The 140,969-nt window shown below is 39.4% G+C and overlaps 8 protein-coding genes and 1 long non-coding RNA gene across 16 annotated transcripts in view; 2 read left to right on the top strand and 7 right to left on the bottom strand.

Annotated features, from left to right (window-relative positions):
• The window catches only part of LOC144025844 (uncharacterized), a 5,370-nt gene extending 3,611 nt beyond the window's left edge, over positions 1 to 1,759 (bottom strand). Inside the window, exon 1 of the long non-coding RNA XR_013284967.1 lies at positions 1,507 to 1,759. This is a non-coding gene — a long non-coding RNA (uncharacterized LOC144025844). The remainder of the gene's footprint in view (positions 1 to 1,506) is intronic.
• A 19,051-nt stretch (positions 1,760 to 20,810) lies between these two features.
• On the bottom strand, positions 20,811 to 51,175 carry fbxo38 (F-box protein 38). 2 transcript variants are annotated; one of them, XM_077532195.1, is made up of 21 exons: positions 51,022 to 51,175; positions 48,823 to 49,048; positions 48,240 to 48,373; positions 44,893 to 45,056; positions 44,402 to 44,567; positions 43,594 to 43,869; positions 40,339 to 40,432; positions 39,989 to 40,119; positions 37,310 to 37,480; positions 37,086 to 37,228; positions 36,657 to 36,903; positions 35,114 to 35,275; positions 34,815 to 34,976; positions 30,267 to 30,899; positions 29,998 to 30,098; positions 24,605 to 24,707; positions 24,258 to 24,424; positions 23,946 to 24,091; positions 23,573 to 23,676; positions 21,419 to 21,532; positions 20,811 to 21,330 (listed from the first exon to the last, which is right to left on the bottom strand). In XM_077532195.1, exons 2-21 carry the CDS (start codon positions 48,987 to 48,989, stop codon positions 21,152 to 21,154), a joined length of 3,564 nt encoding a protein of 1,187 aa, XP_077388321.1. In that variant the 5' UTR covers positions 48,990 to 49,048; positions 51,022 to 51,175; the 3' UTR covers positions 20,811 to 21,151. The 2 variants fall into 2 exon arrangements, with proteins under 2 accessions (XP_077388321.1, XP_077388322.1); XM_077532196.1 differs by having other exon boundaries at positions 48,823 to 49,044; positions 51,022 to 51,171.
• A 1,576-nt stretch (positions 51,176 to 52,751) lies between these two features.
• Positions 52,752 to 66,327, top strand: magt1 (magnesium transporter 1). The gene is made up of 10 exons (XM_077532686.1): positions 52,752 to 52,916; positions 53,492 to 53,661; positions 53,821 to 53,938; positions 54,143 to 54,283; positions 62,600 to 62,740; positions 62,874 to 62,963; positions 63,046 to 63,109; positions 63,291 to 63,365; positions 65,670 to 65,760; positions 66,032 to 66,327. The coding sequence occupies exons 1-10, from the start codon at positions 52,836 to 52,838 to the stop codon at positions 66,045 to 66,047; spliced, it is 987 nt and encodes a 328-aa protein (XP_077388812.1). The 5' UTR covers positions 52,752 to 52,835; the 3' UTR covers positions 66,048 to 66,327.
• Positions 66,328 to 67,839: 1,512 nt separating this feature from the next.
• tmem129 (transmembrane protein 129, E3 ubiquitin protein ligase) lies at positions 67,840 to 74,505 on the top strand. The gene is made up of 7 exons (XM_077532502.1): positions 67,840 to 68,173; positions 68,552 to 68,610; positions 69,328 to 69,585; positions 70,302 to 70,462; positions 70,536 to 70,695; positions 70,761 to 70,833; positions 70,972 to 74,505. The coding sequence occupies exons 1-7, from the start codon at positions 67,969 to 67,971 to the stop codon at positions 71,154 to 71,156; spliced, it is 1,101 nt and encodes a 366-aa protein (XP_077388628.1). The 5' UTR covers positions 67,840 to 67,968; the 3' UTR covers positions 71,157 to 74,505.
• A 507-nt stretch (positions 74,506 to 75,012) lies between these two features.
• atoh8 (atonal bHLH transcription factor 8) lies at positions 75,013 to 88,977 on the bottom strand. The gene is made up of 4 exons (XM_077532902.1): positions 87,405 to 88,977; positions 87,177 to 87,332; positions 84,607 to 84,798; positions 75,013 to 75,574 (listed from the first exon to the last, which is right to left on the bottom strand). Exons 1-4 carry the CDS (start codon positions 88,017 to 88,019, stop codon positions 75,548 to 75,550), a joined length of 990 nt encoding a protein of 329 aa, XP_077389028.1. The 5' UTR covers positions 88,020 to 88,977; the 3' UTR covers positions 75,013 to 75,547.
• A 7,368-nt stretch (positions 88,978 to 96,345) lies between these two features.
• Positions 96,346 to 108,818, bottom strand: rnf103 (ring finger protein 103). Of its 3 annotated transcripts, none has more exons than XM_077532943.1 (7): positions 108,145 to 108,818; positions 104,158 to 104,306; positions 103,919 to 104,034; positions 102,669 to 103,091; positions 102,465 to 102,597; positions 102,300 to 102,386; positions 96,346 to 97,426 (listed from the first exon to the last, which is right to left on the bottom strand). In XM_077532943.1, the coding sequence occupies exons 1-7, from the start codon at positions 108,368 to 108,370 to the stop codon at positions 96,581 to 96,583; spliced, it is 1,980 nt and encodes a 659-aa protein (XP_077389069.1). In that variant the 5' UTR covers positions 108,371 to 108,818; the 3' UTR covers positions 96,346 to 96,580. The 3 variants fall into 3 exon arrangements, with proteins under 3 accessions (XP_077389069.1, XP_077389070.1, XP_077389071.1); XM_077532944.1 differs by lacking the exon at positions 108,145 to 108,818 and adding an exon at positions 106,106 to 106,175 and having other exon boundaries at positions 104,158 to 104,308; XM_077532945.1 differs by lacking the exon at positions 96,346 to 97,426 and adding an exon at positions 97,433 to 97,641.
• A 939-nt stretch (positions 108,819 to 109,757) lies between these two features.
• On the bottom strand, positions 109,758 to 121,247 carry abhd18 (abhydrolase domain containing 18). The gene is made up of 14 exons (XM_077532948.1): positions 121,154 to 121,247; positions 120,339 to 120,447; positions 119,590 to 119,674; positions 119,406 to 119,506; positions 117,728 to 117,803; positions 117,548 to 117,632; positions 117,368 to 117,395; positions 115,909 to 116,047; positions 114,305 to 114,394; positions 114,033 to 114,134; positions 113,714 to 113,952; positions 112,696 to 112,832; positions 112,399 to 112,561; positions 109,758 to 111,687 (listed from the first exon to the last, which is right to left on the bottom strand). Exons 2-14 carry the CDS (start codon positions 120,428 to 120,430, stop codon positions 111,630 to 111,632), a joined length of 1,395 nt encoding a protein of 464 aa, XP_077389074.1. The 5' UTR covers positions 120,431 to 120,447; positions 121,154 to 121,247; the 3' UTR covers positions 109,758 to 111,629.
• A 2,314-nt stretch (positions 121,248 to 123,561) lies between these two features.
• Positions 123,562 to 125,594, bottom strand: igbp1 (immunoglobulin (CD79A) binding protein 1). The gene is made up of 3 exons (XM_077531933.1): positions 125,077 to 125,594; positions 124,464 to 124,793; positions 123,562 to 124,341 (listed from the first exon to the last, which is right to left on the bottom strand). The coding sequence occupies exons 1-3, from the start codon at positions 125,551 to 125,553 to the stop codon at positions 124,069 to 124,071; spliced, it is 1,080 nt and encodes a 359-aa protein (XP_077388059.1). The 5' UTR covers positions 125,554 to 125,594; the 3' UTR covers positions 123,562 to 124,068.
• An 807-nt stretch (positions 125,595 to 126,401) lies between these two features.
• The window catches only part of ccdc142 (coiled-coil domain containing 142), a 30,380-nt gene continuing 15,812 nt past the window's right edge, over positions 126,402 to 140,969 (bottom strand). For all 5 annotated transcript variants that reach the window (XM_077532937.1, XM_077532940.1, XM_077532942.1 and 2 more), the window contains 13 exons: positions 140,161 to 140,388; positions 137,642 to 138,660; positions 136,230 to 136,510; positions 136,039 to 136,125; positions 133,643 to 133,825; positions 133,225 to 133,391; positions 130,673 to 130,825; positions 130,341 to 130,455; positions 129,913 to 130,090; positions 129,719 to 129,829; positions 128,532 to 128,632; positions 127,227 to 127,395; positions 126,402 to 126,805 (listed from right to left, as the gene is read on the bottom strand). In XM_077532937.1, coding sequence (XP_077389063.1) covers positions 126,697 to 126,805; positions 127,227 to 127,395; positions 128,532 to 128,632; positions 129,719 to 129,829; positions 129,913 to 130,090; positions 130,341 to 130,455; positions 130,673 to 130,825; positions 133,225 to 133,391; positions 133,643 to 133,825; positions 136,039 to 136,125; positions 136,230 to 136,510; positions 137,642 to 138,660; positions 140,161 to 140,388 — 2,901 coding nt within the window. In that variant the 3' untranslated portion in view covers positions 126,402 to 126,696. The remainder of the gene's footprint in view (positions 126,806 to 127,226; positions 127,396 to 128,531; positions 128,633 to 129,718; positions 129,830 to 129,912; positions 130,091 to 130,340; positions 130,456 to 130,672; positions 130,826 to 133,224; positions 133,392 to 133,642; positions 133,826 to 136,038; positions 136,126 to 136,229; positions 136,511 to 137,641; positions 138,661 to 140,160; positions 140,389 to 140,969) is intronic.

Genomic DNA, 140,969 nt, shown 5'->3' with positions numbered 1-140,969 from the left:
TGACATGTGTTTTTCATATAGCAGCGATATTGAAATCAATAGTGTTTGTTTTGTTTTTTTAATGAATGGATTATTCCTTCACCACTACATGGCACTAAAGATTACACACTGGGGCTTTAAGTGGATTTATTTTTGGTATTGCTTAACTCATTTGCTCCCAAAAACGTATAAATATGTTTTATTTTATACGTTATAGTGTCCCAAAGACGTATTTCTACGTTTCTTTTTTTTAATTTTTTTTATTTTTTTATATTTTTTATGCTAGAGTATACAGAAGGCTTTGATGCAGCCTCTCAAAATGGTAGTTGCAAAAATGGTAGTTATTACACAAACAGCCAGCAGGTGGCAGCAGAGCAAAGGAGATCAACCAGGGCCATGTTGAAAAATAATCTCAATTACTCACAATTCTAAATAGATTTGTGAAAAATGATTAAACTTAGCTACTGTATATTCTAATTCTAATTGCTGCAAAATGGACACAGATAGAAATGTAATTTTTTTTTTTCCTGATGAAAGAAGAGACTTTAATCTTTCTTTTTATAGGTTCCATGTTTTTATAGCAATAGAACATAATATTCTGTGGGCCTAGTAAAATCAGTCAAAATCCAGTAAAACAGCCGGGAGCGAACAGGATTGCTTCTGTGAAAATGGCTGGGAGGGAATGAGTTAATACTTAGGTTTTTTTTCTTTTCTTTTGCTCTCGAGAAGTACTCCATACAGTAAATAAAAAAAAAAAAAGCAAACTAGAATGAGTGAAAACTAAATTAAAACAAAACTCCCCCAAACCTGATGTAAAAACTGATCAAAACTAGCCGAATTTAGCAAACAAAAGCCAAAACAAAACTACAACGAAAACTTGCATGCATGCGTAAGCTGGACAGCTGCCAATGATGTCTGTGGACACGCGAGAAGGCACGTGCTCAAAAGTGTCGACTGACACGGTCACGCTGCACAGCCAGACTGCAGCTGGCCAACGAAATCACGTCAGCAGACAGCAAACATTCAGGGGGAAGTTAAAAAAAAAAAAAAAATCATGGACAGAACATGGCTGACAGTTAATGGAGTCCATTAGTTCTGACCAAATGATTAAAGGTCAAATGTCAGCCGCTTCCCTTCAGTGTCACATGGGTATAACAGGATAGTGTTCTGTCTGTCCCATTATAAACACAACTAATGAGGTAACATTTAATTGAAGATACTTTTCATGGGAAATTATAAACAAGGGCATTTAAAAAAAATAATACGTTTGATTGACTGATTTAACCGTTTATTTTGGTTGGAAAGGTGTAGAAGTGCGCTGCTTTTCAAATAGTGTCCCTCGAGAGTTTGAAAATAAAATATTAGAAACAGCTCGATGCAGCTCTGTTATATAGTACTTGCAACATACAAGTACAATAATAACTATATCTTCAATATCCAAATTCCTGCCTAAATAAATGATTACTTCTTTGTTAGCATCAATGAAAATGAGTCATTTTGCACAGTAATGTCAGTAAAATGGCTTACCTAACTCAGAGTGGTGTGGCATCATCTCATCTCCATGGCAACGCCTGCTAAAAGAAAATCAGATGTTAAATACAGCCTTTGGGATAAATAGGCTAGTAGGACAGAAGGTGTTTTGCTGGAATACTCGGACACAATGCGTTGGTGGAAACTGCCTGTCGCCCCATATAAGGTCTTAGTTGCCCTTTTTATTTTTGGGATCATGGAAAATGGGATCACTGCACTGGATAAACATTCCCTCTTTCAGACTGTGATTGCTCCCACAGATAGATTGTCACCCCTCCCTACTAGCCCCCCCCCCCCCCCCCCCCCCCCCCCCTTTTTCCAGCTGGCTACATACATTCCCTTTTCTAGTCACAGGGGGGAGAGACTCACTTAAAGGGCAGGGGAGGGAGGGGGGCTTCATCTCCCTCTCGCCGGGCTCAACAAGTCCATATTAAGAAGAAAGGCCTCGCTCGCACTCTCTCATGGTAGGCCGAGTCTGGAGGTCTGTTCTCAGGAAGTGTGATGGACTGTACATATACACATCAGCAATAAACACATCTGCCCTCTCTCAGCCTCTTTGTATGCGCGTGTCACATCAAGTCAAAAACTGCATCCTGTTCCCAAGTGCTTGGAAAAATATGTGTGACAGTAGAACAATCTCATTGGCGCTTCATGTTGTCATTTATTTCTCAAACAATTTCACAATTTTTAGAGCTAGCATCTTTTTGCTAATGAGTGGCAAGGGCTGTCAAAATTAAAGCGTTAACTCTGGAGATTAATTTAAATGTTTTAAAGCATTTTAAAAAATGAACACAGTTCACTCAAGTTAGATTTTTTTCTGTTACAGCCTATAGCCCCTACGGAAGCGTAGAGCTGCCAATGTGGAGTAAACATTTTTGGCTGGCGAGTATGTAATGTTTACTCCACATTAGCAGCTCTATGCTTCCGTAATAACCTATATCCAAACTTAGCCACTGGTGTGAAGACGTGCAAACATGGACTATAGGTCATTTTACTTTCAGTTTTACTTGACATTTGTTGGAGAAATCTCAAATCATTTCTGCACTTTGCAAAGCCAAATTCAAATAGCATATATTAGTTTACATCTTTGGTGTATCATCTCAGAGCAAATTATACTCTGCTCCAAGTTCCCTCCATGTGACCTTGCAAATCAGCCGTTCTAAAGTGTGCTGCTTGTGGGCACAACTAAAATGGAACTGAGAAGTTCTGAGAATTAGTTCAATGAGAAAAAAAAAAAAAAAAAAAAAGTATTTTCTTAACAGTTGTATGTTACAGAAGTATTAAAAAAAAAACTTGTTAGAACAGTCTTTGATGATAAATACTTTCTATTTTACATACAAAAGATTTTACTCAAATAAATATTTGTTACAAGCTTTGAAAAAAAAATTATAAAAGAAATACCTTTTTTTACTTTTATGTACTCTAACCATTGATAACAGGTGCACACAAGTAACATTGGTCTAATTAGTGATTACACAGACTGTATCCTTATTTGAAAATTTGTTGATAAAGACTATCTATGGACCTGTCATAAAAAAAAGAAGTCGATCTTGAGTTTACAACCAATTCTTATGAGGTGAGCAATGCAAGTTGTGCGAAGAATTGACCTTTTGAACTATTTATACGCCAGTGTTTCTCAAACCCTGGTCCTCGGGGGCACACTATCCAGTCTGTTTTCCATGTCTCCTTATTCCAACACAGGTGATTGCCATGACAGCTCATCAGCAAGCCTGATAACGATCCTCACCTGCGTTTTGTTGTGTTTCTGTAAAGCGCTTTGTGAGAGTTAAGGCTGTTTGAAAGCACTATATATAAATAAAGATGACTTGACTTGACTTGACTAAAGTCAAGGTTTGTTTGAAAATATAAGCTGCAAAATAAATTAAACATAAACTTTTTAAATATGACACACAATCAACTAGAGGTAACACAAACACACATATGACAAACATTAATATCCTTATAACTTCATTAATGAAAAGATTTTTCCTGCCACTAGATATTTAGAGTTACACACAGTTAAATACAGTAATGAGTGTTTTGTAGCCAGTGTAGTGAGTGTCGTGTAGTAATTAAGGATTTTGTCAGCGATATATACTTATTACTGTATATACATAAACATACTGTGTTTATATAACCTTTCTATGTAATTAACATGAACATAATGTAGTTTGTGTAATGGAATTACAGGAAAATATAGTTACGCGGGGTGGTTGAGTGACAAGGTCTCAACATAGCTTATTATACACACTGTACGTCACCACATTCGTCAAACACTATAATGACAAACATCAAAGGTGTTTCTGCACGCACATCTAAATGGATTCCATTAATCTACATAATTCTCCGACTAAAATGGAAAAACACATGACACTTAAGCCGAGTCCTCTGTGTGAGGGCAGATTCACGTCTGTATGCGCGGAGAGAGAGAGAGAGAGAGAGAGAGAGAGAGAGAGAGAGAGAGAGAGAGAGAGAGAGAGAGAGAGAGAGAGAGAGAGAGAGAGAGAGAGAGAGAGAGAGAGAGTGTGTGTTTGCGTGTGTTTATACAGGTCACGATAACAGCCAGAGAACCATCTCTTCTGTTAAACCAAACATTTCCTTATGTGGTCCTATTTCCCCCTCCCAGTTCTGTAAATCACGCACAGGAAACCCACTCCATTAGACTTTATCTGCCTGTACTAAGGGTCGCACTCACACGCATGCGCACACTCAAAAGATGGGAAGAACAAAAAAAAAAAAGAAAGAAAGAAACTGAACAAACACTCTGCAGTCATTTAAACGTGTAACTTCCACTACCATATCTAGAAGCTGATGATGGCAAGAGCGGGAGGAGTCTGATGGCCCCACAAATATGACGTTTCTTGGGGCAGTTCAGTGTATGGTCAAGGGTCAAACTGATTTAATACAATCAGCCATCCTATATTTTGTTTTTGTTTTTGTGTGTGCATTAGAGCCATATATTTCTTTTCAAAGTAGCTACTACTCTTTTGTACCATTTTGATAATACACAAAATGAAATGGAAGTACAACAGCATCACTAGTTTGACCCCATCAGTAAACAAAAAAAAAAAAGTAGCCATCAGGCCTAATGTATGTGCGTTGTAAGATCTCCCATCTTCCTCTCATGTGAAATTGACCCTGGGAATGATGTTCTTGTGCTCCCCCTTGGGAATGCGTGTGCGTTTGTGGGGGTTGTGGAGGGGGTCGTGTGAAAGTCCTGTCACCCCCCCAAGATGCTTCACTGCAAACTAACTAAATAAAGCATTTCCTGCTCTCTCTCTCTCCTCATTCCTCTGCTGTGGAGTTCCTCACACATTCTCATGATATAGTGACTTTAATGCAAAAACTAGCCGCGTGTGTGCGTGCGTGTCTCACCTCTCGGAAATCTCCCATCATCCATCTGTGAGTGAATGAGCACTGGCGCTGTTCTGAGGGAAAAGAGAATCATTATCTTTGAATTGCAGATAAATACAGTATGTGTTTGACACATAGACACATATATGCAGTATATAGGAATATATATCAACTGGCCACATTGGGTATTGTAAGTGTACCTAATGTTGTGGCCAGCCAGTGTTTTGTATGTCTGTCTTATCCGCTGTCTCCCTCCATGAAGTTAGAACATGAGTAACAGATTCACAATCATTTAACAAGTCTCTTGTTAGCTCATTTGAAATCAAATGGGAGTATAAGAAAGTATGCTTTGCTTGCTTTGTGAGAAAACTGCATTCAGGGGTGAATCTTTGGCTGCTAACAAAATTCAACCACATAAATAATCAATATTTTCACGATGTAATATTTATGATGGCATATTTTGGCGTGTTTCATTATTATGGCCTCGTCTTCATCAGGATCAAATTTGAGCTTGACTTTGCGAGAGGCGGGAAACACCCTGAAATGGTCGCCAGCCAATCGCAGGGTCACAACACGAACGAGTTCACGTAAGGATGAAGAGAAACGAATCTGTGTCAGATTGCGTAATACAATTTTCGGACTCTTCAAATATCAAACTTGAGGAACTATCGAAGTATCCTATGTGTTTATATTTTTTTTAGTATCATTTGTATATTTATTGTTTGGGTTGAGACAGTGTACAACATGTTTCATTTCATTGTACTTTTGAGAAGAAAACAGCAAAACTTGAACTGTGCTAGATTTGTGAGCAACTTAATCATGAGCACATCTGGACACTTCATTAGGTACACCTGCACAGTCTGATGTGATCTCATGTAAAATATTTATGAAAAACCCTGCCTGCCTTTGCAAGATGTGTAACAAAATGCCTTAAAGCAGTGATTCTCAATGTTTTTTTTCAGTGATGCACAATTGTGAAATATTTTTTCAGCCAAGTACCCCTTAACCAGCGCAAAGTATTTCTGGTTGAAAGAAAAAAAAAAAGGGGGGGGGGGGGCAAGTGCTGTGACATCATTATCTGATTTATTAAACTTTAAAAGATATAACAAAAAAAGAAAAAAAAAAGAACTAAAGTAAAAAGTGTTCTCCTTTGGCATCACAGTAAAGCTCTTTTCCCAAAAATAAATAGCTGAATTTTAAAAACGTTTTCAAGTAATTAACAGGTAATTCTAGGTGGCATATAACAAATTGAGCTCAACGATTGTGGTATGGGAGACATGCTTGTTATTTTTGGACACTAAAATAGAATAGCCTACCGAATACTAGACTAAGTTCAATTTCAGGAAAAATTGCGTGGGAATGCTGAAAGCTGAATACTAAGATTTTGAATGCATGCGGAATGCTTATGAAGTAAATTGAGAGATAAATTATGAAATGATGACCTCCTGGTTACTGGTCAATGGCCTTTACCAACTGTGCCACCGAGCGGTATCAGACACCTGGTATGGAAGTGGGTGTGAAAAATGAGACTTAGAAAAAGTTCAATGTCTGTCCCAATGAAAATGAATGGGGAAAAGTTGATATTGAACGTTAAATTGTGCAAATACTGTAAGTGTCATGGAATCAGACAATAGATACCCCGGGAGGCGTGAATTTTTGAAGCTAGTTAAACAGTTAAATTGGAAGTATTATGTGGGAGTTTTTACGCGGCAAAAAAGTGTGGAGAATAAAAATCACAATAACACATGTGTTAATACACAAAAAATTGTTTTATGCACTTACATTTTCCTGAAATATTTAAATATACTGAACTGTTGACATTATTTTACAATTTCGTGTAACCCTTGGAGTGCCTTCATCTACCCCCATTTGAGAACCGCTGCCCTAATGCAACAATTGGTTTATAATTGTGGCTGTCATTTGTAACAATGTACAACAACATCTGATCAAATTATTAATGTTGTGAAGTTAATAAGCAAACACTTTGGCAGAACTGCAATCATGATGCAATCAAGTCAAACTAGCAGCTTTTAGGAAGTGAAAGACTGTTTGAAATAATTTGAAAAAAATAAAATAAAGTGTTGTCGTACCTTGTTTGCAGATGTCACGTCATGATCTCTGAGCGAAGGTCTTGCTCCGCTGCTTCTTTGAACGCTTGTCAAAAAAAAAGAAGTGCTCAGCATCAGTGTGGGACTCGTCGCGTTGTCTTTATGAAGCAGATGGACTTCCAAGCCACGCATTCCTCTCTTACCTTGTATGGTCACTGGAGGGCGGGCCCTCTACGCATGACTGATGGCGCCCATGTCAGAAGACCCCAGAGCCTTCGACCGCTGACCTGTTGGAGTCTGTCTGGGAAAAGACCGAGGACGACGGGGAGAAAGAAAAGCAAAGATGAAGAGGTTAATGGGAAAAGGGGGAGGGGGGCGTTCGACCAGAGTTCGGAGGAGGACTGGGAAGAGACCGGAGTTGAAAAACACAAGATGTGAGGAGGGAAAATATAAGAAAAGAAGGAGGAGTGAGCATAGACGCAGGGATGTATTTCATTCAGTCAAAGGGTGGAGAAAAAAAAAGCGTTTGACATTTTTCATATTTCTTCTAAATTTGGGCTTTTCTGCTCGGGCAGCTGAGTGGACAGCACTCTCAAATAGCATGTGGAACTGATTACACCCAGAGAAGGAAGAGGGTCATTATTGAGAGACATTCAACAAGCATTTTAGCCTTAAAGAGTTTCCAACAGGCAGCATTAAAGCCATTGAACTTAATTAAGCATGAATATATTACATACCTTCACATGGGAAACCCCAACACACAAAGTTGGAACCATTCAGCAGCTGAGCACGTCCACTCCTTGTCGTCAATCAGGTGCGGTCGCAACTATGCTGCTACAGGATTGTATTTTCATGACCTTTTCACAGCAGTCGTAAGTGTGAATAGTACAAATTTGTTCACACAACTATCATAATAATCATAATGTCGTCACACGTCTGTCCACGAACCAGCGAACAGTAGCAACTAGTCTTAACGTCATCTTTCAAAAACAGCCACCATATGCAATACATGCAGACTAGTGCAGACTGCTGCGCTGCTGAGGGAGTGGACACAGCCAAGGTTATTTTAGTCATGAAAAATAACAAAGTAAAATTCAACAAACATTTTCGTTAACAAAATAAAATAAAAACCAAAATGCTTTGTGGAAACCGAAAACTAACTAAAATTCTATATGTTTACAAAACTAACTAAAACTATCATGACTATGTTCTGTTTGGGGCAAGGGTTATGTTTAGGTCATGCAAGGGTTATGTTTGGGTCATCATTGTGCTTTGTTGTTTACAAAACTAACAAAAACTGTTATGACTGTGTTCTGTTTGGGGCAAGGGTTGTGTTTGGGTCATGATTGTGCTTTGTTGTTTACAAAACTAACTAAAACTATCATGACTGTGTTCTGTTTGGGGCAAGGGTTATGTTTAGGTCATGCAAGGGTTATGTTTGGGTCATCATTGTGCTTTGTTGTTTACAAAACTAACAAAAACTGTCATGACTGTGTTCTGTTTGGGGCAAGGGTTATGTTTGGTCATGATTGTGCTTTGTTGTTTACAAAACTAACTAAAACTGTCATGACTGTGTTCTGTTTGGGGCAAGGGTTATGTTTGGGTCATGATTGTGCTTTGTTTGGGGTCTGATGCAATCAGCATGTAACAGCAACTAGTTTCAACTGGTAAGAAGCTATGTGAAGTCAGAAGCTATGTGATGTCCATCCATCCATCCATCCATTTTCTTGACCACTTATTCCTCACAAGGGTCGCGGGGGGTGCTGGCGCCCATCTCAGCTGGCTCTGGGCAATAGGCGGGGGACACCCTGGACTGGTTGCCAGCAATCGTCGGCTACGTGATGTCAAGAATCTTTAATCTCTTTATCTGGTCAACAGCCAATCAGATAATTCCATGTCACTCCTGTTACCCACATGCCACAGCCAATCTGATCGAGTCGCTGTCTATATAAGCCTGACAGAGAAGTGTGTGTCTTCGTCCGATTATTCCTCTGTTTCCTCCACAGCCCAAGTTAGCTTAGCGTCTCTTGAATCTTGATGCATTTTCGTTGTTTCTGGTTTTGTCAAGTTAGCTCTTGAAGTTATGCGAATAAAGAGTTCTACTCCTTTTTGTGTGTGAGTTTTTGGGATCCAATTCCAGAACATAACAAAAACTAACTATAAATAGAGCGAAAATGTCCTTCGTTTTGGTAATTAATGTAATACATGAGCATATGGGGTTGATTTTTAATGTGATTTTAAGTGTATTTATTTTAATGTTAACTGGAAAAAGGATGTTTGGAAGTGTGTCACTCAGAAGTCATCTAGCAGCAGCCAATAGAAAAGCACATGCAAGATGACGTCGTTTCTAGCCAACAATTTTGCATGCTTGACTTTTGGCTCCAATGGCTCGCTTTGCCTGCTTTTTCATTTAACAGCCAAAATGTGATGCTAGCCCTTCGGCGTTATTGTGACCGGTTTTCGGCTTTTTGATGGTTCTGACCAAGTCATTTCAAAATAAGATAATGCCCAGGGGTAAAAGTAAGAAATGCATTACTTTTTTTTTATTATCATTATACCATGTTGTTTATTAAATATTGCACACAGTGATACACTTTTTTTTTTTGTAAACGAAAACTAATACTGAAATCAACTAAAATTAAACCAAAACTAAGCATCCATCCATCCATCCATCCATCCATTTTCTTGACCGCTTATTCCTCACAAGGGTCGCGGGGGGTGCTGGAGCCTATCTCAGCTGGCTTTGGGCAGTAGGCGGGGGACTCCCTGGACTGGTTCAAAACTAAGCATTAAAAAACAAAACAAAAACAAAAAAAAACTACAACTAATAAAAACTAATAGAACCGCAGTGAAAATTAATTAAAACTAACTACATTTAAAGGGATACTTCACTTATTTAGCCGATCATAGCAATAAAAAGTTAATATTTTGCCTGTAATTAATTTGATACTTTCATTATTTTTCACTTACAATTAGTACCTTTAAAAACTCACTTTGCAACTTGCTGTCGACTGAAAATGACATCTCAAGGGTAGGTAACCAATCACAGCTCACCTATTTTTTTTAGGTTTGGTCATGTGACATTCACAAGCTGAGCTGTGATTGGTTACCTATCCTTGAGATGTCATTTTCAGTCGACAGCAAGTTGCAAAATGTGTTGTTAAATGTACTAATTGTACATGAAAAATAATGAAAATATCAAATTATTATGGGCAAAATATTAATGTTTGACTGCCAAAAATGGCTAAATAAGTAAAGTATCCCTTTAAAAAACAAAACTCAAAATAAAAACTACCTAAAATAAAATGAAAAATTCCCAAACTATAACCCTGGTCACAGCTCCTTTTAAATATGGCGCTCTATAGTCGCACACTACCTTGATATGGTGAAAGCACATCTGATGTCATTTTTAGTCAATAGCAAGCGGCAAAATGGCCGCCAAATGGATTCAAAACGGCTGGATTTTGAACGCAATATTAATCAGAAAAGTGTCTTTAAACTATTATTGGAACGAACATTTTTTTTAAGTTGCAAATCCCTTTATAATGTTCAGTTAATGTTTAAACTTTCATTTTCAATTTGATGTCTGCAACACGTTGAAAACACAGTTGGGACAAGGGCAACAAAAGATTAAGGAAAGGAGGAATGCTCAAAAACACCTGTTTGGAACAATCCACAAATGAACAGGTTAATTGGAAACAGGTGAGTATCAAGGTTGGGTATTAAGTCCCCGAAAGGTTCAGTTGTTCAATGGGTGGGTTGAGGGTCAACATTTTGTGAGCAAATAGTCACACTGTTTAAGGATGTTCTGCAACGTACAATTGCAAGGAATTGATGGATTTCATCATCTATGCTCCATTATCATCAATAAGAGAAGAATCTCGACAAATCTTTGTACATAAGCGGAAAGTCTGAAAAGCAATATTGAATGCCTTTTGAGAATCAAACGGCATTCAGTGTTATATACTGCATCAACAAAATTTGTTGCTCAGGTCATTTTATGGACCTGATATTCAAAATAAAGTAAATATTAACGTTTAACTCTTTGACTGCCAAACGTCATCCAAAAAAAAACCAACGGTGCCAGCCCATTTGGAGCATTTTCACTCATCTTTCAAAGCAAACAGAATATTGCGCGGTATGATGACATAAATATGGTGGATACCATATGAAAGATTGGATTCCATTCTTTCATGAGAAAAAAAAAGTATGTTTCTACCTTATTCCGTTCTTTAGTAATCACCATTTGAAATTAGGTCATTTGAGTGACATAAGCGAAAATTCAAAAATATAAGAGAAAAACAAGCTTTTTGTTAAAAGATACATTTTTTGCACAACAGTGACTTTGACGCTAATATTTTTTGTTAAGTAACAAGGCAGCACTGCACAAAACGTTGCACTGCCTATTGGGAGAGAGAAGAAAAAAAACCCAACATAATAAACGTAAATTAACGTTTTTGGCGGCATTCATTAGGATTTTAGAATATGACATTAAACGTTTTTGGCGGGCAAAAAGAGTTAAAAGAAATGCATAAGTGATCAATGCAAGTTGTGCAAGAAATTCACTTGGATGTCACAATTTTACACACAACCTAAAGTTTTCTTGCCACTGTATTTTTGTGCTTCATTGTACTTAGATATATGTTTTTAGTTCATTTTATTATGTATTATGTATTGTATTTTATGAACAAATGGGAAAATGATAATAGAAAATAGCACTTTACTTTCATGCAGTTTTAGAGAAAGAAGAAAAATGATATATGGGGACAAATATAGTGGACCTAACAGGAAGTGTGTTTTTTTTTTGTTTTTTTTAAACAATATATTTACAGTTGACCCCCAGCATTCGTAGAGAATCGGCACCACACTGGCCTGCAAATCATGAAAATCAGTGTATAACTCACACCAATTGAAATGCATTCGAGGAGAGATGTTGTTTTATGCATAATATAATTTTCCAATTAATTGGCTGTTTATTATTATTATTAGCATTGGTGTTAAAAAAAAAATCCATATCAAGTGTGCCTTAAAAAACAGTGTGATATACTGTAGGTGAATGTAAATGGCATGGTTAACAACAACAATAACAAAAATCATGGAGAAATGTAATATTGTGGGGAGACCATATGTCAGACTGGCTGCTGCAAGACTAATATATCCACATAATGAGGTCATCTGTGATGGATTGACGCAAATGAGAAAAGTGCTGCGGTCTCACGAGTCCACATTTCAAACGGATTTTGGAAAACATGGACGTCGTGTTCTCCGGGCCAAAGAGGAAGTGGAGGACTTGTGATCAGTACAAAGTTAAATTGCCGACCAGCAGTGATGCTTATGGGGATGTTTTTAACCTCCCTTGCACATATGTGACGGCAGTGCGAGTGATGTCAGCAAAGTGACTTTTGGCACCTATCACATCAAACAAGGAATATTTATATTTGTCTAATTGCCTAAGGGGAAGTCAACCTAAAAAAAACAAAAACAAAAAAAACTTGACAATACAGTACAGTGGTACCTCTACTTACGAAATTAATTGGTTCTGGAAGAAAGTTCTTAAGTAGAAAATTTGTAAGTAGAGGCGCATTTTCCATGTAAATGCCCTAATTCGTTCCAAGCCTCCCAAAATTCAGACATAAATGTTTTATATCGCATAAAAATGCATCAAAACATGAAACAAATATATGTTACAATAAGATTATTGCACAATAAATGAGAGTTGTGCATAATGTAAAAAACAAAGAATAGATTAAAGAATAAAAATGATGCTCATTTACCTTTTTTAACTGCTGTCCTCTTCATTTTTTGCCCTATTTGGTTCATGTTCTCTCTGTGTTTTTGCCTGGTGTTTTGTAAAGAACTGATCCAATGATGTTCGTATTTTTTAACAATCTTGTTTATTTTTTATTTTCTTTCTTTCTTTCTTTCTTTCTTTCTTTCTTTCTTTTATCGCTCACTCACACGCTTACATCATGTAAGCCGCACATCATCTCCTGAAGGCAAGTGACGGTTCTACTCCTCCACCTGGAGCCCTTGTTTTTTGTTGTTGTTTTTTTTAAACAATCCTTTGAAAATGTCCAAGGCAAACATCATCATAGTGAGCGATCGCCCGAATGGTGAAAACTTGTTCTGGGTGATTCTTTTCAATAAATTCTGAAACTTGGTGGAAACTTCAGGTACGACGGCGAGGCATCTTTTTCCAAAAAAAGGCCTCTCGTCGCAATTCAAAACTTACTATGCAACGTAGCCTTCATCAATCACCAATTGTTTGAATTTTTGCACAAATTCGTCTGCCGTTAGTTAGTACACTTACGTAAAACTATCTAAACACCTCATGGCCCGAGGAATGATGAGGACGCTACATTGACACATTCTATTCTTTATCTATGGTCACCTACGGTACAGGTCCCTCTTAGCCAATGGGATGCCAGGAAGATGCCAGTAATAGCCAATGGCAGAGCAGCTGTAAGTATGTTGCGTTCAGGAAACTCTGGGAGCTGCGATTAGCAGCCCATACTGTAGTTTTACCTTTCGTATCCTGAAACTTCTTTCGTAACAAGAAGCAATATTTTCCTGTTGAGGAGTTTCGTAACTTGAAAATTTCGTATGAAGGGACGTTCGTAAGTAGAGGTACCACTGTAATATGTTATATGCATCCCCACTAGTCCAAATACGGTATTCTGTTTAACATTGCGTTAGTGAAGTATGAGTTAAGCAGTAAAATTCAACAGTTTTTATCAATATCAGAAAGCGGCTATTTTGCCACTTGTTGTTGAGTGGAAATGACATCACAGTTACCCAGGTCTCAGGTAACAACCAATCACAGCTCAGCTTCAGAAAACAGGTGAGCTGTGATTGGTCGTTGCCTGAGCAACTGTGACGTCATCTTCAGTCGACAGCAAGTGGCAAAATGGCCGCCCCCTGAGATGAATAAAAACGGCTGGATTTTGCTACATAACTCATATTTCACAAATGTAATATTAATCAGGTTGACTTCCCCTTTAAGAATTTCATCTTGAACCTTGGAAAAAAGTATGTCATTTATGAAGGTGGCTGCGCTGAGAGAATCACAAAACCTTGTCTTGTTTTACTACCAGGATTTGGAGAAGCTTTTTTCTTTTCTTGTGGTGGATGAATAGAAAGAGCAAGTTTACCTTGTTGTTAAATGTCTGTTGGACTCCTGTCCATATGAGGGATAAGACCACATTGTGTGTGAGTGTGTGCGTGTCCATAGTCGGTTGCCATCTCTAATGGTGGAGTCTGGTAAGCTGCTGTAAACAGTGAAGCGTATCCAAACATTACCTTATTAAGACACAAAAGACCGAGAGAAGAGCTCGTTCTGCTCTCACTCGTCCATGTCGGCACAATTTGACTTCAATGTGTCGCACTGAGCTTGGATAAATGAAAATGAACTTTGACCCAAAAGAGAGGTTTTTACATTTTTAACTTCCTTTAACAGGTTTCTTGGTACATTTTCCATCTCTTGTCTTGTATGTTTTTGTTAACATCCTCACATGCAGATTCCCATTTCACTTCCTTTCCCACTTCATCTCCTGAATCCTCATCAAACATTCTTCTTTCACCTTCATGTCATGGTCACCATCATCTTTTACTTTTGCTTCCTGTCCGACTCCGCAGCTTTTTTTTTTCTCTTACCAGAAAACAAACTTATTGTACTTTTGGTCAAATCCATCGGTATGAGGGCCAGGCCAATTTTTTTTTTTTTTTTTTTTTTTTTTTTTTTTTTTTTTTGTGACTCCCCAGCTAAACTCATGACATGAACATTGTCTCTTTTTGGAATCATCAATTGTGAAACTGACACAAGCAGCATTTTCAATGAATGGTGCAAATTTTCAGCAACAAATGCAGTTTGCTTTGACCAAGATGACATCATCATTGGTTGCACGTGTTGGCCTCAAGTCAAGAGGTTCTGAGTTTGAATCTCAGCTTGGGTCTTTACGTATTTCCCCGGATGCTCTGGCTTCCCGCATTCCAATAACATCTATGGTGATGGAATAATTCAAGAATGTGAAGAGATAAGAATAACCTATTTACGACTAAACTAACAAAATTACCCTTAAATTGTTACGTTCTGAGGTTGGACCCCAAAAGCACAGACACAATAAGATTTTAACTCTTTATTCGCATAACATCGAGAGGCATAGAACAAACTTGACTAGATGAGAAACAACGAGAATGCATCGGGAATCACGAGACGCCAAGCCCCCTTGGGCTGTGGAGATGCACAGACGAACCGAGGTAATAATCCGACAAAACCGGTTTGGTTTAAGTCGTGAATTGATCAGATTGGCTGTGGCTAGACATGTGGGTAACCGGACTGACATGGAATTATCTGATTGGCTGTTGACCAGAACGGCGATTGGCTGGCAACCAGTCCAGGGTGTCCCCCGCCTACTGGCCAGAGCCAGCTGAGATAGGCGCCAGCACCCCCCACGACCCTTGTGAGGAATAAGCGGTCAAGAAAATGGATGGATGGATGGATGTTGACCAGAAAAAAAGATTAAAGATTCTTGACATCACATAGCTCATGACATCACATAGGTTAAAACCAGTTGAAACTAGATGACGATTACATCAGTTCAAAACATCAGTTCAAAACAGACACTTGACCTCACGGTCATGACCCAAACTTAACCCTGGTGTGACCCAGTCATGACATAAATACATTGATGAATAAAAATGATTATATTTTAGACGGAAATGTACTTTCTTATACTTTCTGCTCTGTCAAGATCCATTTTATGAAGATATTCAAGTACCTGTTTTACAAATGGTCAGCTTACTACAGTTTGCTCTTGTTTTATTTCTGATTATCGAGTTTGGCTGCTGTTCAGTGCAGGGGTGGATCTAGTCTAGATAAAGGGCTGATGGCCACCCCAAAAGCTTAAAAATTCCTGAACTATTGGCCTTGTCACCTTCAACAGAAAGCTGTTATGCATTTGTTAAATTAACCAGAAAATATAACACAATTGCTTACTTGATTCATTTTACTGTGCTTAACTCATTCAATCCCAAAAACATGTAAAAACATTTTTGAATACTTTTTTCTTCTCTTCCAAAAACACATTTACGTGTTATTTTTTGTTTTTTTTGTTTTGTTTTGTTTTTTGTTTTTTGTTTTTTATGCAAGAGCATACAGAAGGCTGTGATGCAGCTTCTGCCATGATGAGGTGGCTTAAAGCAATGCTAGTTAATTAAATGACGGCCAGCAGATGGTAGCAGAGTATAAGAGATCAGCCAGGGCCATGTTGCAACAAGCTTTTTTGTCAGTTTTCACCAGGAATGTGATTTAAAATGCTAATTGCTGCAAAACGGAAACAGATACAAATATATATATATTTTTTTTCCTGATCAAAGAAGAGACTCTAATCTTTCTTTTGGTCGGTTCCATGTTTTTATAGCAAAAGAACACAATATTATATGGGCCTTGCAAAATCAGTCAAAATCTAGTAAAACAACCAGGAGCGAAATTTTTAAAGTGGCCCCTTGTGTCCTTTCATTTCTCTGTATGTGGCCCTCAAGCAAAAATGTTTGGACACCCCTGAAAGTATTCATTAATTGCCAAATAAAAATGATTCATCCAATTCTTGATAGCTTTGTACACTGGATAAAAGTCATGCTGGAAAAATAGCAAACAATAATCCTATTGAGCCTATATTGTGTATATGGCTTTTGAGGATTTTCAATTTTGTTAAAGTTGCATGAACTGTATAAAAAAATATATATATATTCCCCAGGTCAGATTAGGTGATGTTCAAACAGTGTAGAAATAAGGTAGCTGTTTTGTGTCAAAGGAAGTTCAATGACAAGCGAGCGCTGTTGGGCAGTTTCACTCTGTTTACATTCACTGACAGCAGCAGAGCAGTCTGCTACACTTGAGTGTGTGTAAGTCTTGTCTGTTCTTCCAAGTTGTCAAAGCAGGAAGCACAGCGCTTAGTAGCGTGGAAATGAGAACAACGTGTACAGGTGTTCCATCTCTGGCTGCCAGAGGCTTCATCTTCTCGGCTCTGTAACTCCTCTGTCATGTTTGCTATTATTGGCGCAGAAGCTGTGGCAGCCAAAATTCCATGGTCATGTGCATGTAGCTTCCCGCTCACAGTTTTCTAAAGTAATGGAATTACTGTACACTAATTACTGTTTTTTTTTATACTGGGTTTTTTAAATTAACATTTTAAAAAATTACACACGGTCACTGTGACTTTACTCAAACAACCATGCCTAAAATTTGTCCTGAACTTGCACATTACACTAGTTTTAAAATCGCGGCATGGGCTCCCCATGTGTTTCAGGAATGATTTTAAAGTGCTTTTATTAGTCTTTAAATGCCTTAACGGACTTGAGCCAACTTATTTATCTGACCTGCTTCGCGGATCCTGAAGTCCTCCGACAGTGTCCTTTTAACTGTTTTATTTTTTTCAATTGCTAAAGCACTAAAATGACATGCGTAGCACAATTATTTAAACTGACATGCTGCACTGACACCTTTTCAACAGGTTCCATGTAAAAGGGACAGAGAAGATAAAAGCTTTTTTTTTCAAACTCAATTGTGGGTAAGAAGCATGGAACACCAAATTACTCTTTGTCAGACATTGAGCTGAAGTATTCATATAAAACAAGGCTCCATAATCTAAGACGGATTAAAAAAAAAAAAAAAAAAAAAGTTGCTGGGACAAGTCATTTTTTAACCTTACAAGAAAAACACGTTTCTGAAGAAAAAAAAAAAAAGTTTGTGGGTTTGTCAACATCATTTGTCATCTAAATTTCTCCTTACATAAAAACACCTTTCAAAAAAGTCCAGCACATGCTAGGCCCTAAAATAGCTTCTTTTCTTTTTTTTAACGGACTGCAAATTGTGCATGTCTCATCATTTCAGACCGTGTTCATGAGATAACAAAACAGCATTTTGTTAATATGTGTATGTTGCTTTCAAAGGTGGATTCGAGATATTCTCACAAAGCCAAACATCTTTTTGTCACGTTTAAAAAACTCCGCATGCGGAAGACCATCCTACGAGCTCTCCTGTTCGTCTGGGGGGAAACGCCTCTCAAATGTCACTAACGTCCAAGCTCATCTTCATCATCAATCATCTTCATCAGTCTCTGCAGCCGGCCTCGCTTCATACGGATGTCTTCTTGCGGCTCTCAGCTAGTTCAAAGTACGTGGTCAGCTCGGTGGCACTACAACGGCGAATGGCCACATCCGAAGCGTAGTGTTAGTGTTTGTAGTATGTACCTACCTAGGTACATGCTACAAACACTCGAAGTGCGCATGCGCAACTAGGAACGAAGACGCACGACGTTGTTACGCATATTGATTGACAGGATCGAGAAACAATCGTTAAGATGATCCACCCGGAAGACGCAGCCACAAAAATATCCTTGAACCCACCTTTAAAAGTGTGTATATTGTGACTGGTGTAAAATAAAAAAATTAAAAAAATAAAATAAATAAAATAATAATTTTGCAGTGTCGGAGTTAGACAAATTTAGTGTTTGTGTATGGATAATTGTGGCAATATTTGAAAAAAGGAGCCCCGTTTTCAAAATTGTGAGTAAACAGTTGAAAAACACTATTTTTTGATAAAACCAGCCTAATTTGCAAAACTGTGTTTTAGCAATTGGAAAAAACTGTTTCTACGGCGGATGACTGGTTAGCACAGAGGTGTCCAAACTACGGCCCGGGGGCCATTTGCAGCCCGCCGTCCATTTTTTTAGTGGCCCGCGACATATGCTAAAAATGGCATTTGACTCAGTTCAACTAAAATTAAAACAAAAATGTTTGGAGATGGTCAAAGTAAGAAGTGAAGGTGTCGAAAAACACAGGTGCTATTAAAGGTTATTTTAGTTAACTAAAACTAACAAAAAAAACTAAAATTAAAAAGCTATTTCCTTAACGAAATAAAACAAAAATGAAGATACTTTAAAAAAAAAAAGAAAAAAAAAAAAAGAAAACTAACTGAAACTACATTTTATGTTTACAAAACTAACTAAAATAAAACTATAATTATAGCAACAATGTCCTTCGTTTTAGTCTTTGGTAATTAATGTAATGCATGAGCCTTTTTGTATGATTTTAAATGAGATTTTTAGTAGATTTATTTTGATATAAACTGGAATAATGACGTCATAGGTAGACTGTGTTTTTGATTCCACAACTCATTGACCAGGCAGAGCGTGCTGCACTTAGATGGTGAACTGCTCACTGATAAAAAACAAACAAAACAAAAAACATAGTTGATTTAACATTAATGGCAGCATACATCGTGATTTTACTAATCATTATGAAACATTTTCGGCGGTCAAAGAGTTAATATAAACCGTAATAATGACGTCGCGCCCATTGTGTTTTTTAAATGTTGCACATGAGTCATACACATTTAAAAAAAAAAAAAAAAAAAAAAAACTAATACTGAAACTAATTAAACTAAAACTAAGCATTTATTAAAGAACTAAAACTAATTTTAAAAAACTAACAGAACCACCCTGAAAAATAACTAAAACTAAAATGAAAAATTCCAAAACTATAATAACCCCACTGCCATATTACAAATAAATTGGTTTGTAGCATTTTTCTAAATATGCAAAAGCACAAATACATTATTTGTACAATTTTTAGGACTAAACACAATTTCTCTTCATAACATTATGTGGCCCTTGCGTCCTTCGGATTTTCTGTATGTAGCCCTCAAATGAAAAAGTTTGGACACCCCTGGGTTAGCACATCCGTCTCCCAGTGCAGAGGACGTGTGATCGAGTCCGGACTTCAGCCAGGGCGGAGTTTGCATGTTTTCCCCATGTTTGCGTGGGTCTTCTTCGGGTATTGCGGCTTCTTCCCACATTCCAAAGACATGTTTGGCAGGTTGATTGAACACTCTGTTGTCCCTGTGACTGTGTGAATGGTTGTTCGTCTATATGTCCCCTGGATTGGCTGGCAACCAGCTCAGGGTGAACCCCGCCTACCGCCCGATAGGCTCATATTTTAGTTTTGTGTAGCACCATGAGTTGCATTTTAATATATGAAAGGTGCTATGATTGATTGAACTTCTTTCCAAAATGATGTCCATTTGGGGTTTATATTTTGTCAGCGTAACTGCATGTTGTATCGGTATATGTGGGAAAAAAAAGTCAGTTCTTTTACTGCAGCGCTTTAATTTTGATAATGTGAAATAACCTTTTCTTATAAACATATAAACATCATGAAGGAACATGGTTATCTACAATGTCTGTACAACTGTTAACAAAATAAAAGCTAACGAAAAAATGTGCAGGGCTGGATTTTTCTTTGGAAACTCTGTCCATTCACAGTTCATTATTTCATTTATGAACACTCTCCACCCCGACCAAAATGCTTTTTGCACGTTTGACAAATGTCACACTGAAAATCCAACAATCCCAGGATGAGTTGCAAGCCAACTTCATGTAAATTTACCTCCTGACCCAGACAACAACTGACCGGTTTACCTGTAATTAAGGCGCTGGAAGTACCTTGGAGAATTTGGGGTGGGGGTAGAACTCAAAAGGCCTTCAACAAATCAAATTAAAAACGTATCCAATGTTATTTGCAATCAACTCCTTCAATCCAGGTGCCGATTTGGGCACTATTGAGACACAGGCTGCAGTCAAGTCATCAACTACATTCAAACTTTTGGATGCAGCGCAGGAGTTCACAACTTTTTCCTTTGTGGTGCATGTAATACAGCTTTGAAATGATCATCGTAAAGCCATGTAAAAAAAATGGAAACTTGTGTATCCATATTTTCATAGTGGAAATGTGTCTGTAAAGAAATCAAACTAAGCATAGGAATTATCTGCTCGGGAGAAACATCCACAGTTTCTGATGAATTTTGAATCTCTAAATAACAAAAAAGCACATCCAAACACATAGAAGTCATACTTATAATACTTGAATGCATTTGTAAACTTCTTTTTAGGTGGAATACTGTGGCTTGAATGAGGAAAGGGGGCACCGGATTGAAAGCTTCAACTTGAGATATAAAATGATTCTTGAATGCAAAACGAAACAAACTGGTAAGACAGAAGATTTCATTATTTGGAGTCATGTACACAAAGTGCCCGTTTCCCTGTCTAATTCTCTTTGGCCCCGCCCACACTAGGCATCCTACAGACCCAGCTGTCAGTTTGGACACAACACAGTTGACGACACGTTGTCATTTCACAGGTGAAATGGAGTCTTGTGACAGTCAGACGTAACAGCAACGTGTCCTAAATGTAGTCGTCGTCCACAGGCTCGCCTGGCGTGTCGCAGTGATGGAGGAAGAGGACCACCACTCGCTGAAACACGCCTCTTTTGCTCTGACGCCGCTCCGAGATCTCCTCCCCGATGGTCTCCATGCAGATGTCAGCCGACAGCTGACCCTTCCGCCTCGGGGCGTAGATGGTGGCTAACGCATGACACAACAGAGTAAAGTAAAAGGGAGTCTCTTTTTTTTTTTTTCATCCAGTTTGAAATAGGAGAGACGCGACACTCACTGCTCTCGTCGTCCTCAAAGTCATAGCGTGCGTAGTTGTTGGGCTCGGCTGCTCTCAGGGTCCTGAGCCAGGGGAAGTCTGTTATCATGCTGTAGGGGGCGCCATCCAACAGACCTGAGCATGGTATGGCGGTTAGCGCAAGTCAGGTAATCAGAGCAGTGTCTTGGCTCAATTATACCATACATGTATAATTAGACTTTCCAGATTGATGCGCTCAGTATGATTTTTTTTTTCCGCATTTTGATGGGAAAACAGTCAGAGCCCATAATCATAATTGAGATTCTATGGAGGACCAAAACTGCCAAAATTCAAAATAAATAAATGTCTAAATAAATGACTAAATAAATAAATGAATAAATAAATAAATGACTAAATAAATAGATAAATAAATGACTGAATAAATAAATAGATAAATGACTAAATAAATAAATGACAAAGTGAAAATAAAAACAGATATATTTTCATTTATATTTATTTTTTGGGATATAATTTTCGAATTATATATTTTTTATATTCATTTTTATTTTCACTTTCATTTATTTATTTATTTAGTCATTTATCTATTTTGAATTTTGGCAGTTTTAGTCCTCCATAAGATTCTACCCATGTAAAGTGTTTCTACAATGATTAAAAAAAAAAAAAAAAAAAAAAAAAAAAAGGCAAAAAAAAAGCAAATTTTTTTATGCTCAGACTGTTACTTTTCACTAACGTTTTATTCTTGATACGTGTTTATTTACGTACACTGTTCTGTAACTTAAAAAAATAAGTGTTTTTTTTAAGGGGAAGTCAACCAAAGAAAAAAATATTCTATGCAGCCCCATACGGTATTCTTGTTAATATTGTGTTGTGGAATATGAGTTAAGTAACAAAACCCAGCAGGTTTTATCCAATTTGGCACTTGCTGTCGAGTGAAAATGACATCACAGTTGCTCAGGTCTCAGGTAACAACCAATCACAGCTCAGCTTCGGAAAACAGGTGAGCTGTGATTGGTTGTTGCCTCAGCAACTGTGATGTCATCATCACTCGACAGCAAGTGGCAAAATGGCCGCCCCCTGAGATGGATAAAAAATGGTTGGATTTTGCTGCATAACTCTTATTCCACAAATGTAATATTAATCAGAATGTCATGTTTAGACTAGTGAGGTCACCTATAACATATTGTCAAGAAATGTTTAAGGACTTCCTCTTTAATTTTAAAGCCTCTTGTGTGAAGCTCTTGAGTGTCTTCATGTAGTCTGTAAACTTCATCACTGTCCTGTTGCTTGAATATTACTGACAAAGGATTGTGGGTAATATCGCCTTCCTTTTTTCTCTCTCTTCACTGGCCCTCACTGGCCGCGTCATATTTACTCACTATAAGAACCTGTTATTTTTTGTTACGTATTGAATCTTAATACTTGTTTAAAAAAAAAAAAAAAAAAGTAAATTTGTCGAACTATCAGTTTAACTCTTACTGCCACACGTTATCCAAAAAACACAACCCCAACAGTGCCAGCCGATTTCGAACATTTTAACTCATCTTTCAAGGAAAACAGAATATTGTGTTCTTTTACTACATATACAACATGGGTACCACATGAAAGATCACATTCCATTCTTTCATTAGAAAAAAAAAATTATGTTTCTACCTTATTCCGTTCTTTAGTAATCACCATTTGAAAATAGGAAACTTGAGTGACTTTGAGTTACAATTGAAAATATAAGGGGACAACCTTTTTGTGAAAACATACATTTTCTCCACAACAGTGACTTTGACACTAATATTTTTTGTTTAGTGACGCTCTGTAAATTAGGTTTAATGTGACTTTGATAATTCGCGTCATCCTTGAAAATGTTCTATTTCATTGGATTTCATCAGATTCCGTCATGTTTCATTGTAATTTCATACACCGGCAGCCCATTGAAAAGAGATACAATGCTGCCATCCGTTGGCCATAGTTAGTGGGTGTTTTTGATTCCACAACCCATTGACCAGGCAGTGCTGCACTTAGACGTTGCACCATTGATTTAAAACAAAAAACAAAACAAACAAAACAAACAAAAAAAACAAACAAGTTAATGTCATTTAACGTTTATGGCGGCATACATCGTGATTTCACTAATCGTTATAAAACGTTCTTGGCGGTCAAAGAGTTAATGCAAGCGTGTTTTACCCTCAAGCGTATAAATGTCTCGGCCCCAGGGGTATTTCGGGTACTTCTTCAGATCCTCTTCTGTCCTGGTGGCTTCTGGGAAGAACTCATACTTGATTAACTCCCTGCAAAACACATGCACAGAGTGAATATTCCAGCTACTATTAAGCAATGACTGAAAGGAGCTTACAAGTTGCAAGTATGTAACATTAGAGAGACACAGTTGGGCTATATGTTACCATAGCAACTGCTGCCATGGCAACACCAAAGACCTTGGCACTTGCTTGGATTTAAATTACAGCTACAAGACCAAAATGACAAAATGAAGTTTATTAATATATATATATATATATATATTTTTTTTTTAAACAAAATGTAGATGAATGTTACTCACTGGCTGATGTTGGCGATGGTGTCCATCCAACTGCGAATGCGGACCTTGTTGCGTATATTTGGAGGATTGCTGAACTCGTGAACTATCGCAATGTGATACGGATAAGGACCCTGGAAGAGCTGACGTTCCAATGCCACAGAGTCAATCTGAAGAAAAGGGTCATCCGGTTAAGCACAGAGACCATGGAACAAACTAAAAAACATAATCAGCCAATGAGTGAATAAAGAATATATTCAGCGGTTAATTGTAGTATAACTAATAGACATGATGACATATTTAATGACTGGACACGAAACAGCCCGACATACCGACCTGGTGCATAGGACGCATGTAAATGATGCGGTTGCGCTCGGGAGGCATTCTCAGAATCTGATCCAGGACCTGTTCCATGTTCAGCTTCTTACATTGTGCATAGTCAAATCTGTTGACAATAGGAGCGCTTTCCACTCGCAGCTGCTTCAACACTCGACATCGGGTAGCTTGACTCAAAGTAGGGGAGAGCAGAAAGGAACATTTGTTATTCAACATGAAGAGTTAGTCAGAGGGGCACAATGGGGAAAAAAAGTATTTGTAACTTTCAAAATAATGCACATTCATATGTCAAACCCTTGCAAGCCTCGTTGTGAAATTGAAAGATAATCTCCATGTCTGTGCAGTACCATGAATGAACATCATCTTGGGGCAGTCTTTCAGGACCAGGTCGGTGATTCCGCAGTTGGTCAGAGTGATGCCCACCAGGTTCTTACTCTTCAGAGTCAATACCTCAAAGAATCAGACAACAGTTCGTCATGTGCATTTTCAAATGCAGGCAAATAACACCTGACATGTCAACTTTTCAGTAGAAGAAAGACCTTATATGGACACGTGTGTGGGACAGGAAGGCCTTCGAGTTAGCTAAAACTAACGACCGTAAATACCTTTTTATCTGGAATTGTGTGCATGGCTAGCATCATTTGCAAATAATCGTTGAGGTAAACTCAAAAAACTAAAACATACTGCTTTCACCGCACTTCAAACAAAGTAAAAAAGGCTCGACTAAAAAACTTCAACTCAAGACCAGATTCTGTATGTAGTACAAGATAATAGACGTTTGGTCAGTCGCATCACTGTTCAAACAAGCACCTTCAAAACATCCATCCATCCATTTCAATTCAGATGCTTTTCTTTTTGAAATATTGAAATAATGTATGCTGCTCTTTTTGTTTACATGTCAACAGCAGTTTTACTTGTAAAATTAACTTATACAGTACAGTAAAAAAAGTATTTTCCCCTCTTCTTAAATTCTTACTTTTTCCATAGATTTCCCACTTTCAAGAATAAAATCAAACAGATGAAACAATCTGACACAAGTAAATATAAAATGCTGTTTTTAAAGTGGTAATGTGTAGAAACTTTTGATTTTTCTTCAACTAATAGAATAGTCGGGTGGCACGGTCTATGACTGGTTAGCACGTCCGCCTCCCAGTGCAGAGGACGTGAGATCGAGTCCAGGCTTCGTCCTTCCTGAGTGGAGTTTGCATGTTCTCCCCGTGCCTGCGTGGGTTTTCTCCGGGTACTCCTCCCACATTCCAAAGACATGCATGGCAGGTTAATTGGAACGCTCCGAATTGTCCCTAACTGTGCTTGTGCGTGTGGATGGTTGTTGGTCTCTGTGTGCCCTGCGATTGGCTGGCAACCAGTTCAGGGTGTACCCCGCCTACTGCCCGAAGCCAGCTGGGATAGGCTCCAGCACCTCCGTGAGGAAGAAGAGGTTAAGAAAATGGCTGGATGGATAATAGAATAATCCAAGTCGTGTTCATTTTGTCAACAAAAACTAAAAAATGTTTTCATCAACACACATTTTTCAATGGTCAAAAACTAGACTCGACTAAAACCCTCATTTATAAACAACTGGGACAAAATCAGTACTGAATAAAGACTGGACTAAAAACTATGCACATTTTAGTTCACGAACAAGACAAAAATTATGATTTTTGGAAAACCCTGTCTCTGCTAATTTGTCAATCAATAATACACAGTGACAGACCTTCTTTCAAATCTAATCTCACCGCAAAATAATGCTGGCTATACTAACTAACTTGTAGCATGGAGTCATAATAATTTACCACTTGTTGATGCACTGTAATTGTGTGTGAAGTTGGTATTGATAAAAAAAAAAGATGACATTTTATGTGAAGTACTTTTAGATTAGATGGCAATATCTCATGACAAAAAAATGATGAAATGATTATCCTGACTAAAACTAGACTAAAATGTTGACAATTTTTGTTGACTAAAACTAGACAAATAAAATTGCTTTCTTTGACTAAAAGACTTAAATGCTAGACTAAAATGTGACATCATAAAAATGGAATGAGGTTGACTAACTATGATAAAAACTAACAAGTGGGACTGAAACTGGACTAAAACAGACTAAATTTGAAAATGAATGCTAATATTCACACTAGTCCCATATGTGCACATTTTGAAGCACACGCACTACGGTGCCTCAGAGAGACCACACTTTGCAAGCCTACAAGCAATTTCTTTAGCAGAGGTGGGAGCAAACGACTTCTAGTATTCTCTTAAGTCAGGGGTGGGCAAACTCTGTCCTCGAGGGCCGGAGTCCTTCAGGTTTTGGAGGTCTCCCCTCTTCCAACACAAGCTGATTCTAATCAACAGGATCGTTATCAGTCTTATGCAGATCTTGCTGATGAGCTGTTCACATATCAGCTGTGTTGGAGAAGGGAAACCTACAAAACCTGCAGGACTCTGGCCCTCGAGGACCAAGTTTGCCCACCCCTGCGAGTGATGAAGTCAGTGCATTGCATTTGTATCACGTGGTAGTCATTTGATTCAACAAATTTGTAATTTGTAAAAAAGTTTGCAGAAAGATGGCGGCCAACCAAAAATGTCAATCTCCTGTCAGGTGAGACACAACCCATGTACTAATATAATTAGCGATTACTAGACTTGTGATTACTGTATATATATTTTTTAAAAGTATGTTGTGCGAGAACTTTTTTCCATATTACTGAAATAGTGGGTTTTTGAAATGAATTAACATTGAAAAAAAAAATCCAAAATTTCAACACATTGGCCCTTTAACTAGTGATTTTATTTATGATGAGGAAAAAAATTCAAAACTACCAGGCCCTATGAGGAAAAAAACAAACAAAACTCTTGCACATACTAAACCTAATAACTGGATGGGTATGTCAGCAACAACCAAAATCAAGCATTGGATATTATATTTTCGCCCAGTCTTCTGTACTGTTGAGTCACGAACAAGGAGGCAAGGGAGGCCTGGAGTTCTTTGAATGTTTTTCAGTGTTCTTCTGCGACCTCCTGGATGAGTGGTTGCAGTGTTCTAGAGGTCATTTTTGTAGGCCGGCTGTCTTCAAATGTGTTGTGGATAATGACTCGGACCGCGGTTTACTGGAGTCCGACAGCTTTATAACCTTCTCCAAACCGATGAAACTCATTTACTTTATTTCCTATTTGTTCGACATAGAATTTCTTTGGATTGTGACATTTTGTTGCAGCATTTTAAAATCTATTGGCCAACTTCAATTTGTCAGTGAGGCTTCTACTAAGTGATGTCTTGATTGAAGTAATCAGGCTTGTGCTCAGTGACAATTTTGGGGGTGTGGGGGCATTTTCACAGAGCCAGGTAGCTTTGAATAGTTTTTTTCCCTTAATAAATATAATCTTCAATTAAAACTGCATTTTATATTTATTTGTTTGACAATTTCATTCGTTTGATGATCTTAAACAAACTCTGTGGAACAATCTGGATTACATAACTAAATCATGCACAAGGTCATGCTCTTGAATCATTTTGTTTGTTACCATAATAGCATCTTGACAGCATAATATCATTTATTTTGTGGTGATTATTATTACTATTATTATTATTATTGTTGTTTCATTTTTATTTCATTATAGGTTATGATCAGGGGCAGATATCAAGTTTTACTTCTTTCTGTCCCCTTTCATTTCTTTTTCAAAGAATGAAATAAAAATTTTGAATTTACAAAAGAAATTTTGAAAGTGTAAAATGAATAAAGTGTGACTTTTAGAAGTGAACCTCTTATATGAAGCTTGGCAACAAATGCTGTCCTCTGCTGGTCGGTGTTAGACATTGTGCCCTATTACTCTATACAGTGGTCCCCAACCTCAACCACAAGTCCAAGCAGATAGAAAAAACTTGGAGCGTGTCTCCCAGATCTGGAATATACGTCAGCCGCTGCAGTAACAAGGAGGTTGACATTATATGCAACAATGCCACCTGTTGTAGACTAAAGTTGACTTCAAATGAAACGTGCCCAGGGGCTCACCTTGCAAACGTCATGTGACCGAATAGGTGAGCCACAACGTTGGTAAGGCAAGCCCGTTTTGGCGTCAATTTCAGTCACCAGCAGGTGGCAGTAGTGGATAAAATGTCATCCTCCGTGGCTGGCTGCAAACAACCGGATTAGTTTTAAGTCTTATTCCACTAATGCAGTGCTTCTCAAATAGTGGTGCGGGCCTCCCCCAGGGGCTCGAGGCTCCATCAAGGGGGCCGCGTTTGACCTCGGGGAACATGCTTTTTTATTTTGATGTTTTTTACTGTCCTAGAATAAAGTGCAATTGCACCTCCACTACATTTGGGGGCAGTGGCACTCTCATTATTGTCAGAGTGCGCACAGGGAGCATTCGCTCGGTGGTGTAGGGGTTTTATTTGCACTGAGTATGCGCGCTCTGTAAACAGCAAAAAAAAAACAAAAACAAACAAACCAAAAAAAAAAATCAGCACAAATTATTTTATATATTTTTGTTTTGCAGGTTAAAGTGTTTTTTTTTTTTTTATATTGTGCTCATGAGTTAATTTGGTGATCAGTTTGAATGCATTATTATTTATTGATTTCATGTCATTTTTTTTTTCCGTATCATATGGTTTGACATGGTCAGTCAAAAAATGTTTATAGTTTAATTAAGGATTTAATTTTATTTTTGAATTTCAGATGCACTTTAAATCTTTTCTGTTACAGTTGATAAAGCTATTCTTTGTTGTAAGTTGGTCCATATTTCTCTTTTTTTTTTATTCTCTTATACGTTAATAAGGATAGTGTTATGCAGAGGTGTGCTTATAACAATTTTATAGACAAATTTAAACTATAGTCTCGGGGAGTCTCGCAAGATGTTTTCTTCTGACTGGGGGGGCATGACAGAAAATAATTGAGAAGCACTGCACTAATGCAATAGCAATCTGAATACCGTGTTTAGACTATTATGGCAAAATAGTTCACACAACTTCCACTTGAACATTTTTCTGTCTTTATCCTTTCACTTTTGTTATTTATAGTACTTCATATATTGGTACTCTAGTTTCCAGTTAAGATGCTGCAGTTCTAGACAATTCTAAGCTAATTAACTCATTCACTGCCTTTGACAAGTATACTTGTCAATTGTATTTTTTAGAGCGGTGCTAAATGGGGGCAAATCTGAGCATGCTCCACTGTAAATATCAAACTTGGAAACAACTTTACTGATGCCCAACCACCGGTAGATGACATCATTGCCCCATTTTATAGGAAATAAACACAGTTTCAGAGTCCATGGGAGAAATGGCTGTATTTTGGCAAACCTACATTTTTCTGCTGTCAATTATAAAAGAACGGGACGGGACAAAAAGTAGGGAGTCTATTCTGTTATTTGGTAGATTCGGTTTATATATAATTATTGAATGTAATATCACGTGAGTATTGGAAATGTAAAAATTTTCTATAATGACTGGCAGTGAATGAGTTAAGATTTGATGATAATTTGTGATCCATTTTTTTTTTTGCCATATAACAGAAATGCTGGCCTTCTGAAACGTGGGTTCGTTCATATGCGTTCAACACTTGTTGGAGTTTGCTTTGCATGAATTACATCTCGTCCTCTCCTACCTCCTCATCCATTTTTTTGGGGGGGTTTGTTTTTGCTTAAGTACATTCGCAACCTCAAAATAGAGACACAGTCCTAAGATGAGGAATCTGCTGTACTTTCACAGTGAAAACGCAAGTAAAAATGAAGTTTGGGTATTTACCTGTACGTGGTCATCCTCCGTCACCGGATCTGAAGTACTAGTTGACTTGTCAGCCATTCGTCTCCTCCTTGTTGCTACCCGAGGTCTGCTTCTTGGAAGATCTACTCATACAATAATAATAATAATAATAATAATAATAATAAAATGAACATGCACCCAAGCAACATGGTATTATCTTTATCAGCCATCTTGTATCACATGATAAGATGGTTGGATTTGACATAACCAAACTTCACAAGAAATCTCGATGGATCTTTTTCAATTATTACCTGTTTCGGGCATCAGTGGTACAGAGGACATGCGAGTGCAGGACCGGGTCACAGGTCGTCTGCGTACAGGGGAATTCTCATCACTGGCCATAGGTCGCTTACAACTTGAACGCTGAGCAACGGGCGTTCGTCTGTGTCTCTGACCCGCTGGTTGCCCTGATGTCATGTTTTCAGCAGAACCTATGGAATCCAGATGTGCTACACAGGCAGCGCCACAGGTTTGCCTTACTCCAACGTCCCTCGTGCTAGCGTCACCATTGTGTGTTCCAGAGTGGTTGTCTGCGTTCCCATTCGTCCTGCCCCTCCCGGTATCCACCCTGTCCCGTCGGGGGGCCGCCTCGGGTTCAATCCCGCCCACTCGTTCATTCACCGGCCTTCCTGCTGCCCCGCTAGCACCGGTTCCTTGCACTGTGCCGTCCTGCTCTGGCCTCGCTGATTCGGTGTTGACTCCTTTACTGCTAGTTCTCCGGCTGTTCTCGGATGCTGCCTTCATGTCAGCTTTGATCTGTTCACTGGTCACCTGACAGCTCTTTTCACAGCGGCCCTCCGACGCAGGAGTCTTCACCTGATTACCCGAGGCCGACTTTGAAGCAGGCACGTGATTGGTCCGCCGCAAAGGAGTCTTTCCTTTACCTGGAAACACATAGATACTAGGGATGTAACGATATCCAAATATCACGATACGATATTATCACCGATATGAAGGTCACGATACAATAATTATTACAATATTGTGTGTCTGTGTGTGGGTGGGGGGGGGGGGGGGTTGGGGGGCGTTTTGGCGATATTTAAAAAAAAAAAAAAAAGACCACAATATTGTACAAAAAAAAAATAAAGAGCTCATACTAAAAAAAGCACAATATTGTGCTTTTGTACATAACAGCAATGCATATAAACCACTTACAATCTCTCATAACAATATTGAGGCACTTACTTGCTAATGCAAGCACACATTGATCGCTTCACAAGCAAATTAGGTTCCCCTTCATCTGACAATTAGCATAATTTTAAACATAGAAGGTCAAAACATCCCTAATAAAATTTTAATTACCCTAATAAACTAGCCACTAGACGGTGCTAGAACTGCACAAATGGGAAAACAACCTGACTTTTTTTAAACAGATGTGGTCCTTTTAAATATTGTGAACATGACGACGATATTGTGGCCGTTTTAATATCACAATATTGCCCTTATCGTTACATCCCTAATAAATACATTAAGACTGGACACAATTGAATGATTTTGATGATTGAATGACTTTTTGTATGGCCCATTAGATAGTTCAGACATTGTTGAAATGGCATATATTAAAACTTTTTATGACTTGTCTCCTGTTTTAGTATCGGTTGTAGGGATGTAACGATAGGCAAACATCACGATACAATATTATCACGGTATGAAGCTCACGATACAATAATTATCACGATATCGTGAGGAGGTTGGCGATATTTAAAAAAGGTCACAATATTGTGAAAAAAAAAAAAAAAAAAAACTAATTCCAAAAAAGCACAATATTGTGCTTTTGTACATATCAGCAATGCATATAAACCACCTACAATATCAATAACAATATTGAGGCACTGCTGTCGACTGATGATGACAACATCACCTGTGCTGAGGAAGTAAGTAACGACCAATCATGGCTCAGTTTACTGACCAAACCCAAAAAACAGGTGAGCCATGATTGGCTGTTACCTACTTCCTCCGCACAGGTGATGTCATCATCAGTCGACAGCAAGTAGAAAAAAATACTTTTAAAAGGTGTTAATTGTACATGAAAAATAATGAAGTTATCAAAATCATTCTGGACAACATATTAACTTTTCATTGCTGAAAATTGTTCAATGTGTCAAGTATCCCTTTAAACATAGAAGGGCAAAAACATCCCTAATGAAAATTAAATTGCACTAAAAAATTAGCCACCGGAGGGTGCTAGAACTGCACAAATGGAAATCAACCTGACTTTTTTTAACAGATGTGTTCCTTTTAAATATTGTGAACATGACGACGACGATATTGTGGCAGTTTTAATATCACGATATTGCCCTTATCGTTACATCCCTAATCGTTTGGTGGTGTGTAGTCCAACTTGCATACAAAATCCCAAATGGACAATGATTCAAGGCATATTGATAAACTGGTTACAAAGTGCCTTAAAAAGAGTCTATGTTTTGGAGTGACCACCACAAATCCCTGATCTCAATCCTATTGAGTATTTATGGGCAGACCCTAAAAGGCATGTTCAAGCAAGCGGGCCTACAAATGTTTTGTAATAAGAAATTGGCCGAAATTTATGTGAACTATTGGAACAATCTTGTGAAACACGGATAAAATCTATGAAAACTTCTCATTATTCTGGTATTTAAAAATATTTTTTTTTAAATCCAAATCAACCTAAAACAGGAAAAGTTTTGTTTGATTTCATGTCAGATAGTGAAAAAAAAAAAAAAGTGTATACGTCTTTGATAGTGTATGGAAACTTCTGGTTTCTACATTATCTAAGTCACAGGTCTCAAACTCCAGGCCTCGAGGGCCGCAGTCCTGCATGTTTTAGAGGTTTCTCTCCTCAAACACAACTGAATCATATAATGAGGATCATTATCAGGTACCTGCAGATCTTGCTGATGAATCAGGTGTGTTTGACGGGGGAAACCTCTAAAACAGGGATGGGCAATCTCGGTCCTCGAGGGCCGCAGCCCTGCAGGTTTCCCTCTTCCAACACAAGCTGTTTCCAATCAATGAGATTGTTATCAGTCTAATGTAGAGCTTGCTGATGAGCGGATCATACAGTGGGGCAAATAAGTATTTAGTCAACCACCAATTGTGCAAGTTCTCCTACTTGAAAAGATTAGAGAGGCCTGTAATTGTCAACATGGGTAAAGCTCATCCATGAGAGACAGAATGTGGGAAAAAAACTCAGAAAATTACATTGTTTGAATTTTAAAGAATTTATTTGCAAACATGGTGGAAAATAAGTATTTGGTCAATACCAAAAGTTCATCTCAATACTTTATGTACCCTTTGTTGGCAATAACGGAGGCCAAACGTTTTGTGTAACTCTTCACAAGCTTTTCACACACTGTTGCTGGTATTTTGGCCCATTCCTCCATGCAGATCTCCTGTAGAGCAGTGATGTTTTGGGGCTGTCGTTGGGCAACACGTACTTTCAACTCCCTCCACAGATTTTCTATGGGGTTGAGATCTGGAGACTGGCTAGGCCACTCCAGGACCTTGAAATGCTTCTTACGAAGCCACTCCTTTGTTGCCCTGGCTCTGGGTTTGGGATCATTGTCATGCTGAAAGACCCAGCCACGTCTCATCTTCAATGCCCTTGCTGATGGAAGGAGATTTTCACTCAAAATCTCTCGATACATGGCCCCATTCATTCTTTCCTTTACACAGATCAGTCGTCCTGGTCCCTTTGCAGAAAAACAGCCCCAAAGCATGAGGTTTCCACCCCCATGCTTCACAGTGGGTATGGTGTTCTTCGGATGCAATTCAGTATTCTTTCTCCTCCAAACACGAAAACCTGTGTTTCTACCAAAAGGTTCTATTTTGGTTTCATCTGACCATAACACATTCTCCCAGTACTCTTCTGGAGCATCCAAATGCTCTCTAGCGAACCGCAGACGGGCCTGGACGTGTACTGACTTCAGCAGGGGGACACGTCTGGCAGTGGAGGATTTGAGTCCCTGGCGGCACAATGTGTTACTGATTGTAGCCTTTGTTACTGTGGTCCCAGCCCTCTGTAGGTCATTCACTAGGTCCCCCCGTGTGGTTCTGGGGATTTTTGCTCACCGTTCTTGTTATCATTTTGACGCCACGGGGTGAGATCTTGCATGGAGCCCCAGATCGAGGGAGATTATCAGTGGTCTTGTATGTCTTCTATTTTCTAATAATTGCTCCCACCGTTGATTTATTTACACCAAGCGTTTTACCTATTGCAGATTCAGTTTTCCCAGCCTGGTGCAGGTCTACAATTCTGTCTCTGGTGTCCTTCGACAGCTCTTTGGTCTTGGCCATAGTGGAGTTTGGAGTGTGACTGACTGCGGTTGTAGACAGGTGTCTTTTATACCAATAATGAGTTAAAACAGGCGCCATTAATAAAGCTAACAAGTGGAGCCTCGTTAGACCTCATTAGAAGAAGTTAGACCTCTTTGACAGCCAAAAATCTTGCTTCTTTGTAGCTGACCAAATACTTATTTTCCACCATGTTTGCAAATAAATTCATTAAATATCAAACAATGTAATTTTCTGAGTTTTTTTCCCACATTCTGTCTCTCATGGTTGAGCTTTACCCACGTTGACAATTACAGATCTCTCAAATCTTTTCAAGTAGGAAAACGTGCATAATTGGTGGTTGACTAAATACTTATTTGCCCCACTGTATATCAGCCTTGTTGGAGAAGGCCAACATCCAAAACCTGCAGGGCTGCGGCCTTCGAGGACCGAGATTGCCCATCCCTGCTCTAAAACATGCAGGACTGCGGCCCTTGAGGACTGGAGTTTGAGACCTGTGATCTAAGTAATCTGTACTGTGTGGACACCTTTTGTGCGAGAAATAGTTTGCTGTGAACAGGATGCGACTGGAGTTAATCTTGAAACTAGGCCTTCCTCCTCCTCCTCACTGTCAGAGTCAGACAGGACCAGTGGGGGCTTGGGAATGGCAACACCAGGTCGTCTGCAATGCTGGGCCAAACCACTGGGACCTAAGAAGTGCGGAACAAATGCCAAAACAAATGAATAAACACAAATAGTAATAATTCAATGTAATCAAAATAATTCAATTGACAGTAATTATAATTGGGATTATGTCGAATGACAAAAAAATAAAATAAATAAATACCAGCTTGCTCTTCATCACCATCAGGAGGCTGTGGTGAAGCAGAAGGATGGCTGGGCCCTGCAACTTCACCACGAACTTCTGCCAATGCTATGTCAGCTTCTTTCTCTGGCTCAGCCTGCATGTTCTCCTCCTCATCCTCGACCCCGTTGACCTCCACTGGTGCTGTGATAATAAATTACAACAAGTCAAACAAGTCATATTTTGAGTTTTATGCTAATTGGTACCTTTGTAAGAACTTGGGCACATATTCTCCCGTAAAAGCACAATTACTTTTTTTTGAGTGCACTTGCACACTTTCTAAATATAAGTGCATTCTTCTGTCCAAATGTTTGACAAGCCCACCATGCGCAGGCTGTGAATTAAAACCCCAAAGAGGATTGATTCTGACTAATGCAGGCTTCTTTCAAATCAGAAAATATCAGGGCTCCAGACCATCCCTAAATGGTGACATTATTTCTGCCCCTAAAATTTGAGACAGACAGGGCCACAAAAATTTTCATCTCCTAATGTTTACTATTCTTGAATCATATTTGTTGTTCCTGTCATACTTCTCAACACTTCAGCGCATTTATCAGAGTAATACTGTATAGTGAAAAGGAGTGGGATGAGAATTTACTTTGCAAGTTAATTCATTGTGTGTGCCCCTAAACCTTCTACTTGCGCCCCTAAAACTGTGCTCCTAGAAAAAACAAAGGTAGAAAAGGGTAGAGAATCATTATGCTCTGCAGAAGCTGATAACAAACCTTTTCATTTGAATCATGTGTGTTGGATGAGGGAAGCATCTAAAACATGCAGGATATAGACCAGTGGTGTGCAAACTCGGCCCTCGAGGGTCGGAGCACTGCAAGTTTTAGATGTTTCCTTTCTCCAACACAGCTGGTATATGATCAGCTCATCAGCAAGCTCAGCACCTGATAACGGTCCTATTGATTGAAATCAGCGTGTGTTGGAACTTGGAAGTATGAAACCTCCAAAACCTGCAGGACTCCGGCCCTCTAGGAGCGAGTTTGCCCACCCCTGATATAGACCCTTCCAGTGTGACGTCACGTGGAGGGCAGGGCGTCAATTTGTTTGTTAGCAGCTAGCAAACTAAGATTGTGTCCAGATATACTTGCCTTGCTGTATATCGAAGTTTTCAAGCTATCTTTCTATCTAAACGATTTAATGAATGACAATTTACACCATTGAAAGTAGTGAACGACGTACTGTTTCAAGCAAAAACAACATACCTTATGCTTCCGCTTCCACTTTGTCTTCCAACAAACTCCCTTTTCGTAGCTAGCGGTTCCAAACGGCTGGTTTCAATGAGTCACAATAATGTAGTGTCCTACTCAGGACATTTTTTGTGACACTTGACATATTTCCCACCTTTTAACGAAAATGCTCGCCCAAAACCAAGCTCCGTACATTCATTATTATGGGATGTTTGCCCCCCGGAAGACGCAGTGGTAGCTAAGCAGTGACGTCAGATGGAAGGATCTACTGGCATTTTTCAATGAGTATATGTGCTGCTCAACTTCCTGGAAATGCAGATGGGACTTACCATTGTGCAGCTGTTGCTCTTGTCTTTGGATGTTGTAAACAGGTGGAGGTGGTGGTGGAGGAGGAGGAGGAGGAGGAGGTGGCGGAGGGTGTGCGGGAGGTGGAGGCGGAGGAGGCAGATTAGCCTCATTGTTGTTGTGGTGATGGTTATTGTTATTGTTGTTGTCATTGTTGGAGTTTTGGTTGCTGACCAGAGCCGAGGACACACCAATTCCAGTTCCTGCACTCAGGCCCACTCGGGCACAGCCCTGATAAACACCACAAACAATAAGCAGAAGAAATGCATGAAATGTTTTTCCTTATTTATTTGGCAATTAAAGCTATTTTTAATGCTGCATTTCTAACTATTTGCTAGTTAATATAATGAGAAATTATATATTTTTGTTCTTTAGTTGAGTGTGAAAATGCACTTGTGAACAAACTGGCTTACCTTTGGTGGTTCTCGAAACATCTGGTCCAGACATATGAACTCCAAACTGGGCAGTGCTTCTACGAACTGGGAGAAAGACTCCAGTTTGATAGCATGACAGCGTACTAGAGTGAGATCAACAAGTCGGCTCCATCTGGACTGATCTGAGGATACAAAACATTATTAGCACAGTGTTTTACACGACTAATGTGTAAAGAAAGTTTCTCAGAAAAGTGTCCACTTACCGGTAATCCAGTGGTGAGGGTTATGAAGGTGAGGGCAATTGTAGATGAGCAGATATTTGATATTACTGAACACCTCATTCACAATTTTAATGCCGATGTCAGTGATGATGCCTGGGTTCTCGACCACATCAGCCAGGCCATATTTCACCAGCTCTGAATTACTCATCTTACCTATATATGAAAATACAAATTACAGTACTTTCAATTAAAGGGATTATATCACAGAGGAAAACAGCACTTCAATTACGTTTTTGGTGAGGAATTAGCATTTGAACATGGCTAAAAGTTCCAAAAAGTTGATTTTTTACATTACTTTCCCTTGAAAAAAAAAATACACATGGACAAAATTGTTGACAACCCTTCTGGGTAAGGAAACTAAACCCCAGTGGTCACAATTTGGATCTGAAAAAAAATAAAATAAAATAATGAAAGTCTGATCAAAATTAACCAATGAAAATTAGACATCGCCTTTGAAATATGGGTCAAGAGAATAATTTTAAAAAACAAAATCATGCAATTGTACGGAGCCCCTAAAGTGACATGGGAGAAAAAAAAAACATTTAAATGTTTCTCGTCCGAACAAGAAAGTTTCCTTTTCTTGTCCGGACGAGAAACCAGCATACTTGCGTGGGAGACCTTATACTAACTACATTTCAGTTTGTGTTCATGTGTGAAAATGATAGCACAGGACCTAGTCAGGTTCTATTTTCACCTGGGACTTTATTATAAGGACATTGCTGCGTTACTTGCAAGTCGGCACCATTATGTTGTGTCTGAGAGACATTTAAAACGAATTGAAAGCAAGTTGAACAGTGGTCTACCGTCCGCCGCCACAAGCTAGCTCTCCTAGTTCCCGCTCGCAGGTGATGTTTCTCGTCCGGACGAGAAACTTTTCTTGTCCGGACGAGAAAGTTTCTCGTCCGAATGAGAAAGTTTCTTGTCCGTACGAGAAACGTTTTTTGTTTTTTTTTCTCCCATGTCACTTTAGGGGCTCCGTACAATTGACCTGGACAAAAAAAAAAAAAAAAAAAAAAAAAAAAAGATGATGGATAATTTGACCATAGTGTCACAGGGGTCTTCAAACTTATAATCAGTCAATCAACATTTTAAAGGGTGACAAGTAATCACTATGAGGTTTGGCAACATGGTTTGTACCACACTAAACATTGGTTAGAAAAAAAAAGGAGAGTGTCGTCTCAGGAGATTTGTAAAGGTAAAGTTACTGATCTGAATATATTACTGGATAGCCGACAGGCCAAGACATTTTGAAGCTGCCATATTCCCACTCCCAAGAAACTGTTCTCGGTATACGATCCTATACGTTTACAGTGTTGAAATTGGAGAACATTTGAGAAAGTACAGCATGATTTATGATGTTTTAAGCTGGTTAAACATTAACAAGAGGACTTCAGACATTGTACAACTTGCCTTAAATCGGTGTTTCTCAATTCCGGTCCTCAGGCGCCCCTAGCCAGCCTGTTTTCCATGTTTCCCAATTCCCAATGCAGCTGATTCCAATGACAGCTAATCAGCCAGCTCTGGAAAAACCTGATAACGATCCTCACCTACGTTGCAATTGGGAGACATGGAAAACAGGCTGGCTAGGGGGGCCTGAGGACCGGAATTGAGAAACACTGCCTTAAATACATGTATAAATCATATGCTTAATTTGCTGACGTTTACAGGAGAATTTTGATTAAAGAATTATACCTCTAATTCAAAAAAAGATGCCACTGCCAAATCTAATATTGCGGTCTAAGGAACTGAGTGATAAAAGAAAAAGGGGGTGTTCAAAACAATGCATACCGCCCACTTGTTGGAAAAAAAAGAAAAGAAAAAAGAAAGAGTAACAACCCCTATAATTTGGACATATACATACAGTTTATACAGTAGTCTGCTCGCAAGATGGGAGTTGTAAGATGGCCGGCCTGTGGCTTCAAAGGCTTGCACGGGCGTGTATGGGCTATTGGCTAGCCAGTAATATATACAGATCAGTGGGTAAAGGCTATAAGACCATCAGCAAGCTGCTTCATGTTGATTTGGCTAGTTGTACATACGTATTATTCACAAACGCAAGATCCACAGGACTGTAACCAACCTCCCTGGACATGAACATAGACAATTCACAATTACGTTATATACAATAACAGAGTGGTATCAACAATTTTGCCCAAGACCTTTGTGCGTTTTAACCTGTGGCACAATGTCAAAATCTTTATATTCTGGCAATGTTTATTCAAGTGGATGTCCTTGTGCTGATTATCCATCCATCTATCCATCCATCCATCCTCCTTTCTTAACCAGTTACTCATCAATTTTCTATTTCAAAATTTTACAAAATTTGTTCAACATGTTCACACTTTTCTGACGGGAGTCAGAAAAAAACAAACTACATTGCCTCATTAAAGGATGAATCGTCATTATTTCTTGATAGCTGATGGAAACCCAACGTATACAAACAACTATTCACACTCCCATTTACACCCATGGAAACAATTTTGTGTATTCAATTCACCAACCATGCTGTTTTTGGAGTGTGGGAGGAAGCTTGAGTACCCAGAGAAAACCCACATAACCACAAGAAGAACATGCAAGATCCACAGAGGACACACTACACCACCTTGTTGTCTTTGGCATACAAGAATATCCAATTCTATTCATTAGAAAGAATGAACTAACATTGGAGCAAGAATTCGTCCACGTATCCAAGATGAAGGGTATCAAACTGAGGAAACTCTAATTCAGCCATCTTGAGAGCTGAGAACACCCCATCTTTAGTCAGTGACGGCTGGATACGTAGTTCATGAAGTCTGTTAAAACACAGTGAGGGAAATGCTGTGTTAAGGATTGTCTCAGATTTTTAAGACCAGAAATGTCCTGAGATGTTTCACCGATGAATGTATTCGCAAACCAGATAAATAAAGATCATAGACTTGCTTAAAACTGAACTCTTGACTGTTGTCAAGATGGAGCTGAAGATGTATACAGTATTGACAAGTGTTTATTCTGTTAGGTGTGTGACTAAGGACCTGCGAGCAGCAGTGATGACCAAGTAACCCAAGTCCACTTCGAGGGCATTTTTACAGGCTCCAAACACAATGGTGTGGAGGTTCCGAAATCCTCCTGCAATGACACATCAGAACCAGGTTTCATGTCCAAGTACTGAATGTCACAACACAAACAGAAACAGTTTTCCTTATTTGGTGTTACCCTACAAATTGATTATATATATATATATACCAGGTTTCATTTGGTTATACTCATAAGCTACTACATATGACCACTTGCACAATATAATGATAATACTACATCATGTTGAGAGCTGTTTGTAATATTTTTGGCTCTCATCTAACAAACTCAGGTAACAAAGCAATGTTAAATACTACTCCCATTACAATGCAATTTAGTTCTAACTAGGGCTGTGAAAAAAAGTTGACATATTTTCTGCCTTGAAGCTCTTTATTTGGGACATCCATGTGTCCCTGAGTTTTTTGTTTTTTTTTGCAGACACTCGCAGTACAGGCAGTCCTCGAGTTACGGCTGAGTTCCGTTTCTATGCTGGCGATGTAACCCGAATTTAGACTTAAGTCGGATTTCACTGTTGAAGTCAATATTTACATCAACGGACGCGGCCTTCGTTCATTTCAATGGGAGTTTGCTGAACGTAATAGGCACGAAAAAGGCCGTCTTCTATGCCAATTACTCAAATCTGATCAGAGTAAAATCTTCAGCACGTCAGGGATCTTGTCATTCCGTGTGGGGTGGGGGGTTTGCCTCTCCTAATGTAAGCTAAAGCGCGCTAAGCACACACCATGTAGCTTAGCCTAGCTGAATACAAATCACCCGTATGTTTACTGTCCAGGTTAGGGACCACCCACAAATTACATTTCCAAGAGTGAACAATTTCAAAGGTGACTTAATTTGTAATTTGAGCCTCTGTAACACATAACATGGAGACAGTCCCTAACATCGACTCGATATGAGCCGGCTGCTGAATGAGTCGCCAGTTTCAACCTGGCTTTCGACTGGAAACAAATGTTTGACGGGTCTTCCGTGGCTGTACTGCTTTTGAAGAAGTGCTTCTTCCCTATATGGTGTAATTCCACCCTTGATGTCCGCCGTGGGACGCAATAATTCCTCGTGAGTCTCTTTGTTGTCAGTGGCAGCCATGTCATTCAATGTGCATATTATGTACACGGCACGTCACAATGATCACGTGACTGTCCAAAATGGCCGATACTGTTCTTAACTCATTCACTGCCAATGACGACTATAGACGTCAAAAATAAAATTAAATACAATTAAATAAAAATTTTAATTAAAAAAAAAGAAATTTCAATTTAGTTTTAGTTATAGTCTTCTGGCTAAATATAATTAAAGCCTTTGTCATAACTTAGTCACCTGATTATATTTGAGTTTTAATCCAACTTTAGTCGAAAAAAATAAAGAGCAATTTTAGTCGACTAAATTGACTTCTGGAGGTCGAGACCCAGTTTGTGGTCTCAGTAAGACCAAGACCAATCACTATGCACGATGGTAGCACTTAGTAATGAAATTGTTGTCATTGTTGTTATTAATAACAATTGGGATTAATAACTCTGAATGAAAACAATGTATAACTAAAACTAAATTCAAATTTCTTGTCAAAATTTGCACTGGCTGTTTGCTTGGATTTTTGACGTCTATAGTCGTCATTGGCAGTGAATGAGTTAATGCAAAACTATTCATAAAAAGTGCTGTAAAATCATAATCGCTCAGCATAAATTGACAATTTTTTCAGGGAAGAGTTGAAATTAACCATTTCACAGAATAACGTTAGTTTTTCACAAGTCTTGTATTCCTTTAAGTGCAACTTTAGTGGATTACCACTAACAACAACTGATTACTCGATGGAATAATCAATTTTAAAAAGATTCGATAGTGACAGCCTAATGCTGCGTTCACAACAAAACCGAAAAGGCGATCTGGAATGCTTCCTTCGAGAGACTTTCACCACGTAGAGCTTTTTGGAACGATTGCCGCTCATTTGTGGTTTCATGTGCACCGGAGCGGAGGAGGCGTGTCCCTTGGTGAACAACGACAGGAGAGCACTTTAGCGAGTCAACAAAAAGTGAGTCCCGCCCACTACTTCCACTTCTTTCCTGGGACTATACAGCCGTGGCACTATTTTCTCCTTTGTTGAGGTACCTGATAGCACTTTCGCTTTTTTAGTGTCAATCTGGCGGCTGGCAGTTGCACTAAAAATAGCTTTGGCATGGATGATAAACACTGTTGCTACCTCGGTACAGTTCAATAGCAAGTAAATAGACTCACCAGCACTTGTATGCTACATCTCACCATTCTGTCCCGGCTGGCCGTGTTGTTGCGCTCAGGGTGACAATAGAGAGGACGCAGTGTGTGACGTAGCACGTACTCGAAGCCGATTGGCTACCGCGAGACGAAATGTGAAAAAAGTTCTTTTTTTTTTTTTAACTTTGGTGAATATGCGAGTGTGCAGATTTTCGTCACGAATGTGCGGATTTTCGCTGCTGCACATCGCGTCCCAGCACACAAAACGCGTCCTCCGAGCCGCCCCAGTGCGCGTGAAGTCCATTGACTACAATGCAAACACGCCACCGAACTAGGGGTGTGAATTGCCTAGTACCTGACGATTCGATTCGTATCACGATTCACAGGTCACGATTCGATTCGATACCGATTAATCCCGATACGAATGGTCACGATTCGATACCGATTAATCCCGATACGAATTTATAAGTCGATTGTTGCGATTTTTTTTCATTCATATTTAGAAAATACTAATCAGTAAGCTTGTAGAGTGTAAGATTTATATGAAAATGTATTATTTATTTATCTGAAATTTCAGTCTTATAGAGGTTGTAATCTGTTTCATGTTTGAACAGCATTAAAATAAAAATATTAAGGCTTAATGTGCCGTTCATATAACATTCTTCCATGCTCAAGGTGTGAATCCTAAAAAAAAAAAAAAAAAAAAAAAAAAAAAAAAAAAAAAAAAAAAAAAAAATCGATTCTGCCGATTATTGAATCGATTCGAGAATCGCGCGATGTAGTATCGCGATATATCGCCGAATCGATTTTTTTTTTGACACCCCTACACCGAACCGCTTCCCCCCCTTTGGTGTGAAAGCAGCATTAGTTTTAAGTTACACTACTGCAAAATACAACCACAATAATAGCATATTGTTGAATTAATCTAAAAGGGTCATATAATTATTGACCTGGATATCATTACATTGCAGTTTGCGGAAATATATTTTCTTTACCTGATCTCCAGCTATCCTCCACCACATGTTGGATGAGCCCTCCAAGGAAGGGAACTCTCACCAACTCCAGCTGCTCAAGATTTCGGGCTGACGCTAAACCAGTAACCAGGGGAACATATTTGAGAGAGTTGGTTGGACCTGCACAGTTCCGCATTACAAAGGATCTCAGGCTCACACAGAGGAACTCTTTAAAAGGTTGAGGTTTGGTGAGCCGGACCCACTTTAGGTAAAGGTGGCGCAGCATGGACACACAGGGGATCTCTGGGACATTTACACCTATAGCAACCAAAAACAAAATATTAAAAAAACAATAATACACCAATGTAGCAATGGGACATTACAGCTGCAGAAACAATGGTTATGGTTGCTGCTACATCAAGAATATGCAGAATTTACTTTGGAATTTAATATTTGTGGAGTTTTGACCTGAAGTGAATCAAATCGGGAAAAATCGAAATCAAAGTGAACTGAAAAATTGTGAGTTGTGAGTCTTGTTCGAATCGATACCTGGCGCTAGCGATGAGTGAACCACGAAGTAGCGAGGGACCACTGCAAAGCCATTGTTTACTTTCCATTGGGTGCCATGGAAAAGATTGCAGTTGGGTTTGGTGCTTATCAAAACATGGATTGTTAAATCTTCTGTTTTTGATTGACTGTTTGTTTTTAAGACTTGGGAGGAAAATGAACAGATGTGTGTGTGTTTCTTTAGTGACCAAAGATAAACGATCAACTATTGGCCTATCATTGCATACCGCTGCATTTTGGCAAACTGTTTTACTGGAACATTTTGGTGGATTAGCATACTCACCCACAAGGTGAAGTGTCTGGATTTTTGCAGTAATGGGGATGATCAGTTTATTCTCAGCAGGAATTGGGAACGCCCCGTTCCGATTGCGGAACTTCCCAAGTATGTGAACTTGTGGCATGTAGTTCCAAATGGCCTCCACCAGCTTAAGGTGGGACGTCTCAACACCCTGAAATACAGTCAAACCGGACACTAGTACTTTGTTATATTGAAAATTTAGAACAGAACAGCTTTTCTAGCCATATGTGCCATCTCCCCTGGACCAAGTACCACCGCTTCTCATCACACTGGTACGACCTTCGGATAATTGTACAATGCAAGACAACTATTCATCACCCATAGCTTTTAAAATACTTAAAATACTCACCTTGATCAAACCTTTGTGTTTTCCCTTATTAACAAAACAGTGATGCACACACATTATCTTGTACTGTTATAACTAAGAATGAAGCACCAGTCACAGTCACGCACTGCCTAGTCAAGTGCATACTGACCAACAGACTGGGACAGGCTTGGAGTGCCTCCACCACACCAGGTATACTGAAAGCCTCGTAGCCTCTGACTCGTCTGCTCTCGAGGTTTCGAGGGTGGAGGCCATATAGCTGCTCCAGATCAGGCATCTTCTTCAAAAGGAGCAAGAAGCTGCTATCTGTAAAACCTGAAGCAAAAAACAAACAAACAAAAAATCTATTCTCAAGCTGCTTGCCTATTTAGTACTACTTACTGAACTTCACTAGTTGACAACTGATGAAGGTTTTGGGATGAACAGTTCGAAATATCAGGTCCTTCATACTTTTAGTTTTTTTGTTTTGTTTTTTTGTGTTTCTGTCCATTTTAGATGCATACCATATTGTTCAAGTGCACTTTCCCCGGACAACATTTTGCAGATACATTTTCATTGCTTTTCCTGCCAGGTGGAAAATTCCATAGTCACACGCACTAAGACACACATATTCCACACACATAATCCACATATTCCCTTTAACAAAGACTCATCCACTAGCATTATTATAAAACACTAATTCATATAAATAAACTGCTCAGATGCCATTTTTACTTTACAACCACTTGTTGGTAATAGTCTACCATAACGTAAATATTACTCATGTCTGCTGCCAGGTTGGCAGGCAATGCAAATGACAATCCATTATATGTTTACAATTGGACTTAGACTTTGTTGATCCCTTTGGGATGGCTCCCTCTGGGAAATTTACATGTCCAGCAGCAATGAGAACAGATAATAAAATAAAAAATAATAATTCAATCAATCAATAAATAAGGTTATTACACCAGAGATTTAATTAATAATAATAATAATAATAATAATAAATCAATAAATCAATCAATCAATAAACAAGGTTATTACACCGGAGATTGAATTAAATAAATTAATGTACAGTAAAGTGCCATATTTGTGAAGTGAAGTGCATGCTACCCCCCCCCTGGTTTTGGCTATTATCAACAGCAGTCTGTATTGTGGTGTAGTCCCCCAACATATTAAACATGCTGTGGTGCAAGTGCAACCCCTGCTCAAGAAACCTGGTCTTGATCAAGGTGTGCTGTTGAATTTTAGACTCATATCCAAACTGCTTTTTATTAAAATAAAAAATAATCTGAAAAAAGTGGTGCACCCTCAATTGAAATATTTTCTGGATGAACATAATGTCATGGAGGTTTTGCAGTCAGATTTTAAGATGCTGCACAGCACAGGATAGAGTTGGATAAGTTTTTGACACTGGACACTATGTGTATCTTCTTTTTCTGTTGAACATGACTGCAGCCAGCGTTTGATAAGGTGTACCACGGTTGGATGTTTACAGCACAATGTGAGTATTAGTGGTAGTGCTCTAGAGCAGTGATCCCCAACCACCGGGCCGCGGTCTGCACAGTTGAAAGAATTCTTTATAAAAAAAAAAAAAAAAAAAAAAAAAAAACTTACTCAACTGTACTTCCGGTTAATTGATTAGCCGTGGCTTAAAAATTTTGAAAAGTGATCAGGATTCTCTCTGTTTACGACGGACTCTTGACGCATGTTGAGATGCTAATTATCGCAGTCGTGTAGCGCTGATGGTAATCGAGCAGTTAGCAAAATGAGTACAAAAAGAGACATATTTGGAAAGTTTCTTTGCAACGGAGAAAAGGCTCAGTGATGAAACAACACAGGAGCCTATGACCAAGAAGAAAAAGAAAGGTGTATAGACTCACAGCTTCAGGTGATTCATAATGGCCTGCTCTGCGGCGGGCAGCTCTTAATTTAGCATTACGGTGAATGAGGTACTCATGGACTTTAGATTTGTTTCTGCAGTGCCTTGTTATGTTGGCACATTTAAGGAAGGTGCTGCTAATATAGCTACATAACAATGTGGCTTCACAATTATTGTTATATCTACAAACTTACCCCAGTTTTTGTGTTGCTCGTATCATTCATAAGAATTACCTGAGTGACCTCATCATAGTAAAGCATTGATGTTACCCTTGTTATGATGTTTGTTCTGCTAGTACAGGCATAAAAATACATAGTAGATTTGTGTTTGTTGTTGTAGCCTTTTTATTAATCAGCCACCGAACAGCCCCCCCACCGCTACTGCTCGCCTCCTAACTGGAGCTCATAGGAGGAAGCACATAATTCTGCCTTCCCTTCAATGACTCCCTGTACACTTCAGAGTTTATCTAACGAATATTCAGTTTTTAGATCAATCTTTAAAACGGTCTCTCTCCCCACCTTACCCCTGAGCTCCTCAATCCTTAAACGCTAGGCGCGTGCCTCAGGTCACCGTACCACACACTACTGGAGGAACCGAGGACTTACGCAGAGGCTCAGAAGGGATCGAGCTTGTTCCGTTGCTGGTCCGTCTTTGGAATTAACTCCCGCTAAACAACACACCCTGAGACCTAGTGTTTTATTCTTTACTGTTTTTATGTTTTTAACAGTCTTTGTTTTTATATTGACGCTTTTCCATTAGCCCCGAACAGCACGCTACCACACCACACCGCACCTCTCGGAACCATACTACACGGCCGCCATTGCGTTTCCATTACAACAGGCGTGCCGCGGAATGAGGGCGGGATCATTTGAACTGTCAAAGCTTGCACACCCGCAGTGTGGCTCTGCCATAACATTTCACGAGCGGCAAGTCGCGCCAACATTGAACCATATTTACAATTTCATATGGACCACCATGGGTTAAATATTGTGATCTTGATTCCACGACTGGCTTGTGAAACACACCGCCTGCGCTATTTCGAATGGAGAGCTCTGCCTCATTCATTTAACTGCGGCTTGAGCTCTCATTCAAGTGAATGGGAACACATGACCAGGCAACCAGTGTGCACTCGTGATTGTTTTTTTTAGAAAACACAAACATTACAAATTCATCCACAAGTACCTTTTAAATTGTAAATATAGTTCAGCATTTTTTTAAAACATTATTATATTTATTGTATATACTGTATTTTTATGACTTTGGCGAAGACCGGCGAGCGCCTCTGCCTCTCACCTAAAACAAGGAAATGGTCGTGTGCCACGGCGTTGCTTGCTGCATTGCTCTCGGCCAGTCAGACAATGACGACACGGCCCCGCTCGTCCCCAGACAACCGGCGCTGCAGAACGACTGTCGAGAGGGTTACAACGGAACCGCTCTGCCCCGAAAAAGTCCCATGGAGACGCAACATCCGGGGACAAAAAAATGCCACTTCAGTGTGGAAGCGATCCATTAGAAAAGCGTCATATGTCTAATTTCTTACTTTATGAATAGCACTTCGTATGTAGCTGTGGTTGTTTTAAAAATGCTTTATCCATAAAGTTAAGTTGAGATTTATGACTTGACATGGAGAGGCTTACCTGAGGGCATATATTCCCACCAGTGACCAGCACAAAGATCCACAACTTTGATCACTCGCAAATAGAGGGTGACAGCTTCTCTGAGCTTTCTGGACAGACACTCCATGCATATGATGTCCTTCATAGGAAGGTACCTAGAAAATATTGTGCATCTTTCAAATTTGTATGAATTTGCAAAGATTGGTCTCATTGACAAACACTGCATAAAATATAAATCTAAAACTGCTGATCATCAACCATCGTCTACCATCATTAACTTCGCCTGGATCAGGGTTTGTAAAGATTGTAGGTTTATGTAGGCATTAATAAAAACAATTTTCAAGCTTGTTTTGAGTATGATGTGTGTACATTGTTTGACTAGATCTAACAAAGTAGGATCTTGATTTTTCAAAGCACATTCATCAATTCTGTGTAGGAAAAAAGTAAGTGAAAATGTATAAATTCTCAATTCTTATTAAGTGAAAATGCATGCATTCTCAATTCTTATTATCTATCTTATCGTATAATCCAGTAGGAAAATGAGTCAGGAATATACATAATATACGAACACAATAACTACCGTGAAACTGAAAAGGAAGCCTACCTGAATATGTGACAGAGAACTTCATGGGACAGTTCATTGATGTAATCTTTGGGCTCATTTGGCCTCAGAGGCACTTCCCATCCACAGTTGGACCCTAAAGGTTGAAGTTTAGAGGCCTTCCTCCTTGGACCCATTGCGTCAATCTTACAGGTAAGTCTCAAAGGCATTTAATTTCTTCCCCTCCACAGCCTGAAGATTACTTTTAAGGCAGCACTCCACATTCTAACTACCAGAAGAATAAAAAGTCATTAGGTAAAGGTATCAGACACAGAGACAAAAGTACACTTATTTTTCCAGATTAAAGGGGCTGTCTGCCGGTTTCACTCAGGAAAATGCACTTTTTAAATACAGGATTTAAATAAACTAACTAGTTTTCAAGTTATAGATATGGGCTTTTCATAACGTGTGGGAGTGATTTTGTCCTAAAGCCCCACACCCCCAGCCTGTTTTTTGCCATTTTGTGTTTCTTTTGTAAACAGCGGGACGTTTCTGTGGAAAGACAGTGTTGACACCCCTCCAGCCAATCGCAGAGCGGGGGGGGTGGAGTGTCGCAAACGGGGCCGGCGAACGTGTCAGCTGCGTGACGTCACTCCCGCGGCAATTTGAAATCACACGGATTTTTTTTTTTCACTCACTCATTCACACATGTAAGCTTCTGTGAGTGAGTGAGTGAGTGAGTGAGTGAGTGAGTGAGTGAGTGAGTGAGTGAGTGAGTGAGTGAGTGAGTGAGTGAGTGAGTGAGTGAGTGAAAAAAAATAATAATAATCCGTGCGTGCTTTCAAATTGCCGCGGGAGTGACGTCACGCAGCTGACATGTTCGCCCGGCCCCGTTTGCGACACGCCAACCCCCCGCTGTGCGATTGGCTGGACGGGTGTAAACACTGTCTTCCCACAGAAACGTCCTGCTGTTTACAAAACAAACACAAAATGGCGAAATACAGGCTGGGGGTGTGGGGGTTTAGGACAAAATCACTCCCACACGTTATGAAAAGCCCATATCTATAAATTGAAAAGTAGTTAATTTGTTTAAATCCTGTATTTAAAAAGTGCATTTTCCTGAGTGAAACCGGCAGACAGCCTCTTTAAATAATAAACCCTTTCAGTGAGTGATCAGTTACGTTATAACAGTTTCACAAAATGGATAACTGGATTGGACCTGTTACAATGCATGTACAGACGTTACAAATACAAAAGAGTTATTCAGTTTTTATATTTCAACCACTTAACTGTAGCGTTTTTATTTTGTTTGATCTGACGAGTATGATTAGTATGAATAGCTTTATTTGGGCCTCAAGTTCGACTGCCTTTCCATCTGATTTTTTTTCTCCTCTCTCTTTCGTTACCAAGAATTTAATGTTTAACTGATAAGACAATAAGAGGAGCAAAAATACGACAAATAAAAACAAACATCAAAACAATACTGAGATTACCGCTATTGGTTACAGTTTCATTTAAACTGCACATTTTATTCTGCCATGTATTTTCATCATCTTTACGTAATTTTAGTAATTTCATATCATTTGAGTAGGGTGCAGTGTCTTTATTAAGTTCAAATATCACCAAAGGACTCTGCAGCAACAACTACTTTTATTTGGAGGTGGTTTAGGACCTTTCTCCTCTCCTCTCTACTACGTTGCTACATGTTGTACATGTTATATTTTAATAAACACTAGTGTCCCTAGATTGAATGTCAAGGAGTAAGTTCGGTGCCCTTCCTCAGTTCTACATAAAACATGCCACATCATTTCTGCGAAAACACGTAAACAGAAGACAACAGCACCAAGACGCCAACGAATCAAATTAGTCACTTAGGAGGCTTGAAACCGTTTCGCCAAAGTTTAAGTCGAGGATAAAGCCAATGGTGGGAAAGTCACGACCAAACGTAAACACATTTTCAAACAGCTGAGGTGCGCCTAAAGAAATCTCAAATATTGCTTATAATCGCTAGTCTAACAAAGGACAGTGGATAAAACGAATACACCATTTAAAGATCGACTCATACCATACAGTGAGGGACAAAAGTAAAGGGCGAATGTCCCTATTTTCTACAAGTGTCAGGGTGATTTATATTAGCTATCAAAATCAACCTGGGTCTTTGTCAAAGCTAGCTACTAGTTAGCATACCCGCAGCTAAAATTGTACACACAGGAAAAAACCTAAGTTAAACGGTGTCACGTTGGCATTATTGTAATGGCATACCTGTTTTATTGCTACCCATCCCACGATTACATTGTTGTTCAGTCATCGCGTGCGCATATCAGATACTCGTGTCGCATCACGGACCGAAAGCAAGCACAACTTAACTTCCCATGCGACTGTGTGGACGGTTGTCATTTCCTGAATCTGGATCACTTGGGACCCATAACGCTCCGCCCCTTCGTACGTAGCCACATACCGCACGCTGAAAATGGGCAATATATTGCTTCAAAAGAAACATTCTTCCTCCCTTCAAAACAATAATGAAATGCACACAGACGACTTTAATCCTGTCACTTGTTATAGACAAGAGTTTGGTAGTACAAAGCTGTGCGAGTCCACAGTGGTATCAAAACTCAACCCGTTTTTTTTGTTTTGTTTTTGTTTTTTGTTTTTTGTTTTTGTTTGTTTGTTCATTGTCGTGGGGTTAGAGTACAGTAGATCATAAGAGCGCAATTACACTCTCCAATACCAACACTGTAGCGAAAAACAAGGGCCCTGGAATAAAGGCTCCGGGCTGCAGCAATGAGAGTGAGAGCTACCGTATTTTGGTTGTTCAAAGATTGTAAGATATGTAAACTAAAATAGTTTAAGGTTTTACAGTTTTTAGTTTGTTTTAAAATGAAATATAGTAATGATAGTAGCATAATAATAATAATAATAATAATAATAATAATAATAATAATAATAATAATAATAATAATAATAATAATAATAATAATCATAATAATAATAATAATTTTGATGATGATAATAATAATAATAATAATAATAATAATAATAATAATAATAATAATAATAATAATAATTTGATCTCAAATTCGTGGGGTGCTGGGCATGAAATAAAAGCTATTTATGTTTTGATGTCATAGTCAAATGTGTTCAGTATACAATCAAATCAAATTAACTGACCTTGCCATTCCAATACAATACTTTTATACAAGTGCAATGCAAAGCGTAGATACAGTGGTGTGAAACACACTGCCATTGGACCCTAGCGCAGTAGAGACACGTCATCTGGAGTGACATATCTGGGTTTGGCAGTTGCCAAGAGAACGGGTATATCTGACAGCTAGGCGTTAAGTTTGGTGGAGGAGAGATTATGGTGTGGGTTTTCAGGAGTTGGGTTTGCTTCAGCTAGCATACCAAGAGATCTTGGACAATTCCATGCTTTCAACTTTGTGGGAACAGTTTGGAGCTGGTCTCTTTCTCTGCCCAACATGACTGTGCACCATAAAGACGTGTGGCAAGAGTCTGGTGTGAATGGACTTGACCTGCCTTGATGGAACACATTTGGGATAAATTAGAGTAAGAACTGAGAGCCAGACCTTGTCGTCCAACATCAGTGTGTGAACTCACAAACGCACTTCTAGAAGAATGGTCAGAAATTCCCATAAACACAGTCCTAAACCTTGTGGACAGATTTGCCAAAAGAGTTGAAGCTACAGTGTTATAGCTTCAAATGGTAGACGCCGGACATCATATTAATTTTTATATTTTTGTCGAATTTGTGGAATTGGTATCACGTATTTTTGTCATTTACAAAAAAAATAAACCTCATGCAATTCGCTTGCGAACTGAGCAAGTTACGGCATACTGTCAATGTCCATGCATTGCCTTTATTGGAAAGTCGCCCCTGCCAACATGGCCGCCACGTAGGCAATGGCGTTCAGCCGGGCCGCTAGAGTGCGCTGGCTGGTGTTCATACCTGTGCCAAACGCCGCTAAACACCATAGAGGAAGACACATAACAGAAGAAGAAGAAGTAGAACGACCAATAGAAAGTTGACAGGAGACTATTGGTTGCAGTGCAACAGAATGTGTGGAAAACTTTTATTTTCGTTGTTTATCCTTTTCATATTCTACCATGACTCAATTGACGCACAGAAGAAAAAAGAGGTATTCTTGTTTAGTTTTATTAATGCTGAGTGGCTAATGTTCATACAACACATGGGATAGTTTCATGTCATTTCTAACTTCTCTGTCGTTCTTCCTGGTTTTAGCATTTAGGCTAACAGTCATCTGAGAAATGCTAACATGCGGATTATTTATGAAGAGGTTATAATAAAATGCGAGATTTGTATACTGTCCATGCAACGACAGGCGGCATTATAGACGATCTAGTGCCAATGTGCCAAAAAAAGCGACGAAAAGCGAGGAATGCTCAGTTTTGATTGACACTATGAATGCAATATTTTTATTAATGCCGCTTGATAGTGAATTTGTGTTGGATCTCATTAGATTTTACTCGGTGAAATGCTGAGTAAGTGAACAGTCCCACACTACAACTGTAACTTAGCAAAGGATTTTGTCATATGTTTCAAACCTTTTTCTCATATTATTAATATGGTGTCCTCATTTAGTTGAAATTGTACGTGCTATACTGTTTGATCACTTTACAGAACACATAATGTAAAAAATGAACATAAAACAGCCATACCAAACTAACACAATTATTGCTTCTGTCTGTGGAGACTCTCCTTTCTGAGAAAGTGACCCAGATGATGGAGTGGACCTCCAAGCGTTCTGTCATTCGAATGAATGGCGATAAATTTCGACGCTTTGTAAAGGCTCCTCCCAGAAACTACTCAGTTGTCATCATGTTTACAGCATTGCAACCCCAGAGGCAGTGCGGGGTCTGCAGGTATGGAGCAGACAATGTAATGTATATATACTCATTTTTTCAGGCATCTGTCAAGAATACAATTCCATATTAGTCCATGTGAAATTGTGAACAGACCTAAATAAGGAGAGAGAGTGGTATAGAAGATGGATGGAATTCAAATGCATGTTTTTATTACAGACAAGCAGATGAAGAATATCAAGTGCTAGCAAACTCCTGGCGTTATTCCTCTGCCTTCACAAACAAGGTCTTCTTTGCATCTGTTGATTTTGATGAAGGATCGGATGTCTTTCAGATGGTGAGATGAGAGTTTGATAGTTTACCTACTCTGCATATTAGCCTTTACTCATGCCAGCCATAACAGTACTAGAGTGATTCCTTAAACGAAATCAGTCCTGGTATGAATGGTTAAATGAGGTGAAAGTTGAAAAGTCTTGTCTTTAGAAAATACTGATAGGACCTTTTGAAGTGTTGAATATGTAAATTTGCATTTTTGTTGCAGCTTAATATGAACTCTGCGCCAACATTTCTCCATTTCCCTGCCAAAGGGAAGCCTCGTAAGTCTGATAACTACGAACTCCAGGTCAAAGGCTTTGCAGCTGAGCAGCTGGCGAGGTGGGTGGCGGACCGGACTAATGTGCAGGTACGTGTAACACCTAAAAGTTCATACTAATAGGTTTCATTTATTTTATTCATGTTAACGATAAACTTTTTTTCTGGACTCTTTATGCACTTAAAAACAAAAATAAACGGACATTAAACTTGAGATTCTCATTCAGGCAAAATTTAAATCAATGCAAAAGCATTTGCAGCTGTGCCTCACTTAATGAACAGGTGAGGCAATTTCTAATGGGTCATTAAAGGCCCTGTATGCCGGTTTCACTGATGCCGATGTCAGACTACATGAAAACAGCCCGATTTCAGCCCTACCAACGTGTCACGGACAAACGGGGCATGTCGTAAAGGATTTTGGGTTGTCTTGACGTAGCGTCGCCCGTGTAGTGTGACACGTTCAACGACTGGTCGCCGGTTGTCCGGGACGGTTCACGACCATCACGACGAAAGTAGAATTTTTGCCCGTCTTGACGCATAATGTGACATACCTACGACGTCGTCCGTTTGGTTCCACAGCATTGACCAATAGCGAGAGGGAGCGAAACGTCAATCACACACTGAACAGCACTTTATAGCTCTTTTTATTTATGTATACATTTGTTTATTTATTCTTTATGTATTTATTTATTTATCCCCTGGATATTTCATGGGATGGGGCCAGACAGGTGCATCTCGAGGGGAAAAAAAAAAGAAAAGAAAAAAAAAGCGCCCCGCTGCAGTGCTGCGGCTGCATGGAGCGCGCACGCATCTGTGCAACCCGTCAGGTAACGGCGACGTGAAAAGAGGACCAAAATATATTGTGACTGTTGTTCTAATAATTTCAGAGATTTGGGCATATGAGTGGGGATGGGCACATATTTAGTGAGGATCGATCACATTTTTATATTCGCGGGCCAGACCTGGCGGCCTTGTCACCCGCTCTCACTTGAAAGTTTTTTGTTTTTTGTTTTTTGTTTTTTTCCCCTCGGAGTGAGTAGCGTACTATCCAATGCGCCGTTCTAAAACAAGTCAAATATGAATAAATGAAGCAGTAAAAAATACTCAAACAATATAATATTTCAGTGTTTGATAAAATAATAAAACAAGATGTCATCCCGCAAATTAAAGCTACTCTATGTAGGATTTCCCAAAAAAATATCTTAACAATAGCCTTTTTATTTGACCATTTATGACTGAAACATATTCTAATTAGTAGATCAACATCTTAGCTGTTCACAATGGGTACTCCTACAAGCCTCTGGCCAATATTATTAAGGAAGCGTCCGATCCGAATCCTTCGAATTTCCCGCCCTCTGTCTGCGGGATGTGACGTCATTCGCGTCATCGTCAGTTGTTTCCTGTCGCGCGAAGACAGAACTAGTACAGATTTTCGCTGCCCCAGACACCCGCTGTTACTCCGCGGAAGGCTGCTCAAAAAAAAAATGAAAACAATGTCAAGTGCCAAGAAAAAAAAAAAATCTAAACTTGATAGTGACCGACGTCGGGCAAGACCGAGAGTGAACATTGGTTTGACATTTCAGAGGTGGAGAGAGTTGAGATCGGACTTGGATTAGAAAAGTGATTCACAGCTGGCTTTCTTTCTACTCCAAAAGGTAAGAAGCGAGTATCTTGACATTTCGAAGAAAATGTGTTGTTTTCAAATAGCAGTAACCTCAAGCTCGATCACTTCTCGGTCGTAACTATTGGGGTGAAAGTGAGGTGGACGGCAACATTTAGCGTGAAAGGGGCGGCACAGTTGAATGTAATAGAACAGAATGACTTTATGAAGAACAGACGTTCCATTCCGCGGCGTTTCAATCAGGCTAAATGTTGCCTTATTTTCCTCCGTGAAAACAGCCTATTGTAGCTACATTATGCTAACGGAATGTGAACGGTACTACTGAATGGCGATAACATTCACGGCCATATCACACTAAGTAGTGAATGGGTCTATATATCTTTTTCACAATCGTCAATTTCCATAACTGACAGCCCACCTTTCGGCTAATGCACAATGACGCTAGCCTGGGGACGACATACACTAATAATGACTAGAATCAGGTTGACGTCCGTCGAGCGGGGTGACTACAATATGTAACTGCATATTAACATCGGAATGAGGTCCAATTAATTGACGTAATTTGCACATCGTTTTGGAGTACAGCACAGGACTGGACTTCGACCGACTAAAGCAATATGATCTGCACATCCCGTGGACATCAATTGTTTAGTGGGGATTGGGAGTCTCATTCCGTGAAGTGGCCAGCTTTGTATAACATTATAAAATTTCTTACCTCTGAAAACATAGTTTAATTGGATATGAAGAGCCCAGTCTTCAGTATTGAGGTCGTGCACGTACGAGTGCGCGCAGCGTGTACGAGCGTGCAGTTTGTTTTCGGCCGCAGGTGGCAGTAGAGATTTGAAATTTTAAATCTTACATATAGCTGCTTTAATGAACAAAATCGGCTATATTGCCCCGTCGCATATAGGCCTAAATAAATCAAAATACAGTGTTGGCTACTAAATCATATTTTAAACGCTATTGCGGAGCAGGGAGCGCAAGCAATGCGCTCACATCACACTTGTCCTATGCGTGCTCCATTCACGCAAACACTCCGTCTTTTTTTTTATTGTTTTTTTTGTCCCACCTCCCCGACAAACAGTGGCCGACGCGTCTCTCTTGGCAAGACAACACGCGATGATCGGCAGGTGTCTTGTCGCGTTCAGACGTGTAGTGTGACTACACGCCCCGTCCACGACACGGAGCGAATTTGTCGGGTAATGTGACAGCACAACTGCCGTGTAAGACAAAAAAATCGCGTAGTCTGACATTGGCATTAGGAAAATGCACTTTATAAATACAGGATGTACACACTTTAACTTTCTCTCAGTCTACACATCTGGGTTTATGTTAATCTTTGGTGGTGATTTTGTCCTAAACCCCCACCCCCCCCCAGCCTGTATTTTGTCATTTTGTGTTTGTTTTGTAAACAGCTTCTGTTGAAAGACAGCGTTTACTAGGGGTGTGCCAAAAAATCGATTCATAAAAGAATCGAGTTTCTCATTTATTAATCAAATCTATATTAATATCCAAAAATCGATTTTATTTAAATTAGAAATGAAGAAGAAGGGGAAAAAGGCAGTTGTAGTCCACATGCTGTTTTTGTGGAAAAAGGCACTTACAATACAAAATGAATAAATCTTTTTTTTTTTTTTTTTTTTTTTTTTTTTTTAAAAGACACTTTGTCTCTATTTGTCATTTTGTCTTGCAAAGCAGACTGGAGTAGATCAGACAATGTTGTGCATATCTGTAAATTGAAGCAGAAATCATTTGTCAACCAAATAATTTCGAATCGAAAATCGTTTGAATCGAGAATAGAAAATCGATTCTGAATCGAATCGTAGACCCAAAAATCGTAATCGAATTTAATCGTGAGACAGTCAAAGATTCCCAGCCCTAGTGTTTACACCCTTCCAGCCAATCGCAGAGCGGGCTGGGGGGGTGCATGTCGCAAATGGGCGAACGTGTCGGCTGCGTGACGTCACTCCCGCGGCAATTTGAAAGTACGCACGGATTATTATTTTTTTCTCACTCACTCACAGAAGCTTACGTGTGAATGAGTGAGTGAAAAAAAAAATCAGAAAAATAATCATCCGTGCGTACTTTCAAATTGCCGCAGGAGTGACGTCACGCAGCAGACACGTTCGCCGCCCCGTTTGCGACACAACACTCCCCGCTCTGCAATTGGCTGGAGGGGTGTAAACACACAGAAACATCCCGTTGTTTACAAAACAAACACAAAGTGGCAAAATACAGGCTGGGGGTGTGGGGGTTAGGACAAAACCACCCCCATACGTGAAGAAAAGCCCAGATCTGTAAATTGAGAAGTAGTAGTAGTGTAGTGTAGTGTAGTGTCGTAGTTTGTTTAAATCCTGTATTTAAAAAGTGCATTTTACTGAGTGAAACTGGCAGACTGCGCCTTTAAACAAACACCGGGAATTTCTGTCTTGTTAGAACCTCACAATCCAAACCTATGTGAAATACATACAAAATTACATAAGTATGACACGGAGTCCATGTCATTTACACTCACTGCCAAAATAGTCATTTACAACTATTTTTTTTTTTTGTAGGGTGGTAAGCATGCAAACATAAGAAAAAAAATATTTGCTTACTTTTGTTTATTAGGTATAGTAGTCGACATTTTGCTTGTGAACCTTCACTGATGGTGTACTGGCGGGAAACTGAAATGTACACCTTAAAGCGATGGTGTCAAACATACGGCCCGCGGGCCGGATCAGGCCCGCAAATGGGTTTAATCCAGCCTGCGAGATTATTTTGTAAAGTAAAAAAAATTAATTATAATGTCGGACTAATTAATCAGCCGGCCACAATCAAAACATATAGATTTGTAATTTCACAAGTAGTCCTCAGATGAGCAATGCAACTTGTATGGGGAATCATCGTCCTGGATGTCATTATTTTACACGCAACTTAAACTATGGTTTGTTTAATTTTTATTATTTTTTTTGTCATCATACACCGACATGAACGTGTTAAATATGACACAAATTCAATTACTGGTAACACAAATGGATATGACAAGGATTAACGTCCTTATAACATCATTAACTGCGCCATGCAATGCATTCTGGGAACAATATAGATACAAAACAGGTCGATTTAACACATCCGGAACGTATACCGGCAATGTTGCTGTGTTCCATTTGCATTCGAGTTATTTTTCGGAACAATATTATTACAGTTGAGCTCCGTAATTTAGGGCTGGTGCACGAAAATCTGCGTATAAATGACGGCAATTGTTTTTAAGTTATATACCTTTATTTTGCCGATGCGGCCCACTTGATAATATATTTTCCTCCATGCGGCCCCTGAGCTAACATGAGTGACACCACTGCCTTAAAGGGCCGCAACAATTTTTTATTTTTTTTTAATGAGTCAAAGGTCCATTTATTGATGCATTATTTATGCGATAACACAGCAGTATTCAAAACAGCATGTCTTTCATTCAAAACAACAAAACACAAACAAAAAAAATAAACAACTAAACGTCAGCCATTTGATATGACAAATTAATTCCCTTTTTGAATATCATAATGCATCACAAACTCTTTAGGATGTCTCATTAAATCAGAAATTCCATCAGATGTGCATCATTGGTCACACGAGCAAATATTGGCACATTGTGGGTTGTCGGGCGATTCTTCTTACAATTGCTGACGTTCACAATTCTTTCAGCACTGAACATGGAAAAACACCCTTTTCACTTAAAACACACGTGTGCAAAATTCTTCAAACCTCTGTATTAATGGAAAATAATAATAATCTATGCATATCGCTATCCATTTTGGTGCCCTATAAATGTTTTGTGGTGCCCCCCACACCCCATCACCCTCCCCTGGTAGAAATGAACAATATGAGTATTTGTCAGTTTTGCTTTATTAAACAAAATAACTTGTAAGAAGGGCTGGGTTTAAAATATCGATATATCGCTATTAGGGGTGTTAAAAAAAATCGATTCGGCGATATATCGCGATACTACATCGCGCGCTTCTCGAATCGATTCAATAAAAGAAAAAATCGATTTATTTATTTACTTATTTATTAATTTTTTTAAAGAGCTCAGAATTGTTCATTCGGTAGTCTTACCGATTCAACGTCTTATCATCATTGCCTTTTTTTTTTTTTTTTTTTTTTTTTTTTTTTTTTTTGTGTGTGTGTGTGTGTGAATCGATTTTTAAACTTCCATTTTTAATGGAAAAATATTCAACAAAACGTCTGACTTCGGGTTAGGATTCACACCTTGAGCATGGAAGAATGTTATATGAACGGAACATTAAGCCTTAATATTTTATTTTAATGCTGTTCAAACATGAAACAGATTACAACCTCTATAAGACTGAAATTTCAGATAAATAAATAATACATTTTCATATAAATCTTACACTCTACAAGCTTACTGATTAGTATTTTCTAAATTTGAATGGAAAAAAATCGCAACCATCGACTTATAAATTCGTATCGGGATTAATCGGTATCGAATCGAATCGTGATACGAATCGAATCGTCAGGTACTAGGCAATTCACACCCCTAATCGCTATCATATCGATACACCTTTCCATATCCCAATATCGATACATAAAACCATGTATCAATATATCGACCCCCCACCACCTTTTTGTCAATTTATTTACACAGCCTGTGCTGTGGTTGTAATTTAGTTAAATTATTATTTATTGTTTTTATAAGGCCATGTTAGATAAAACAGATGAATGTAACTGCAATGGATTCAATTCCTAATGTAAATATTCATATTCTTACTAATGCATTAAATTAGAGCAAGAAGTTTCTACTCTTTGCAGCATTGGTACTTTTGACTGTCTAAAATATGTGCTGCATGAATTCCTCAACTAAATCGAAAATCGTTGTGAATCATGAATTGAATCGGGCCCTTGTGAATCGAATTAAATCGATTCTGGAAATCTGAATTGATATCCAGCCCTACTTGTGTCAATATTGAAATTTTAAAAATGTTCACAAAAATAAGTGATGATAAATAATAAGTCTTTATAAAACACCAACAATGGCACCAAATACTCAAATAAATAAAGCTAAATAAATGAAAATAAAAAATAAAGCTAAATGCCACTACTATCAACAAATAAACAAATGGAAATAAACATAAAGTGCAAGCAAGTTAGTAGAGGCCCTACAGAGGCACATGTCTACATTTCTGGGCTGCAAAATCGGCTATCAGGTCATCATATGACAGCTTTTGTGCAATTTCTGCATTTGTTAGGGTATGAAATGCTCCTTGAACATATTGAAGCATTGATCCTGTATTCAGAAATACAAGATAATATTCAGGGATTCTACAATGAAATATGGTTTTGAACCATGGTACAAACATTTTCTAAATTGATTATGGTATTGTGCAGGCCTATATTTAAAACACAGGTGCATGAAAATTTTAATAATCTACCTTTTTAGAGGAGGACTGATAGGGCACCTATGTAAAAAAATTCTGGACATAATGTTAAAACTATGAATATGAAATGAGGAAATCTACTTAGCCTAAAGATGATGATGATGATGATGATTATTATTATTATTAGAACTATTATTATTTTCAAATTACACTTTCACCAGTACATGCCGCTCTTGGCCTAGGAACCTCTTGAAAATGTCGGCATACTCGTTGGCGTTCCATATGAAACAATATTGTCTCGTCACATTCCATTTAACATACAGTATAATGAACGTGCTGGTCACAACCATTCCACTGCGGCGGTTTGGAGTGTTTTTGTTTTTGTTTTTTGTTTCTTTTTTTGTTTTTTTGCTAACTGTGGTCGTGTAAACGTAGCTGTTACAAAATAAACAAACAAATTGTCATTGTCATACCTGCAATGACGCGCGAGCATCATCTCGTTTTTTCTTTTCCTCTTTTCCGCCCCCAATTCTTGATGCCTTTTCGATGACATGTCCAGATATCCAAGAAGAAACTTCTGCCAAATTTGCGATTGAAGCATAAAGTAAAATCGCGATATATGCCGCCATAAACGTTAAATGACGTCAACTACATTTTTTCTTCTTCTTCTTTTTTTTTTTTCCTCAATGGGCTTGCAATGTCCAAGTGCACCGCTGCCTGGTCAATGGATTATGGAATCAAAAACACTCACTATGGCCAGCAGATGGCAGCATTGGACCTCTTTTCAATGGCCTGCCAGTGTATGAAATTACAATAAAACATGACGAAATCTGATGAAATAGAACGTTTACAAGGATGACGTAAATGATCAAAGCCTTTGCCATATTAAACTTTTTTTTTTGATAACGTGTGGCAGTAAAAGAGTTAATACAAATGGTGACAAAAGAGCCCAGAACAGCCTCCAAAGAAATTCAAGGTGAACGCCAAGGTCAAGCTACATTTGTGTCAGATCACACTATCCGTCATCATTTGAGCCAAAGTTGACATTCATGGGCCATGACTACTGTTGAAAATAAATCATTTTCAAAAAGATTGCCAAACTGCATGTTGCCAACCCTCAACGCTTCTAGGAGAATGTCTTATGGACAGATGAGACAAAACTTTAACTATGTTCTATGTTCACAACAAAAAAATAAGAATCCTAATAAAGGAACGCTGTCCATACATGGAGAAGGTCTATTGGGAGAGTATCTAATCTGATATTGGGTTCAGTCCCCGGCCGGGTCATACCAAAACGCAGAAAGAGGGTTATCATTTTTGTCCAGGCCTGTTTCATGAGTTCTGTATATCATTTTCACATTTGTCTGCCTTTTTACATTCTGGATGTATTTCAGTGTTGAATGCTTGCTTTTAGATACGGGTTATTCGTCCTCCAAACTATGCTGGGCCGCTCCTCCTTGGTTTTCTCCTGGCACTTATTGGTGGACTGGCATATCTACGGAGGAACAATTTGGAGTTTCTCTTTAACAACAATGTTTGGGCCTTCTCTGCACTGGTAACTATGAATGAATGGAACTCACTAGAGCTCAGACCTCTGCCAACGTAAACTTTGACACCATCATACATGTGTTAGAAATTTGGGGGAAATTGTAGAAGATTGTTGTTAACACTCACAAATCATATTTCAGTGCTTTGTCCTGATCATGACCTCTGGCCAGATGTGGAACCACATCAGAGGACCCCCATACGCTCACAAGAACCCCAACACTGGCCAGATCGTAAGATAGGAGTAATAATCATATGTACCGTAAGCTTAACCAATTCACTAACAAACAATTTTTTCAATAATTATGTGAGCAGAGTTACATCCATGGCAGCAGTCAGGCCCAGTTTGTGGCTGAGACTCATATTGTCCTCCTCTTCAGTATCCTTTACCTGTGTGCAGTCACAATAGACCATTTTAAAGCATTAAATAAATACATTGTTAATATGCGAGACACAATTGAAGCGTTGCCCTCGACAACCATTCCAGTTTCTCACATGGCCACTTGGGAAGTTAATTTGTGGATGAAAGTGATTAAACCTTAACCTCGATCCTCTATCAGATGCTGCGGTTACCATGGGAATAGTGCTGCTGTGCGAGGCCGCTACCTCTGATGTGGACATTGGAAAAAGGAAGAGTATGCACATATGCTTCTTTTTGTTGACTGCAGCTGTTTAAGTCTTTTCAGATCAGTTTTGCTTTGATTGCATAAAAAAGCACACACAAAAAGGAGGAAAAAAAGTGGGCTCCTAATCAGGATCTGCAAAGAATACTAACACTAGGGATGTAACAATAAGCAAGATATCGTGATATTAAAACTACCATAATATCGTCATCGTCATGTTCACGATATTTAATTAAATGCAACAGATCTGTTAAAAAAGTCAGGTTGATTTCCTTTTGTGCAGTTCTAGCACCCTCTGGTGGCTAGGTTTTTAGTAGGGGTGGGACAAAAAAACGATTCGACCGAACCATCGGTCGTCAAGGGGAGCTAAACGACCGTATCGGTAGCAGACTTGTCAACCGATACAAAATCCGCCGGGAATCCTTAGATACATTGCTTGTAAAGCTGTGGACCGGATATCGCGTGGCTGTGAATCGGTTGCGAGTGAGGCTTTATGGTTTTCATAACAATAGCAAGAGTTCTGCGCCGTGCTCTACTTGTTTTGTTTACATTTCAGTAGCATCACTATTCAAGCTACTTCCCTGTTTACAGAGAGCTAGCAAAGTAGCGCTCAGAGACGCTTCATTCCCCGGATGTTGTAAACATAATGCAAAGACGTTGCGCACCTTTTTTGGGGGGAGGGGAGCCACCTACCGTCAACGCCGTGCTCGCGACACGGCAAGCGCGCTCGCGCGCAGTCGCGCACAACGAGTGACAACATACAAATGGAGACAGTTAGCAGAAGCCGGTGCCGTACATCTCGGTATTTCCCATTGCTATCGAGCCTCTCGGTGCACTTGTATGTCCCGGGCCGGCGTTGGTACTGCGCGCGAGCCAAAAAGAATAACTCCCGTGACGATCCAATGCATGGATTCAAACGACACAGGTATGTCCCACAGCCAACACACCAGCTATGCTAAAAGCACACTGCAAGTATCTCATTTCTCAGTTTGTGGCTCCCTGTCAATGTATACAACTAGCATGAGCAATAGATAGGAGAACTGAGACGTGCCCGTGATTACGTCATCAAACGCAAAATGAACGACAGCCCAAAAAAACAAAACATAAACAGTAGTGATTCCGTGGTCATCATCTTGTCTCAGATTCAAAAAAACAAAAAGATGTCATACATTAACCAAAAATGAATATGATGGCAAAAGAAAAACAAATATTGTTAAAAACAAAAATTGTTAATAAAAAGGTTAGGACACTTTTGGAAATATTTTTGGATATATTAAGTGGTTAAAATGTGTTTGATAGATTTATTGTTCCATAAGGTGGCTTCATATTTCTTTTGGCTGGACGGTAGGTTTATTTCATGTTTCTGAAATACTTCACAATGTGCACATATTCTGTTTAATTGTGTTGGTGTCTTTTTAAAGGTTAAATATTTATATTTCAAATTGAATTATCAGCCTTTTTTTCCTGATCCTTATTTTGAATAAAAAAAAATGAAAAAAATAAAAAACAATTATAACTCTCAATAACGACTAATAAATATTTAACCTGATACATTTTTCAGTCATATCGCCCAGCCCTTTGTTGCGGTCCATTTAAATAATTGATTCAATATATAAAAATATAGAAGACATTTTTGTTGTTGTTTTTTTTAAAACACATTTGTAGATACTGTAAAAATTTGTGGTGTTTTAAGATTAATGTTTACAAGCAACAAATGTCACTATAAGTTTTGAATATTGAAATGAATCGTATCGAATCGAAAATCGTATCGTTCCCAAACTTAATTGAACCGCATCTAACCGTTCTGTTCTGAAAGATAATCGTTTTTCAATCGAATCGCAACCTGTGTATCGAGATACATATCGAATCGGCCTCATGTCAGAGATTCCCACCCCTAGTTTTTAGTGCGATTTAATTTTCACAATGCATGTTTTGGCCCTTATATGTTTAAAATCTCCACTAATTGTCAGATGAAGGGGAACATAATATGCCTGTGAAGCAAGTTAATTTGTGGAGGAACTCAATGTGTGCATGCATTAACAACAAAACATAATAATAATAATATAACGTAACATTTACACAAAAGCACAATATTGTGCTTTTTTGTAGTATGAGCACTTTTTTTTTTTTTACAATATTGTGACCTTTTTTAAATATTGTGAACCTCCCCACAATATCATGATTATTATCGTATCGTGAGCTTCATATCGTGATAATACCGTATCGTGACGTTTGGATATCATTACATCCCTAACACACCAAATATAATTTTCACTGTAGTGTGTTGTGTAAATTCAATTTGTGTTTGTGTGTCAGTTATGTGTGTTACAGGTATTGCTCTGGTGGTGCTGTTCTTCAGCTGGCTCCTGTCTATTTTCAGAGCAAAGTATCATGGCTATCCATATAGGTAAGCATTTGTATTTATTTTACCTTCTATTAGTGACTTAGAGAGACAATGTGTAGAAATGTTTGCCATCTAGTTGTAAATGAATAGAATACAAGGACCTAAATTTGAATAGAGTGCATTTTGAAGCACGTGCACAGACGGTGAAATGAATCGTGATTTTAAAAAAAATGAATAAATGAATGAACATTGAAAAAACATTTCTTACACACTGTTCCTTTTAAGGAAATATCCGCTGTGCGATATACTAAAAATCTCTTTGCTTCCATTCCAGCTTCCTGATGAGTTAGGACTGAACTGAACGGCACCCTCTTCCTTCCCTTAAGTAGCCAAAGTGCCTCCATTATACATTTTATTTTCCATGGGAGCAATGTCACAGTGTTGTTACTGTAAGACCGTGTTCCTCCTCTATTCTGAACTGTCGAGCCAAAGATGTTTGTGTGTACTGTTCACTGTTAATGCACACATTCTCACACAGTGCTTTACAAAGACTTGTTTGAATTAACAGATGATGATGTCATACAAGTGAGGACGGAGCAGTCATCACGGCCAATAAATTTTGATGCCTCATTTTCCAGCTTCTGTCAAATGTTTTCCTAATTAGGATCATTTGATTTGAAAATTGAGTTCTTGGAGAATGTTCTTCACTTGAGTGGATGTTGTGAAGGGGTTTTTCCTCACCATGGCAGGATTCTGTGAACATCCACCACTGTTGTCTTCTATGGATATCCAAGCCTTTTTTAGTTCACAAGCTCACCAGTGCATTTTGTTTTTCTCACAATGTACCAAACTTGATTTGGCAACGCTTAACATTTCTGCTCTCTCTTTGATGGGTTTGTTTCTTTTTTTTGTCAGCCTCAGGATGGGCAGTTTCACCGCTATTGAGAGCTAGTGATGGGATTTTCGGCTCTTTTCGGTGATCCGGTTCATTTGGATCGGCTCAGTGAAAAGAGACGTCTCTTTTTGGCTCTCAAACGGCTCTTTTGCCTTTAGCTTTTCACTCGAGGGAGCAACATAGGTAGAGAGCGAGGGAAAATGACGGAGCCGGCTCTCAAGGGAGCGTGCCGGCTCTCATCGTTCACTTCAAAGAGCCAGCTCTTTGTACCGGCTCATTCGTGACCGACACATAACTATTGAGAGTTTTGTGTTCACAGCAACAGCTTCCAAATGCAAACGCCACACCTAGAATCAACTCCAGACCTTTTAACTGCGTATTTGATGACAGGTTAATGAGGGAAGGGCCCATGTTTTACGTTTTATTTTTTGCAGCCTTCTGAGTCAATTGTCCAGTTACTTTTGGTCCCCTGAAAAAGAGAGAGCTACATTTTAAAGAGCTGTAATTCCTAAACCCCTGCTCCAATTTGGATGTCAATACTTTCATATTAAAGAGAGTCTGCACTTTAATTCTATATTGATTATATGATTGTATCTTGAATATGTTTTTGTCAACAGCTAAAATAACGAAACTTGTGTCACTTTCCAAATATATTTGGACCTAACTGTATATATGTACATGCACTTAGTTGTGACACAATGTGTACAGTTACTACACATGCTTGTTGAGGACCATTGTTCGTTCTGAAATACAATTATGTCAATTCCAAAATGTAATAATCAGAGCCACATTAGTAAGGCAATGGCAGTTTTATTTCTGTAGGACATTTCATACACAAGGCAACTCAATGTGCTTTTACACAAGCAAAGACAAGACCTACTAGCAACAACAAACAATGACATACGCAAGCAAAGCAGAAAAAACAAAATTATCTTTCCAACATTCAGTAAAAATATACATTAGTTAGCAAGACACCTGGCTTGGGAGCTTTTAATTAAAAATTGCCCCCTATTTATTTATTTTTTTTACAAGCTTTTAAATTATTATTATTATTAATGTGTGCTAACATTTGTTTGGAACACATGCGCTCTTGTTTTTGAAATGTTGTAACTTGTACAAAACAATTCGATTCACGTTCCACCAGAATGTGTGAATTACGCAGTTTGGTTCCACATTAAATACAGTAGATGGCGGTAACGAGTCGCGTGCCCAACACTAGAGTGCGTAGAAGTCGGAGGGGGCAGTATGCTTCCGACTTCGTGTGTTCTACATCTTTGTCACAAAGAAGAAGAGGAAGAACCTCCCCTCATCAGGCAACAACAGTGGGAGCGGAAGTTCTGCCAACTGTCGATGTCAACACTTCAGTTGACCAAAATATGGAAAGCTCGGAGTTGACGTTCACGTTGGCCTATACAGTTTTCTCCCTGTGCTTCGTATTTACACCGAATGAGTTTCGTTCGGCCGGTTTGACTGTCCAAAACCTATTTTCGTCTTGGTTGGGAAGTGAAGACATGGATTTCGTACACTACCACGTCAAGAGGAGTAGCACTACACTGCTGGTCCACTCCGCATTACCACTCGGTACTATTCATAACAGGCTTTCATTAAAACTCTTAAATTTGCCTGCTACATTACAGTCTATACTTTAAATAAGAGCACGTGCTTAGTCGTAGCTATACAGCGTGGAGTGACAGCCAATTTAGTTCTGACCAAAATAATTATGTCATTTTGACAACTCCCTTCCTGCTACCAATACGTGATATAGACACTGACTGTGACATGTAAAAGTGAAGTCATAACACATCATTCAGTACACCACATCAAAATTTGTGTTTGTTTTGTGACTAACTGACAGAACAGTTGTGGTAGCAAATGAAAAACAATGTTTTCAGTGTGTGTGTGTGTGTGTGTATGGATATGTTCTACTTAAGAACAGGCATCTGTTGTCCATCTGTGCAGGTTACTACATGGGGATGTGTATTGCTGCTCCGGAGAAATATCTGAAATACATAGACCAGGTAAACTGTCTTCTCTCTGTCTCACGGAATTCACTCCACTGTTTTTAGAAAGGCTAAACGCCATGGCAACACAGGCTGATCGTTTTTATGATAACAAACCAAGCGTAAACACATTTCAATCAACATAGATTTGATGGCATTGTGATGTCATGTTATCCTTTTGTTACAACTTAGACAAAACGTACCAATCTCTTTCTATGTGGCATGAAGTAAAATGAGATAATTTCTTATTATCCTATTACTCACTCAGGTGGTCACAATGAGCTGGAGCCTATCCCAGCTGACAATTGGGTGAGAGGTTGCGTACACCCTGGACTGGCCGTCAGCCAATCACAGAGCACATATATACGAATGCACATTCATACCAAGGGACATTTTTGAGCAGAACGCCAGGGGTTCGGTCACTCAGTCAGTCTTGTGTTCAGTGAGTTAAGACACACGCACATTGCTTGCATGTCCGCTCTAATCAACCCACTATAATTTGTATGTGGTATCACCAAATCCTTGCATACTGTATCTTACATTATAAGTTTACTTCCCTGAGCAATAGTGTTTTATTTGATGGTTTGTGCAATGGCGGATTCTGGGAACTAGCATTTTAAACTCTGAATGTTATGCTAATGTTTCTGAGCTGAGTGTATAGTATACACTTCTTCACCACACATTTTTAATTTGTACAAAATGCATCTGCTGTTTTGTGATGTTATGCCCCACTAGATGAGTGACAACTGGAGGGTGTTTGTCATCCTGTCTGTGTGCGTCCTGTTGGCCAGCTGTACACGCATCTTCTACTGGTCCCGCCGACGCTGGCACAACCATCCCATCAGCAGAGCTCTGCAGGCCCATGTGAGTCCTCCTTATTCCAACTGGGGCTCAGTGGCCAGCAGCATCAACACAGAGTTCAGACGCATCGACAAGTTCGCTACAGGCGCACCTGGAGCCAGAGTTATTGTCACTGACAGCTGGGTGTTAAAGGTCTGTTTGCGTATCTTTACTTTTGTTCTGTAGCATGAAACAAAATGGGCTTTAGGGTTCATATTCCACTATCACTTCTTTTTTTTTTTTTTTGCTGCAGGCTGACAATATTTGGATTTGGCATCAAAAGATGATTATGAGTAGTGCTGTCATTTAAAGCTTTAACTCATTGATTAATCAAAAAAAAAATATCGCATTAATCATTTATTAATGCAAATTAATCACACTTCATTTTGACCACAGATGATCCTTTAGCTTGACAGCGGTTGGTTATGTTCAAGGTGCATTCATTACTACAACTACATGCAACTACATGCAAGCCCCACCCCTACACATTTTGGTATCATTGGAAAGCATTGAATGTCTTCTGTAGAGCACAAAAGGTTTTAATTCAATTGTATGCACTGGGTGGGAGATATTCAGGTTTAAAATGGTCCAATATAGAGGACAAATTTGAATTGCTGGTAGTCAGGAGGATATCAGCTGATAGACGACAGTATCTGTCTCCCTCTTGTGGTCAGGAACTAGAAATTTCAAGAATAGGAATTTGCCATTCAATTCATGCACTCTTAAGGAAAATACTATTTTGGGATATGTAGGTCTATTTAAAATGATCTGCCTTTATTTTCTTGTAAGTATCAAGGTATCAATATCAGTGACTGCTCAAAAGTGGTATTGAACGTCCCTCATGTTGATATTGCTTCCCTTATGAGCAGGTGACTACCTACAACATCCGCTTGGCTGCGCAGAGTGACTGTCACGTGACCGTGACGGAGTCCAGGCAGCACCAGCTGAGTCCCGACTCAACCTCTCCCATACAGCTGCTCACTCTTCGAGTGCACAGCATCAACCCTGCTGTTCGACCGTTTCATATCAGGTACGAGTCCAAAACAGTCCCAACTGCATGTCCGTTGCTCAAAAGCCTTTTCAGCCATTTTGTTTGCCCCCAGCGTGAACTCAACAGATTACGCCGAGTTCAGTGAGAAGCTCCATGCGCCCATCAGGAACTCGGCTAACGTAGTCATTCACCAAACGATTAGCGAGCGTTTCCTGGAAACGTTCCGAGCTCACGTGGAGCTCAACCCGCCTTACTCGCTCCCCAGTGGACAGGTAGTGGATGTCGCCATTGCTGGTGGAGATGATCAAACATAAACAAATTTGCTGTGCATATGCAGGAGGTGGAGGTGTGTATTGGCTGTTTGCAGACCACAGCTACCACCAAGCTGGTCAGACTTTGCCATGGAGATGGTAAGTGAGCGAGCGTTATTAGTGCACACTTTGATGCGCATGTTTTGGGATGTTCTATTTCCATGTTTCATGGTCTCAGTTTCACAAAATGATTGTGATGATGTCATAGCACCTAACTGGAACTGCTGTGTTATGTAGGAGGCCACGTTGAGTCGGAGTGCGGTCAGTGTTTCTGCAGACCCATGTTGTGTTTGTCCTGCATGGGTCGATGGTTCGCCAGCCGACAAGACCAACAAAGACCCGAGACCTGGTTGTCCAGCCAAGTCCCCTGCCCCACCTGTCGAGCCAAATTCTGTATACTGGATGTTTGTTTGGTACGCTGACACACGCAACACACAACAGTTGTTAAAGGAATAATTGCTTCGTCAAGGAACATTGTTTACGTGATATATAGTAATGCTGAAGTTACTGAGTCTTGACATTTTATAAGAGGGTTTTGGTAGGTGTAATGCAGACAAATGACAATACAGAACTTATGTTGAGAGTGTCTTACCACAATGGCTTGAGAGCAAACGGAGAGTAAAACCGGTAACCTTCAAAAAATCATCTTTGTACCGTGCAGCCACTAAAGTCCTGCATGTACTCTAAAAGGAGTAGCCTCAGTAAGATTGTAAAGAGAAGAACACAAGTTGGATTAAGAAAGTACACATTCATTTAAAAAAAAAAAAAAAAAAAAAAAAAAAAAAAAAAGACTAGCATCACTGTCACATTTAAGGAAGATGGTTTCATTCTTAGCTTTTTTTTTTTTTTTTTTTTTTTTTAAACTTATTCTTGTTATATCAAATGAGAATCATGAGACACATTTGCAACCAAATAACTTTTTTCATTATGCCTTCATTTTTTTTCTTTTATTCATGTTAGGAGATTTGCAATGTAATATTTTTACATTGTAGTGTTTATATTGGCAAAGCCGACTATGAATAATAATGGTTTTATCATTATTTACAATGGAAAAAAAAGGTTGCTAAATCCAAACAAATTAAAGGTCGGCCCACATCCGGGAAAGGAATGTGTTTAATCTTCGAGGTTCCACTGTACAGTATATACAGACCGAATAAATGTGCACTTCAGGACAGCAGTGGCAGCATCCACATTAATGACTTTGGGGGCCACCATTGTTCATAACTAGACATCATCATCATCATCATCATCATCATCATCATCACCACTTTCAAACTGATGAAACTGCTGCTTGTGTCAACACAACATGCAAAGTCGCAAACCTCAGTGCCTTTGTGGTTGACCTCTGCCCATACAGTTATCCTTTATAAATATTATTGGTGGGGGGGTTCTGTTATTTTACAAAATACTTGCATCTGAGACAAAGACAAAATATATACAGTAGTTTGATTTAGGATCAACATCCATCCAACTGCTCAGAATGATCAATACATCTTTGTTAACGTAACTGAGGTTTAAGCTAGCTCGTTAGATTTGCGAGAGAAAGTATGTCAACCCTTTAGAATGACCTGGATTTAGAATTGATCATAAAATGTGATCTAATTGCCATTTATGTTAATGCATTAGACAAACACAGTCTTCTTAAACTCATTCACTCCCAGGCATCTGAGACAAAGACAAAATATATACAGTAGTTTGATTAAGGATCAACATCCATCCAACTGCTCAGGATGATCAATACATCTTTGTTAACATAACTGAGGTTTAAGCTAGCTCGTTAGATTTGCGAGAGAATGTATGTCAACCCTTTAGAATGACCTGGATTTAGAATTGATCATAAAATGTGATCTAATTGCCATTTACGTTCATGCATTAGACAAACACAGTCTTCTTAAACTCATTCACTCCCAGCCATTTTCACTGGTATTTTCCTGGATTTTTACTGATTTTGCAAGGCCCGCGGAATATTATGTTCTATTGCTATAAAAAAATGGAACCTACCAAAAGAGAGATTAAAGTCTCTTCTTTTATCAGGAAAAAAAGTATAGTCCAGTCTGTTTCCGCTGTGCAGCAATTAGCAATAGAACATAGCTAAGTTTAATCATTATTCACAAATCTGCTTAGAACTGTGGGGAAATCAGCTCGTTTTAACATGGCCTGGTTGATCTCTTATACTCTGCTGCCACTCAACCATTTTCTGCAGTAGAGACTGCATCAAAGCCTTCTCTATGCTCTGGCATAAAAAACAAACAAACAAACAAACAAACAAAAATATGTATAAATACGTCTTTGGGACACTTAAAACATTTAAAACTTGACGTATTTATACATTTTGGGGAGCTAATTAGTTAAACTAATCCAACACAAGCAATTACATTTTTATTGCATGTAAACATTTATATTGCAGGGTAGAAAAACTTTGTAAACCTATAGGCTAGTGACGTCTCCAAAGGTTAATAATGTTAGTCTGCCAACCAAGTGTCCAATCAACTGATGAGATTGAAAGTTGCCCTGCCTGCTAAAAAACAAAAGATTTCTGTTCGCTATTTCTTGATGTGAATCATGCTTTGCACAAAAGAGCTCTCTCATGACTTACAATTAACAATAGTTTGCTTGTATGAAGCTGCAAATGCTTCTAAAAGGATCTCTTAAAAAAGGCATCCTAGTTGATACATGGGCATGACCCTTTTCGCTGGACCCAAATCTCAGCCACAACCGGTCCCAAACCTGGACAAAAATGGCTAGGTGGCATCAGGAATGGCATCTCGCAAAAAATAAATAAATAAATCACTGCGGCCATCCTTGACGTCATTGACTGCAGTATCAACGTCCCATCAATAGAGTGTGCTGATGGGCTGTGAAAAGGTCATTCGTAGTAGAAATGACGTTCATGGGAACTGGAAATGCTTGCAAAGCCACGGGGCAACCATTTGTGTCCACCTATTTTATTTTTTATTTTATTTTGTGGTCAACTAATTCTGTTGACGTCTTTTCCCGGCCCTAGAAGGGGACGGGCTGTGTGGAGATAAATAAGCCACAGCACACCACCTATAAAACCTCATCTCAACCTTTAGAATATGGTAAAGATGTTATCATGGTTTGAGATGGTTTTGCTAACTCAGGGCCTGGACCCATTGCTATCATCAACTGAAAAATACATTTCCAAGTTGATCAAGACAAATTTGTAGAAAAACTCCAGACCATTTGTCTGCGAATTGAAGCTCAAAAGATGACGAATAATGCAACAGGACAAGTAAATAAGAAAATGACACCTTTTGGAGTGGGAGAGTTGAGTGAGATGTTGTGGCATGACCTCAACCAGTATCCCAAAAATATTATTGAAATGAAACATTTTGCCAAAAGTAAGGCTCCAAAATTCCTCGCGATAGTTGGTCTGTTCTCAAACTTCAAGAAACATCAGAAATGTATTGACCTCAAACGTTAACATGCTTTTTCCACTTTGCACTATGACGTTTACATGTTGTGTTCAGTTAAAAACATGTAAACATTAAATGTATGGTACAAGAAAACTATTCTTCTATTATTGACATTTAGATGAGCAAATCACGTTGTATGACCAATGCTGAAATCTGCGGTTCATGTCATTTTTTTTTGTGATATGTTATTATTGTTATCGTCAACAGCTGGTAAAGAGAGGAAATTGTAATATATGTGACTAGAGCAATAATTGGGTGACATAAGTACACACATTGTGAACCTAGGAAATGTATTTATTTCTTGAAACGTTTGAATAAAATAGGCGAAAAGGTACGCTGTCTGTGTCAAATCCATGAAGCCGAAATGTTGTTTGTATAAACCATCCAATTGAAGAAACTTTTGTCAATACGATTCCTGTCATGTGTAATGTCGAAAATTTGCTGACAAAAATTTCTACCTCGGAACGGGCTATTACCTGAATAATCACGAGGATAATCAATTCTAAAAAAAAATTTTAGTAGCAGTCGTAATAATGAACAACATTTGCTGTATGTGAAAACCCTGATCATGTTAAATTTCTTTCAATAGTTACAAAACAGATTTATGTATACTAATATGAAATACTTTATTTCTATAAATCTTTCTTTGCTTTGAGCTTTTCGAATGATCATTTATACAACATTCCTAGAAAATCACCATGCCCCATCACTGGTAAGCTATTTTTTGGAAGCGGCCTGGTGGGCTACTTATTTGGTGCCCGCGGGCACCACGTTGGTAACCCCTGCACTAAGGTATGAAAATGAATTTCGTTGAAAGAACACCAGTGGACAATCATTTCCATTGAAACAAACATATGTCTTACACATTTTTATTTGCATTTCTGACATTGTAAAATTACTGCATTTTGTTATGAAGATAGATTCCGATTTAAAAATTCGCATTTATTTTGGAATTTGCATCAAGGAACCATGATATTTTCTTTTAGTAGTGCATAACAAACGGGGGGAAAATGAAGTTCATAAGTGTATGAAGTGTATTCTAGTGTAAACATGGTCAGTCTTATATTGAAAACATTTTATCTTGACATTGCTAGCTTAATTACAGTCATCCAAAATACAAGGACACTAAATTTTCCACAGAAAAAAACAAACAACTTAGCATGTTCGTCACCAGCTACAAAGACGTTTTACAAACATAACTGAACATTTGATCTGTTACATAGTTGGGGCATTTGTTACTTAAATAAAAATGCATTAAAAATTTGTTAACACGAATACATTATTAAATCTGCCACTTGATGCTGTGAATGGCTCGTTCACATAGAAGTGAAATTGTGTCTAGTCTGCATCAGGAGAGAAGCTTCTTGTAAAATTCTTCAAATATCCTCTGGCATCCTTCCAACCTGCCGAGATAAAATCATGGACGTAAATTGCCATATTCATTTCTGCGCACAAAACGACAAGCTTGGTAGATAAAAAGGTCGGTCCTTTCACATCAGCGCGTTATTCCTTGAGCAGTATTTGTCCATCACCTGATGTGCGCACACTCGTGTGGTCTATAACTCAACTCCTTTATTTATAAAACGCTATAAGAACAGGCATTGCTGTATACAACGTACTGTACATAAACATAAATATCGGTTGTGCAGTAAAGAATAAAGTAACAAAACAAGAACAGAGCAAACATTTTGAAGTGCGTATACACGTTTTTTTATGGGTTTTTTTACAATACATTTTACATCAGTAAATTAATAAGACGTAGGCGAGTGAATAAATAAATAAATAAATGCATAAATAAGCAGACTAAACATCAAACTCATACACACTACAAAACACCAAAAACAAGTCTCATGGTGCGCCAAAAGCCAAAGAATACAGATGTGTTTTAAGACGTGTTTTAAAAGAGGATAAAGAGGGGGACTGCCTAATATTTAGTGGAGGTTGTTCCAAAGGGAGGGACCGGCAACAGTAAAGGCTCGATCTCCTCTAAGCCTCCGCTTAGCCCTCGGTACCTCCATTTGAGTCTGGTCTGGTGACCAGAGGCACCGGGCAGGTGTGTAGGGGTGCAAGAGCTCAGCGAGATAAGGTGGGGCAAGACCATTTAGAGATTAAAAACAAATAGAAGAATCTTAAAGTTGACTCTAAATTTCACGGGCAGCCAGTGAAGAGAGGCCAGGATAGGGACTATCTGTTCCCTCTTACGGGCACCAGTAAGGAGATGAGCACCAGCATTTTGGACAAGCTGAAGACGCTGGAGGGAGGACTGGCTGATTCCAAAATAAAGTGCATAGATGTAACAAAGGCATGGATTACCATGTCTAAGTGCTGCTGAGTCGGTCCAGTTTAAAGTCACTGTCTATCTTGACACCCAGGATTGAGGCTGTTGGCTTTAGATAATGTGCCAGAGGACCCAAGTCGGTACCTCTAAAGCGAAATAAGGTGGGGCAAGACCATTTAGAGATTTGAAAACAGAAGAATCTTAAAGTGGATTCTAAATTTCACGGGCAGCCAATGAAGAGAGGCCAGGATAGGGGTTATGTGTTCCCTCTTACGGGCACCAGTTAGGAGATGAGCAGCAGCATTTTGGACAAGCTAGAGACGCTGGAGGGAGGACTGGCTGATTCCAAAATAAAGTGCATTACAGTAATCCAATGCTTCTGCGCCTCCTGCCCCCCGCCGGGTTGGGAGAGCCCCGCTGGTTGCTCCTCTTAACTAATTTCACTAGCTTTGCACAATACACTCTGTAAATGACACATAGGGCACATAACAAATTCCTTGGAGGGGTGGGTAAGGTAAGGTGGCGAGACCGTCTTTGCCCTGCAACTGCCCTCCAATTTTAAAGCACCTCACAACCAGGAGGGACGGGTAAGTCGGGGTGGGGAGCTATCAGTTGGGGCAGACCGCAGTGCCAGGCAGTGCTGTGGTCCCCCATCTGTGCCCGGCCTGGGTTTCTGGGGTGCCGCCCCTCCCCCGGTGCTCCTTCCTCTCCTTCCCTCTCCAGTGTTCCGCCCTTCTATGCGGCTGGAGGTGGGGTGGGCGCCTGTGCCCTCTCTGCATCGTGGGGGCTGTGGAGCTGGTAGGGTGCTGGGGAGGCTTGCCGTATGCTCCGTTCTGCTGCGTTGGGCCTGGGGAGCGGGCCGTGTCCGGGGCAGGGGTGCTCCGGGCGTCTGGGTTGGCTCATCGGTCGGTGGCCCCCGCGGGGTCTGGGGGGTTGTGCCCTGGCGCTGCTGCGGCCTGGGGGGCCCTGCGGGAGTTGCGCTTGGCATGCCAGGCCGAGGTTGATGGCTCCCCTCTTTGGTGGAGGTTCTCATGCATGCCAGATCCACCACACCAGCATCTACTGAAATTTAAACAGAATTTTCTTCTCCTGTTGGTCGCTGAATCAGTGTAGGATGGTGATCTCACTCTGCTTAATCTATCCTTTCTTCCTTTCTTTAATCTTTCCTCTGGTCTCTTGAGGTCTCCCTAATCTGTTGGAATTTAGAGGTTTCTGGGGTTGGTGAAAGATTGTTGCTATGTAACCCTGTGGGAGGTGTCTGGTTGGTGCTGGATTTCACTTTGCTTCATCTTTCTTTCCTTTGATCCTTCCTCTGATCTCCTGACAACTTCACGACTCTGGCAGGACTCTTAAGTACCCGGTTAAGGTGAAGGGTATGGGACCTTTAATAGGTTTCAGGTTAATTAAATAGCACAAACTCACATGCATTCATGCACGGACAAACGCACACACACGCACACACAAAAAGAGAGCAATGATGAAGCTTATTATCTACCCCTTCATTCACAATACGACAGAGGGCAAACACTGAACTGTAGATACAACATAATGGCAACAGAAAAACAAAAGAACAAAAGTTGGTGTCAGGAAGAGGTCACAAACACGTTGGCCTTGCAGGGCGCCATTTCGAGACCACATTTAAATATAAAGCAACTTTGAAATACCTGTAATGTGTTTCGGGAAGATAGATTGTGGTATATTTGGTTTAACCCATTAATCTTAAAGCGGCTGGCAAAACATGCCTCTAAAACCTTTCTGTGACTTTTGAGAAACCCACGAAAACCTGAAGTTTTCCTTGTCAATGCCTATTAAATAATTGATATCTTAGCTCCTGAAGCAGATAGAAACATAATTCAGCATTTCATCGACTAAGAGACTTAAGAATTGGTCAAAACAAAACGATGTATCCACTCTCCTGGCTCAGTCATAGGGACTGTACTTATCGCTGCCGTTGGGCCAAAACCACACGTCACAATTTTTCAAAAATCTACATTAGTGTAGGTGTTTATTTTATTTTTACAAATTATTGACCAGTATTAACTGTTGAAAATGTTTGCAATGTTACTGGTTGAACAAATATTCTGTTTTTAGGGTCTCTTGAAAAGTGACGATTTTGGAGGTTTTGGCCCGACACTGGCAATATGTAAATTGTAAGGTGACCAATGTCCTAGCCCAGTGTTCACCAATTCCGGTCCTCAAGGTCCAGAGTCCTGCTGATTCGTATAATCAGCTCCTCAGAATGCCTGATAACGATCCTGACCTTTAGTATCAAGTGTGTTGGTAAGCGGAAACATCTAAAACCTGCAGGACTCGAGACCTCAAAGACCGGAATTTGGTGAACCCTGTCCTAGCCTTTAAGGCGCCTATACAGTTAAGTAACATGACTTTTACCAGGGCAGTTATGCCTTAAAGAAGCAACTTGTGAATGAGCTCTATATATAAATAAGGATGGCTTGACTTGACTTGGTTTGACTTTTGACCTAAAGCTACTTTGCACATCTTGTGGTTGATACTGATAACATAGAAGGCCAAAACATCCCTAATGAAAATTAAATTGCACTAATAAACTAGCCACTAAAGGGTGCTAGAACTGCACAAATGAAAATCTACATGACTTTTTTTTTTTAACAGATGTGTTCCTTTTAAATATTGTGAACATGACGACGATGATATTGTGGCAGTTTTAATATCACGATATTGCCCTTATCGTGACATCCCTAGTATTAGATGAAGATGGACACTTGAAGAGAATGTGGCATCCTCTAGTGTTCTGACAAACCTTTCTTTACTATTTTCTGCACCACTTGTCCTCATTAGGGTCAAGAGTGAGCTGACAGCTAAACCCTACGGTGAAATGTCAATACTGATTGACGCTGAGCAGCAAAAGTTTTACGCTGTTGATTGCAGGATAGAGATGGGACCCAAAAAAAAAAAAAAAAAAAAACCTAAACAAAAAATCACACAGGCACATAATTGACCTGAGGGGACCTGTGGAGTTAATGCTGCTTTTTATTAGTTGAAAAGAAACACGCACATAAACGATATACAACATGAGTCTATACTGTAAGCTGATGAAATTCCTCAAGGCAATGATGGCATGAAACCAAAATGAAACAAAACTGTGTTTTTCCTGCTCGCTGCGTACGCAGACTTTGCGTCTCTGAGAAAATAAAAAATAAAAAAATCATTTTTGCCAGACACTCAACTCCTCATCACGCACACACGCACCTCTTCCTCCTCTCTCCCCCCCTCTGGTCTCTTGCTGTCTTTCCACCAGCTGCTGCTGTCTGACAAACTGATGATGACTGTGTTTTTCCTCTTCTTGTTGGAGCAGATGGCTTGGCGAGGCAGAGTGGGGGAATGTGTTGGAAAGGCTGCTGGGGAATGTGCCAAGTGTGTGCGTGCATGCGTGTGAATGTGTGCGTGTGTGGTTTCAGTTCGCGTGCCTTTTCACTGCCCTCTGCCCTTCGTGGCGCCAGCTCCACTTCCCTTCCACTCTAAACATCTGGTGTCTGGGACTTTGAGAACGCACACTCACACATGCATGCGCGCTCACTGGCATGCACGCAGAGAGACGGCCTGCTAGCAGGGGGAAAGCCCTCAGTTTTCATCTTAAGGAGAAAAATGTGAAGCTTGATGCTACAATGTACGATAATATATGTATTATTGTTTATATATATATATATATATATATATAATGTACATTTGATAAATTAGTGTGGTTTCATGACAGGTATGATTGGAATGTAGGTATAATTAAAAGTCAAATTATATAATAAATTTTAGGCACATACAGTGTAACCTCTGTAGTTATACCTTTTGCGGCATACAATTCGGAATTTGACCAAGAATCTGAGGAAAAACATCACTTAGGAGTTGTATTTTAGTACAACACCTGACCTGTGTTGTGGCCAAAATCAGACGATTGGTCACAGTGAAGGTGAGCTCAATAGCTTCCAGGCCATGTGACCTATTGACCCCAAACCAATGCTGAATCACAGTGGCATGTCTGATTGATGATGCACACCTTTTATTTTTTCATTTTAGACCTCCACTTCTTTTTAAAAATGAATTTTCCTCTATATCTGTAAATATTAACTTTTGAACTCAATAGCTCCCAGGCCATGTGACCTATTGACCCCAAACCAATGCTGCATCACAGTGGCATGTCTTATATGATGCACACCTTTTATTTTTTCATTTTAGACCTCCACTTATTTTTAACAATTTTTTTTCTGTAAATATGAACTTTTGAGCTCAATAGCTCCTAGGCCCGGACAAGCACATTTGTCAAGGAAAAGATAAGCGATTGTGGCCACATGTGTGTTGAAGGTAAGCTTTTACTAGTGCATAGCAATGTTGCAAAACATCTTACATACAGTATATATTAGAGATGTAACGATAAGCGCAATATCGTGATATTAAAACGGCCACAATATCGTCGTCATGTTCACAATGGGGTACATGCCACGGAAGAGGCGGGACTGTTTTTTGCACATCAGTTTGTTTCCGGTTCGGTTTGCGACGTGTGGGCTGCGTCAAAAATAATTGTGCTTCCGACTTTGTGCCCCTTGGTTGCGCGTTCCCAACCCGGACCGGAAATAAACTGTTGTGCAAAATCACGTCCTGCCTCTTCCGTGGCATATACCCCATATTTAAATGCAACACATCTGTTTAAAAAAAAAAAGTCAGGTTGATTTCCATTTGTGCAGTTCTTGCACCCTCTGGTGGCTAGTTTTTTTTAGTGCAATTTAATTTTCATGAGAGATGTTTTGGCCCTTCTATGTTTAAAATCGACACTAATTTTCAGATGAAGGGGAACGTAATATGCCTGTGAAGCAAGTCAATACTTGGAGGAACTCAATGTGTGCATGCATTAACAACATATCATAATAATAATAATAATAACATAATAATAATAAAACAATAATAATAATAATAATAACATTGATGTTAGTGCTTTTTTTTTTTTAGTGTGAGCTCTTTTTTTTTTTCAATATTGAGACCTTTTATAAATATTGCCACCCTCCCTCACAGTATCGTGATAATTATCATATCGTGAGCTTCATATCGTGATATCTTATTGTGACCTTTGGATATCATTACATCCCTACTATATATACAGTAGCTCCATTTAAACCTGACATTCTGATTAATATTACAGTACATTTGTGGAATATGAGTTATGAAGCAAAATCCAGTCATGTTTATCCATCCGGGGGGGGGCATTTTGCCACTTGCTGTCGACTGAAAATGGCATCACAGGGCTCAGATAATGACCAATCACAGTGCACCTGTTTTCTGAAGATGCGCAGTGATTGGCTGTTACCTGAGACCTGAGCAACATTGATGTCGTCTTCAGTTGACAGAAAGTGAATCTATATTCTATGAAATTTTGACTTCTTTTTTTTTTTTTAAATGGAATTATGGAATTTATTCAACTTTTCCAAGATCACATCCGTATACAGTGTTCCCTCGTTTTCCGCTGGGGTTAGGTTCCAAAAAATACCCGCAATAAATGAAATCCGCGAAGTAGTTAGCTTTATGTTTTACAATTCTTATAAATGTTTTAAGGCTCTAAAATCCCCGACCGCACAATTTATACACTTTTCTCATTGAGGCATTTACATGTTCTCACATTTCTCTCTTGTTCAAACTTTGACAATGTTCAAACCTTCATAAATTTTATAAAATGGGTATATTACTGTAAAAAAATGTGCAAAATTGCACTTAAAAAAAAATCTGCGATACAGCGAGACCGCGAAAAGTGAACCGCGTTATAGCGAGGGAAGACTGTAGTTAATGGTACAGTGTGTAAACGTTCACCACTAGATGTTGCTAAATCAAAAAGAAATAAAGCAGCTGAATCGTGCATTTTGAAGCATGCATTATGGTGACTCCAAGAGGCTACACGTCGCAAGTCTACTATCAATTATTATTTGATATAGCGGGTGAACGAGCATCTCGGTGAACAACGCAACTTGGCAGCTGGGAAGAACCCCCCGAGTGACACCAAAAGACGTGCAAGACGGAGTTAGCAGGAGCAGTAACGATAGCGGCTAGTGGGAGTTACTCGGAGCCATAGGTCAGAATGGCTAACGAGCGGCAGGAGGAACTCGTAAGAAAATAATAATGAAAAAATAAAATATTGTGAGAGTGACACAGAAGGCAACCAGCGGTGATGGGACTCAACGTATCACCTGCAGGCTCCAGCTGTGGAAGGTAAGCGGCAGTCGAATCATTAGGCCGACACTAGCTACGAGGAATACCAGGTGCTAACGAAGTTTGCAAAGTTGTCCTTTGGGCAGCAGTAGCAGGAAGATGGCGGTACCATCATGTTAGCCTTTGGGAGTGAAGGACAACGTATTAAAAAACATGTTTACTCGTTTTTGGCTTTGAATAAGTTAATACTTAAAAAGAAACAAAAAAAAACAAAAAAGTAAAAGAAACCGCTTTTCGAGGCTGTAAGCTTTGAGGTTATCAAAAGCCTCCTCTCCAGTCCACTGTATAGTTGAACTGTGACGCGGTGAGTAATGTTGTGTCGGTCACGACCGATTCGTTCTTTAGAACGAATCTTTTCAGTGAACATGAGTGAACGGGTCACTTCTTGAAGTGATTCGTTCTCTTCTCAGTTAATTTGAGAGCAGCCACGCTCATGCCGTCAGTCTTCGCGAACGACCAATCAGAAGCTAGCATCAGACGTGGGCGGGATTTTACTACACATGCAGCCTCACTATTGGTGTTCAGGAAGGAGTCACTGAGGAAGCTTCCCGTTCGCGAAGACATGAACGGATCAGTAAGTGAACGAGTCAGTGGGCAAACGTGTTGCCATTTCTGGTTCCCGAATAGATCAGTAAGTGCATTTACCTCCATTTCCCATTTGCGTACGATTCATTGAGTGAACGTACTGCCATACCAGTTCAGTGAGTGAGTGATTGTAGTCTTGCCACGAGTGATTCACGATTTTCCAAGGAAGGAACTACTCAAAGAAACACCACTACTTCCGTGTTGGCGGGGACAAGCTTTCATTATCATGTGTTTCTCCAAGCTAATGGCTAATGTGGTGTCCGTCCACGTACTGGGGTGGGGGAAAGCGCATAAAAACAAAATAGAGCGAGTGACAGTGAACGGTAAACGAATCTTTTGAATGGTTCTTTTAAATGAACTGATTCTAGTGATTCAGTTCACCTAAAAGAACTGTAATGCCCATCACTAGCGGTGAGTAGCAACAAAAGGCGCCTCAACCACATTTCCACCAACCAGCTCAGGTCATTTCTGTTCAACACAGTACGCTTTGGTAAACCCTAACCAAGGTTGTGTTTCCACCACAGTGTCAGCTAACTAAATAGTAGGCTACATGAAAGCAGCAAAAAAAAAAAGGAAAAAAAAGAAAAAGAGAAGAACGTGAACAAGTGCTTACATGCTGGCATTCATGTTTAATTCATCTGAGTGATTATTGAAGTAATCCAAGTTTTTTTTTTCACCCTCATGTTCCACTCTTACATTCAATTAAGATCGAAGTTACAGCTATCGTCGTGTCTAGCTCAACACAAGCAGTAGCCAAAGAAAAGCCACTGAAAAGTGGGACCTTTTTCAATAGAAACCAACAAAAGATGACAACGGCCTAGCTCAAGTCATCTATCTAATCATTAAGAGTCCTAATCTAACACCATCGGATTCATGTTTGTGTCACGCCGTGCGTGAAAGAAAAACCTGATATAAAGTGCTATTCTGATAAAAATCACATCAGGAGAAGACACGGTTGCAGTGGTCTAAGTATCAGAAAATAAAACACTACACTGCAGTCAAGGGTTTGCTATCCAGGATGAGGCACAAGTGGTAATCAAGGAAGAATGAGTCAGCAGCGCGATGGTTGGAATGCCGCAAACTGGGCAGGAAGGGAACAGGCAGGAGCTCAAATTCACACGGGCTGAATGAAAGTTTTTGTCCATTCTTATGAATTATTCACATTATTCTACCAAAATAATCGCACCCTTTTTAATGTATGCATCCTGAAGCACTCTTTATCTTAAGTCGCAAAAAAATATATTGTTTGTGTATGACACAAGCGTTGATTCTCTTCATCACGAGCCAATGCGTATTAAAAATGTATCAAGCGCACCAACATTCATTTTGAGCGTAAGAACGAATCCTCACCTTCCTTTTCTTGCTCCGCCCCTCAGCCTGCAGAGTTCTTGTGCACTGCTCCACACACTGAGAGAAGCTTTGACTGCCATGGTCAGGACTATAGTCCAGCTCGGCCAACTGAGCCAGGGACAGGATGTAGTTGCATGCTATCCGTAATATAGCCAACTTGGATAACTTCTGCCCATACGAGTAGCAAGGCACCTGCAATTAAATCGTTCCAGAGGAGGAGAGAAAGAGGAGAGAGATTAACATGTTTAGAATGCTATTGGGAATTGCTTAGCGTGTTCTTAAACAATGATGATCATCATTTTTCCTGAAAGTGACTGGTGACAAATGTGTCATGTTTTACTGGTGAATTTTGGAGACTCTGCAGGAGCAGGAGATACAAACGCAATCGGGCACGTGCAAAGCCACCTCTGGCTGATTCTCCAAATTAAAGGGATTACATCACGGTATTTTAAGCCCTTCCAACAGTTAACTATAGGCCTATAATGATTAAATCTTCTTTGACACCATGGCGATGTAAGTTTTTATTAGCTGTTTTGCTGGTCAATTTTCTAACGCGGAAGTAAAACGCCCGGCTCAGTAAAACCCTGCCCCTCCCCGTGTGATTGCCATACGCGAGCCGACTGCAGACTGCTGTTGGAGTCTTCTGCGTTTCAGCACTCCTCTGAGTATGCCACGCAACTTGGCGCAAGCCAATTCTTCAATAAACATTTGAAACAAAACAGCTCCTTGCCGAAAGAAATCATGGGAGAGGAGGCAGGGAGGGAGAAGGAAAAAAATGTGAGCTGGTCTCGAACCGGGGACTTGCTGCTTAGAGTACTATTCATACAGTTAGGTTCAACAGTACAAAGGTTTTACTTATAGTTTACAAGTGTCAGCCAGAACGGATTTTAAGACAGCCAATTGTCATTGCACTTTGGTATTGCAAATCTGAAGGATAAATGATTGATTTGAATTAATCCCATCCATCCATCTTCTTGCCTGCTTATTCCTCACAAGGGTCGCGGGGGGTGCTGGAGCCTATCTCAGATGGGTTTGGGCAGTAGGTGGGGTACACCCTGAACTGGTTGCCAGCCAATCGCAGGGCACACAGAGACGAACAACCATCCACACTCACAAGCACACCTAGGGACAATTCCTAGGCCCAATTAACCTCCCATTAATGTCTTTGAAATGTGGGAGGAGACCGGAGTACCCGGAGAGCTTTGAATTCATTTGGACAGAATATTTACTGATAAAGACTACTTTTTTCACTATCCCATGAAGATCTCAGAGAACATGGGTGTGCATTTAGCCCACAGATGCGGTGCAGGGGTGGGTCCACACCTTATGATGTCATAAAGTGAGCACTCGCTCGTTTTCTCAGGTTGGGAGGGGCTGGTGCTTGGAGAGCGGAATGACCTAGAATTTCTCAGAGAGGGGCGAATTTAGGAAAACACCACTTTCTGTCATGTTTTTGGTAAGGAATTTTAACACGGCTATAAGCTCCGAAAAGTTGATTTTTCATGTTGCTGTCCTTTCAAATCAACAAGCTGCCGAATTATTACTAGTACTGTCAAGATTAAAAGAGTTGAGAGATTGCTGAATTATGATCTGAAATTAATTGATGTACCTAAAAAAAAAATGCTGAGAAAAGCAATGTTGAGGAAATGTTTGGCACATTAATCAGCAAATGCCTGGTTTCTGTTTGATGACGCTCACTTTGCTACTTAGTGCTAGCCTTGGCTCGGGACACAAAGTCGTTTTACACCTTACTGTTTGCCACACAATCACAGCTGATGACTCATTTTGCGACTAAGTCTCTTATATGATATGTGTGGTGTTTACATAACGCCAAATTCAGTGTTACTGCTGTGTGAGCTGTTGCCAGAAAAACGATCTTCCTACGACTGGAGATGTGTTTAGGAGTACACAGTCGTATGATCAAATATCTTGTCTTTAATTAAACTTCGATGAAAAGTTGGAGTTGGTGTCAGATCATGTGAGCACACAAATGCCAAGTTGGCATCTCCGAATGGTGCATCTAACAAACATGCTGCTAACATCGATCTCTCCTGGCATGTTTATGATTTCTCTAAATGCACAGATTAAAATAACATTACATTGCTGTGGTTATCGCCGCAAGTTATACGAATTTGTTGTGATACTAGTGAAACTTAAGCACTAAGTTGACTAACTAAGATAAGTTTGAAGAAGAAAAAAAAGAAAGATAATTTAAATTTGAACTCAACTTCATAGGATGAAAATAAAACATGGCACCATTAGTGATGTAGTCGTTCACAATTGCTGACTTTCACTTGACTTCAGCCATCTCAGTGATTGTGATTGACAGTGATGTTGTTGAGTTTAGTTGGGTGAAGAACTCTGTTATGTCTCACTACATTAGCGTCTTCGTTGTTGCTGCAGCTGTGAAAAGTATCCCAATGCATCAGAGGCGGTGGGATTTAACAAGTACACAGTAGGTCCAATTTACAGACATTCGCATTCTTGAGTATGTTTTTCGGAAGATCATACTTGGCGAGTTCACGAGACCGTACTCTACGTTTTACGCCCTGGAATTTGTCAATTCCCACCTGTTTCCTCAAGGCCTCAAAAGCAGCACTGATGGTGTGCACACGGGTTCGCTCACGGGCGTTAGCGAGGAGCCTCCTCGTCTGCTGGATGGCTTTGACCTCCGGAAGACGTCCACTTCCATCAGCGTTCGTTCCAGTTCGCTTCCTTGAAGACTCCTGGCAGGAGGGCATAAGAGAATATCACGTCAGATCTATCAAGTAATCATTTAGCCATCATTTTCACTGTACCTTGGGGGAGTGACCTTGATGCTCTCCATGTTCATGACCTTGAGAGTTCAAAGACGTTTGCGAGCCGGGCCGAGCTGTAGTTTGTCCTGATATGGATGGGTCCACGGAGAAAGTTGGGTGGTCGGGCGAAAGGCTGCGAATGTTGCTGGACGTTGTTACGGGGAAGGTGGAGCGGGGGCCTGCTTTGAATCTGTTTGAGAGGGGTTGAGATATGGCTGTGGGCCAGTGGATGATCTCTGGACTGGCGAACGGAGAGGTGGGTAACTGAGACCGTTTGGAAGCGACGGCGCTCCCGATCCTCATGTCTAAAGCGCCGCTCTGCGGCGGCGCTACCATGACACCGGACAGGATCCCGGTGCCACTGGCCTCATGTGACACTGTTAGGTGTCTGTGGAGCGGGGCCAACCTGTTGATGTTACAAGGCTCCGTGTGAGTGTCCTCCAGCAAGTCCCCCGTGTACGCTTTCATCCTGTCCGATTCAAAACCACTGAAAAGTTTTTTCGGCTCACGAGACTTTCTTTTGAACTTCTTGTGAGACTCTTGCATTGGGGTAATCACTGGGTCTTTGCAGGGGGATTTAATCCAGTTATTGGTAAGTGGATGGGGGTCCTTCATTTTTCAACCACCCAATAAAAATAAGCCAAAAACAACTCAACAAAAACAATACTGTGATTTGTTTAAATCATGGAAAATTGCAACACAAACTGCTTGCGCTGTGCTGACAGGGGCTGCACTGTCATGTGTTACTTGAACTTTAGCAGCAGGTTCGGTGTGGCTCCACTCTGTCTGCATAGCAGCATCCTGAACAAGCCACACTCGTACACAAAGCTGTGGAACATATGCGATTCCGCACGAGGCGTCCCCTGCGATCACAGCGTGAAGAAAGAAGAGATAGCTTTTCTCCTCTGTGTGTGGCGCCCCTTCTTTTTTGTTTCTCTCTGGGAAAGCAGTCCAGGCGAGCATACACACACACACGCACACACACACAGTCGAGCTACAGTGAAGCAGTGACTGTCTGAGTGTGGCTCCAGCCAGTCTGCATAGCAGCACTGTGAATAACCCACACTGTTGCGCGCGCACGCGTACAAACACAGGAGCAGTAGTCAAGCTGCAGCTGCTGGTCCGAAAGCAAAGCAGTGTAGAAACTCAAGAAAGTTAATTACCTCTCAAAACAACTCTAATGTTACAAATGAATAATCAAACTGCGTCCAGATAAGATGTCACACAGTGTTTTAAAGCCATGCAAACCTTTCGTGACAGTTGTCATCAGTGGCAGGTCAGATTGGGGTGACATGGACGAAATGGACTTTGCGCCTCCATCCATCACTCTGGTGTCCCGAAATGAGGCTCTTGGTCGCGCCCGGTGTAACGTTATGTCCTCTGTAGATCCTCACAGACAATAAATCTGTTAATAGCTCCTTCCGCGTTGTATCCAAGTGTCCGAGAAGCCCGCTGGGAGAAGAGCGGCGTGTGGAGCGGTTCACGCAAACATTCAACCTGAGGCTGCTTGGCGTCTGACTGGCTGGCCAGTCTCTCAGAGCTCTCTCTCTCTCTCGCTCTCGCTCTCGCTCTCTCTCTCTCTCTCTCTCTCTCTCTCTCTCTCTCTCTCTCTCTCTCTCTCTCTCTCTCTCTCTCTCTCTCTCTCTCTCTCTCTCTCTCTCTCTCTCGTTATTGGTCATTCAAAAAATGCACTCAAATATTGTTGTCAAGCATCTGCCTGAAGACTTTCCACTGTGACGTCACTCGTTCTTCCAGGTGGATCGAGCTTCTTCCATTGGCAGCACAAGTCAGTGGCAGCGTTAATGGCGCCATGTGCGCGACCCCTCAATGCCCCCCACCCTAATCATCTCCCTAGTCATCATTGCTAATGGTAGTGTGTAAGTATAAATAATATAACTAGTGCTGTCAAATTTAAAGGTTAATTAATTAAAGAGATACTTCACTTATTTAGCCCATTTTAGCAATAAAAAGTTAATATTTTGTGGTTAATTAATTTGATACTTTCATTAGTCACGAACAAATAGTACCTTTAAAAACACATTTTGCAACTTGCTGTCGACTGAAAATGACATCACAAGGGCTCAGGTAACAATCACAGCGCACCTGTTTTCTAGATTTGGTCATGTGACATTAACAAGCTGAGCTGTGATTGGTTACCTGAACACTTGCGATGTCATTTTCAGTCGACAGCAAGTTGCAAAATGTGTTTTTAAAGGTACTAATTGTACATGAAAAATAATGAAAATATCAAATTTATTATTGGCAAAATATTTGTTTGACTGTCAAAAATGGTCAAATAAGTAAAGTATCCCTTTAACTCATTTACTCCCAGCCATTTTCAAAGAAGCAGTCCCCTTCTCCTCTTTCACTCCCGGCTGTTTTACTAGATTTTGACTGATTTTGCAAGGTCCACTGAATATTGTGTTCTATTTCTATAAAAACATGCAACCTACCAAAAGAAAGATTAAAGTCTCTTCTTTCATCAGGAAAAAAAAAAACATTTGTTTCCGTTTTGCAGCAATTAGCATTTAAATATAGCTAAGCTTCATCATTATTCACAAAACTACTTAGAATTTTGAATAATTGAGCTTGTTTTCGTCATGGTCCTGGTTGATCGATTATACTCTGCTGCCACCTGCTGGCCGTATGAGTAATAACTACCATTTATTAAACAGTTGAGAGTAGGGACGTAACGAAATCTAAACGTCACGATACGATATTATCACGATATGACACTCGCGATACGATAATTATTACAATATTGTGGGGAGGTTGGCGATATTTAAAAAAGTCACAATATTGTAAAAAACGAGCTCATACTAAAAAACACACAATATTGTGCTTTTGTACATTATTATTATTATTATGATTGTTCTATTATTATGTTATGTTGTTAATGCATGCACACATTGAGTTCCTACACATATTGACTTGCTTCACAGGCATATTATGCTTCCCTTCATCTGACAATTAGTGTGGAATTTAAACATAGAAGGGCCAAAACATCCCTAATGAAAATTAATGTGCACTAAAAAAACTAGCCACCAGAGGGTGCTAGAACTGCACAAATGGAAATCAACCTGACTTTTTTAACAGATGTGTTGCATTTAAATATCGTGAACATGATGACGACGACCTTTTTAATTAAGCGATTAATCGTGATTAATCAAAATTCTAAGATGTGATTAATCTGATTTAAAAATGTAATATTTTTGCAGCTCTCAATATAATTAATTAATTATCAAAATTAGTGCGTTAATTTTGATTTAATTGAAAGTTCCTTTAACTCCCAATTTCTTTAACATGCGATTAATGACACCCCTTACTTGGAAAGCATGGACTGGCGGAATTCCAGTCGCAACGCAGCAGACATGTCAAAATTTAGCAATAATAAAAAAATAATGCAAAGACTGGGTTGACCCCAGTCTGTGTTTAAGTTTTAAAAATGTGCAGAATTTCACTTCATGTTAAAGATTAGCTAGCTCTTCATAAGAAAAGCAATTTGCACTGAGCTGTCACCAATGTCTTGCAATTATGCAATTATGCCATCTTGTGACAGAAAAAATTACCTAAAGACAAATTATCACATTCGATTTATTTTTTTTTTTTACAGTACATTACATCTTTTTAATTTTGACTCAATTTTATGAATTATTATGACATTACTCTAACTAAAAGATGCAGCCATATTTCTATTTAACATTTTTTCCTGCTTTTATGTTGCGTATGAAAACTAAAAAATATACATTTTATTGTATATTTAGAACAAATATAACATTTGCGATTAATCATAAGTCAACTATTGAAGTCATGCGATTAATTACGATTAACAATTTTAATTGCCTGACACCCTTAAATACAACTGAAGCACTTTGTTACTTCTGTTTGTGAAATGCTCTCTATAAATAAAGCTTACTTACTTACTAATATCCATCCATCCATTTTCCAACCCTAATATAATACATTCTGCTCCAAAAGTATTGGAACGACAAGGTCCATTTTTTTGTTGAAGGCATTTGAGTTTCAGATGAAAAAGATGAATATGAGACAAAAGTTCAGAATTTTATTTTATAGTATGTAGATGTATTCAACACTCAGGACAGAGCGTTTTTTTGTTTTTAACCGACCCACTTTTCAATTAGTAAAATTATTGGAACATATGACTGTTGGGTGTTTCTACATACTCAGGTGTTGCCTTTTAGATTGATTGCTTACCTTCAACTTTAGATCGTAGCCAAGTTCACACATCATAAGAAAAGCAAAACATTTTGTTGCTGAGAAGAGAGGAGGAAATCAATCTGAACTATTGCAGTAACATTGGATATAACCACTACAACGATTTGGTATGTCCTGAAGAAGAGAAAAACTTCTGGTGTACTGAACAACAGACAGCGAACAGGGGCAAGGGGGCAGGATTGATGACACAAACATTGTGTTATGATGAAAACTATATATTGTTGTCTTCTTCAGGGAGTCACTTTGGGTACTCTGGCTTTCTCCCTGTTCTAAATTGTCTGTAGCCTGACTGATTGTTGTTTACATGTGCCTTGCTGACTAATCCGGAGTGCACACCGCCTCTCAAAATCAACTGAGACAGACATACATAATCATTAAGGGTCAGCGTCAACTTGCAGACCTTTTCCGCCATCTTGAACCAGTCCCTGCATGGTTCCAATTAATTTATCATAACTCGTTGAATTTTATTACTGATTTTGACTCCGAGAGGTTTGTTAGAAAGATCAGGTATGCGGTTATTTTACCAGAGTGGATAATTAATCTGGGCTTTCATCCATCCATACATTTTCTAGGCCGCTTTTTCCTCACAAGGGTCGCGGGGGGTGCTGGTGCCTATTTCAGCTGGCTCTGGGCAGTAGGCGGGGGACACCCTGGACTGGTCGCCAGCCAATCTCAGGGCACATAGAGACGAACAACCATCCACACTCACAAGCACACCTAGGGACAATTCGGAGCGCCCAATTAACCTGCCATGCATGTCTTTGGAATGTGGGAGGAGACCGGAGTACCCGGAGAAGACCCACGCGGGCACGGGGAGAACATGCAAACTCCACCCAGGAAGGCCGGAGCCTGGACTCAAACCGGAGTCCTCAGAACTGGGAGGCGGACGTGCTAACCACTCGTCCACCTGGGCTTTCATGATATATTAAATATGGGTCATTCATTTGGAGGACATTAGGTATTTTAAAAATCCTTCACTTTTGATTTTCTGCTACATACCCATCAATAACAGGTAATAAACTATCAAATGCTTACCTTAGAGATCAATGGTGCAATTTATTTGGTGTTGGTGCATCCTGGCTGTCACTCCAATCACAGCAACGATGTAGCATTGCAGGTAACAACAGGGTTGCAAGTCCGGACAAATGTTAGCTTTCTCTCAGAAGTAGAAGCTAGCTGTTACTGCTGCCCAAGAGGACGTACATGTTGTGGTTCACACGTTCCATGAATAAATATTCACACAAGAGACAGCAATGCAACAAAAGTATTTTTTAATTATAACAGAAAAAGTCAAAGTTAAGACTAAATGGTTTTTCATTTAGAGATCAGCAAAAACTGATAATAATAATAAAAAAAAGCAATGACGAACTTGATCTTGTCGTTGTTGAAATGTGGAATTCATCCAATAATTAAAATGTACATAATTAAAGGCATTGAAAGCAAACAAATAGATGCTAATCTTCTATTTTGACTTCATATTATACATATATATATATATATATATATGTATATATATTAGGGCTGCACAATATACCGAAAAAATATCGATATCGCGATATTGGCCCTTGCAATATGCATATCGCAAATGCATGCAATAAGTTTTATATGCAATTTTATGCTTTTTATATGAATTTGACCAGTCGGATGCGAACTAAAATGTGCATCGCCATTCAATAGTTGAAAATTATCAAGGCATAATTACAATTAATTAACTAAGATTACATTAAGGTTGCTTATTTTGCCACGTGAAAAATGTTTTTCTTTCATTAGGTAATATAAATGACATTTCTTTAGGTACATGTTAAATATCGCAATAATATCGATATCGCTATGTTCAGCAAGTGTATCGCATATCGTGCAGCCCTAATATATATCCATCCATCCATTTTCTTGACCACTTATTCCTCACAAGGGTCGCGGGGGCTGCCGGCGCCTATCTCAGCTGGCGGGGGACACCCTGGACTGGTTGCCAACCAATCGCAGGGCACACAGAGACGAACAACCATCCACACTCACACGCACACCTAGGGACAATTCGGAGCGCCCAATTAACCTGCCATGCTGGGAAGCGGACGTGCTAACCACTCGACTACTTTGCCGCCCCTATACATATATATATATATATATATATATATATATATATATATATATATATATATATATATATATATATATATATATATATATATATATATATATATATATATATATATATATATTCGATTACATGAAATATCTGGTTTGTTTTCATTACACATCTAACATAAGATAAATTAAATATTATCCACATATAACTCAAATAACGCTAGGATAGTCCAAACTGAGTGTTATAGGCTTATTTTTGATACTTGGACGTGCTCTCATTCGTCAAAGTGTAAGTAAGTCATGTTTTGCTTGTAATAATTTAATTTATTTACATTGAGGTACTCCAAAGTTCATTTTCCATTCATTTCTGCTACTTGGTGACATGCTTAAAGAGATAGTTGTTTTGTTTTGTTTTTTTAAATCTCTATTTCTCTATTTCATCCTCACCTCCAGTGTGTGCGATCAGCACTTACTTACCCTTGACAGTGTTCTATGAGACGAGTTCTGGTCCGGTGTTCCGACAAAACAGCATATCCATCGAAGTAGCATACCTCACACATCTGCGCACGCGCTACGCATGCGCAGTAGGCAATTACATCATCATGCTGTCAAACTCGTCGGAGCAGCATACCTCGGCTGACAAGTAAGTAGAAGTATGCAATAACTGATTATTCAGAACTGCATTTTACTTCGTTTTGTAATTATTTTATTTAGTGAAAGTATTTTATTCAGAGAGTAAGTTTTGTTCTGCAGTTAGCGTCGTGGATCACTGTGCGTTATTATTATGGCACAGTGACAGTTAGATGCTTGTACTAATTCAAAAACAATTTTGGGGCTTCACTAATGTGTGTTTTTTTTCTTATTATTTTAAGGTGCAATGTGAATTCTGTCTGCAATGGACACATGCTGAATGTGCAGAATAACGTTTTTAAGTGTAAAAAAAAAAAATGCAACTTAAATTGCTGACTTGCTACAGCCATCGTAGTTTGGAATCTTTTGAGACGTAGGTTGTGTATTTTTTGTCAGTTTTTGTTTTGTACTTTTAGCAAACTGGCAACGTGTATTGTAGTTTGTACATAAATTATGTGTCATAGTCCTCCTTCATCGATTTTCATTTTGAATTAAACAATGAAGCTCATTTTTTGGAGTCTTCTCAAATGTTTCTTTCAAAATTAAGCAATGGTGTTCCAACTGGCAAATTCTCTCACAGCCTGCAAAATCTGTCCAATTAGATCTAGACAAATTTCTGTCATGTAGACAACTATCATACATGATGGGTATTGCTGGAGCCAATATTTTGTTGTTTGATTATAATGTCGCCTTTACACTAATTAGAAATGACAATTGTGTCACCTAGTGGCCAGTTCGTGTGCAAGTTATTATAATGTGCATTCAGCCTCATGAACGAGCCTCAGTTTGGTGAGGAAACTGTCATCCGCGCCTGCATGCTAGTTTTTGTTGATTTATTGACAAAAGTTTGTTTTGATATATAAAAATGTTTTCATATGACGACCCTGTGCAATAATCCTACACCTGAACGCAGCAGTCAGCAAAATGGACACAACGGAATGAGACGCGAAGACTTAAGTCATCTAAAAATACAGAAATTCATGCAAATCATTTGTAGGAGCGCGTTGGCATATTGTCCTCTGAAGTTTTAATGTTGCTCTATAGTTGGCCTTATTTTTTTGGGCTAGTAGCCCATTTCAGCCATCAGAACAGCATACCAATGTTACAATCAGCCGTCAGAACAGCATGCTCGTGTTAAAACTAACTATACATATGCTTCTTTGGTAGCTCTAGTGTTTGTAACGTAGGAATGCTATTCTGACTACGTATGCTAGCCCGATAGAGGCAGCTGTCAGATCAGCATCGACGAGGTATGCCGATCCGACAGAACACCGGTGTTGGACGAGAAGAAAATAATCCGGCGAGTTGGCTGGGGTCACCTAAATAATGCATTTTTCTTCTAAAACAATTTGTGTTCAAAAGAGTGATACATTTGCATCACAATACTCTCCTGAAAAAAAAAAAAAAAGGCAGACGCCATTACCGCCGGGCACTACTTTTCTGTTCGTATCACTGCGCCGTGCGCTACATACAGCTGATAGACGCGCACTCATCTACAAGTTGTTTGTCTTTTCGAAGGCGGAAGGCGCGACTATCAGCTGTCTCCAGGGCGACGCGCAGTGATACGAACAAACAAGAAAAGTAGTGCCCGTCGGTAATGGCGTCTGACATTTTTTCCAGGAGGGAGTTTTGTGTGTAAATGTATCAACTCTTTTGAACACAAATTCTTTTTAAAACAAAAACACTATTTAAGTGGCCCCAGCCCACTCGCCGGACTATTTTCTTCTCGTCCAACACCGGACCAGAACTTGTCTTACAGAACAATGTCAGGGGTAAGTCAGTGCTGATCGCACACACTGGAGGGGAGGATGAAATAGAGATTCATGTAAAAAAATCTGAACTTTAATTGAACTAGATGCCGTGATTGTGCAACGTATTGGCACATTTTATCCCAGCCATGAGCATAATCTTATTACAGTGTTAGTATGTTTACCGAATTCTATGTAAGCCTCAAATTCCGATACCCTAACTAACTCACAGAGACACGTGGTGACTGGCCATTACAAATTTATTAGCAGATGAGAGCATGAAGACACAATGTTCAGCACAAAAATGGAAACAAGCAGATTGACTGCCGTGACAGCAACTTGGATCACGCACACATTTAACGTTAGCTTTGGCATCCCTCCCATGTCTCCATCTAACCGCAAGCAAGTTGCTTTTGGCGCTAATGAACCCAAAAATCATGTTGAGAGAAGAGAAAGAAGACGGAAGGATCCTTTTGATTAAGTGTCCCAACTAAGACTACTGTGCACATGCGGCAGCGGTTGCTGCTTCTTCTTGTAGCTGGGCCAACGACACACGGGACAGCAGTGCCGGCCTGCATCCAACCACAGCACAATGCACTGCTGGTGGAAGGCGTGGCCGCAAGGCAGAGCCATCAGTAGTTCTTCACTCACAAAGTTCTCCAGGCACACGACGCACTCTGAGCACCGCAGAACGTCACGGGGCCAACCCGAGACGCCTCCGGCCTCCGCGTCGCCTCGGGAACAGTGGCGCGGCGCTGCCTTGGCGTTCCTGTGGACAGAGTGGGCGTCGCCATCCTGAGCGCTCCCCTGCCGTCGGCCGCTAGGCGGCGCGTGGTCACTTGACTCGCTGCCGTCTGTATCTGAGCGACAACTGTCGCTTTCGTCGTCCGTGCCGCCGCATCGGAACTTCCATGCAGGTAAAGCTTTAATGTAGTCCATGCTCACCAGTGGGCGGAGCCAGAGATCGGGGAAAGCCAAACGCTCGAAAAGGAAGTTGGGGTCATCCTCCCAGTCCGATGGCACCTGTTGTAGCGATGCGATGGGGTGGAGCAGGTAGGACGTGTACCACTCCCACAGACTGGCCAGCCACTCCAAGTTGGTGCTGCTGTCCTCTTGGCTTCTGTTGCCGCAGCGGCGTTTCTTCTCAAAGTAATCCACCAGCAGGCCATGGGCCAGGTAGGTGGATAGGAAGAGAGCCGGGTGGGACGAATAGAAAGTCCAGTCGGCTCGCACCACGCTGGCCAGCGTGGTGGTGTCAGCGTAGCGAAGCAACTTGAGACTGTAGCCGTATAGAGCATCCAGGTAGGACAGCTGGAGGAGGGCCTTGGTGCAAAGAGGAAGGGATCCGTTACCAATGCAAACACTTCCAACAGTTACATGCTAGCACACATAGCTACAGTATAAACATCATTAGCTGTTAGATACTACTAAACCAGTGGTGGCCAAATCGGGTCCTCGAGAGCCGCTGTCCAGTCTGTTTTCCATGTCTCCCTCCTTCAGCGCAGCTGAATCTAACCATCAGCTCATCTGCAAGAAGCCTGATAACGATCCTGATCATGAATCAGGTGTGTTAGTGGAGAGAAGCACGGAAAAAGGCTGGATAGCGGCTATCAAAGACAGAACTTGGCCAACCCTTAACAAATACAATCATAACAAAGTGATGTTTATAACGTCATTTAAAAAAATATAAATAAAAGAAAAAGACAGAGGCCTGGATAAAGACTGTGATTGCTCAGAAAAGATTGAAGATTATCAGGTCTGCCAACAGGATTTTGACCCAAAAAACGCACAGCTAAGAACACCCTAAGAGGTTCTAAAAGCAAAATATGGATTATTCTTAAGTGGCCTTACAGTACCTTACAAAAGTGAGTACACCCTTCACATTTCTGCAGATTATTATCTAATAATAATAACAACTTTTATTTCATAGGACAACGCTTCAAGTGACAGCGCGTAATAGTTGACCACTAGATGTCACTGGTGGTTCAGAGAGACCTCTCTCTGCAGCCGAGCTAAAGTCCAAGTGAGATGGATTTAGCTGGAGCAGCTAACAGGAGCGGCTAGCGGGAGAAGCTATATAGACCTTTCCAGTGTGACGTCACGTTGAAGTGCGCCCCTAGCGGTGGGGGGCAGGGTACTGCCGGCAGTGATTCTAAACCCCACGGAAGACAGTGAGGAGTAAAAGACTAGCACGGTGGCTAGCGTGAAACTATAACGCAACTGCGTTGCACCCACAAAAGGTACGAGGATATGCTCACATCATATTATATCAGGTAGTTTTTTATCTTTTTCATTTACAGTGGGTCATGACATTATCCTCTGATTGTAAATTCGAGGCAGATGTGATTAATGCGCTACATTATCTTTAATGAAACAATCATTGATACTTTTTTGCATAAGTATTAAAGTAATTTTGAACAAAAAGTTAACAATTTAACACGATTATCACAATTACACTTTAACTCTGGCTTGATTTCTGCTGAGGAATGTGTAGTAAACAAGCGGTGTTTGTTAGCAGCTAGCAAGCTAATATAGCTCGAAGACGAGTATATCCGGACACAAACAATTTAATGAATGACAATTTACCCCATGAAAGTAGTGATCAATGTACTGTTTCAAGTCAAAACAACATATCTTAAGCTTCCGCTTCGCCTTCCAACAAACTCAATTTTTTGTAGCTAGCGGTTCCAAATGACTGGTTTCAATGATTAGCAGTAATGTAGTTTCCTACTTGGGATGTTTTTTGTGACACTTGACACATTTTCCACCTGGACCTACAATTATATATATAAAAAATGTATGTTGCTGTGATAGAATATTTCTTGCATATTATTGAAATAGTGGGTTTTTATTAGCTCACCACTGGATAGCGCTAAAGATTATACACTATCACTAAGAAATGACACTTAAAAAACAATGAAAAGTAGTCAGGTCATTACCGTAAATTTATTGTTCCCTCAAAATAAGTCAAAATAGAGCCATTAACAGTTAAAACCCTGGCAACAAAAGTGAGTACACCCCTCGGTGAAAAAGTCCAAGGTGAGAAGGGTTAATCCTTTCCCTCCCCAGTGTCATGAGATTTGTTATTGTTACAAGGGAGCATGCGTATTAAATTTTGGTATTAGAGCTTTCATACTCTTATAGAGGTCATAAAAGTTCAACATGGTAAAAAACTCTTGAAAGAGCTGAAAAAGGTGCACATAAAGGCTGCAAGCAGATTGCTAAGTGCTAACACTGAAACTGAGCTGCAGGGACAGTGGCCAAGACCATCCGGCGGTTTAACAGGACAGATTCCACTCACACCAGGCCTCGTCATGGTCGGCCAAAAGAAGTTGAGTGCACATGCTCAGCATCACATCCACAAGTTGTCTTGGGAAAGTAGACGTATGAGTGCTGCCTGCCAGCATTGCTGCAGTGCTTGAAGCGGTTGCGGGGAGTCAGCCTGTCAGTGATTAGACCAGGTGCTGCACACTGCATCTAATTGGTCTGAATGGCTGTCATCCAAGAAAGAAGATGCACAAGAAAGCCTGAAATGTAAGCTGAAGACCAGCAGACTAAAGACATAGATTACTGAAACAATGTTGTGTGGTCTGATGAGAAAAAGATAAACTCATTTGGTTGGGATGGGAACTCCATGCCCAAGAGAGTTAAGGCATTGCTGGAAAATAATGGGGCTGACACTCTGGGCATTTTCACTTGGAGGTGAACTAAGGCTGTCACTAACGACTTTTTTTAAAATCGACTCGACTTCTCATATTTTAAACGACTAATCGACTTTATTATTATTATTGTTATTATTATTATTATGGGCATTTTCACTTGGGGTGAACTAGGGCTGTCACTAACGACTTTTTTTTTTAAATCGACTCGACTTCTCATATTTTAAACGACTAATCGACTTTATTATTATTATTTTTATTTATTTATTTTTATTTTTTTTATTTGAGGCCGCAAATGTTGAACATGTGTTGAATTGAGTGGATAATCTGTATATAAAATCCTTTGTTCCTTATATTTCCTGGGCAATAATAGTCTTCAATTTAGTCTAACTGCGGTGCGCCCGCACGCAGCCACGCACGCACGCACGCACATACACACAATTTCTTCATGCCCTCCCCTTCATTTCAGTGTTGTATGGTCATTAAAACACAGGCGATGGTGGTTGTTTGTTTGTCGTGACCAGCAACTGATCACCGAGTGTTATTTTGTCACGCCGATGGGATTTTTTTTTTTTTTTTTTGCCACGCCGAGGGTATTTGATTTTTTTATTTATTTATTTTTGAACGCCGAGGGGAACAAGCTCTTCTTTCGTGACCAAGATGGCGTGGCTTTGCGATTCAAGCCATGTTTGTGAGGGGGGTTATTCTGTTACGGTGAGTGGAAAAATGGAAAAACTTTGCCTACGTTACCGTGAAATGCTAAATCCCAGTGAAATGTGTTTGACTCGCCAAAACCGCCATCACGACGCCGCAGCGAACTGGTCGCGCACATTTGTGTTATTCATATAAGCTTGTGAATGTCTATAAGCAATCGTGGTATTCACGGCAGGCCAAGAATTTTCGTTCCGAGTGTTCACGGCGAAATAACGCTCGCAGGAGATTTGCCGGTCGCAGCAAAATAAATAACTGCTGACTAATAGAAAGTGACAGTCACACAATTAAGCAGCTGCCAAGCGCTACACGAGGGAGCGAACTAAATGACAATATTACAAGTATTTCTGTAACATTATTGTCGTGTTTACCTTTGTCTATCCATAACGCGCTGAATCCATGTTATTGCTACAGTATCCATGAACTGTGGTGTCAATTTGGCCGTCCCATTCACTCGGCAGTCATGCCGCTGTACTGATCCATGAGCGTTTAAAAGTCCTGGTGTATCTTTGCAGCTTTTACAGACTTTTTGAGGGTCGTTGTTCACCTCACCAACCAAGCTTGGCAGTAATAACGTGCATGGTGGTTTGGTGACTCCGATTCAAAGTTGTACTCTCTTCCTCTCCCAAATGTTTAGAAGAGCCTGTACCTCTGTCCTCTTATCCATTCGCTTTTCCTCCAATTTAAAATAGTGCAACCAATGAGGACATAATCTTAACTAATAAATATTGTAAATACTGTACGAATGTACATGTACGCTTGCAGTAAAAGAACTGTATGCGCAGTTAGGCTGATGGCTGCTGTGCAACACACCTCCAAATTCAAACAACCAATCAGACCAAACAAACAGGAGTCATTTAAAATAAATAAATAAATACTACTCTGTCCGCCTTCTTCTCACTGAAGTTTGCAACACACGCTGCGCGGCGGTGTAAAAGGTCAGTGAGAAACATGGACGGCGACGGCGCAAACATGGTTCCGGGCGGAGCGTCGACTCAAATTTTTCCAGTCGACCTATTTTTAAAGTCGACCTAGTCGACTTGGTCGACTTTTTTTCCCAGCCCTAGGGTGAACTCGCTTGTGTTGACAGGGGTTAGCTCTTAACTCTTTTACTGCCACTTTATAAAAAAATAAAATAAAAAAACTTTAATATGACAAAGGTTTTGATCATTTACGTCATCCTGGAAAACGTTGAATTTCATCATATTACGTCATGTTTCATTGTAATTTCATACACCGGCAGCCCATTGAAAAGAGACACAATGCTGCCACTGCTGACCATAGTTACTGAGTGTTTTTGATTCCACAACCCATTGACCAGGCAGCGCTGCACTTAGACGTTGTATTGTATTGTATTGATTTAAAAAAAAAAAAAAAGTAGTTGACGCGATTTAATGTTTATGGCAGCATGCATCGTGATTTTACTAATCACTATTTAACGTTTTTGTCAGTCAAAGAGTTAATGGGTGTATTTTTGAGTTAGTCGGAGAGAACAATACATTTAAAGGTATACAGTATAGCATGACTACTTTCCGTTGCGTCAAAATATCATTTACTGATTGTTGTCCAGTGAAAGGATAATGAAATATCTGCAGAAATGTGTGGGGTGTACTCACTTGTGTGACCTACTGTACATGAGCATGATCTAAGTCCGACTGACCAATTGTGGAAGAAGCTGAAACATACCAGCAAATCACTAAGATGCCTACAGCAGTTTGCCCTCGTCAAGTGCGCCATAATACATTCTGTGACTGTCAGTTGATTCATGACATTACATATGCACTTTTTTTTTTTTTTTTTTTAAAGAGCAATATCAACTTTCCTACCAGAAATGGAAGCCAGGACACCAACAGGATGGAGTTGTAGGTCCCAAGTGTTCGGATTAGAACAACAAACCGTTTCACTGTTGCTCCCTGCCCATCAAAATGATCATCGTTAATGTACACCTCAAACAACGTGCACAAAGCATTGTTGAAGATGAGAAAGTTGACCTGTGTAATGAAGAGATCCATCCACGCCAACAGGTTGATCAGGACAAGACTGAGGACAAAAAGGTCGTTGACCTCTGGTTGGACCGATCGCAGGAAGGTGTCCATGGCCGCCACAGTCAAGAACTCGCCGGTACTGCACAGAAGCATCAAACGGATCAAATACACGGAAATCCAACAATGAAAGCGGATGCAGCGAACCTTCACCTGTTGCCATAGTGATAGATCCCCTCTGGCATCTTCAGGATGTAGGCGGGGCTCTGCGTCACACCGATTTCTAATAGGCTGCTGCGGTTGTCCCAGTGACTTACGTCCACGAATATGAACTCGATCCTGCCGGTGAACTTCACCGAGAGAGAGGAGAAGAAAACGGGCGGCTGAGGCAGCGGCCCGAACAGGAACATCTTTAAGGGGTGGAGCGGGTCGGGGCGCCACTCCTCCAGCAGTTTCTCCGAACGGCACAGCGTCTTGATGCGGTGGGACATCTGCGAGGTCATCCAACGGAAGATGTGCTCGGGCTCCACGCGACGGCCATTGTATTCTTTCAGCATGACTTTGCCCTTGGATGCGGACGTTTGTGGGACCGACATGACCAGAGTGGAACGTTGCCAGCCGCGTCGGATGCACGACCTTGTTGACACAACAACACAATATCGTCACATAGGTAGAATATTTGTTATACAATTGAGATCATTTCATGTAGGCTAGTTAATATTTTTAGTAGGGATGTAACAATATGGGCAATATCGTGATATCGTGATATAAAAACGGCCACAATATCGTCGTCGACATGTTCAAAATATTTAAAGGGATACTTCACTTATTTAGCCCATTATAGCAATAAAAAGTTAATATTTTGTCTATAATTAATTTGATGCTTTCATTATTTTTCACATACAAATTGTACCTTTAAAAGCATATTTTTCAACGTGCTGTCGACTGAAAATGACATCACAAGGGATCCCAAATGCTATAAAAGGTAACGTCATGTGGCCCCCACATTTAACGTCCCACCAACGTCTTATTGCAGATGGAAGGATGTAAAATAAAAAGTGCAGTGTGAGAATCCAATGTAAAGAACTGTTAGGGTTTGCATTATTCAAAAATTTGATGCCAACATTTTAACTTTTACTGCAAATGAATATCGGCTTCAAATATCGGTTATCAGCCTCCTTGACTACCGATAATCGGTATCGGTATAGGCCCTGAAAAAAGCATATCTCTAATATCGTTACATCCCTAATTTTTAGAGCTGTAATAAAATGTATTACAATTTCATTTACACATTCATTTATTACATTCATTACATGTCGTTACCAAATAAGTTTCTCCATCCTCGACACCCAAATTCTAAGTTGTTCAGTTTGAGTTCATTCATTCGTGCGAAATAAGCAAGTAGAAAGACATGAGGAAGAAGAAATGTGATTTTGCCCTTGTCGTGATGGTGTGGCCCCCACCTGTAGTCATGAGAGCAATTAAATGTTCCAGTTCGGATTCCAAACTGTGACACTTTCTGTACCATCTTCCCCCAGTTGGACTTACTGAGCAGAGCTTCTCGGTCCTGAGCAATGACCTGCATAGACGCCATGATTATTAGAGTTAACCGAAACAAACATATTGCAAACAACAAAATAAAACTAGACCAGCATTCATGTGTGTGGTGAAATCATTTCCTAATGCCAACAAATGAGATTACCTGAACCAACCAGATGCCATCTTTCGTGTCCTCCACTAATTCATAGAAGTGCATCTCGCCACTGAAATGTGTGCTGCCGGCATCGCCTGCCTCCGTTTGCTCGTTCTCCTTCTTGATGGCTGAATATAATTCCCCGTGTGTCAGCTCTCCTGTGGTTTTCACAACATATTGTCATCAAATGTTGTCAACATCTATTGTTGACTCTAGTGATTAAACAATGGCAGCAATATGAACGGAACTAAATAATCTCTTGTAATCATCTAGTTCCCAAACTATGTGAACAAGTTAGCTTGTCGTTGACAAAATGTATTTTTAGCAACAATTAAGAAAGACAAAATATAAACAAAGACAATTACACTGGTCAATAGCAAATTTAATGGCTTCAAATGTCCAGAAAGGTATTTTTGATGACAATCTAAAAAAAACTTACTTTTTTTTTTCTAGCACATTAGTTTTTTTTGTTTTGTTTTTTTAAGATATATATATATTTTTTAAAGATATTTAGATTGTATTGTTTTTCAAGTTTGCCCTATAAAAGCTTGGATTCTAGGATTATCGTTTATCGAAGAGACACCGGTGCATTTTGCAGCTTGCATTGTACTTAACAAGCAGTGTCTTTGAAGTTAATTGCCTTCAATTAGTCCTCCTGTCGCATGAGCGCAGCAGAGTGGGGCTGCAGATGAAAGGGACATGATTGCCTTGGGTGTTTAGTTTGCATTGTACCATACTTGTTTCATTTATATAAAAAAAAAAGTGTACGTGTGAAGTATGTTTTAAAAATGGCCCACCGGGGATTGGATACTATGTCTTGTTAAAAAAAATTAAAACAGAGGAAGAATAGCAACGTTTATTTACTTATAAACTCAACATTGTACATGTTTCTAAATGTACCATTTTTTTACATTTTGTTTAAAAACAAAATAGAATGTTTTTTCCCCTTCAAATATTTAAAATAAGCACATTTTAGAGCTGTAATTTTAATACTTTTGATATTTTTTTATTCATATCGGCCCATGCCTATTTATGAAGTTTCCCTGTGTGTCTGCGAAAGCTGCTTCTTGATCTTAAGTGCGTGCACTGCCTCTTGGTGGTAAACCAGAAGAGCTACTAACAAAAACTGTTTTGCCATCCAGCATATTAAACATATCATTTAGGTACATATATCGTAGCATGACGTCTGTATTGTGATACGTATCGTGTCGTGAGGTTGTTGGCAATTAGGGATATATCGATCGGCATAATATCGTGATATCGTGAAATTAAAAATATCGTCGTCATCATGTTCATGATATTTAAAAGCAAAAAATCTTTTTTTTAAAAAAAAGTCAGGTTGATTTCCATTTGTGCAGTTCTAGCACCGTCTGGTGGCTAGTTTTTATGTTGTTTTTTTTGTTTTTTTTTAGTGCAATTTAATTTTCATGAGGGATGTTTTGTATGGAAGCCCAAAAGTGTCAAAATTCAATAAATAAAAGGCCTTTTTGAAATAACTATCCTTTTGATAAATAACAGACAATTATGTAATGTGGACATTAAATTTTAAAATGAGGTGTTAGTATTATTATGAAAAGTGTTATGCTATTCTTTAATATGTAACAAATATTTTATTTTGATTAAATATTTCATAATGATTATTTTAACAACGTCATACTTTTTAAAAATAATGACATTTAATTTATTTTCAAGGTTTTAGAAGATAATAAAACGTTTTACAAAGTGAGTTTTTATTTCATAATGTCCTTTTCCACAATGGTATTCTTTTACATAATGGCGTTTTACAGCCGAATGATTTGGCCTGTCAATCAAAGTCAGTGGTGGGACCACCTGTGTGAGTCGAGATCGCCGTGACGCCTACCCCGTAGCCTGACGCAGAAGTTTAACAAGGCCTTTACGTTATGATCCGATTCTAAACGATTTGCTACTTCTTGGAGTACTTCTGAAAATGACTTATCTTCCGTATCCATGCTTCAGCAAGCCTGTGACCGCCGTGGCTTCTCATCAGGCGCTAAACTCTCCACGCGTGAATCGATACTGCAAGTGCTGCTGCTCATGTCTATATAAGGGACTCAGCCAATCACGTAACTGGCTCCGCCTCATGTCATTTGATTGACAGACCAAATCATTCGGCTGTAAAACGCCATTATGTAAAAGAAGACCATTGTGGAAAAGGACATTATGAAATAAAAACTGACTTTGTAAAACAACGTTTTCTTATCCTATAAAACCTTGAAAATAAATTAAATGTCATTATTTAAAAAAAAAAAAAGTATGACATTGTTAAAATAATCATTATGAAATATTTAACCAAAATAAAATATTTGTTACATATTAAAGAATAGCATAACACTTTTCATAATAATACTAGCACCTCATTTTTAAATTTAATGGCCAAATTACATAATTGCCTGTTATTTAACAAAAGAATAGTTATTTCAAAAAGGCCTTTTTATTTATTGAATTTTGACACTTTTGGGCTTCCATAGTTTTGGCCCTTCTATGTTTAAAATCTACACTAATTGTCAGATGACGGGGAACATAATATGCCTGTGAAGCAAGTCAATATGTGGCGGAACTCAATGTGTGCGTGTATTAACAAAATAATAATAATAAAACGTAATAATATTGTTAATAATATTAATAATATAAAATAATATTAGAATAATATTGTATAAAAAAAGGGTGGCACGGTGTTCGAGTGGTTAGCACATCCGCCTCCCAGTTCTGAGGACTCCGGTTCAAGTCCAGGCTCCGGCCTTCCTGGGTGGAGTTTGCATGTTCTCCCCGTGCCCGCGTGGGTCTTCTCCGGGTACTCCGGTCTCCTCCCACATTCCAAAGACATGCATGGCAGGTTAATTGGGCGCTCCGAATTGTCCCTAGGTGTGCTTGTGCGCGTGGATGGTTGTTCGTCTCTGTGTGCCCTGCGATTGGGTGGCAACCAGTCCAGGGTGTCCTCCGCCTACTGCCCAGAGCCAGCTGAGATAGGCGCCAGCACCCCCCGCGACCCTTGTGAGGAATTAGCGGTCAAGAAAATGGATGGATGGATGGATGTATAAAAAATGCTTTTTTTTCCCACTATGAGCTCCTTTTTTATAATATTGTGACTTTTTTTTAAATATCGCCAACGTGTTAAAAAAAAAAAAAAAGTAAACATTCTACAACTCCAATTTCAAAAGAGCTCATTTCAACTGATCGATTAAACCAGCCGATTAATCATTGTCATGCCGATTAATCATTGTCATACGTTTGGTTATAACATCCATCCATCCATCCATTTTCTTGACCGCTTATTCCTCACAAGGGTCGCGGGGGCTGCTGGCGCCTATCTCAGCTGGCTCTGGGCAGTAGGCGGGGGACACCCTGGACTGGTTGCCAACCAATCGCAGGGCACACAGAGACGAACAACCATACACACTCACACGCACACCTAGGGACAATTCGGAGCGCCCAATTAACCTGCCATGCATGTCTTTGGAATGTGGGAGGAGACCGGAGTACCCGGAGAAGACCCACGCGGGCACGGGGAGAACATGCAAACTCCACCCAGGAGGGTCCGAGCCTGGACTCGAACCGGAGACCTCAGAACTGGGAAGCGGACGTGCTAACCACTCGACTACCGTGCCGCTGGTTATAACACAAAAGTCTTAATCTTCTCCTTTTGTTGGCAGGTAGCCTGTTGAGATTAACAGTTGTTAAATCCCTTTAAAAATGACATTACTGTAGCATATGGCCTCTTTTAAGTTCCATTTCTGGTTCAATGAATGTCATCATCCTGGAAAATCATTTCGTTCAGTTCATATTAACACTGACAAGTGTGATGGCAAGTGAACACGTTAAAACAGATATTGTAAGGTTGCACTGCATTTCGTTGACCGAAGCAGACTCGGGAAGGCCTCAGTGAGTAAACACCCATTTGTGGTATATTTGTGTAATATGTGAACGACACCGGCAAAGACAGGAAACGACAAATGCAGATAAGGTAAGGACGTTTACCTGATTTCTCCACCAGCTGGCTGACATCCTTCTTCTCTGCCAGCCCGGCGTACCCCAGCCCTCGACACTCCAGGATGGTCTTCAGCTTTTTATAGCTGAGCGAAACCGGGTCCACCAGCTGTGTCGCGAACACGCCAGTCTCATACCAAACCACCGCCTCGAATATCCTAGCTAACGTAAACAAAACGATGAAATACAGGAGCAAAAAGAACAACTTGAGCCACATGGTACAGCTGGACGTTGACGGCGCCGAGTGCGAGACAATTCCTCAGTCAGCCTACGAGGACTTCCACACATGAGCCTCCCAATTCTCTTTTGGTGGACTGTTATGATGTCCTTAAATAAAATTCGACGTCTTCGCGTCGTAAACGTTCATGTTTGGTGGAGGGAGGTTGGGAGGCAGGAAATTCCCTGACCAGCAAGCACGTCGCCTGCCCACTGTCAACAGTTAGCCCATTAGCTTAGCATCCTGGGTGATTTTCAGCAGGCCCTGATGATGTAACGACCAAAACAAACCGCGATTAACTCTCGTGTCAGCAGAGAAGTGTACTCCGGACAGCACCGCGACAAGGTGCAAGTCGCATATTTTGTTCTAATCACACGACACGATAAAACACCATTGCACATACGAAATCGATTCGATCAGCTGATGTTAGAAAGTGACGTCATTTCCGTCTACACCAGATGTGCCATTTGTTTTTGTTTTTAAAATATCACTTGTTTGGCATACAAATATTCAGAAATGTGCTATATTTTTCATCTGTATCAGTGCAAGGAACATTTAATCACAAAGTATTTTTTAAGGTAAATCAACGTTTTAAATATTTCTTTTAAAGAATTGTTGCATTGAGTCCCGACTTTATAAACAAAACAAAAAAGGCAAAACGATTTTTGACATTCCAAGTTACTTATTCGAAGTCTGTCTATGTATAATAGCTTTATGATGATGTAACTCAACTGGATTATCTGATTCTTTGTATGTTTTATTTGTTGTGTGTGGCTTTGCAGCATATGTGACTGGGTCTCTCTGACTTCTGCCTCCCAGACAGACACTGGGAAAATTAATCTTTTTCTAAAACATCCTCATTAGGGTAGCCAGCAGGTGAGCCAGCCAGATCTTAGCATATCATATTGGTAGCCAGTACGGTGGGAAATTGAAAATCTGTTCCACAATTCGAAGCTTTTTGGTAAGGTACAGCATATTGCATAAGGAACTTTTAATCTTTTTTTGTTTTGGTGTAACTATACAGTTTCTGATCCGAGTCATTCGTATAGAGATTCACATAGCATAACTTGCTGTCAACCAGTTCTAGGCAAAGAGTACAGGCGAAGAATTTGTGTGGACAAGACAATATTAGGAAGTCACCCAGAAATCCGTGGTTGCGAGAAACGTCTAATGCAAGATAAAGATGAATAATTACATGTTAAACATTTGTAGAAGCCAAAAGGATAATTTAATGCAATATATTTTTAATCGAAATTGGAATATTTTACTTTACACCACACTATAAGATTGGCCAAACATGTTTTAATGTACAGTCTTTCAGAAAAATCCACACATTTCCAACAGTCTGCGTGTACATCTGCAATGAGGAAATCGTAACACTTCAAGATAGGTTGAAGGTCAATTTATTGTCAAGACATCAAGAAACAGTTTTCCTGTTGCTTTCTTTGCTCCAAAAAGCACAAACAACAGAAGGCTATCATCAAATATATGAGTAGAATGCATTAAAAAAAAAAAAAATCATTGACAAATCTGAAGTGGTAAAAGTAATACACTTCAAGTGATATTTGTAAATTCAATTTAATTAGGTTTAAAATTGGCATTCTGAAAATAAGCAAATTTAGTTGATTAAATTAAAATCATTTGTTCCCGTGATTTGCTCACCGTGGCTCCTTTTTCAGCTCAACGACATACAATGAACAACTAATTCCATCGGTAGCACAACTGATGAGTAGGTCATAATAAATGTGACATTTTTAGAGTTTATGGTGGTCCACTATAGCACCAAAGGCATCATCACCTAACACATTCCAGTCCATTCAATTCACATGCCATTTTGAAATTATGAGTAATGTTAAGGCAAACTGAGCCTTGACATTATTGTAACTAATAGACTTCACACCGATCTGATTGGTTGGATCAGGTGATATTTTGCATTTTATGCAAAATCGGTGATCAGCTAGGTCTATTTGCCCAATCTATCTATGACATCATTGATCGGCTGCAGAATAAAATAACATCAATTTCTAAAGATCAATGCATTTCAACTGATTTTAATTATAAAAATGTGGGTTTTCACCAATCCCCCGCGACCCTTGTGAGGAATAAGCGGTCAAGAAAATGAATGGATGGATGGATGGATGGATGGATGGGTTTTCACCATTCGTCCTAATCATGTCAAGCCTAGTAAATTGTAACTATTTCCAATTATAACGAGTATTGCTCTATAAGAGTAACCCATTTTTAGTTAAGAAAGTTAACAAATATGCTTTGAACATGCTTAGTGAGATGATAGCCAACAACTGTAAGTTCCCAGTTTATACCTTGATGACTTGATTAGCCTTGAACAGACTACAGAGGTAGTATGGTATTATATTTAGGGTTAATACTAAAAACAACATGCCCTCAATTGTAGTAAAGTACGATGTCATGTATCAAATTGTTTCAAAATTAGCAAATGTGCATCAAATTGTGATTTGACAACACATTTTGTGCACACCTCACAAAATGTGCACTGCCATTCCGATAATAGAAAGTTTTACATGTGATTTATGGTATTGTATTTATTCAGCTGATGGTTTAAAAACCTGACTCAAGAAATGTCTTCAAATATTTGAGAAAAATCCAAATGAAAAAGGACATTTAACGGTTTCAATACCAAAGAGAGAGAGCGAGGAGAAAGCTCAAGAAGTCGAGGACTGATTTTTTTGTTTTTTTTTATACCAGGTTGGATTGTTGACAGGGATGCACATTATTGATAGAAAACCACACTTAAGTGTATTTTCATCCTATGGGACCTTTAACATCCTCTATTTTGCGGAACGTCACCTATCGCAGGTGGGCGTGGAACATAACACCCATAAAAAAAAGTGAGGGAACAGTATAATTGTAAATGGTGGTTATTACAAATGGGGGCAGATCAGAAAACAAAGTGTACAAAAAACATTGTCAGGCGATAGGTTGCACATAAACAATACAGTAATAAAAAAAAACACACAAGGCAGTAACATAATAAGAATTAAACGTCTGAAAACAGCCACATAATAAATTGAGTTGGCAAAATGTGTGTTTTAGGAAGTCACAACAGTTATCACAATCACTTAACAACATAATTGAAAAACCACAAAATACTTTTCAAGCTGCACAATCATACAGGCTGAGAGAGAAGTTGCAAGTGGACGGTCTAGAAGAACTCATTTGCTCTGTACAAAATACCGTACGCAGTGCAAGTTACTGTCATGATGGATTCAGACCTTTAGGGCTACACAAGGTGGGGATACTTCAGGCAGAATCTGTTGAACGCATCATAGATGGCCTGTCTAAAAACAAAACATAGGTAATCCATTAGAATAGAAAAACAGAAGTAGAAGTAGAAACAGAAGCAGTAAAACATCAGAACACAGTCACTAATCGATGCTAACACATACGGATGTAACGATATCCAAATATCACGATACAGTATTATCACGATATGAAGCTCACAATACGATAATTATCACGATATTGTGGGGAGGTTGGCGATATTTAAAAAAGGTCACAATATTGTAAAGAAAAAAAATGAGCTCATACTAACAAAAGCACAATATTGTGCTTTTGTACATAACAGCAATACATATAAACTACCTTCAATCTCTAATAACACTTAGCATTGAGGGACTTACTCGCTAATAAACGCACACATTGAGTTCCTCCACATATTGACTCACTTCACAAGCATATTAGGTTCCCCTTCATCTGACAATTAATGTATTTTAAATATAGGCCAAAACATGCCTAATGAAAATTAAACTGCACTAAAAAACTAGCCACCAGAGGGTACTACAACTGCACAAATGGGAATTAACCTGACTTTTTTTTATAACAGACGTAATGGCATTTAAATATCGTGAACATGACGATGACGATATTGTGGCAGTTTTAATATCACTATATCACGATATTGCTGGTATCGTTACATCCCTACTAACACAGACGCAAAGTCATCTTGACAGTAGATTTTTGTACCTGACCACCATATGATTTTGTGGTACCTGAAAATGTTCTGTTTAAACAGATAAGCACTGATATGTCCTCCATTCAGATAGCGAACTTCACATCCGGGCCAGATCTCCTGCAGACTGAGGACCCCCGTACGGGGGACATAGGCGTCCTCTTTGGCCTGCACCACGATGATAAGACTGGTGTCAACGGGGACTAGCAAACACAAGAAATACGGTTTTCAGTTGGGACAAGAAGTCAAAATCATACAGGTTGTTTACCTACCACAGCCACAAATGCACACAACGTGAAAATGAAGTATGTTCCCTCCATGATTTCTGTACACTCACCAGAGAAGTTGGCCATGTGTGTACACTCGTCCATCACTCCCTTCATGAAGCTTATCGACTCGCTGTGCAGTGACGGTCGACACGTTTTGGCTGAATTTGCCTTCGTCCCAGTCATTGATTTGTTTGCTTGCAAGCCACTTCAAAACAAAAAGGTTTAAGAGAATAGCCAATAAATTAAAGTAATAACAATAACTACGAGACTATACTAATTAATTTAAAGTCCCTTCCGCCACTAGTTTTTTCAGCGAGCGATTGACGACTGCTCCTTACTTGGGGGAATTCCAGTCGCAACGTCGCAGACACGTCCACATCAAAATTAAATCCTTAATTAAACTATAAACATTTTTTGACTGACCATGTCAAACCATATGATACGGAAAAATAAAATTACATAAAATCGAGATAATAATGCATTCAAACTGAACACCAACATTAACTCAGGAGCACAATATTAAAAAAAAAAAAAAAAAAAAAAAACTAACCTGCAAAACAAAAATCTAAAATAATTTGTGATGATTTTTTATTTTTTTTATTTATTTTTTGCTGTGTGCAAAGCGCGCATGCTCAGTGCAAACAATACCCTTACACCACCGAGCGAATGCTCCCTGCGCACACGCTGCTAATAATGAGAGTGCCACTGCCACCTAATGTAGTGGTTATTCTGGGACAGTAAAAAAAAAAAAAAAAAAATAATAATAATAATAATAATAATAATAATAATAAAAATAAAATAAAAAAATGAAAAAATAAAAAAGCATGTTCCCCGAGGTCAAACGTGCCCCCCTTGATGGAGCCTCGCTCCCACCCCACTATTTGAGAAGCACTGAGTTAACTATTGAAGTCATGCGATTAATTACGATTAAATATTTGAATCGTCTGACACCCTAATATATATATATATATATATATATATATATATATATATTTTTTTTTTTCCTTCCATAAGTACAGGACAACTGCATTACAAGTGCACCCAAGTACAAAAATGACAATATTCACATGAGCCACAAATGATCACCTTGGTAAAGAGTCTAAACTTGTCTTGGTGTTGTCCACTGATAATATTGTGTCTAGTTTGTCCCCAGCCACGCCCTCTCCGACCCACAGGCCAGGCCTCATTTTTGCCTTTCCTCCTACTCTGGAGTAGCAGCCCACTGACACACTGTCGTCTGGAGGATGCTCCAGTAGATGCTGGAAAGAACTCACTCGACCTGAAGAGTGTTTGACAAACTCTTGAGCCATCTTGAAGGAGTCGGCCTAACAAATGGAGACGCATCTGATTAAGCTTCCATGATGAAATAATAAGCCCTCAATAAAAACCAAGACTGTCAACCCACCCCACAATACTCCAACAACTTAATGATCTCTTCTTCATACACTGAATTAATGGCATATTGCTTCTCCAGCTCCGACCAATTCACTGCTTTACTTAGGACACCCTATGAAAACATCAAACGCACAAAAAAAGAAAAAATGACGTACATGCATCTTGTCGATACTTAGGGAAAAATAGAATGCATACAACCAGATGATGTATATTATCTTTTCAATAAAATATCATCAGTCAGTTAGGAGGTTGGTAATGCAATTCTACTACTGTGTGGATTACCGTGGTGAAGACACTTGAGGCAGTGGACCACGACAGGCAGGGAATCAGGGGGATAGGCTTCGGCCAATTAGTCACTGCTAGGGACGACATCTTGACATAAACAAATGTTTAAAAAGATCATTAAACTCTCATCCACGGTGTGTGCGGCACTAGGTCATTTTGGGGAAAACACATTGATGGGAAAATGTTCTCATTCTGACTTCACCTTGTCATCTTAACTTATTTTGTAGATTAATTACATGACTCAGTTTAGTGTTTACATCATTTCAATTGCCCCTCTTACCCTGACGTGCCAGTCACTCAGGAGCTCAGTAAATTCCGACTAATTACTCCAATCTTTATCTTCCCAAGAAAACTGAAGATTTGCTTTTCACTCTTTAGCCTTTACTTAAAGGGTTACTCAACTGCAAATCAAAATATATCTATTTATTTTTTGCTAATAAACTCTATATACGGGTGCCTAGCCTACTAATGTTGTCTACATGTCCAGGTCATTATTTTGACATTTTAGTGCATGTTTGTTGAAAGCTTGAATTTGGGGCCAAAACCATCTGTGTGGCACCATCTTCAGGTTAAACACTGGGATAAACACAATTTTGGCCTTCTCATTGGATGAGCAGAGTTTACCTACAGTGTTGGGAATGTTACTTCATAAAAGTAACTACTTATAGCTACACATTACTTGCTCAAAAAAGTAACTGAGTTAGTAATTGAATTACTTTATAATAAAAGTAACTTGTTAATAGAGAAATAAAGAGACAGCGAGAGAGAGAGAGAGAGAGAGAGAGAGAGAGAGAGAGAGAGAGGAGAAAAGAGAGGAGAGAGAGAGAGAGAACAAGAAAAAGAGAGAGAGAAAGAGAGAGAGAGAGGGGGGAGGGAGAGAGAGAAAGAGAGAGAACAAGAAAAAGAGAGAGAAAGAGGAGGGGGTAGAGAGAGAGCGAAAAGAGAGAACAAGAAAAAGAGAAAGAGGGGACGGGGAGAGAGAGAGTGTGAAAAGAGAGAGAACAAGAAAAAGCGGGAGAAAGAGAGAGAGACAGAGAGAGACAGAGAGAGACAGAGAGAGACAGAGAGAGAGAGAGAGAGAGAGAGAGAGAGAGAGAGAGAGAGAGAGAGAGAGAGAGAGAGAGAGAGAGACTACTAAAAATTTTATTTTGCCCAACATCAATCTTGTCAAACCTCGAATCCGTTCTAGGCTATAGTGACGTGGACTCTTGCTAAAACGCCAACATGTTTGTTGTGAGGGAAGACACGTCATGACACGTTTTCCTACGGCACCCCCAAAATAAAAGTCACTACACATTCCAGCTGTCAAGACACCTTTAGTGTGACAAGGTGCGACAACAACAGTGCATCTACCTGTGCGCAAACGACATTTTCATGAATGGACTCAGAGCAAGCGTTCCAGAAAAGCATACACGACCGCGCAACCTACTGTAAGCTTATTTGGAGCCTTGAAACATATAAAACAAGGGGCAAGAGGAAATGATTGAACAATTAAACAGCACGAGTTGCACTGCTGATTTTTTTTCTTGGCTATTTCATTTCACCAAACTGACGCGTAACCAAAAGGAGATGACAGAATGTGGGATGATATTGTCACTTACATATCCTCCCATGGAGATTCCGGTCATTCCAACGGGCGAGTACCCCTCCCTCTCCAGCCAATGGAGAAGCACAGATGACTCCAAGATCAGAGCTCCGCCCATCACAAACAGGTCTGACACATTCTTTAGACAGGACCGCCTAAAAAAGATCATTGGCCATTAGATTCGGAGTCTAAAAAGCCTACAATACAGCGACAACCGAAATTAACATTCACTATTTTGACTGATTTTGCAAGCTACACAGAATATTCTGTTCTATTGCTATAACAACATGGAACCTACCAGAAGAAATATTAGTCTCTTCTTTCATCAGCAAAAAAAAGTATATTGGTATCTGTTTACGTTTTGCAGCAATTAACATTAGAATATAGCTAAGTGTCATCATTATTCATATTCCTGGTGAAAACAAGGTCAAAAAGAGCTTGTTGCAACATGGCCCCCCTGGCTTATGTTTTATAGACTGTTGCCACGTGCTGGCCGTTTTCTGTAATAACTACTATTGCTTTAAGCAACCGCTTCATGTCTGAAGCTGCCTTATGTATGCTCTAGCATTAAAAAAAAAAAAAAAACATACAAAAAAAACGTATAAACACATTTTTGGTATTGAATGAATTAAATATATGTGGTCATGTATACACAATTTTAATTTTCAGCTCGAAATAATTCAAATTATACTGCATTGTTAGATGATTGAATGGTATTTCATGGTCATTCTTAATAAATTCATTCTTATCTAGTCTCTTTCTTCCCTCTCTCTACCTGCTGTGCTTTGACTTCCTCTCACAGTCCAAAAACATTTACCGGTAGCGTAATTTCCGGACTATAAGCCGCGACTTTTTTCACACGCTTTCAACCCTGCGGCTTATACAATGATGCGGCTAATTTATGCATATTTTTCTCACGGCCGCCGGGGGCGCTCAAGCAGAAAAGGTAAGAGTGAGACAGGTGGAATATATGTGTCGAGGAAGACACAAGTTTAGTGTAACTTTGCGCTTTGTGCATGAATAAATTTAGCATGAATAGACCTTCATCATGGAAAATACAAGAAGTCTCAGTCTCAGTGACTTTTACCGGTATGTTTTTTTAAACCAGCTGTTAGTGCTGTATTACTACCGTATTTGCTGCTGCATGTGTTACTGCCGCGTCACAGGCACTGTTTGGAAAGAAAAGCTAAGGTACATTATTAAACCTTTGAAAACTCTTTCTGTGTACCATCTGTCTTTGTAAATATCTCATGTTTCAATGTGGGCACGCGTGGCTTTTAGTCAGGTGCGGCTAATGTATGTGCAAAATGCTTTTTCCTTTAGAAATGTACTGGGTGCGGTTTATAATCAGGTGTGCCTTATAGTCCGGAGATTACGGTAAATTAGGCAACGGTTTGTTAAACACTAAACTATCCGTAGGTGTGAATGTGTATGGATGGTTGTTTGTTTCAGTGAGTAAAAAAGTTGAAACTTACAACTGGTCTTTTGGTTTACGATAGCCATGTGAAACAGAGAGTCAAGGGATATATTTGGAGGCGGAAAGACAACCGGGACAACACAAACCATCGGCAGAAAGAATTTAGACAGAGGGCAACCCACTCAACAGAACGTGTTACATAAAACATTGCCAGTGTGCAAAACCAACAGAAGGATATAATAAGGGTTCTCCAAAAGGAGAGAAGCCATTCCTGCTTCTTTGACCATAGGCCTGGCCATCAGGGTCCTTCGTCGCCAGAAGAACTACAATGAAAACATCTTGTTAAAATGATGTTTAGTGAATTTACATTTGTACAAGTGGATTCAAAAATATGTTTTTGAAAAAAAAAATAGCTTACATGATCCCCAGTGCCAGCCAAGTGAATACATACTGGTCTGTTGCTCTGCCATCTTTTAGGAACTATAAACTGGAACCTGAAAATATGTCAGTGTAAATAACAATGCACTTGAGGACATTTTAAGCGTCTTCACTTTATCCTCTTGACAAACTAAGTGCTCATTTTACATCATTTATAATCACACACACGCCAACAATAAATATACGACACCGAAATAAAGTCTACTTGCACAATGACATGTAGTGTACTGTATGCCCAAATATTAATTATTATATTCCAGTTATATAAATGACAGATTGTACACTGTGGCCAATACAAACATCAATATTGGTCTTGCATAAACCAGTATATATTTTTTTTGTACATTCAGAGAGCCATGTTGACAGTTAGTTACACAATGTAAACATTTCAGAATACTTAAGTCCATCCATCCATCCATTTTCTTGGCCGCTTATTCCTCACAAGGGTCGCGGGGGGTGCTGGCGCCTATCTCAGCTGGCCCTGGGTAGTAGGCGGGGGACACCCTGGACTGGTTGCCAGCCAATCGCAGGGCACACAGAGGCGAACAACCATCCACACTCACAAGCACACCTAGGGACAATTCGGAGCGCCCAATTAACCTGCCATGCATGTCTTTGGAATGTGGGAGGAGACCGGAGTAGCCGGAGAAGACCCACGTGGGCACGGGGAGAACATGCAAACTCCACCCAGGAAGGCCGGAGCCTGGAATCGAACCAGAGTCCTCAGTACTGGGAGGCAGACGTGCTAACAGACTGTGCCGCCCTACTTAAGTCTAGTTTTATATTTTTATTTTGTGCCATCCCAAGAGTGTCATTCATATAATTGATTTACTCATTATTATTTCAGTTGTTTAACTAATAACCTCTTTATTTGACCTTTATTGAACTATGTATGTCAGTTGAGGACCATTTCTTATTTACGATCTGGTCAAGAGACTGCATATATATATTTTTATTTTTATTTTATTTTTTTTAAATCAGGTATAATGACCATCAATTATTCACAGATTTTCACCACTGTACTGTAGGGATGCAACGATATCCAAACATCACGATACGATATTATCACGATATGAAGGTCACGGTACGATTATTATCATGATATTGGGGGGGGTTGCCGATATTTAAAAAAGATCACAATATTGCAAAAAAAAAAAATTTTTTTAAAAGAGCTCATACTAAAAAAAGCACAATATTGTGCTTTTGTACATAACAGCAATGCATATAAACCACCTACAATCTCTAATAATATTGAGGCACTTACTTGCTAATGCAATTACACATTGATCGCTTCACAAGCAAATTAGGTTCCCCTTCATCTGACAATTAGCATAGATTTTAAACATAGACGGCCAAAACATCCCTAATGAAAATTAAATTGCACTATTAAACTAGCCACTAGAGGGTTCTAGAAGTGCACAAATGGAAATCAACCTGACTTTTTTAACAGATGTGTTCCTTTTAAATATTGAGAACATGACGACGACGATATTGTGGCAGTTTTAATATCACTATATCGCCCTTATCGTGACATCCCTACTGTACAGTAGTCATTATAATATTGGTAAAACATATACTGTGAATCCCTGCATACTGCTAGTTTGACATTGTGCAGATGTGTAGTCAGCTGCTGGTGAATCAAGTATCAGGTTTAATACCTTGCTTTCACAGCCTCGGTTGGCAGGATTCCAGGAACTAAGTGCTCCAGAGGTGAAATGAAGACACCGTCATGGATGTAACAATCAGCGTGCGCCTCTGTCTGTATAAAAATACACTTGGATAAAAAACCAATAGAAACACTATACATATGAAGAGTATTCAAAGAGAGACAAACTAAAATACCTTGTTTATATAAACTGGATAGTCCTCGGGCACCAGAAACTTACACCTCTCTCTGTCTCCAATGATCTTACGGAACTCAAAAATTCTGCAGAGCACAAGCCCACGAGTTCAACATCAGTACAAATCCATTTGCTCCATTCCTGATTATCAGCACTATCTCAGAGAACTTATACAGTACTATTATTTTCGGAATTAGCTTTATTGGCCAAGTAGGTAAAACATAACACAAAATCTGTCTTCACAGTCACTGTAGACAACCAAGAAACATGAAAATAACAATGACCAACAGAGGGAGACAGTACGGGAAGCCTGGTGGGTCAGTATCAGCGCCCAGAGTTTCTTAGATGAGAACAGATAAACATGTTTGTTTGTTTGTTTTTATCGCAATATCTGTGCTCATCTGTGGTCCCTTAAAAAGCGGGGCACAGCATGAGCCTGAAAAAAAAAAACAGCACATACAGGCACATAATGAAAAGCATTTTTTAACCTGAAAAGTTGAAACCAAACTCAACAAACAAAATGACTTTAGTTGTGTGACACAAACTATGTGATATTACATATATAAAGAAAAAATGTATTTTATCTCAAGTACACCACAGTACTTCATGAGAGGGATCTCTCGCATTTGCAAAAAAAAATGCTTGTGATGGTAAAAATAGGTTAGGCCAATGTGTATAGAGGTTAACAATGGTGAACAATCATGGTATGCAAACCAAAAGAGCAGTGACATGATTTCCTTCACTACCTACCTCTTGAGGTCTTCAGGCTTTCCCCAACCCCCAATGAAGAGTTTGCTGAGGAGTAGCCTTCTGTAAAATACATCCAGCCGACTCACACCCATGGACCAGCACCAGGCATCTAAACAGAGAAACACTTTTAAGTGAATTAAGTGAAAAACATCAGAATCACATAAACTTATTAGCGTTTAAAAGGTCACCATATAAAAATAGTAAACATACATTTTTAGCCAACTCGAGTACTTTGGTGGCAACTGGCAAGTAATCAAATTGTCACACACAAGGTCAGTTGAAATAACTTCGGTGTGTGGTGACCTTTAATCTGAATTCGCAGCGACAACCGTAACTATGCAAACACTTGCGCAACAACATTCTACACTACATGTCTGCTCATAGCTCAAACAGGAAAACATTGCAGGGATGAACAACGAAGCCGAACCTACTTAAATGCGTCACGAATTTTTCAAGCAAACAAGTAGGTTACCGGACACAATATTCGGGCAGATATTATGTATGCGCATCAAGTTACAGTCGCAATACAACAAAATAAGTTCTTGCTCCAAATGCAAGCATCATGTCCATAAGATAGAGTTGGACCGTTTGGTGACTTTCATGCGTGAGTCGTTATGCTTCCTGGTTGAACGAAGAACGTTCACACCTTATCTTCACGCCGAGTTGTCCAAAGTTTCATTACGAGCTACAACCACTAGCTTAGCGTTGCTCATTCATTCTGCAACGTTTTCAATCGGCCTGCAGTGGATCGGAAGAGTAATGTGTTAAGCGAACAAGCAGACATATTTCTGATAAAAAGTGATAATTGGCATTACCTCACTCTATGTACAAACGTTGCTGTGTTTGCTGTGAATTTATTGGTAGAACAGAGTGGCAGCCGCCAGCCAGTAAGTAACCCTTCAGATAAATGTCATACCCGTGGCATGCACATCCTATATTAATAGATTTGAACCTGGGCATTAAGTCGTACGTCAATTTGGCTGCCATATTGGATGTGGCACAGTTGATAATTGTTAAGTGGCCAAAGTTGTGTGTGCTCCCTCCGCCCGTTGACGAGTACTGCTAGTAGTAGTGACGCTGTAAAATTCTACTAGGACTCAACATAGTTTTCCCAGTTTTTAGCAGTACTAGTAGCGAGTCAATTATATTAAAAAAAAACAAAAAACAAAAAAACATAAAAATCACATACGTTCCTATATTCGTGCCTGCCTGTTTCCAAAATACTCGTATATTTGTCTGCATGTGGATGCGTGAACGAGAAACATTATTTTTCATTTTTTAGATGAGTGAGTTATAAAGTTCGGCCCATTCACTTGCATTAGTTTATAGACTACCATGGATTTATGAATGTACCATGAATAGGACCCTCGTGACTGTCGTTGACACTGTCGTTGACTGTCGTTGACTCAACTTTTGGATGAAAACACGGTTATCAGTCTATTTGTATTCGTTGTCTTGAGTGATTGTTTCAATGATTATGTTGAAGTTGTACTTTGTGTTTGCAATTTAAAAAAACAACAACAAACAAACACGGTTATCAGTGTGTGTTAAGCTTCTCAAAGAGCAAAATTCACTGTATACGTTGACCATTCAGAGTATTTTATATGTGAATTGTGACTCACTGAGGTTGGTTTCTATTTTGCAGGGATTTTTTTTCCTTATGGGCTTTTCTTTAACACTTGATAGATGATGGCTAGCTGACAACATGATGCAGACGAATCTTGACCCATTATGGTTGTAGGATGCCTGCAAGTCCCGGATTGTGGCGTCCAGTAGTCCTTATAGTGCAGCCTCCTAAGCGTGCAAGAGGAAAAATGCTAATTTCTGGCAGAATACGCGTACCGCTTGATTTGACAGGGGACACCATCATTTAAATGTGGCTCCACCTCAAGTGCGTACATTTCATAAAGGTGCATTAGCGTAAGCTACACTTAAATAGATGGGAGAATCGGTATGGACGCAACCCAAGTGTACGCAAGTCACAATGTACCGTAGCCCAGTAGTTAAAGGGGCTGTCTGCCGGATTCACTCAGGAAAATGCACTTTTTTACTATAGAATGTACACACTTTAACTTTCTCTCAGTATACACATCTGTTTTTTTGTTCATCTTTTGTGGTAATTTCACACACTAAGCTTCTATGGGTGAGTGAATGAAAAAAATAAAATAAAATTCGTGCGTGCTTTCAAATTGCCGCGGGAGTGACGTCACGCAGCTGACACGTTCGCCTGGCCCCGTTTGCGACATGACCCCCCCACCCCCGTCCCCCCCGCTCTGCTGGAGGGTTGTAAACACTGTCTTTCCACTGAAACGTCCCGCTGTTTACTAAACAAACACAAAATGGCAAAATAAAGGCTGGGGAGGTGGGGGTTTAGCATGAAATGACCACAAAAGATGAACAAAAACACAGATGTGTAGACTGAGAGAAAGTTAAAGTGCGCACATCCTGTATTTAAAAAGTGCATTTACCTGAGTGAATCCGGCAGACAGCCCCTTTAACCTAAAATACATTACATTGTGGTATACGGTATTCACTTATCTGCTCGGCCATAAACGCAAAACAATCGAAAAACTGCAAATACTGCAGTAGCCCGTTCGTATGTCGGAGCGGCCAAGAAATCTCGGTCACTACTTTGTCAGCTTCATCGCACATTTAGCATGAGCTGATGACATCCATAACCATGATTATATTATACAAATTATATATGTCAAGTTGAACGTTTGTTAACAAACGCTTGCGGTACCTTTTCATAATCATTGACCAACAGTAGTCACCAAACTACACTACACTATGTTGACATTTGTTTCACACCAAGCCAACCAATTGGAATTAAATTTATTTTATTGCAGTTGCCTTCACTTCTGTCCATGCAGCATACTGTCATTCGACTCAATTCATATACAGTATTATTGTCTTTATCTTTAGCATATACATATATATATATATATATATATATATATATATATATATATATATATATATACATACAGTGTATATATATATATATATATATATATATATATATATATATATACATATATTTATTTATTCATATATATTTGTGATTGCCAAATTGATTGATGGATCGTATGATGTAATGTGTTAATCTTTCATATGGCTTTACTGTTGTATGATATATTTTTATGAACGTTACCGTTTGTATTGAATCAGTGTTGTATTCAAGAGCCATGAAAGCAATTCAGGTACGATAAAGTCACTTGACTGTATTTCTGCTCATTTAATTTCATTTGACAAAGTCTGACATAAAGACAGTCAATGTGAAACATCAAAACAAAAGCATTCTTTAATGTTTTGGACAGACAGTCTTATCACATAATCATAAGTGCCTCACCTGGAGGTAATATGGAGTCTCACACAATCCTCATGTTATGATCAATTGTAAATGGACTGCTGACTGTTTCCATGTTTTACTGAGGCGTTTGATCTTTGTGGTAAGACTACTATACACATTAAACCAAGCTGGATTCCATTAAGTCAAGCCAAAAAGAGAAGTTTAAGACATACCAATAATTTAACCTCCTTTTAAGAGTACTACTAACGGAAATTGCCGAATGAATAAATCAGTGGCACATTTACCAATCATTTAAAGAAAAAAAAAACATGCACAATACAGTTCGGTGACCTATAAATAGCAACAGTTTTTCAGAGAAATGTTTCTAAAGCGAGTCCACAGAACAAGGCATGTTCGGGCAATTGGTGTTGCGACCAGTTAGCCCATATTTTGGCGGTTTCCATAACCTCTGCGATGGTCGTCTTTCCAGTCATCCCACTTCCTGGCTTTCATCAAAGAATCTTCATCATCATTTTCAGCCTGTCGCTCCTTTTCTTCCTCTTCACGCTCCTTTGCATCGGTGTCCTCATCCACTGCAACCCTTCGGGGAACTCCGTGATCAGGCAGGACTCCATGTTTCTTGTGCTGATCATACCAGTCATCCACTGTCATGGTGGGAAGGCTGGGATAGCCCGCCCCAAGCACCTGAGCCTGGGGAACATATCAATATTAAAGTGAAATAAATTTAATATTTGCATGAAAAAAAAAAACAAAACAAAACATGTTTCCCCCCTCCAATTAATTGTTCAGCTGTACCTTTTACCCAAACTAACCTGCATAGCATCCTTGGTGAGGATGAACGGTTTCATGGGAGGCCTGCTGGGTTTCGCAGGCTGTGCGGCACCAAGTTGCATCTGATCCATACTCTTCAGTATTTGCATCTCCTGGTCTATGCTCTGTACTTCATCCAGGCACAGAATCACCCACTTCCGGACATTCAGCAAATAAAAATCCCTGCTAGTTTCATCATCGGCCTGTCCACTCTCCACAGATCTCCGCACATCTGACAGTCTGGCCTCCAGCTCCTTCTTCTGACTGTATCGCTCAATTTTAGCTTGTCTTTGTGCAGCCATGGCAACCAAATTTGAAGTACTGGGCATAGGCTGGGGAAAAAATACATTGCATAGTTAGTTAATAACATTGATAAAGAATATTGCTCAATATATGAATTTCTAATGAGAATTCATCATTGGAAACTGGCCCATTATAAATTAAAGTAACTCAGTTGACACTTGTCTAGTTAGAACAGTAATTTAAACACAAAGCAGTGACCTCTATTTACAACCCATATAAGGATATTGTAATACAGTCTCTTCATCTTGTAACTTTTCTCAAACGACGTAAGAGCTTCTTTTGGAAAACTAAAATATGGAGGATGTAACTTACCGTGCAGGTGGAGGGGGCATTTTCTGCTGCTTCGTCAGGAACTGTGCTTTCAGTCACGGACTCCGGCAGATGAAACTCGGATATGCTATAGTCTTTACATCTCTTGAGGAAATCCACAAAGTAAGCCCGGGCTGTTTGGACAATTTCCAGTCTTTTGTCGCGACCTGTCAGCTTCATGGTGAGCGCTCCTAAGAGAGCGGGACTCAGCAGATATTTGAGGTCCGCTGTGGCAATCTCCTCCAACTCTTCGTTGGGACTGAACAAGTCCAGCTGAGCAGCCATTCGGGATGTTTCTTCTAACATACTGATCGCACGTTTAACTCGGACCTGAACACTGTTTGAAGCAAGAGGATCATTTGTATTGTCTACCTCATCAAATATCTTCCAACCACGGTCAAACAAGTCCGATAATTTGGGAGCTTCGGCAACTGACTGCGAGTCCTGCCTCTCACTGCCGTTTATTTCACATTCCGCCATGTTGGTACAAGTTCCGGGATATTTCTTTTTCGTTTTGACTATATGGAGTTATTGGACATTACTGCCCTCTATCGGTACAAAATGTCAGCTCATTCACAAGAAACAAAACTGCAACCCCGTTGCCGACAGTTAACTATTTATTTATATTCACTGTAAGAAATCAATTTCCGCCAGTGGGGAATATTTATTTATTCATTAAGTGTCCCTTTTCCACTAGTGGAAATACATATACACACTGTATGTACTGTTTTGGAGATAACTTTATGAAATTGGCAGAACCTAAATGAACGCAGCAGTTATTACAATGAATGGCTTTACAGCTAAATATGAGGTCTTATTCACATTAATCTATCTCTTCCACCACCGTCGCTCACCTAAAAATGTAGCGTTTCATTACCCATCATCATGATCTTCTAATTCAGGGGTAGCGAGATCCGGTCCTCGAAGGCCGCAGTGATGCTGGTTTTGGATATTTCCCTTCTTCAACACAGCTGATTCATGATCAGCTCATCAGCAAGCTCAGCAGAAACCTGATAACGAGCCTGTTAATTGGAATCAGCTGCACTTCGAGTAGGGAAATCTGCAAAACCTGCAGGACACCGGCCCTCGAGGACCGCAGTTTGCCACCCCTGTTCTAATTCGATGTTATGTATCGCATCCATATGTAGATAAACTGTCACAATAGTCACATGGCCCACATTAGTTTATTCTACAGAAATTTAGTTACAGTACTTTTGGATTTGGGTGGATGGCTGTTTGGATTTAGTAGTTGGTTGAATGTTGCCACAAGAAAATAATTTCACATCCCCAGGCAAACTCATTTACTGAATACAATGTTGACTGCAGAGTATGGAAACACAGTTTTAATAAACAGTTTATTAGAAATGAGATGATTTAATATATTTTTTTAGTGCACCTGAAGAGAATATGAGGTTGAAAATTGATGGTTGGCTACATTTTATAACACAGAGCAAAGGGTTTCAAATGTTTATTCATGGCTCAGAGAAACCCTTACCAAATAACTTGGGTGATGAGTATATCAGCACATTATTTCAAAGTAACTTTATAATTTTCATATTGCTTATAAAATGCAATGTCACATTAAATGAGTTGAATCTCTGCGAAAACCAGAGATTGAGTTGTTCAGGGTTCAGACTTGGAAAGACATTGCAGTCCTGGCAATCGCCAGCGGTGAGAACTGGTATGGATCCTCAAGTCCAGCCAATCTTGTTGAGAAGAGCCCAGAGCTAAACTGGAAGAAAAGAAAGCACAACATTTATTTTTGGTGCTCAAAACACTGATGGTTTGAAACATTAAAATGTAAAATGTAAACCAGATTGAATTTTACTGTATGCAGTGTCCAGATTCTTACTTAAGAGGAATGGTAGTAAATAGAGTATGAAATGAAATAACCTCATATAATCAACCTCTGCTGTTTGCGGGGGATAGGTACCAAGCCCTACTGCAAACAGCATACATTTACAAGTTATTGACATATCACATTGGATTAAAATGGTTTCAAGACATAATATAGAAGTATGGATTAGAGAGGAGAGGAAAAAAAATAAAAAAAATTGTATTTTTATTGACACTGGTGTTTACCTTGGTAAAAATGCTGTATCTTTCAAATATATAAACTATTCGACACGTTAATAATATAGCTGAAAGTCTACCTTGGGGCAAGGTAGGGCTCTCCCGGGATAAATGGGCCCACTGAAGGAATGTCAGTGCTTCGAACGGAAGGATTTGACTGAGTCATGAAGTCCCCTTCCATACCCCTCAGGTTGATTATGCTGCTCCCCACTGCTGCACTCAAGCTGTCTCTACTGCTCTTTGTGGGACCTGGAAATAGACACATACAGGTTCGTTCCACTAATATCGGGGGGCGCAGATTGGATTTAAACTGTTCAAATATGGCATTATTATATAGTGTTGTTTACAGTATATTGTGAAATGCAGAAAATTACAGACACCAAACGCTAAGAGCCTATTCATGCTCTCCGCATACATGTGCCTGTATGCTGCATGATGGTCGAGCTGACCTAAATATTATCATCCCTCTGTGGTCGACTACGTGTTACCTGTTTTTTTTTTTGTTTTTTTTCCTCATGGACGGAATGCATAGAAGTGCAGTGATCATCATTGTGCAGAACAACCAACAAAATTGTCTCAAGCTTGTGTGAGAGTCGCTCATATCCCAATCCTTATAATTCAAATTCAAATTTTTTGGAGTATCAGCATCTTTATTATATAAAAGGTGCACCCAAAGTAAATTTGAAGTTGTTCTTGAACCATTTGGAGTATCAGCATTTTATTTATTTATTTATTTTAAGATACTTAGAATTTTTGCCACCGGTGGGACATCCGCATGATACGGACCAATAAAACAAACCTATTCACTTAGTGAAGACTAGGGATATAACGATAACGGCAATATTGTGATATTGCGATATTAAAACACCACAATATTCTTGTCGTCGAGATATTAAAAGCAGCTCATCTGTTAAAAAAAAAAAAAAAAAAAAAAGTCAGTACAAGCTTTGAAAATCTAACCTAATACCCAATCATAAGAATAATCCCCTCCAGAGGTTGGAATTCCGTCAATATCAACTGAAGGTCCGTCAATCCGTCAATAACAGATCCCCATTTTGTTGACGATTGATGGGAAACTTAAAAAAAAAAAAAAAAAAAAAAAAAAAACTTGATGGAAGTGGGTTTGTCTGTCAATGTATTCATCAATTCGACAGACGTTCCAATTTGATTGACGGATGCCCACCTCGAAAGATGAAAACATTGCCGGACGCTCATTTTGCCGCATAATCGACAAATGACGGATTAACGGGTCGGCTTGAAATATTGACGGATTGACGATGACGGAAGTGTGTCCAAACTGTTCACAATTGCCGAATGACAAAGGCTCAAAATTCATTGACGTGCCAATATCTGCTTTCCTCATGAATTGAAAGTTCACGACTCACAGCAATATATGAAAGGTTCCCAGGCTCTGCTCCGCAGGTATGGTCTGACCTGTGGCTGCTGAAGCAGGCATAATACTGCAGAGTCCACCTGTTGAAATACTCTGGAGAAAGACAAGGGAAATAACCACCCTGCTCATCAAAACAACCGTTTCAGAAATTATACCAATGTAGATTTTCAAATTATATTGTGATTCAATGCACCTATGCGATGCTTCTCATAATTATTAAAATGATTTGTGCACATTACGTAAAGGGATACTTCACTTATTTAGCCCATTATAGCAATAAAAAGTTAATATTTTGTCTATAATTAATTTAATACTTTCATTATTTTTCACGTACAATTAGTACCTTTAAAAACACATTTTGCAACTTGCTGTCGACTGAAAATGACATCACAAGGGCTCAGGCAACCAATCACAGCTCACCTGTTTTCTAGGTTTGGTCACGTGACATTCACAAGCTGAGCTGTGATTGGTTACCTGAGCCCTTGTGATGTCATTTTCAGTCGACAGCAAGTTGCAAAATGTTTTTTTAAAAGGTACTAATTGTATTTGAAAAATAATGAAAATATCAAATTTATTACAGGCAAAATATTAATGTTTGACTGCCAAAAATGGCTAAATAAGTAAAGTACCACTTTAAAGTAAGACAAACCTTTAATAGCTCAGGTACAGATAAAGCGTTACAATTAATAACTATTGAGCAAACTCACAATGCCTTCATATCATTAACACATTTGCTCCCAAAAACTTATAAAAATGTTCTATTTTAAATATTGCCATGGTCCCAAAAACAATGTTTTTTTTGTTTTGTTTGTTTTTTAATGCTAGAGCATACAGAAGGCTTTGATGCAGCCTCTGACCTGAAGAGGTCGCTTAAAGCAATGGTAGTCATTACAAAAACGGCCAGCAGGTGGCAGCAGAGTATGAGAGAGCAACCAGGGCCGTGTTGCAAAAACCTCTTTTCAACAGATTTGTGAATAATGATGAAACTTTACTTTTTTTTCCCCAGATAAAAGAAGAGACTAATCTTTCTTTTGGGAGGTTCCATGTTTTTATAGCAATATTCTGTGGGCCTTGCAAAATCAGTCAAAATCCAGTAAAACAGCCGCAAGTGTAAGGGGCTGTTTCAGTGAAAATGGCTGGGAGTGAATGAGTTAATGTTACACCAGGGCATGATGATACCTAAGGCTGAGTAGTCGCTGAAGGAGTTCCTCCGGCAGACCATATTTGTCAGAGCAGATCAATTCTCTGATAGAATCAAAGTCCTGCTTTAGTTGGAGCGCCCCCTGCACACTGAGGAGGGAAGCAGAAGACATAACGTTATTTCTATATTATATTTAAGTTAGTAACTTAATAGACATGTCGGCGGAATATACCTGAATTTTATCCGTTGTTTTAGGATGTGCTCCATCCATGCCTCCATGAAAGCAGTCATGGTTAAACTGAGAGCTTGGACGCGGACGTCATCCGAGAGTAATGCCACACCATCCAAAACCTGACCAATCACATTCTGAGCAGCCTGTGAAGCGTACTCACTGGGGCTGATAGGAAAGCCTGTTGAGCAAAAGAAAGCGGCAATGAAAAATATCAGCAAAACAAATGTTGCAATTTCACCTTCTGCATAGTCATTGGCATGTTTATTTTCATTTTCTACATCATATCCTGTGTTAACTAAATTGGAGGAAAGGATACAGTATGGACAAAGTGTCAAATGCATTTCTGTACAAGTCTGTGCACATTTCTCTGCAAAGAGGATTGAGTGTTGTATGGCTTTGCACAGTCATACTGAAGTCCAGTACAGTACCTGGCCTGAGGTTGAGTCTCCAGTGTCCAGCATAGGGCATGGTCTGCTCAAAGAGATCGGCAGATATTCTTTTGCAGTCATCAGAAAAGGTTTTTAACACCAGAGAGGAAAAAGCCTGATGAAAACAAAACAAAACAAAACAAAACAGATATCAGTATCTATAGTCTGTTGGTTGCTTAATCGCCACAGTAAGGATGCCTGAATTAAAAGAGAGCCAATGCATCTCCATCGATTCAACACAACATCAAAAGTACGTCTGCTCATGTACATGCACCAAAATATTTCACTTTACACCTTAATCTCTTGCCAAGAGTGCCTACAGAGTGTTTCACCTGCAGCTCGGAGGAAGCTGCATCAACCTTTTGGAGTTGCTGCTTTAGCACAAGTTGGTTATGGACATGAAGAGTGGAAAGACAATTATTGTCTGAGTTCATCACCAAACATTTAGCCTGCTGCACCATTTTGTCCAACGACTCTCTCAGCACCTGTTGAGAAAAATGAATTGTCTTATTTATTGACATACTATTGGCCCTCATTTAATGTGAGTTGAGCATTATTATGCAAAATCTTGTGGTGGTGGATACACCACCTCCCCTAGTTCCCGAAATCAGGGCATCTAAAACGTTTCTCTTTACACCAGGGGTGTCAAACATACGGCCCGCGGGCCGGATCAGGCCCGCAAAGGGGTATAATCCGGCCCGCGAGACGACTTTGTAAAGTTAAAAAAAATAAATTGTAATGTCGGACCAATTAATCAGCCAGCCAACAATCAAATATATACATTTGTAATTTCACAAGCAGTCCTCAGATGAGTAATGTAACTTGTACACGGAATCGCCGTGGAAGTCATTATTTTACACACAACTTAAAAGTTATGGTTTGTTTAAAAAAAAGAAAAAAAAAAAAGAAGTTTTTTCATAGACCAACATAAACGTGTTAAATACGACACAAATTCAATTACTGGTAACACAAATACATATGACAGGGATTAACGTCCTTATAACTTGATTAACTGCCACACAATGCATTCTGGGAACTACATATATGCAAATCAGGTAGATTTAACACGTCCGGAACTCATACAGGCAAAGTGTTGCCGCGTTTCATTTGCATTCGTGTTTTGTTTTTTTTGTTTTTTATTCAATAGATTACAGTTGAGCTCCGTAATTTAGGGCTGCCCAAAAATCGCAAAAATCTGCCTATAATTGTCGGCAATTGTTTTTAACTCATTTGCTCCCAATAACGTGTAAATACGTTTTTTTTTTATGTTCCAAGTGTCCCAAAGACGTATTTATAGTTTTTTTTTTTTTTTTTTTTTTTTTTTTTTTAAATGCTAGAGCATACAGAAGGCTTTGATTCAGCCTCTCAACTGCAAAGAACGGTTGCAGAAATGGTAGTTATTACACAAACGGCCAGCAGGTGGCAGCACAGCAAAGGAGATCAACCAGGGCCATGTAGAAAAAAAGCTCAATTACTTTCTTTTGATAGGTTCCATGCTTTTATGGCCATAAAACACAATATTCTGTGGGCCTTGCAAAATCAGTCAAAATCCAGTAAAACAGCCGGGAGCGAACGGGACTACTTCTGTGAAAATGGCTGGGAGTGAATGAGTTAAGTTATATACCATTATTTTACCGATTCGGCTAACTTATTAATATATTTTCCTCCATGCGGCCCCTGAGCTAATATGAGTTTGACACCCCTGCTTTACACAATCTTAACACTGCAAATGTTGTTACAAAAGACAGTAAGGAATACATGTATTATTATTGATTGAATAAATGACTACTTTGAATACATTGTGTAGTTTGGGTAAAAACTACAGGGGGTGTTTACAGCAATTACTGAAACTCACCTGTCACTTCACAATTTATTGATTGATTGAATTTTTATTTTTTTATTTTATGCTTATTATTAATTCAATCTCTGGTGTAATAACCTTATTTATTGATTTATTGAATTATTATTAATTGTCCCTAGGTGTGCTTGTGAGTGTGGATGGTTGTTCGTCACTGTGTGCCCTGCGATTGGCTGGCAACCGGTCCAGGGTGTCCCCCGCCTACTGCCCAGAGCCAGCTGAGATAGGCGCCAGACCCCCCGCGACCCTTGTGAGGAATAAGCGGTCAAGAAAATGGATGGATGGATGAATTATTATTAGTATTATTATTATTATTATTTTTTTTTTTATCTGTGCTTATTGCTGCTGGACATATAAATTTCCCAGAGGGAGCCATCCCAAAGGGATCAATAAAGTCAAGTCTAAGGCTAAGTCTAAGTCAATCTGATCTTAACACACAGGTGTCAAACTCAAGGGCTGCGGTCAAGATGTAGCCCATCTAATCATATTTAGTGGCCCATGAAAGCAAATAAAGTGTATTTACTGCATTTTGCTAAGTGGATTTGTTCTTTTTATTTTGGCTTAAATTATGTATGAAAATTGCTATTTTTCAATTTTGAAGTTTTTATTCCCTCTTTTACATGAAGTGAACAATAGTATTTAGTGGCTGCTGTTTGCCATAACTTCTGATTTCAAACTAAATTGCTAAAATGATCACAATGAAATGCAGGGGCAATCACGAATACGCAAAGTATGGAGATTATACATTTGTAACATTGTCAGTCACAACACCCCTATGAGTGAAAGTAAGTATGACACCTCAGCTAAATGGTGTCAGGATGACAAAGCATTTTGGAAAATAAATGACAATGTAAAATCTTGTTCCAACAAAATTTTTTTGAATCACCAAGAATTCAAATAAAGCCTTGCCCTCCAATCCAACGTCAGTGACCCCAGTCCAAATACTTTGTTGATAAGACTTTTCATGAATGTATTGTATACTGTTCTACAGTATTGCTATCAATCATTTTTCATTGGACGACTTACTTTGAGGTCTCCTTGTGTGATGAGTAAAAACTTGTTGAGGGTCCATGAGGCGAGGAACTGGTAGGCCTTTGACATGACCCACACTGTGGACAACTGCACTGTAGCTAACGTCAAGCTAACAGTCCATCTGTGGAAAGCGAGCCGTGTTGGGAAGTAGCGCAAAGAACCTGAAATAGAAAAAGGTGCTAAAAACTGTGGTGTGATTGACTTAACTCAATCATGGCGAGATCAAGTGCTGATTGTATTTATTTATTTATTTTACTTAAGTTCTAGTCAACGTGATGATCCTTTATTGGCTTTTTGGTTGGATATGTATCAAACCTTTTTGTTTCTTGCTATTATTCATGTTGAAGATTTTGAAATGCTCCTAGGCAAATGATAATGATTCATCTGGTAATAACCGCAGCATGTGGTTTACCTGGTGAATTGCAGCAAGAAAGAGAAGACAGTAGAGGCTGGGTAAGCTGTAGCAAGTGCTCAGCAGTCACGGACATCATCAGACGGTCATCTTGATTTGCTGAAGATGGCAAAGACCTGATGTGCTGGTTTGCAGATGCCAGACACTTGTCTTTCAAAGTTGAACCCAAACTTCTGCACACCACTGAGAAGACAGCATGAGGAGATGGTACCGTATACAGGTTTTATCAAAACATTGTCTTGAGGTACACAATTCGTTTTTACTTTTCAACTTAATCAATTTACTGGTCCGCTTGATAGAATACTGCAATCAAGTATGGTTGTTGTTGGACTTTTGTGGCAATCCCCTTTTAAGACCAGGTAATAAGGATGTGCCAAAAAATCGATTCATAAAAGAATCGAGATTCTCATTCATGAATCAAATCGAATCGATATTAATATCCAAAAATCGATTCTATTTAAATTAGAAATGAAGAAGAAGGGGAAAAGGCACTTGTAGCCCACATGCTGTTTTTTTGGGGAAAAAGGCACTTACAATACAAAATTAATAAATGTTTAAACAAAAACAAAACAAAAAAAACACTTTAATGTCTCTATTTGTCATTTTGTCTTGCAAAGCAGACTGGAGTAGATCATGACATTTTTTTGCATATCTGTAAGTTGAAGCAGAAATCATTTGTCAATCAAATAATTTTTAATCGAAAATCGTTTGAATCGAGAATCGAAAATTGATTCTGAATCGAATTGTAGACCCAAAAATCGTAATCGAATCGTGAGACAGTCAAAGATTCCCAGCCCTACCAGATAATGTGTCAATTTTTGTTTGCTAAATGTGTTCTTCAATTATAAAGAAGGATCATTACCCTTTAAGAGGACATCAAGGCCAAACACAACCAGGTGCTGTTTTTATCAATATTCAAGGATGCACCTAAGGATCTTCAGCGGGTATAATACTCCACCCATAGTTAAATAAAAAGCAACAGTCAAATGTATTCCCAAATTATTTACTTATTTATAAACACTTTACTCAAATACCATAGGATAACATATGTAATGCTGGACAGTAGACATTCTCTCGGTTTGGATCGCTAATCCAAACTGGGTCAACTAGTGGAGTTCGAAGTAAACATGGTGAAGCTGCATTTAGCTGTTATGCTACACACAAATAGAATAAAATGCCACCAGAAGTGAAGTCAGCCTTCAGTCTTTTGAACATTTGTAAATCATGTTTTTTTTTCTTTTAAATGATCTTAGAAAACTTCTTTAAATGTTTTTAAAGTTTGCTGTCTGTTGTTTTAACACTGTCAATGTATGTTAATTTAGTACATTTTGTAAGCTACTTTTGTTTTTCTCTGCTTTGCTTTTGAATGTTAACTGCTGTTATTTGATGCTTATAGATGTTAAGACCCTTTCGTGGCCTACGTCACGATGATGTCACGGTGTTTACAGACGGCTGTGGTTCAACGCGATTAGGCGAAAGGACTGGACTGAGGCTATCATTAACAATGCTCGTGTTTGCAGCGCACACTTCATATCAGGTAAGATTTAACTATCAGACTTCAGCCTGGACAACGATATGAGCTAGACTTAGTTGTGATTGAAATTACTCATTATTTGTGGGATTCTTTTACGTGCACGGACTTACAAAAAGTCCGTGTTTACATGCTACATCCGCGAATGCTAACCAAACGTTAGCTGTATGTTTCAGTTTTGTCGAGGCGAAAGCCCTCACAATGGTTCCGATAACTTCTTGTAAAATTTTTGGAGGAGAGGTACATGCCTCGTATAACCTCGTCTTCTGTCCCTGTCGTTGACTTGGCAGCACTTGCGACCGCACGACACAAAAGTCCTCGCTCAAGTTGTTATATTCTAAATTTTGAACATGTCCATTCAAGACGTAGTTAGTTGTAGACGTGTAATGATTTATAGGCCTTCAATTTATCTTTAGTATAAATGCTTAGTTTTTCTATAAGGTAGATTTAAATGTCCGGCCATTGCACGGTGGGTAGTCCCGTTAAATCTATCCAGTGCGTGAGTGCGTAGGGGTCAGTAAATATCGTCCCATCAGTCAGAGTTAACTTTTTAAAGTAACATTTACGGTCGTGGGGAGTCAGTTTACTCACATATTAACTCAAATGGCCGTTTTCCGCGTCCTTTCCGACGTGAACTTTCTGTGAAAATATGCTGCCGGTGTTAGAACCACACGCCACTGATGTGTTTTTGCCTCCAGCTAAGCCCCGCCCTTTAAATTGCGTCACATTGTTTACAAACTTTGAAGGGGTCTAATATAAAGCACATCGAGTTGCCTTGTGTCTGAAATGTGCTATACAAACACACTTGCCTTGCCTTAATAAAATCTCGGGTTTTGTGTTTGTGTGCTTGTTTTCGGACACTAACCATAGTCCCACTGAGCATGCGCTGCACTGACTAACATATTTAGCTTGAACTCCTCCAGCATGGCTTTGCACTCCGTTGGAAGTACATCTGCAAAAAACAGAAATGCCACTTAGAAAAATAAATAAATAAATAAATAAATAAAATTAAAAAAAAAGAGTTACACAAAACACTCGAGTGACATCACTTCTTACCTGTCTTTGAGGCCTGGCTGATTATCTGAAGGACTTGGAAGATCCTGTGGTTGTCCTGGAAGTTGATGCTCTCTGTACTTCTCGCTCCGTGTGGCACATGCATCTGCAGCCACAGCGCTTTGCTGCAGCGAGCCCACAGCAGTGTACAGTACTGTCCAAGCAGATCCTCAAACAGCATTGACTGACCGAGGTCCAACCACTGAACGGAGCGTGGCCGTCGAGCACATTCATCCTCAGCTTTTTTAACATCTTCACCGAGACCTCGCTGCCCAGCATCTGGGCTAAAAAAAAAAAAAAAAAAAGATTAAAAAAGGCACAAATAGAAGACTGCTGGGATACAAGATGAAGTTGACATATACTACCTTCTTCCATTTGCATTTATTCATGCTGTGGTTATGAATGTAAAGCGCCACATCAAGCATGAACGCAAACATCTCCCAAATTGTAGGCAGACATGATGGTCATTACTCTTTACACTTGCAAATGTGAATCATTCACTTGCAGCCATTTTCACTGAAGAAAACCCCTTCGCTCCCAGATGTTTTACTGGATTTTGACTGATCTTGCAAGGCCCACAGAATATTGTATTCTATTGCTATAAAAACCTGGCACCTACCAAAAGAAAGATTAGAGTCTCTTCTATATCAGGAAAAAAATATTTGTATCTGTTTCCGTTTTACCACAATTAGCATTAGATTATAGCTAAGTTCCGTTGATATTCACATTCGTAGTGAACTGAAATCACTGTCATAAAGAGCATGTTGCAACATTGCCCTGGCTGATCTTTTATACTCTGCTGCCACCTGCTGACCATTTTTTGTAATAACTAGAATTGCTTTAAGCCACCTCTTCATGTCAGAAGCTGCATCAAAGCCTTCTGTATGCTCTTGCATAAAAAATAAAAAAATAAAATAAAAACATATAAATACGTTTTGCGGAGTCAAGGACAAAGTATTACAAACTCATTTCACGGTTTTTGAGTTTGAATGAGGTAATGACCGCTCAAATTCTCAAGCGTTCAAAGAAACCACCATTATAGGCGCAATATATTTCGTTTCTGTAACTCAGTAATGTTTGCCTCCTCCAGTGACACTTCCAATACCATTCAAAGTTCATTTTGCACTTGTGGAATGTTAACATTTTGTTTTGAAAAAAAGAAGAAAACTTAAGATCCATGGATGAGTACCTAACCCAACTGCAAACAAACAAAAAAAACAACTCTTAATTAAATGATTGATTGATTAAGAGGTGTGTCTCACTAAACAAAAATAATCAGCTTAACTGATTTTAGCCACATGGGAGCTTTTTTCACAGTTTCATGCTTGCACAAAATCACAAGCCCCAAAGAGTGATTCTGATTCTCTCATCTCACAGCATCTAAAAACAGTGATGAAGGCTGATAGAACAATTACCTGAGATTGGCTGCTTGCCTGTTGGTTATGTCCAGTTCAACAATCTCCTGGTGAGTTCCCTCCATACGGCAGTCCCTCATCCGTTGACTTGGATCATCAGCCTTCCCATTTGGTGCTAGCATGTCTATTGCTACGGCGTAAGGAAACATTTGTATAGTAGGAGTCAAAGGATGTGATAGCAGCGGTGCTAGCTGGTCATTTGAGGAAACAAGCACATGAAACAGAAGCTCAACTTTGGAGCGGTCCTGTTGGCAAAAGCATGCCAGTGGGTTGCAGGTTACGGGTTGACTTGACTTCTGCAAATGTTGAAAGCTTCTTAAAGGGCTGCTACATTCTAGATCTGTCCGTACTGGACCAGTTTTGGTGGTACATGTTTGGCACTGAAAGAACAGGTTCTTCCCATGGGTATCTGTGACAAGGGAGGACTTTTCTAAATCCGATTGATGCTGTTCCCAGGTTGCCGTTGAGGGGAACCCGGCAGAAATCCCCTGCTTCGTATGGGATTTACACACAAATTGCTGAGGGCTCCACAAAAGGAGCTGATTGGCTGCCGTGTTGGCATGATGCGCTGCCAAATTACTCAACAGGTCGTTCACTGAAACAGCAGCGGGTTTCTGACGGTTGGTCAGCGTGGTATAACACATCTCTTGTAATATTTTAGTCCTCAGGCGGGTGTTGTTGTGCTCTACTCTCTGCTCCTCCAATGCTTTGTTATACAGGTCTGTACAAGCTAAAATATCGATCATGACTTCCTTTGGTATCTGTTCCAAATCAGATTGTCCCATCGAAAACAGAACAGCACGCACATAACGTTCCATTAAAAGTAGCGCTTGCAGGCCAAGCAAGTCAAGAGTCTGTCGAATTTGTGCCAGCAACTTGTTGTGCTGCGCCAGAGCACGCCTGAGGTAGTGGTCCGACTGGACTTTTGCATAGAGACAAGACCAGTGGTTGAGGTGAACGCGAAACTCCTGGCACATGGAGACAAGATAAACCTTGGCTGATGAGCAGAGGTGGTGCGTCTGCAGACGACAAATCAAAATTGAAAGAAATGTTAAACAAATGAAAACACTGGAAATTCAACATCAGAATCTGCCTCATCAAATAGTAAAGTATGCTTTTATATTCAATTTTGGCATCTATAAAAGTGCTTAACAGTGCAAAATAAACTAACATGACAATAATGTGGGTTTAAACATACTCAGGGGTGTCACGCGATTAAATTTTTAATCATAATTAAATCGTATGACTTCAATAGTTAACTCACAATTAATCGCAAATTTTATATCTGTTCTAAATACACAATAATAATAATTAATAATAATAATTTTTTTCAATGAAAACTTTTCATACTTTTGTTAACATAAAAGTGGAAAAAACGTTAAAAGGGATACTTAACTTATTTAACCGTTATAGCAATAAAATGTTCATATTTTGTCTATAATTTATTTGATACTTTCATTATTTTTCACATACAATTAGTACCTTTAAAAACACATTTTGCAACTTGCTGTTGACTGAAAATGATATCACAAGGGAACAGGTAACCAATCACAGCTCATCTGTTTTCTAGGTTTGGTCATGTGACATTCATAAGCTGAGCTGTGATTGGTTACCTGAGCCCTTGTGATGCCATTTTCAGTGGACAGCAAGTTGCAAAATGTGTTTTTAAAGGTACTAATTGTATGTGAAAAATAATGAAAGTATCAGATTAATTATAGACAAAATATGAACTTTTTATTGCTATAACGGGTTAAATAAGTGAAGTATCCCTTTAAACTAATAGAAATATGGCTGCAAATCCAGGTTAAAAACTTTGCTTTTTTCTTATACCTTTGATTAGGGACTTTTAAACAGCTTTAATTAAGTGTTTTTTTATTTTAAACTTCCTTATGTTAAATGTTTTAAAGTTTGTTGAATAATGTTTTAAGATTGTTATTGTATGTTCTTTTTAGTAAATTTTGTAACCTATTTTCATTTATTTTTCTTCCTCTGAATGTTAACTACTGTTTCTTGATGCTTATGTGTTGTCTTTCCTTGTGTAAAGCACATTGAGTTGCCTTGTGTATGAAATGTGCTATACAAATAAACTTGCCTTTCATCTTTTAATCGTTGGTAATTTCATAATAATTCATAAAAGTGCAAAAAAAAAAAAGAAGAAGTGTGACATTGATTTGTGCTGAGGTCATTTTTCTGCCACTAGATGGCTTAATTGCATTTGTAAGACGGAGACAGCTCAGCGTATTTTTCCTTTTCATATTAAGAGCTGTGTAATCTTTAACATGAAGTAACTTGTGAAATTCTGCAAATTTTTAAAATTGTAAAATACAACTTTTGACCCCCGTCTCCACAATTCTATACGTTATTATTAAATTTATTACTGCTAATATTGACGAACAGGCTTTCCAAGTAAAGTGCGGTAGTTAAAAAAATTACGGTAGTAGCATTGAAGGAACTTTAAATTAAATCCAAATTACTGCATTAATTTTGACACCCCTCCTTATTAAACATTTTGCACATACTTGGTTCGATGAAAAGTGTGACGTCCTCAAATGATTCTCAAGCATGTGACCCACTTTCGAGATGTACGCAGCAGTTAAATGAGCCCTCCTGGTGTACTCGTGGAGAAAGAGCAGCAGTGATCTCTGCTCCAGGAGCCTCCACAGCGCTTGGTATTGCTTACTCAAGAAGGCCGCCGCAGGCACCAGGAGAACACCGTCACCTGACACAGTCCTGCCCTTGACACAGATCTTGACCAGGATTACAGGAGAAAACAAGAATTTAGATCAAGTAAAAAAAAAAAACCAAGAGCTTGGCTTTACTCAATGCAGTGCTTCTCAATTATTTTAAGCCCCCCACTATTTGAGAAGCACTGACTTAATGCCACTGCTTTTACATCTGTATTTGTGTTTATCTATTTTAGTTTTAAGGCTTTTAATTCATCACTAAACAAAAGGGAAACCTAACAACTTGTTAAATGATGAAAATGTGGCTGCCATTTATGGGGTGGGAGCCCACAGTGTCTACCACATATTTCAATGATCTGAATCATCTTTTGCCATTGAAATGAATGGGGAAAAATATTGTGTTTTATAAAAGAAAAAAATAGACTTCTACAATATTGTACTGTATAAAAACAAAAATGAATCATTATCACATAGTAAAATAGAATGCAAAGAAATTATTTCTTCTTCCACTACATCTTGGAGTGACTAATGGCAATTTCAGACTACGCGATTTTTTTGTCTTACACGACAGTTGCGCTGTCACATTACACGACAAATTCGCTCCGTGTCGTGGACGGGGCGTGTAGTCACACTACACGTCTGAA

Source organism: Festucalex cinctus, chromosome 9, assembly GCF_051991245.1.
Source record: "Festucalex cinctus isolate MCC-2025b chromosome 9, RoL_Fcin_1.0, whole genome shotgun sequence".
NCBI lineage: Eukaryota > Metazoa > Chordata > Actinopteri > Syngnathiformes > Syngnathidae > Festucalex > Festucalex cinctus.
Note: the sequence above shows the minus strand (reverse complement) of the source record. Positions and strands in the feature narration are given on the sequence as shown.

Coding starts and splice junctions, on each gene's coding strand:
- tmem129 (XM_077532502.1), top strand. CDS start 67,969: ATGGAAAGCTCGGAGTTGACGTTCACGTTGGCCTATACAGTTTTCTCC. Junction 69,586..70,301: donor CTGACAGCTGGGTGTTAAAG/GTCTGTTTGCGT, acceptor CCTTATGAGCAG/GTGACTACCTACAACATCCG. Junction 70,696..70,760: donor ACTCGCTCCCCAGTGGACAG/GTAGTGGATGTC, acceptor GTGCATATGCAG/GAGGTGGAGGTGTGTATTGG.
- fbxo38 (XM_077532195.1), bottom strand. CDS start 48,989: ATGCCTTTGAGACTTACCTGTAAGATTGACGCAATGGGTCCAAGGAGG. Junction 48,374..48,822: donor GTTCTCTGTCACATATTCAG/GTAGGCTTCCTT, acceptor AATATTTTCTAG/GTACCTTCCTATGAAGGACA. Junction 45,057..48,239: donor GTGGGAATATATGCCCTCAG/GTAAGCCTCTCC, acceptor TTTTTGCTTCAG/GTTTTACAGATAGCAGCTTC.
- abhd18 (XM_077532948.1), bottom strand. CDS start 120,430: ATGGGTGTGAGTCGGCTGGATGTATTTTACAGAAGGCTACTCCTCAGC. Junction 119,675..120,338: donor AAGCCTGAAGACCTCAAGAG/GTAGGTAGTGAA, acceptor TGTGCTCTGCAG/AATTTTTGAGTTCCGTAAGA. Junction 117,804..119,405: donor ACCGAGGCTGTGAAAGCAAG/GTATTAAACCTG, acceptor ACATATTTTCAG/GTTCCAGTTTATAGTTCCTA.
- magt1 (XM_077532686.1), top strand. CDS start 52,836: ATGTGTGGAAAACTTTTATTTTCGTTGTTTATCCTTTTCATATTCTAC. Junction 53,662..53,820: donor AGGCAGTGCGGGGTCTGCAG/GTATGGAGCAGA, acceptor TTTTTATTACAG/ACAAGCAGATGAAGAATATC. Junction 53,939..54,142: donor GATCGGATGTCTTTCAGATG/GTGAGATGAGAG, acceptor TTTTTGTTGCAG/CTTAATATGAACTCTGCGCC.
- atoh8 (XM_077532902.1), bottom strand. CDS start 88,019: ATGAAGGACCCCCATCCACTTACCAATAACTGGATTAAATCCCCCTGC. Junction 87,333..87,404: donor ATCAAGGTCACTCCCCCAAG/GTACAGTGAAAA, acceptor CCCTCCTGCCAG/GAGTCTTCAAGGAAGCGAAC. Junction 84,799..87,176: donor TTGAGGCCTTGAGGAAACAG/GTGGGAATTGAC, acceptor ATTTAATTGCAG/GTGCCTTGCTACTCGTATGG.
- rnf103 (XM_077532943.1), bottom strand. CDS start 108,370: ATGTGGCTCAAGTTGTTCTTTTTGCTCCTGTATTTCATCGTTTTGTTT. Junction 104,307..108,144: donor CCAGCTGGTGGAGAAATCAG/GTAAACGTCCTT, acceptor TGAAAACCACAG/GAGAGCTGACACACGGGGAA. Junction 97,427..102,299: donor TGTCCTGGCTTCCATTTCTG/GTAGGAAAGTTG, acceptor CTTTGCACCAAG/GCCCTCCTCCAGCTGTCCTA.
- igbp1 (XM_077531933.1), bottom strand. CDS start 125,553: ATGGCGGAATGTGAAATAAACGGCAGTGAGAGGCAGGACTCGCAGTCA. Junction 124,794..125,076: donor ATGCCCCCTCCACCTGCACG/GTAAGTTACATC, acceptor TTTTTTCCCCAG/CCTATGCCCAGTACTTCAAA. Junction 124,342..124,463: donor TCACCAAGGATGCTATGCAG/GTTAGTTTGGGT, acceptor TATGTTCCCCAG/GCTCAGGTGCTTGGGGCGGG.